Source organism: Castanea sativa, chromosome 6 (genome assembly GCF_040712315.1).
Source record: "Castanea sativa cultivar Marrone di Chiusa Pesio chromosome 6, ASM4071231v1".
Taxonomy (NCBI): domain Eukaryota; kingdom Viridiplantae; phylum Streptophyta; class Magnoliopsida; order Fagales; family Fagaceae; genus Castanea; species Castanea sativa.
The window spans coordinates 14,380,830-14,525,008 of record NC_134018.1 but is presented as its reverse complement, the minus strand read 5'-3'; the positions used below and the strand labels follow the sequence as shown (position 1 = coordinate 14,525,008).

Sequence of the window (144,179 nt, the reverse complement as noted above, 5' to 3'; positions counted from 1 at the left end):
GACTCCACAGATTTAGGAAACATTAATAGAAGAGAACAGATTCAATAAACCTCAATGTAATTGCAACTGGAAAAGAACTACACGGGTAGGTATAAACTTCTTTCTGAAGAACAAAAATGCAAGCCTAATGGGAGCATTAAAATATTTTTGCAACCCCATCAAACAAAACATTCTAATTATCCTTTCAAAACTAACAAATCCCCGTAGATGAACTTACAGTAGAAACCTTCTATCGCTTCAAAACTTCTGAACTCTTCAATATATGAATGCCACCCTTTTGATGCACGGATCACAGTACGTGACTAACTCCTTTGCACGAATCCCAGTACGTGACTCACTCACCAACTTGAGGAAGAAGAATGATGGCTGCAAAGTTCTTTACTTCATCAACAACAAAGACAAGAAGCACTTTGTTACAAAACCATAAGGCGCAAAGACACAATACCTTCGTTTAGAGAGAATAAGGCTTCGGCCACCTTTTGCATTTGTTCTCCTTATATTCTCTTATGTGACGGCCTATAAAATAAGCCTAATATATGTCTAGAGTTTTGAGAAAAGAAACCCTACACATACATGTCAGCATGAGCCGAAAATTAGATTTGGAAATATGAATTTCGTAAAGCTCGATAGATACAGCTGTCGAGACCTCGATAGATAGCTATCTATCGAGCAGCTGTAGAGCTTTAATGAATCAGCACTTCTTCACTTGTTTCTTCGACAAATTTGCATGGCTTCAATACTAGGCTTGAACTCTTGTTCTTTGAAGTATTAAACACATCCTAGATCTATTCAAATACAAGTAAAGTGCGTTTTGTCAAAGGATTAGCCAATTACATAAAATGTCTTTAACAATCTCCCCCTTTGGCAATCCGTGACAAAACCACAACAAACAAATGAACATATGAGAGAAGTCATAAATCACTCAACTCACACTTACTTGTTAAGTACAATAAAATCTCTCACAACACAAACTCTTGAAAAACTTTGCAAGAAGAGATTTCATAGCAAGGAAGACTTTGACAATCTGTATTTCTGAAACACTTAAACAAAACTCATCAAGGCATCTTAGTGTGAGACAAAAATAAAAGATTGCATACAAAATAAGTAAGAAACATGTGTATAAAGATAGAAAAGAAACAACACATGTAGAGGTAGGTGAAGAAAATATACATCACACACACACACATATATATATATATCTCAAAGATAAGCACAATGTATGCAAACATGGTCAAATGACCAGTGTACAAGAAGACGAAGTTAAAAGAAGTTCCTACAACAACAAGGAGGTAAACATTCTCCCTAACAAGATGAAACACATCTCCCCCTTACAAGGGCATGTGTTTCTCCCCCTAACATGTAGAATTTTAAAAAGAAACCACATATTCTCCACAATTTCTCCCCATTTTTGTCATGATTGGAAAAGGGTATAAGAAGCTAGAAAGTTTCACTCGAGAAACATAAAGATGATCAAGGATGATCAAGGGGGCACAAGGAATCCATATAAATGCATGAATGTAATGAAACAATATGCTATGGATGACAAGATAAAAGAAAGATGCAAAACATGTAAAAACAATGCATGCAAGTGAATCTCAATGGATCGAGAGGTGTCGAGTAGCTATCAAGCTGACCTCGATAGGTCGAACAACTATCGAGAAGCTATCGAGGAGACAGAAACTTTCCAATGAATTGAGAAGCTGTCGAGAAGCTATCGAGATCGCAATAAAGAGAAGCTGAAGAGCTCGATAGATAGCCTAGCTGTCGAGAGGTGGCCAGCAGCTGCCAAGATTACTTAAAAACAGTTTTTCAAAGAAGAGAAAAATATAAATATGAATGCAATCAAACATGCTACTTAACCAAGGATCCAAACAATATTTTAACCTCTCAAAAACATCTCTCAACAAGAAGAATGTCATGCGTTTAGATCCAAAACACACACACACACACACTAAACAAGTTTAACCAATTTTATATTTAAAAAATAAGTTAAGACAGTTTAGTAAGCATACATTAACACATGTAAACCTTGTGATAACCAAATCACATTGTACCTGCACATGTATCAAGAGTAGCAAAGAAAAGAGATAGAAAAGAAATACCCAATTATGTTAAGCATTTGACATTGCACTTTTGCTATGTCGAAACATATTGATGTCATTGACATTGCACTTTTACTATGCCGAAGCATATAGATGTCATTTCATGATTGGCAGGCAACAGTAGTGAGATGGTTATTTACGCATTTCTCTTAGAATTTTCTAGTCATTCCCATCAAAAGGAGTGATACGAGTATTAAGTACAAGAGATTACTTAACCTTACTCATCACAAACACGAGCCATAAAGCTCACTTGCTTAGTTGTGCATAGAAATGCTCATCTAAGCTACAAGAGATACAAAGTTTAGAAAACTTTGTTTCATTGGCCATTCAAGGTACACAAGTACCAATGTACACAAACACACACTGTTTTTGTAATTTTCTGATTTTTTAATTTTTATTTTGAAAACAAAACAAAAATAAAACCTAAACCATTAAACAAAAACAGAAAAACAACATGAAAGCATGAAAAAAAGATGCAAATGCATGAAAGCATGATTCCAAATGCAGATAAGAAATCAAGCAAAGAGAGTCCTACTATAGATAGAAAGAATTAAAGTAGAGGACAAACAGAAAAGACAATTAAGTCTCAGGCTCCTTTCTCACCCACACAGCACGAGTCTTTGGCCGTAAAGATGAAAAGGCACGTGTTTTAGTATGTCTACTAAAGGACATGGAAGAATTAAAATTCTCCTGAAATTGAGTTAACAAACTTAAGGATTTTAATAACTCTCCAAACAAAGGTGTAGGTCCTTAAGAGGAAACCTGTGACTGTTTGGACACTTGCTTTTGTGGATATAACTTAAAGCAATTAGGACAAATGTGTCCAGAAACACCACAACGGTGATGAACATGAGACTTAACAAAGAATTTAGAATTAGCTAAATCAGTTTTGGATTTCATACCTTTATCACCTTTCTTAGACTGAGGCACAATGACAGTCCTTGATCCAGAAGCTGTGGAAGAGGAGGGGCCGGAGGAAACTGCATATCCTAAGCTAGTCTTATCAAAACTAGGCTTTTGAGCACTTAATACAACCTCAAGCTTTGCACTAGACATCCTCTCTTTTTGAGTTCTAGCTTGACTAAGCTCAACCTCGAGATTCTTGACTGTCTCTTCTAATGAAGTGTTCTCCACAATGAGAGTCTCAACTAACCTTGTAGTCTCATCTAGTTTGACTAACAATTCAGATTTTTCAGTTTTTATCTCATTAAGCTCTTTTCTACAAAGATGAGAAGTCTTTTTAGATTTTATGAATTCAGTGCATAGCTTATCATAGGCTTCTTAAAAGGTCAACTTCTTGGGTACTTCATCAGAAGAAGAATCCTCACTGTCATTAGCACTCTTCACAATCATCTTATCAGTTGAGATATCAAAAGTCATAATGTGACTACATTCATCCACATACTCATTAAAAGAGTCATTCTTAGTGTCACTCCAAATAGCAATCAACCCTTTATCTTTTGAAATCTTGGTCTTTTCTTTCATAAGATAGTTTGGACACTCTATCCTCATATGACCAAAACCTTTGCACTCATGGCACTAGATAAGGGGTTTCTCATTCTTGCCCTTCCTAGGGAATTTAGGTTTCCTAGGAGGTTTGTCCTTATCCTTTTTCCTAAATTGAAGAAGCTTGATAATCTCATCAGTTATGAAGGTTAAATCATCATCCTCATTATCATCTTCATCTTCATCTTCATCTTCACTTTCATCTTCTTCTTCAGAGTCCTCAATCTCCTCCTCTATACCCTTAAGAGCCAAGTTTCTACTCTTCTCACATTTTCTCATTAAACCTAATCCCATCTCATAGGTCTGAAGGTTCTCTACAAGCTCAGTCAAAGGGATTTGATTAGTGTCCTTCACTTCTTCAATGGCAGTGATCTTGGAATAGAATCTTTTAGGTAAGAACCTAAGGATTTTCTTAACAATTTTGGATTCTGCTTTAGATTCTCTAAGGTTAAAGGCAGAATTCACAATACCGTTGAGTTTAGTATAAAACTCATCAAAGGTCTCATCCTCCTCCATCCTTATTTCTTCAAAACTACTAGTAAGTCGTTGAAGCTTCACAGTCTTTACTGCCTTGGTACCTTCGTAAGTGGTCTCAAGAATGGTCCATGCTTCCTTGGCAACATCCGTGGATGATATTTTCTTGAACTCCTCATTGGTCACCCCACAAAATAAAGCATTTAAGGCCCTACTGTTGAAATTTGCTGCTGTGATTGTTGCATCATCCCAATCCACTGGCACTTTCTGTGGCCTAATCCAGCCAACTTCAACAGCTTGCCATACCTCATCATCTTGAGCCTGCAAAAAGACTTTCATGCGACTTTTCTAGTATGTATAATTAGTATCATCAAATGAAGGAGGAATCAAAAGAGATTGTCCATGATTTATGACAACAGGGGTCAAAGATCATGCTCAAGAAATTAATCCAATCAGAGTGTACCCGCTCTGATACCACTTGTTGGGAAATTTAAACCCCGGTTGATAGAATTAACAAGTTTTAAATCCAAGTTGTTAATTAGATTTGTTATGAATAAAATTTGTTAAAACAAAATAACATCAATATCATGCAGCGGAAAAATAAATAAGACAAGTTATGATGACCTAGGAAAACCGATGAAATTTCACAATAAAAAAACCTAGAGGGAAACCTTCCCGAAATACAATCCACTACAGTAAAGAGAAGTTTCAGATCTAGTACAAAACCTTTGTCCCTAGACTCTACAATCCCCGTAGATGAACTTACAGCAGAAACCTTCTACCACTTTAGAAGCTCTGAACTCCTCAATATATGAACGCCACCCTTTTGATGCACAGATCCCAATGCGTGACTAACTCCTTTGCACGAATCCTAGCATGTGACTCACTTACCAACTTGAGGAAGAAGAATGTTGGCTGCAAAGTTCTTCACTTCATCAACAATAAAGATCAAGAAGCACTTGGTTACAAAACCTTAAGGCGCAAAGACGCAATAGCTTCTTTTAGAGAGAATAAGGTTTTAGTCACCTCTTGCATGTGTTCTCGTTGTATTCTCTTATGTGACAGCCTCTAAAATAAGCCTTATATATGTCTAGGGTTTTGAGAAAAGAAACCCTACACATACATGTCAGTATGGGCCGAAAATCAAATCTGGAAATTTGAATTTTGTAAAGCTCGATAGATACAGCTGTCGAGACCTCGATAGATAGCTATCTGTCGAGCAGTTGTCGAGCTTTAATGAATTAGTGCTTCTTCACTTGTTTCTTGGACAGATTTGCATGGCTTCAATACTAGGCTTGAACTCTTGTTCTTTGAAGTATTAAACACATTCTAGATCTATCTAAATACAAGTAAAATACGTTTTGTTAAAGGATTAGCCAATTACATAAATTATGTCCTTAACAGCCTTATATCAAAACTAAAACCAATACTTGAAATTGAGGTAGACCTCAAGTTTTGGACCCATAAACTCACCAATAAAAAAATAAGAAAAAAAAATGTTATGCAAGAATGAAAGAACATGATATAAGAATTTAAATCATTTAGCATATTTTAGTATACTTCCAAATACATGTAACCAAATCTAATTCACCTTATTCAGCCCAATGAAAATAAAATTTGAGAAGTTTTGCAATTCTTTTTTGTTGAATGTAATTTCCAAGTTTTTCTAATTTAGAAAGATATATGTTTTTAACAATTGTCTAGAATTCATGGTAAATGACCTACTATTAAAAACAACATCTTCGTCTTTGCCTTAATCTATTTAAAATTGAAATTTTAATTTGAAACCAAAGCTTGTCAATAAAAGAACTACAACTACAAAGAATTAATGTTTTCAAGCAAATCTGTCATTCATACTTTATATGTTCTACCTTTTAAAATTTTTTCCCTTCTAATAATACCATTACCAACTCTCACATGTTATAGAAAGTTAATCAGTTAATTGTTAACATGTACCAACTATTAGTATAACGATTAGTCCAATCATTACACAACCAAATATCTAAAAATGGTATCAAAAGCTTATCGTAAAAATAATTAGAAAGACACATTCATTAGCAATTCGTCAAGTTCCACAGCCATTTATATATGGTCATGTGATTGATAATGGATCATCAGTATGAAGGAAACTGCATTTTAAATTATAATTAGTCATGAATGAATCAATTCCAGGAAACTGTTAAATATAGGTTTAGTTTTTGGCAACTTATGAAGTGTAATTCATGAACTTAAGGTTCTAACCTTTACAATGATTTAGATTAAGACTACATCATGCGTTGTCTTCAATAAATGGACCAACACCCAAAATTGCATTATGCAGCAAAAACAGTAGGCTAGACATGTAGTTTACACGGACTAAATCAAGAATAAGAATAACCTGTCTCTTATTTTTAGGGGCTGCTAAAAACTATTGTAACATGCACATGGTTTGTAATCCTATTTTCCAACTTACAAACCCCAAAGGTGTGCCAATATTCATGGTTTTCATACCAGTGCCACATATTGCCTTGTTTGTTTATGTTGGAATCTAAGAATTTCCCAAAAGCAGAAAAACTGCTTCAAACCAACTAAGCCAAGAAATCAATTACAACTAAAACCTTACACACAAAAATTAAACACTTGTGGTCATGAATTGGATTTTGTGAATCCAACAAAAGGCCAAAATTTATATCAAGATAGGGAAAAGAAAAGATTGAATCAAAGAGAAATTTCCTCAAACACATGACATGCAACATTTTTCAGAGTCTTCCAATCATACCATTCTTTTTCTCATCTTTCTAACTCCCTCAAACCAATTCCAAATTTTAAACCTTAATCAAAACCAAATCTAGGCTAGATGCCTAAATCAAAACTAAGCAGTCCATACCAAATTTTTTGTGCATAGGAAAATACATTTACCGATGTGGTGACTTATCTCTCTGGCTCTCTATTTCTTCTCAAAGTGCCTTGTGAATGTTTTGTTTTAGGCTTTTCTTGCAAATAGGGAAAAAATTGTGTTGCATGAAATAAAGTACAGATTGCGGGAGAGGGGGATAAAATACAGAGACTAGGAGAACAAAGGAATATGTAATGGGAAAAATTTGTAATTGCTTAGTGGACAAAACGTTGTGTTTGTTGTTAGCATAGTCAATTGGCCTTGGGATTGTCAGTGATTTTTTGAAAGACACAGGTGCGCAGTTTGCAAAATGAAATTGTTTGTGAAGGCTTTTCCAGACTTGTTAAGCGATGGTATTTATAAGCAGCAAGGGAAAAGCAACATTAATTACCCAAAAACCAAATGTTGTACACGGTTACTTTAATGGCTTTAGGGAAAAGGCACAATTTTTCCCATTTTTTTAAAACCTAAATGTGGCATAAATTTATGTTTGATTTCTTAGATTTTTCTCTCCCTCAACTCTGTGCACCTAATCGACTCGCTCTCTCTCTCTCTCTTTCTCTCTCTCTCTCTCTCTCTCTATTTATCAGATTTTCGGTCTCTTTCAATTTAACTGTATTTTTGTTTTAAACCATGAGGAGTTACCCTGATTTTAACAATAGAGAGGAAAAGGGTTATGAATCCAAATTCCTAAATTGACAATTAAAAAAAAAAAAAAAAACAAAACAAAAGTCAATATCTACAACATTTTGATAGAAAACCCTAAAACCCAAAATAAAAGCGAGTCAAATCTAAACCTACCCAACAAAAAAAAAAAAATCAATTAAAAGTAACATTTCATACCCAAATCTGAAAAATGGAAAAAGAAAAAATTTACCGGTGCAGTTTCGTTGATTTGGGTGGTTGATACATGACCTAACAGTTTCTTTCTGTGCTTGCTTTGGCCAGGGAATAGACAATGGCCGGCCTTGGATCTTTTTCTCTCTCTTGGGGTCCGATGAACAACTTTGTTCTCTCTCTTTCTGTGCATACGGACAAGCCTTTTGAATGTAATTTACCCATCTAAGCAGTTAGTGTTGTATTTATACTCAAAGACCATCAGACCGTTTTAACGCTGTGATAGGAAGCCTCTCCAAACGATGCACCGTACTATTTTTTTAAGATTAAATTGTATACGTGTCTAAATTTTAGATAGGCACTTTTCCTATATGGCAGCACCCCCTTAATTGTAGGAATTGACTTTCTCTCAACTTCTGCTATTAAATAGGAACAAAACTCAGGTACAGTACTTATGAACTTTTCCTTAGCTTTTCCTCTTAAGATTTAGTCATGTGTGTTTTTTTTCATGAGATAAATATGTATTTTTAGTTAAGTATAACCACTATTGGGAAATTTAGACCCCGGTTGATAGAATTAACAAGTTTTAAACCCAAGTTGTTAATTAGATTTATTATGCATAAAACTTGTTAAAACAAACAAACATCAATATCATGTCAAAACTAAGTGTAGCGGAAAAATAAATAAGACAAGATATGATGACCTAGGAAAACCAATGAAACTAACCAGTTTCACAGTAAAAAAACCTGGGAGAAACCTTCCCGAAAAGCAATTCACTAAAGAGAGTTTCAGATCTAGTACAAAACCTTTGTCCCTAGACTCTACAATCCCCGTAGATGAACTCACAGCAGAAACCTTCTACCGTTTCAGAACTTCTAAACTCTTCAATATATGAATGCCACCCTTTGATGCACGGATCCCAGTACATGACTAACTCCTTTGCACAAATCCTAGTATGTGACTCACTCACCAACTTGAGAAAGAAGAATGTTGGCTGCAAAGTTCTTCACTTCATCAACAATGAAGATCAAGAAGCACTTGGTTACAAAACCCTAAGGCGCAAAGACACAATAGCATCTTTTTAGAGAGAATAAGGCTTCGGTCACTTTTTGCATATGTTCTCTTTATATTCTCTTATATGACGTCCTCTAAAATAAGCCTTATATATGGCTAGAGTTGTGAGAAAAAAAAAAAAAAAACCCCTACACAAATACAAAAGCTTGGCCCAAAAATCAAATCTGAAAATTTTAATTTCCGTAACCTCGATAGATACCTTGATAGATAGTAGGTGTCGAACCTCATTAAACCTTGATAGATAGCTAACTATTGAGCAGTTGTCCGCAAGTGTCTAGCAGGTGTCCAGTAGGTGTCCAGCTTTAGTAAACACATTTTGTTCACTTGTTTCTTAGTTCAATCTTCATGGCTTTAATACTAGACTTGAACAACATGTTCTTTGAAGTATTAAGCACATCCTAGATCTACCCAAATACAAGTAAAGTGCGTTTTGTCAAAGAATTAGCCAACTTAATAAAAGAATGACATATGTTCTTAACAAATGAAACACATATGTCCTTAACAAGTGAAACACATATGTCCTTAACAAGTGAAACACATATGTCCTAACAACCATATAGCTGAATTTAAATATATATATATATATATATATATGTATGTATGTATGTATGTATGCATGTATATGTATATAGACAAATATATATATAGACATAAATATAGAGTTGGATATAGATATAGATATATCATATTAAGGCATTTTTTCCAATATTTACATATTTTTTGATCCATTTTAAATATGGCGGGATGATTTGAACCTTGACTTATTCCTTAGAATCACCTGCATATATTTTTTGGGCCACTGACTATTCCTCAATATTTTATCTAAATTCATCCAAAAAAGAAAAAAGAATATTTTATCTAAAGATCAAGTGTATTTCACTTCCTTTTTTTTTTTCCTTGATGGAATTTTGTATTTGCCTATTGTTTGTCTTCATTTGGCCGATCTCAATTGGTAAATGGTGTACAAAAACTGACAAAATATAGTATCTTATCAAATTTTATCTAATCGCAATGTCATTATAAGAATTCAGTAGTGGTGTGGACACTCGGTAGGGATCTGCCTCCAAATGAAAGCTCCCAATTTAAGGTTCTTTCATCCCAAATCTCTCAGTGAACTATAAGTGTGAATCAAACTACACACTAGTCGAAGTTCCTACTAGCCCAGCTCCGATTAAATTTGGAAGAAAAACAAAAAGACAAATATATTGCTCTCATTTAAATGTGCGACAAGTGCATTTCCTTATCTGTTTCAATCAAGGATTGTTCCTGAATCCTGCATAAATAGTCGGGACCAAGATAAACAACAAAAAGTGGGACATCTGCAAGAGAGAATAATGTGAATATTCTTGTTCACAACATGTCGAATTTTTTAAGAAGCCAGTCCTTGTTATTGTCACCAATGCTAGACGGAACAACAAATCACTTGAGTCAGTGCATGGCCTTCTTTCTTCTAGTCTTTGCTCATTATTATGGGTCTAACTTTATCATGTTGGCTAAGAGCTCTAAGAACAGAAAGCTATGGAAATCTTTGCTTTTGTGTTTTTGAGTTCCAGTTTGCTTTTCTTCTACTTTGTATTCTCAGATGCTGTTGACAGCGTTACTCAATTCCAATCCCTCAGTGACGACACAACATTGGTCTCTAAAGATGGAAGCTTTGCCCTTGGGTTCTTCAGTACAGGTAATTCCACTAACCGTTACTTGGGAATCTGGTACAACAATATCCAAGTTACAACGATTGTTTGGGTAGCAAACAGACGCAATCCAATCAAAGACTTGTCTGGTGTGTTGATGGTAAACAATTCTGTTAGTCTTGTTCTTCTCAACCAGAAAACTGTTGCTTGGTTGGCAATTCAACTAAAGAGGCTTAATATCCAATAGTAGAGCTATTAGGTTTAGGAAATCTAGTATTAAGAGATGAGGAAGACGAAATCCCAAAAAACTATTTGTGGTAAAGTTTTGACTATCCTTCTGATATGTGGCTACCTGGGATGAAGCATGGATGGGACTTAGGGATTGGTCTGGATCGGCACCTATCCGCATGGAAGAGTTCAGATGACCCCTCACCTGGAAATCTAACTTGGGGGATTGAACTTCATAATTACCCTGAATTAGACTTGAAGAAAGGCTCCGAGAAGTACTTCCAGTCTGGTCCATGGATTGGCTAGTTTTTTAGCGGTATACCAGAGTTGAAGGACACCACGGTTTACAACTTCAATATTGTCTCCAACAACAACGAGGTATACTTCAGTTTCGACATGATTCAAAAATCTGTAATCTCAAGAGTAGTTTTGAGCCAAAGTCAGTATGAGCGCTACATATGGGTTGAAGATAAAAAATAAAAAAAAACAAAAAAAATGGATCCTGTACTTATCCTTGCCAAAAGACAAATGCGGCACTTGTAATTTATGTGGTCCTTATGAAAATTGAATCATTGGTGACTCACCTCTCTGTCAATGTGTGGAAGGATTCAATCCTAAGTCACCAGAACATTCATGGAACCCAAACACGTGGTTTGAGGGTTGTGTATGATGGAAATATACATCACTACAAAAAATGCTGGCTATGGCCATGTTTTTTAAAACGCAGCTATAGGTTAGGTAGAGCCGCATTTGTAAGTGCCTTTAGCTGCGTTTTGTTGTTAGGCCTATAGCCGCGTTTTCAAAAACGCGGCCATAGGTCCAGCAAAAAAATATTTTTTAAAAGTATGGCATGTACCGCCGAACAAATAATTTTTTATAAAGGAGGGCTATAACTGTGTTTCTAGGAAATGCGGCTGTAGACCTAACCTATAGCCGCGGTTTTTAAAACGCGACTATAGGTCCAGCCAAAAAATATTTTTTAAAAGTACGGCATGTGCAGCCGAACAAATATTTTTTTATAAAGGAGGGGCTATAGCTGAGTTTTTTAAAACGCGGCTATAGGTTAGGTAGAGCCACGTTTGTAAGTGCCTTTAGCTACGTTTTACTGTCGGGCCTATAGCCGCATTTTAAAAAACGCGGCTATAGGTCCAGCCAAATAATATATATTTTTTAAAAAAGATGGCCTGTACAGCCGAATAAATTTTTTTTATTTTTTTTAAGGAGGGGCTATAGCCGCGTTCCACCTACCCGTACTCTTATCTTTTCTTTCTTTGGTCATTCTTCAGTCTGCTTTCCTGGGTTTCTTTTTTTCTTCTCTGCAAATCACGCCCCTGACTTTTCTTTCTTTCTCTCTTTTTTTTTTTTTCCCTTTTCTTTCTTCCTTCTTCACTCCAGCACAACTCTTTCTTTCTTTTTTCTTCGTTTCTTTGCTGCTACTTCTTCTTTTCTTTTTTTCTTTCTTTCCTTCTTTTTTTCTTTCAACACAACGCACACACTCCTCTCCATCAGTGTCCTACTGGTACACTCCACACCACCATATACTTCATTTTTCAGGCAAGGGTCAACGGAAAACTTCATAAGAAAAGCTAAGGCTCACTCATCTCTACTATTTGAGGTAAAAATTTTCAAATCTTTTTATGGGTATTATACTTTTGCTAGAGGTTATTTTTGCTATTGTGTTGTGAGTCATGCTTATGTTTAAATGGGTTTGTGTTCGTGAGCTTGTTCTTGTGTTTCTGAGCTTGTGCTTTTGTGTTCCTTGAATGGATTTAGTGTTTTGTTTGACTCTGAGAGGATATTCATGGGTTAATATTGTTTTATTTTGGAGCACGTTTTATTTGTATTGTCAGTGTTGTGTTTGATTTTGAATTTTTTGGGTTTGTGTTTGATTTTGAATTTTTTGGGTTTGTGTTTAGTTTTGATTTTCTTTTTGTTTGAATTTTGAATTTTTTGGGGAAAAAAAAAACCCAGAATTAAAAATAAAAAAAAAAAACCTATAGCCATAGTTATAAACGCAGCTCAAATTGGGTTTATAGCCGCGTTTTCAGAAATGCAGCTATAGGCCCGTAGTCTATAGTCGTGGTTAAAAAACGCGGCTATAGGTATGACCTTTAGCCGCGGTTATAAAAACATGGCTATAGACCCGCAGGGCGCTATTGCTGTGCAGTATAGGCCTGGTTTGTAAACGCGGCTATAAGAAATGCGACTATATCCTATAGCTGCATTTTTGGGGTCTATAGCCGCATTTTTGAAATGCGGCTATAGACCCCATTTTTTGTAGGGCATGTACACAGGGGGAAAATGGATCTACTTCATTCATAAATGTTAACATGTACCATATAAGTTTCAGAATATAAGAACAAGAGAGTGTATCTTGGAGCGGTGAATTTCAAAATCGAAGATACGAAATACTTAGGAACACTTTCAATCTTCACTCCAATTCCACTAATGCCCAAGATGCGTGGTCTCTCAATTAGTTTATGAAGGGAGAATGTCAAAGTGTCTAACACTTACATATACACCACTTCACAATGATGTTCTTGCAATTCTCTACCAAAAATTATGTATGTTTCTCCCTTTATATTTAACTGATTATCTAATTGCGCTAACCTTTTGGGCATTTCCAACTGGGCTTAAATGTGTGGCTTGGAGTGGGACCAAAAGGGACTAATAAGACATTAGCTCCAATGGGCCTTGGGCTTTTTAGTCAACTCTTGACAAGTTCAAAGTTACCATTAATTATATTTAATACCGCTATATAAATATAATTGCACTCTAGGACTTATTTATAAATTATATCCCAAGACTTTATTATACATGCAACTCCTTCAAAAAATATTCGTAGTAATACAAAGTCATGAATATAGACTGCCATTTTGTATATTACTACATCTTAATCCTTGAGTACCTGGTTTAATCCTTTAAGTTATTCATCATATATTTATCAAATCCAATCTCATAAATATATATTCTAGTAACTATTTACTAAAGTAGTTAGGCCTAACATTCTGAATAGCAAACCCATTAAACTTATCTCAAGGGAATATTTTGTATCTTCGTTAAGAGACTATAAATTCCATCTTGAGAATATATGTTCCATCAACACTAAATGTGGTTGCCCAACATATTGAGGTTTTGATCGTAACTTTAGATCTCACTCCTGATATATCAAAGCAACCTACACTTCATGATCAGGTCCATTATCCTCTCAGGATTAAGACTAATGTAAATATAAGTCGTGAGTTTATTATTCATTTAACAGTCGTTAGGAGAATAATAAATCTCATACCGGTCCAGTTCAATATGTCTTAACTTTTAAAACATACCAACTAGAAATCTCCATTTCCATGATCAAGACAAATCATCTTAGTTGATATGTTATAGTCTTCATAGATGAAATGCCCAATTTCATCACCTACTACGAACTAAAATTCTGAGTTTACAAAGAACTTGTGATTCATATCTTCTGGAACTAAATCACATATTATGCATCTCATAGACTATATAATAATGTCCTAATATTCATGTTGCCATTATTTTAGATAATAATAAAACAACTTTATTAATCACAACATTAAGTCATACATAATAACATACATAGCATCATACAATAGGATTTAAAGGCACTAATCCTAACAATCTCCCACTTGCCCTAAAGACTATTGTACACTAATCTAACTCCCATCTCCTCCAAATGTGACTCGAAAGTCATTTGAGGCAAGACTTTGGTAAAGGGATCTGCTAGATTCTTTACACCATCAATCTTTGCTACAACCACATCTCCACGAGCAACAATGTCTCGAATGATGTGATACTTTCTTTCAATATATTTTCCTTTCTTGTGATTCCTTGGATCTTTGGATTGTGCAACCGCTCCACTATTTTCATAGAACAATGTAATTGGAACTTGCTTAATTCTCACAACACCAAGATCAGAAAGAAATTTCTTGAGCCAAACAATCTCCTTTGCTGCCTCACAAGCAGCAACATATTTGGCTTCCATGGTGGAGTCCACAATACAAGATTGCTTAACACTCCTCCAACTTATGGCTCCACCTCCCAAGGTGAATACACAACCCGACATGGATTTTCTGAAATCTTGATCCAACTGAAAATCTGAATCTGTATAGCCAATGGGAATCAAATCCTCACAACGGTAAACAAGAATATAATCTCTCGTTCTCCATAGATACTTAAGAATATGCTTTACAGCTTGCCAATGTTTAGGTCCTGGATTTGATTGATATCGGCTGACCATGCCAACTGAATAACAAATATCCGGTCTAGTACAAATCATGACATACATGAGACTTCCCACAGCAGAAGCATAGGGAACTTGTCTCATCATATTTTCTTCCATTTAAGTCTTAGGCCTTTGGTCATCAGACACAGGAACTCCATGTCTAAAATGAAGTAATCCTTTCTTGGAGTTTTGCATGCTAAACCATTCTAGAACCTTATCTATATATCCAGCTTGTGACAAACCTAACATCCTATTCTTTCGATCTCGCCAAAGCTTGGTCCCTAGAATATAGTTAGCTTCGCCCAAGTCCTTCATATCAAATTGGCTTAACAACCAAACTTTGACTGATGACATTACTCCTACATCATTTCCAATGAGTAGAATATCATCTACATAAAGCACTAGGAACATTACTACTTTGTCTTGATGTCTTTTATACACACATGGTTCATCAAGATTTTGTTCAAAACCAAATGACTTGATTGTCTCATCAAATCTGATGTTCCATGACCTAAATGCTTGCTTAAGTCCATAAATGAACCTTTTTAACTTGCATACCATATGCTCATGGTTCTTTGCTATGAAACCTTTCGGTTGTATCATGTAGATTTCTTCTTCAAAATTGCCATTAAGAAATGCAGTCTTGACATCCATTTGCCAAATCTCATAATCATAATGAGCAACAATGGATAAGAGAATTCTGATATATTTAAGCATGGCTACTGGCGAAAAAGTTTCATCATAATCAATGCCTTTTTTCTGTGTATACCCTTTCGCCACTAGTCTTACTTTAAAGGTTTCAACCTTTCCATCTATCCCTCTTTTCCTCGTGTAAACCCATTTGCAACCAATAGGTTTAATACCGTTAGGCGCCTTTACAAGATCCCAAACTTGCTTGGAATACATAGAATCTAATTCAAATTTCATAGCTTGGACCCAATGATGTGCATCTATATCATTTATTGCCTCCTCATAGGTGTAGGGATCTAATTCAGTCTCTTCTAAGATACCTTCATAAGTTTCTCCTAAACCTATAAATCTCACAAAAGGCTGAAAAATTCTCCCACTACGACAAGGCACCTATGTACTAGACATCTCATGAGTAGTATCTTGTGGTGTATCTAAAACAACCACATTATCCCTAGTTTTATTCAACGGTTGTTGATTTATAGATTCATTCATTTTAGCCAATACAACTCTACTTCTAGGGGTAAAATTATTCATATAGTCATTTTCCACAAATTTAGCATTTGTACTAACAAAAACTTTGTTGACATTTCGACTATAGAATAAATAACCCCTAGTTTCTTTTGGATAATCCACAAGCAAACATATTTCTGATTTTAGTTCCAACTTATTAGACTTCCCCTTTAGTACATGTGCTGGACAACCCCAAATGTGGAGATACTTCATACTAGGCTTGTGCTTACTCCACAATTCCATGGGTGTTTTGGGGACATATTTTGATAGAACTAAATTCAAAAGATGTATTGTTGTATCTAAGGCATACCCCCAAAAAGAAATTGGTAAAGTTGAGTAACTCATCATGGACCTAACTATTTCTAAAAGAGTCTTATTCATTCTCTCTGTTGCACCATTTTGTTGAGGGGTTCCAGGTGCAGTCAATTGGGATACAATCCCTTTCTGAATTAGGTAATCCTTGAAATCCCCAAGAAGGTATTCGCCACCTCGATCAGATCGAATGGCCTTTATGTGTTTACCCAATTGATTCTCAACTTCAGCCCTAAACTCTTTGAACTTTTCAAAAGCTTCGGACTTCTGTCTCATTAGGTACACATAACCATATATTGAGTAATCATCTGTAAATGTGATGAAGTACTCATAACCTCCTTTTGCTTGTATTGACATAGGACCACATACATCCGTATGAACTAATTCAAGCAACTCTTGGGCTCTTCTACCTTTCGCATTAAAAGGTCGTTTGGTCATTTTACCTTCCAAACAAGATCCACAAACTAGAACTTCATCAAAGTCCATGGGCTATAAAAGTCCATCTTTGATTAGTCTTTGAATCCTATTCGAATTAATATGACCCAAACGCAAGTGCCAAAAATATGCATCATTAGAAGGAAACTTTCTCTTTAATGATTTTACATGAGAGTTATTATCTAATTCAGAATTGTATAATTCATGCTTATCAGGAGTTAAAATATAAAGACTATCCACAATATTGCCAAAACAGATAAACATTTTATCCTTCTTTATTACAACATTGTCTTTCAGGATAATACAATACCCATGTTTACCTAAATAAGTTACAGAAATTAAATTCCTATGAACATTAGGTACAAACAGACAGTCTTCTAATATTAAAACCCTAGAATCAAAACATAAATTAACAACACCAACAGCTACAACCGGAATCCTACTCCCATTAGCCAAAGTAAGAAACAATTCCCCTTCATTCAGTTTTCTGGTCTTCTGAAACCCTTGTAAAGAATTGCAGATATGATTAGTACAACCTGAATCCACACACTAGAAATCCATGGGATTCTGTACCAAACATATTTCAAGAAGAAAGGAACTTTTCATACCCTTATTCTTAGCAGCTTTGAACTTTGGACAATTCCTCTTCCAATGTCCTTTCTCACCACAATGGAAACACTTTCCTTTGGTCTTTTTTCCTTTGTCGGCAACCCCTAAGGCAATTTGCTTACCCTTTTGCTTAGTGAAGTCCTTCTTCTTCTTCTTCTTCTTGCCCTTGCCTTTCGACTTAGGTTGAAAAGTAGAAGCTTCACCCACATTAGCTTCAACACTAAAAGTACCGAGGATGTCTTCCGCCGCTACTAATTCATTCATCAATTCAGACAAAGAATAAACCTTTTTGTTCATATTATAATTCAGTCTGAATTTTTTTAATGATTCCAGTAATAACTGGAGTATCATATCCACTTGGGATTCTCCATCAATATTGGCACCTAAAACTTCTAATGTATTCAAATTAGAGATCATTGTAAGACAATGCTCCCTAACTGAAGTACCTTCAGCCATTTTGGTGTTATAAATCTGCCTCATGGTTTCTTGCCTTGCAGAACGGCCTTGCTCACCAAACATCTCCTTCAGACTTAGCATAATGTCCAAAGCTAATTCTACATCCCGTATTTGATGCTGTAGAACATTTGAGATAGATGCTAAGATATAGCACTTGGCCATTTCATTAGATTTCTGCCAACGATCATATCGTTGTTTTTCCTCAGAATGAGCATCTAATGAAGGAAAGCTAGGACATGGTTGAGTAAGCACATATTTATGCTTTTTAGCAGTAAAAACAATGTCCAAATTTCTTTTCCAGTCAATATAGTTGGATCCAGTCAGTTTGTTTTGATTAAGAATAGAAACAAGTACGCTAAATGATGCCATGTTCAAATCTGAAAACAATAAACATGAATATGATAAGTAAACTGGAAATAATCAATTTAGCATATAAACATATAATATGGAACCTTAATAAAACCATAATATAATATATGCAACGACAACCCAATCCCATGTTTAAAATTCCTTGCAAGCAAGTAAATTATAAACACTATGATTGATTAAGAGCTATCACTATCATGATAACTCTTATCAAATACTAATAATATGTTGTTTTTCCTTTTGCCTCTAAGTAATAATGACATAGCTTCGAAGGGAGGTTAACATCAAACTTAGTCTAATGTACACCATTGACTGAATTTTATGTGAGTCATTAAGTAACCCCATGGTAGCATGGTCGTTCTTAATGTAAAAACACATATTATCCATCATTAAGAAGTTTAATCTGTACTTCCATGAATTAAACACCCTCCGAAGGGAGCAAGGCATATACGCCAAGGCGAGGTGCTTAATCACAATACTATAAACCATCAATGTAGGCTGTGAGATCCAACTCTTATATCTCTCTCCCACTAGATGTTTTAAAAGAAAGGTTTTTAATTGTAAAACATGCGTAATCTAATTACACACAGCCATGCAATTTTAAAACTAGAAAACACTTAGAAAAATTAAAAATTTCCTTCTTTCGATCGATTGAATGTGCCCCTCGATTGGTCAAAAAAATTTGAACCTGACTGACTGCCTGGCTCGATTGGTACTCGATCACTTTTTGATCGATCGAAAAATTAAATTCGATCGATCGACTAGCAATCGTGTATCAATCGAATCAAGCAGAATGGCCACCAATTCACTCGATCGATTGAAAACAATTTTCGATCGATCGAAACTTGTGAACTTCAAATTTCTAGAATTTTTCCTGAAAAGTTTTCAACAGTTTTTCATGAATAGACAACCATCATATGAACATGATAGACAAAGATTGATATCAAAACTAAATTCCATTGATGTTATAGCCTTAAAATTCAATTTAACATACTTAAATTCAAATTTAAACAACATAATAACATCAATATCAGTTTTTATCAAACCACAACATAATAACATCAATATCAGTTTTTATCAAACCACAACATAAACCAAGTAGAAAAACAAGTGTATAACTTTCTAACATCATGAAACTATCATTCTTGATTCCAAAACTCACACAACATGTTATACAAATTGAAATTGAAGACCGCTCTGATACCATTTGATGGAAATATGAATGTACGCAGTGGGAAAAAAAATGGATCTACTTCATTCATAAATGTTAACATACACCATGTAAGTTTTAGAATATAAGAACAAAAGAGTGTACCTTAGAGTGGTGAATTTCAGAACTGAAGATACGAAGTACTTGGGAACACTTTCAATCTTCACTCCAATTCCACTAACGCCCAAGATGTGTGGTTTCTCAAGCAGTTTACGAAGGGAGAATATTAAAGTGTCTAACACTTTCATACACACCACTTCACAATGATGTTCTTGCAATTCTCTACTCGAAAATTCTGTATGTTTCTCCCTTTGTATGTCAATGATTATCTAATTGGGCTAGCCTTTTGGGCCTTTCCAATTGGGTTTAAGTGTGTGGCTTGGAGTGGGACCAAAAGGGACCAATAAGACAATAGCTCCAATGGGCCTTAGACTTTTTTGTCAACTCTTGACAAGTCCAAAGTTACCATTAATTATATTTAATTAGATAAATCACATGTAAATATGATTTACATGTCCAAAGCTCCAATGGGCCTTGGGATTTTCTGTCAACTTATGATCATGTCCATTATCCTCTCAGGATTAAGAGCTTATGTAAATATAAGTCATGAGTTTATTATTCATTTGACAGTCGTTAGGAGAATAATAAATCTCACACCAGTCCAGTTCAATATATCTTAACTCTTAAAACATATCAACATATCAACTAGAAATCTCCATTTCCATGATTAAGACAAATTATCTTAGTTGATATGTTATAGTCTTTGCAGATGAAATGCCCAATTTCATCACCGACTACAAACTAAAATTCTGAGTTTACAAAGAACTTGTGATTTATATCTATTGTGACTAAATCACATAAATCATATACTATGCATCTCATGGACTATATGATAATGTCCCAATATTCATGTTACCATTATTTTAGATAATAATAAAACAACTTTATTAATCACAACATTAAGTCATACATAATAACATACATAGCATCATACAATAGGATTTAGGAGCACTAATCCTAACAGTGTACACAGTATGGAGTTGAGCTGTTAGGATAAAATTGGGTTTGGCAAATTTTTTGGGTTCAAATTGCCAGATACCACGTATTCTTGGATGAAACTAAGTATGAATATTAACGAATGCAGAGACAAATGTTTGAACAACTGTTCTTGTATGGCTTATTCAAACACAAATATTAGAGATGGAGGAAGTGGCTACACCATGTGGTTTGGAGATTTAATTGAGATTAGACAGATGGCAGCTAACAAGCTGCAGGATGCTAATAGTTAGGGCGTATATATTCGAATGCCTGCTTCGGAGCAAGGTATGGGCCTGCAGTCTTCATTGCTTTCTTATTCATATTTGGGTGTATCATCAAAGCTAAAATCTGTGTTTCGATTTGTTTTATACTTTTATTGCATTAAAATTTATTGCACTTGATATATTTTTGTTTTTCTATTGCAAAATCAACGATGAAGTGGTGAAAGCCAAGCAAAAGATAAAGGTGATAGTAATAATTGTGGTTGCCATTGCCGTAGTTTTGGGGGTGCTCCCGATTACCTACTACATTTATAAAAGGAAAAACTTGAGAGGTAATATTACTTTCCCTACCCACTTTGGAAAATAAATTGCACGATTGTTTAACTGAAATTCTAGAAACGTTCAGAGTAGCTAATAGGATGATGAACAAGAAACGCTATGATGTATAGCCATTTGATCTTGTTAGAAATATTGGATCAAACTAAACCCAAATAGAGTAGCTCGATGGTTGATCTAGTCCAGCCCATTGCCAAAGAGTTTCATCTCTTAGCTTCATACCCTTTGGTTGTTTATATATAGGAGCCAATGGGTCATTTGTGCAAGTCATAGAGAATTTTATCAATGTGTGATGTTAGTCAGAACAACACAAACATCTCTCCCTCATTCTCATTAATTTCATCAAAGCATTTAGGCCTCGATGTTGTGTATTTTGTTCTCGTAACAAATGCCACAGTTTGAGTCTCAATTCATGATAAACATTTGTTAGGGTTATATTTTATTGTAATTTGGCTAATCCTTTGACAAAATGCACTTTACTTGTAATTGGGTAGATCTAAGATGGATTTAGTACTTCAAGAAACATGTTGTTCAAGTCAAGTATTAAACACATGAAGATTGGTCCAAAAAACAAGTGAAGAAAAGCTACGATTTTCAATTTTTCAGATCTGAAATTTAGCCCAGGCTTGAATATTTGTTTAGGGTTTCTTTTCTCACAATCCTAAACATATATAAGGCTTATTTTAAAAACTGTCACACACGGATATAAAGACCTAGAGATTTTTTTTTTCTCTGTGTAAAGCTACTGCGTTTGTACGTCATAGGGTTTTGTAACCAAGTGCTTCCTGTTGGGTTAATATAGCTTAACCCCAGCTAATTAATTCAATTACCCAAGTTGATTAATTAGGTTCAATTGTATGCAAATTGTAAAGGCACCAACAAATCACTAATAATACTAAGTGTAGCAGAAAATAAATTAGACATAATGATTTGTTGACAAATGGGAAAAACCTCGCAAGACAAAAACCTTATCGGATGATTTTAAGGTCACCACTCCCAAGAATCCATTAATCAACAATCAAACGTTTACAAGTATAAGGAATCTTACCAACTTCCTTGGCCTATCCCGAAATACCAACCTACAATTGAACCTTTGCTCCAATACCCATTTGGACTTGATTTTGTAGTAGTCTTCTTTCCTTGATGCATAAACCTTCAATTTGTGACTAACCCTTTTTCATGGATCCCAAGTACGTGACTAACTCCAGCAACTTGAACTACTGTTCTTAGCTACAAAGTTCTTCACTTCATCAACAATAAAAATCTGGAAGCACTCGTTTACAAAACCTTTTGGTGTAAAAACGCAATAGCTTCACATAGAAAAGATAAGTCCCTTAGTCTTTATATCCATGTGTGACGGTCTTTAAAATAAGCCTTATATATGTCAAGGGTTGTGATAAAAGAAACCCCAAATAAATATGCAAGGCTGGGCCGAATTTTAGATCTGGAAATTCTGAAATCATAATTTTCAATAGATTGAACTGCTGTCGAGCTATCTATCGAGTTTCAAATTAAGTCTCAATAGTAGGCATCTGACGAGCTACCTGTCAAGACTTATTGAACTGTTAGGATGTGTGCCCTTAAATCCTATTATATGATACTATGTATGACTTAATATTGTGTTTAATAAAGTTGTTTTATTTTTATCTAAAATAATGGTAACATGAATATTGAGACATTATCATATAATCCATGAGATGCATAGTATGTGATTTAGTCACAGAAGATATAAGTCATAAGTTCTTTGTAAACTCAGAATTTATAGTTCGTAGTCGATGACAAAATTGGGCATTTCATCTGCGAAGACTATAACGTATCAACTAAGATGATTTGTCTTGATCATGGAAATTGAGACTTCTAGTTGATTTGTTGATATGTTTTAAGAGTTAAGACATATTGAACTGGATCGCTGTGAGATTTATTATTCTCTAAATGACTGTCAAATGAATAATAAATCTCACGACTTATATTTGCATGAACTCTTAATCCTGAGAGAATAATGGACTTGATCATGAGGTGTAGGTTGCTTTGATATATTAGGAGTGAGATCTAAAGTAACGGTCAAAACTTCAGTATGTTGGGCAACCACATTTAGTGTTGATGGAGCATATATTCTCAAGATGGAATTCATAGTCTCTTGATAGAGATATAAAATATTCCTTTGAGATAAGTTTAATGGGTCCAGTTATTCAGAGAGTTAGGCCTAACCACTTTGGTAACAAATTACTAAAGTATATATTTATGAAATTGGATTTCATAAATATATAATGAATAACTTTCAAAGGATTAAACCGGGTACTTAAGGATAAGATGTAGTAATTTACAAAGTGACAGTTTACATTCATGACTTTGTGTTACTACAAATATTTTATGAAGGGGTTGCATGTATAATAAAGTCTTGGGATATAATTTATTAATAACGCTTAGAGTGAAATTATATTTATATTGTGGTATTAAATATAATTAATGGTAACTTTGGACTTGTCAAGAGTTGACAGAAAAGCCGAAAGCCCAAGGCCCATTGGAGCTAGTGTCTTATTGGTCCCTTTTGGTCTCACTCCAAGCCATACACTAAAACCTAATTGGAATGGCCCAATAGGTCAGCCTAATTAGATAATCAATTAATTATAAAGGGAGAAACATACAGAATTTTTATAGGTGATATAAGAAACGGTGTGTATGTGAGAGTGAGACACACTTTTCATTCTTCCTTTGAAAACTGATTAAGAGACCACACATCTTGGGCGTAAAGTGGAATTGGAGTGAAGATTAAAAGTGTTCTCAAGTGCTTCTAATCTTTTGTTTTGAATTTCTCCACACCAAGGTACGCTATCTTGTTCTTAAATTCTGAAATTTACATAGTGCACATTATCAATCATGAATGAAATAGATCCTTGTTTGTTGCTTCTACTGTGTGTTTTGTATGAGATACAAAACCAGTTTTTTCCAACATGAACAACTTTTATTCACTTGTTTCTTGGACCATCTTCATGTCTTTGATACTTGACTTGAACAACATGTTTCTTGAAGTACTAAACTCATTTTAGATCTACCAAATTACAAGTAAAGTGCATTTTGTTAAAGAATTAGCCAATTACACAAAATATGACCCTAACAATCTCCCCTTTTGACAATCCATGACAAAACCACAGAAAAACAATTATGAGAGAAGTCTTAACATAACTATCCCATAATATACAAAAATACATAAGTCTAACCCTAACATGAACTCTTGAAAAACTTTGCAAGAAGAGAGATCATGGCATGGTAGACTTGCAACTTGTCTTAACTGAAACACTTAAACAAGATTCATCAAGGCATTAGGTGTGAAATATAGACAAGTTATTTACAAGAAGAAACATATGTATAAAGATAGAAAAGAAACAACACATGTGAGACAAAGGTGAAGAAAACATACGTCATCTCATATATATATATATATATATCAAAGAATACAATGTATGTAAAAAGTGGTCACAAGACCATGGTACATGTAATGAGAATAGAGTACATCAAAACCTCACTATATCTCTCAAACACACTCAAAGACACTCTCCCCCTATCTAGTATGGCCTATCTAGACTACTCTCATCTACAAAACTACTCTCCCTTTTTGTCACGAGTGACAAAGGGTGTATCACTGAAAGGTCGTCATCTCATCATCATACTCCAAGCCAGAAGTAACGTCATCATCATTTCCACCATCTAAAGAAGCTGACTCTTTAGTAGGCTCTAGTGAAAGTGAGGGTGCAAAGCCACCAATCTGAGACTGGCGGTGAGCAATACAATTGATCCTGGTATTCATCTGACACGTCTCATCGGAGAGAAGGTCCAGACGACTACCAAAATTAGCATGCATGTATTGAAGCTGGTCCATGATGTCAGCAAGAGAGACAACGGCCTGAGATAAGGAAGAAGGGGCAAAGGATGAAGAAGATCGAGAGGAAGGAGCTGGAGGATTAGCTAGGGCTGCATCTGAAGACTCCACCCATGGCCGCTTTGTAGCAAGTTGCGGTGCACTCTGCCGAATAGACTCTCCACTAATGGCACCCATAACGTAGAAGGAAGGAAAGGGAGGGATAGAGATGTGCAGGTGTGTGAGAAAAGGGTGATAACTGAAGGAAAGATGAGCTTATGACATGTAGCCGTGTCACGATAGCAGTTAATGATAGACTCTATCATGTGTGATGGAAAGTCTATAGAGAAACCTTCTATAAGGGATAGAAGAGAACGAGCACGAGGTTCGATGATAGTGTTATAGTGAGACCATGGAGTGAGTACAAAGGCCATCAATATATTAAGGATCCGTGAACCCTTAGTAAACTTAGTTGTGAAGAAATTTAGAGTACCTCTCTACAACATGGCCTTCTCACAGAAAAGTGAGGCCAACTCGTCTCTGGAGATAAAAGAGACACGAGGATGACTACAGTAATATGAATGATCCACCCAAGGAACATGTAGCACTCATAAATGAAGTCCAGGGTGACTACGATACGTGTACCATAGAATATCATAGTAAACCAAGGCATAGAGGTTTCGATGGCGTGCATATTGGAGTAAAACTCCTTTATGAACAGATCAGGACACCTTGAGGGTTTCTCAAAAAGAGAAGCCCATCCTCAAGAGCTAAACACACCGAGTAGAGAAGTGTATGGAAAATCAAACAGAATGACTTGCCGTTCTAAGTGAATCGCCTGGTTAGAAAAGTTCTAAGAGAAGTCATCTCGTGCCTTCTCATCATGGAACCAGACAGAATCAGGAGGAAAAGAAGAAGATGAAGAACCAAGATGAATTGGGTTTTTAGAAGGAATAGACTTTTTGGGTGCCATGATGAGGAGACTAAACGAGAGAGACAGAGAAAAGAACAGACACACAACAAAAACTTTAGGTCTAGGAAAGAAGGAACAAGAACGTGCAATGCATGAAAATGCACGAACATGTGACATGCAAAAATAAATTGCATCATAGGCAAAAATCCAATCCAACCTATTAATATTCACAAGATATAAACAAGCACACAATCCTAGAATGCATGAAACAGAGTTTTAATCAACATAGAATGCAATGCATGATCATATGAGTTCATTTTAACGACACCCAACCCAAAAATTTTGACAAAATCTTAAAACCCCTAAAAATTGAAAACTTAGGTCAAAAGATGCATGAATCCATGATGAAAAGGAAAAAGAAGAGATTAAGATCACTTACCAAGTAAGGGAGACTTGGATTGGGCTGAAAAAATGATGGGAGGAGAGATTTTGGTGAGTGAGAGGTGTTTAGGTCACGAGAGGAGAGAGAGATAGATCGAAATATTTGACAAAACACAAAACTGGGAAGGACCTCAAACTATATATAGAAAACACAGCTTGATAGATCAAGGAGGTATTGAGCTTCTATCGAGAACAAAAGTTTGATAAATCGAAAGTATCAAGGAGGTGTTGACGGTAAAAAATTCTCGATAGATCAAGGAAGGTATCTAGAAGCTATCGAGTAGACAGAGACCCTAAAGAATTTGGCTTGATGGATCGGGCTATCTATCGAGATGTATCAAGAAAAGCCCAGAAATCTCGAAAGAAAGGCTTGTATTGAGAAGGTGTTGAACAGGTATTGAGGAGGTATCGAGGTATCTGTAGAGAGTCCTGAAGAAGAGATATAAAAAAGGAGAAATAATACAAGATGAATGTAAACAAGATAACCAACAAAGCAAGCATTCAAAGAGCATGTTTAAGTATAGAAACACATCCTTAAATCTAGAAAAAAAGAATTCCTAGATCAAAAACAAACTAAACATGTCTAACCAAATTTCATTTCAAAACAAGTTTGGACAGTTTAGAGAGCATATAGTACCACATGTATTCCTTGTGATGGCCAAATCACATTGCACCTGAATAGTAGCATCAAAAGTAGCAAAAAGTATATGTGTTGTGTGTGAAACTTTTGCAAGAGAGCAAGAGCATCATAATGTGACAAGTAATGATATAGGAGGATCAAACACATTCACATACAATCATAACTGTTTAATGGGGACTATCACCTTCGAGGTGCATCATATAACTCCCGCATTTCCTAGAAACACGCTTGCAACCATATTAAAAGCATTTTGATTCTTTTTGCTTTTCATGTTCTTTGCACTTTTTTTTTTCTTTTAAGCATATCATGCATGGGCATATAAGAGAGAGAAAAGAAAAATACATAAGACTTCTCCAGCACCTTCAAAACGTGGCTAGGGTTTCCCTTTTATATGTGTAGAAGTTTAGATGAAACCCTAAACGTTTTCGTGGGCTTGGGCCTGTTTAAAAATCTACAGGAAAAAAAAAAAAAAAAAAAAAAAAAAAAAAAAAAAAAACTTTGCCTATGATTTTTGATCGGTCGAGCCTAATTTTCGATCGGTCGAGCAAGGCAGAACCACATTTCTTTTTCTGAACTCCACTGGACTTGAATCTTGAAACACGCACATTTAAGCATTGCCTAAACACTTAAACTAGACATGTTTTGTTCTTGGTTTGCCAGCACAATACAACATTGAAACTAAATATTTAAATCTAAATCTTTAGAACCTAACAATCTCCCTCTTTGGCAATCTGTGACTAAACATATATACAACATGTAATGCTTAAATCAAATACAAAAGATTTCCCTAATACAATTCTTACATAACTACTAACTATTAGTTGCTAGTATAGACAACAGCTATAGAAAGAATTAACTTGTAAATTCCTCAAACACTGAAAACAAACCATAAACGTATGTGTGAAAAATACAGTATAACAATCTAAATCAAAATATGAACTTTGAATTCACAAAACAAATAAAGAGACAGTGAAAACATCAATATAAATAACCACATCATCATCAACTATCATTATTAATAAGCACATCACATCAATGTTTGTGAATCAAAGACATAAACAAATATAAACACAAAACCAAAAAGAATATCAAAATATATCGACCTAATATCAAAATAAAATAAATAAAATACATTAAACTCCCCCTAAATACAAAAAGTCTACTCCCCCTATGTACAAAAAGTCCTAAAATCTACTCCCCTTTTTGTTACGTATTGCCAAAGGCTAAATCAGTCCTCAAAGGGTGGAGAAGGTGAAAAAGCACTCCTATACTCCATAAAGTCCACTCTCAAAGAAGCAACCTCCGTCAACAACTCATCAAGAAGCTAACAATGAGCAGCTTGTGTAGTCATGAAGGACTACATTATAGCACGGAGTGAAAGAGGAGGAGCAACTGTAAGATCAAATTCCTTCACACCCTAGTGGGATCCACAGCAGCAGTCGGATCCAAAAATGCCTCCTCAGCAGTAGGCATAGAACCAGATGTAGTAGAAGCATCTCCTCGTGATCTCTTAGAAGGCCCAGTGCTTGGCTCGGCACTCTTCATCTGTGCCTGTCGCTGTCTAAGGTAGATGGCTCTTAGCTGAGAAGATCAAGAAGTTTGAAGTGGAGCTATTTCAAGTCAGAGCTCAGCTAGAGAGGACTTCAAGTGCAAAGCTTGACGAGATGCTCAGCCTTCAGAAATCTGCTTCTAATCGAACTAGTTTAGGGTATGATTTCTCTTCTCCTAATATTACTTCCTCTAGTACTACTATTTTTGTTTCACCTGCTAATAATGTTAACAATGATGTCAAAACTGATTTAGCTAGTGAGAACAAAGACAAGGATAAATCTATCTTAGGAGCACCCCTTGCTCGATAAGAAAGAGACTAAAAACCAGATTACTCAAAGGGTAATACTCAAAAGTATGAACAGAAGAAGCAGTATCTCTATCATCATTGTGGAGCAACTAGACATACTCGACCAAATTGCTATAAGTGGTTAGCCACTCAACAGAGCAACAATGTGATCTCTTTGGGAAACCAGAATTAGTTTCCATCCTCTTTTGCTCCTCTTGGAGATCTTCTCAAAGCCCCCATGTTCCTTTCAAACTTGAATGGTTTCAATCATTCCCCCTCACTACTGGATCAAGGGTTTGCTAAATGGAAAGGTTCTTCCAAGGTGTTGAAGGAAAAAGGCTCTAAGTGATTCAGTCACTTTTCTCTCCCTCCCTCTATTTTTGCTTGCATTACTTATGTGTTTTGCTTTCTAGTTTTGAGTCAATCTAGTTTTATGCTTTGCTTTGTTTAACATGCTCTTGTTTGTTTGTTTTCAGTTTTGCTTTATTTTTGTTTTTCATAAAAATAAAAATAAAAATTGAAAAATCATAAAAATACAAAAACAATGTATGTTTTGTGTACATTGGTACTTGTGTACCTTGGATGGCCATTGAAACAAAGTTTTCTAAATTTTGTATCTTTTGTAGCTTAGATGAGCATCTCTATGCACAACTAAGCTAGAGATGCTCATCTAAGCAAGTGAGCTTTGTGGCTCGTGTTCATGATGAATAAGATTAAGTAATCTCTTGTACTTAGCACTCGCATCACTCTTGTTTGGTGGGAAGGACTAGAAAATCTTAAGAGAAAGGCATAAATAACCATCTCACCACTGTTGCCTGCCAATCATGAAATGACATCTGTATGCTTCAGCATAGCAAAAGTTCAATGTCAAAAGCTTAACATCATTGGGTATTTCTTTTCTCTCTCTTATATGCCCATGCATGATATGCTTAAAAAGAAAAATATGCAAAAAAAATAAAATAAATAAAAGCAAAAAAAATCAAAATGCTTTAAATATGGTTTCAAGCGTGTCTTTTAGGAGATGTGGAAGTTATAAGATATACCTCGAAGGTGATAGTCCCCATCAAGTAGTTATAATTGTGTGTGAGTTAAAGTGATTTTCTCATATCTCAAATCATCATAACATGTAGACGCTTATGCAATCTTGCGATGTTTTTCACATACAACACATAATATTCTTTGCTATTTTTGATACATGTGCAGGTACAATGTGATTTGACCATCACAAGGAATACATGTGTTAATGTATACTCACTAAACTGTCTTAACTTGTTTTTGAAATATAAAATTGGTTAGATTTGTTTTGGATTTTGTAGGGGTATTGGGCCCAGTAATTTATGAAGGATGGCCCAACGAAGTCTTTTGGGCTAGAAACCCAAGTCCGAAAACATCAAAATGATCTTGGAGTGTCTAAATGTCCAAATACGTCCGAGGAGTAGATCTGTCCTTGGATTGTTAAGCCGAGGACATAGGAAGAGAAGTTTAGTGTCCCAGGGTTATGTTATAAAGAATCCTACGACTATGAGAATACACAGTACACGTGGAGGACAATAGAAAGAGCGGTGGAATGTCTAAAGTAAAGCTGCTACCACCGCCCATACATTAAAAGCTCTGTAATTGATACGCTGACTGTATAGATGGAAGGATGGGACGTGAGCATGAAGTTTGGAAACTTGGTCCCTGACCCCAGCGGGCTTTAGGGAAGGATTGATGGGACAAGTATCCAAAACGAGCATTACAACCAGGAGGTGGAGGACGATGAAGGGAAGAAAAAAGAAGTATAAATGAAGGAGAAGTCCTACGAAGAAGAGGGAGGCTTTTTCAGGAAGAAAAAGAGCCAATAGTATATGATAATCAATATTTGTATCCAAACTCAAGGAAATACTATTATAAACTATCCTCGGATTTCGTCCGAGGAGGAATTCTCAGTCTTACTTTTGCAAACAACTCTTTAATTTGTCCCATTGGGCCCAAAGCCCGTCCTTTCCCTGATTGTCTAAACCATCCTTGGAATCTAGATTACAAACCTATCCTCTACAAATTTATTGTAAAAAAAGGCCTTTCAAGCCCATCTCCCTCCAGTCATAGTTTGGGAATTTGAATTGTGTCCTTACAGATTTCATTAATGCTTTGCTTTTTCTTGTTGAGAGATGTTTTTGGAAAGCTTAATATGTTGTTTGGATCTTTGGTTGAGTAGCTTGCTTAATTGCATTCATGTCTGTGTTTTTCTCTTCTTTAGCAAACTATTTTTAAGCAATCTCGACAGCTTTTCAATACCTTTCGACAGTTAGGCTATCTATCGAGCCTCTGAACTTCCTTGCTCGACAGCTGTTATTGCATTTTCAATCCGTCGAAGTTTTTAAGAGTTTTTCTCGATAGCTTCTTGACAGCTTCTTAATCCATCGAGAAAGTTTCTGTATGCTCGATATATTCTCAATAGCTTCTCGATCCATCGAGGTCACTTTGCTTTGGACACCTCTTGTTAGCTTCTCGATAGCTCCATCTGTCGAAAAATAAAGCTTGACACCTCTCAATCCATCAAGCTTTATGTTTTCCTATGTAAAGGTTCAGTGCAATTTTCTCTCATTTCTCTCTGATCTCTCTTGACCCTTTTTGACTCTTAACCTACCCAAACACCCTTCTCTCACTCTAAACTTCTTCCCCCTCAATCTTTGGCCTCAAGATCATTTTCTTCCTTTGGTATGATTCTATTTCTCTCATTTAATCATGCATTTCATTTCTTTTGACCTAAATTTTAGGGTTTTTGAAAGATTTTGGGATTTTTCAAAATTAATAAGGTTTTTGCAAAAATTTTGGGATGGGTTTTGTTCAAATGATCTTAAAAGTTCATGCATTGCATCACATTTGCATTTTAACAATGTTTTAGGCATTATAGATGTGTGTTTATTATGTTGAAGCATGTGTGCTGGTAGGATTGGATTGGGTTGAGCCCATGACGTTTTTAATGTTGCATGTCACATGTTCATGCATTCTTCATGCATACATACCTCCTTTTTCTATCTTTGTGATATTAATTGTGTTTGGTGCTTTTCTAACTGCCTCTCTCTCTCTTTCTTTTAGTTAGTTTCTCTTTGGCACCTAAATGGAAATCTACTCCATCCTAGAACCCTCTTAGTTCTAGGGCGTTATCTTCTACTTCTGTTGATCCTACCCCCTCTTATGTCAGGTTCCGTGATGATAAAGCTTGTAAAGACTTTTTAGAGAACTTTTCGGATCGCCAAGTCATCTTATCGGAGTTTTCCAATACTGACCTTCACACTGTCATCTATAGTAGGGGTTGGGAGTCACTTTGTGGCATCCCGATCACTTGTCCATCCGTGATCAAACAGGCGTTTTACTCTCAAATGTACGGATTTGATTATTTTGTACCTCATTTCTTCACTCACGTTCGGGGTACTCGCATTGTAGTCATTCTGGATCTTATATCTGAGGTGCTACACGTACCGAAGGTAGCGCATCCTAACTACCCCGGCTGTGATCGTCTTAGGACTATGTCCAAAGATGAACTCTCGACTCTCTTCTATAAGACACCATCATCTTGGGGTGATCGTCAAAGCACCCCTTGTACGAGCTTTGCAAAAGGACCGAGGTTCCTTAACATGGTGATGACATTTGTTCTTTATCCCTTGTCTCACTATAACTCCATTACTAAGCCTCGTGCTCGATTTTTGTTGTCTATCATTGAAAGGATTACCATAGACTTTCCCTTTCACTTCATCCTCTCCCTTATAGATATCTATAGGGATACGGCGACCCGTGATAAGCTTATCTTTCCTTCTGCTATCACGCGAATCATTCACCACTTCTCTATCTCCTATCTTGAGTCAGATCACTTCCCCATCATGGGTGTCATTAACACGGAAACTGTTAGATGGAACGAGGCCTAGCTTCGACCAAAGTGGTCACAGACTAAGATGGCGACTCCTCCGGCCTTTTCCGCTCCTTCTTCTTCTGCGGGTGGTGTGACTCTTGAGGCGATCACGGTGCGGCCTCAACACATGGATGCTCGCCTTGACACACTCAGTGATAAGTTGTGTCAGGTGAACACCCGTGTCGGTTGTATTGCTTGACGGCAGGTTCACCTTGGTGGCTTCATGGCATCTCCCTCTCCTTTTCTAGAGGCTTCAAAGGACGAGGACGATGATGGTGACTTCGATGATGATGAGGATGCTGAGAGTTATCATGATAGCACTAATAATGAGAATAGTTCTCTATCAATCATAGTGTTTATAATTTACTTGCTTCCAAGGAATTTTAAACATGGGATTGGGTTGTCGTTGCATATATTATTTTATGGTTTTATTAAGGTTCCATATTATATGTTTATATGCTAAATTGATAATATCTGGTTTACTTATTATATTCATGGTTATTATTTTTAGATTTTATCATGGCATCATTTAGCCCACTTGTTGCTATTCTTAACCAAAACAAACTGATTGGATCCAACTATGTTGACTGAAAAAGAAATTTTGACATTGTTCTTACAGCTGAAGAGCACAAATATGTGCTTACTCAACCATGTCCTAGCTTTCCTTCATTAGATGCTCCTTTTGAGGAAAAACAGCGATATGATTGTTGGCAGAAATTTAATGAGATGGCCAAGTGCTATATCCTAGCATCTATCTCAAATGTTCTACGGCATCAAATGCAGGATATAGAACTAGCTTCGGACATAATGCTAAGTCTGAAGGAGATGTTTGGTGAGTAAGGCCGTTTTACAAGGCAAGAAACTATGAAGCAAATTTATAATACCAAAATGGCTAAAGGAAGTTCAGTGAGGGAGCATTGTCTTAGGATGATTGCTAATCAGAACACATTAGAAGTTTTAAGTGCCAACATTAAAGGAGAATCCCAAGTGGATATGATACTCCAGTCACTACTAGAATCATTCAAGTAATTCAGACTCAATTATAATATGAACAAAAAAGATTTATTCTTTATCTGAATTAATGAATGAGTTGGTGGCAGTGGAAGGCATCCTTGGTACTTCTAGTGTTGAAGCTAATGTGGGTGAAGCTTCTACTTCTCAACCTAAGTCGAAAGGCAAGGGTAAGAAGAAGAAGAAGAAGAAGAAGAAGGACTTCACTACGAAAGATGGTAAACAAATTGCCTTAGGGGTTGCCGACAAAGGAAAGAAACCAAAGGAAAGTGTTTCCATTGTGGTGAGAAAGGACATTGGAAGAGGAATTGTCCAAAGTTCAAAGCTGCCAAGAATAAGGGTATGAAAAGTTCATTTCTTCTTGAAATATGTTTGGTACAGAATCCCACGGATTCCTGGTGTGTGGATTCGGGTTGTACTAATCATATCTGCAATTCTTTGCAGGGGTTTTAGGAGACCAGAAAGTTGAATGAAGGGGAATTGTTTCTTACTTTGGCTGATGGGAGCAGGATTCCAGTTGTAGTTGTTAGTGTTGTTAATTTATGCTTTGAATTTAGGGTTTTAATATTGGAAGACTGTCTATTTGTACCTAATGTCCGTAGGAATTTATTCTGCAATTTATTTAGGTAAATATGGATATTGTGTTATACTAAAGGACAATGTTGTAATAAAGAAGGATAAAATGTTTATCTGTTCTAGAAATATTGTGGATGATCTTTATATTTTAACTCCTGATAAGCAAGAATTATACAATTGTGAATTAGATAGCAAGTCTCATGTAAAATCATTAAAGAGAAAGTTTCCTTCTACAAATGATGCATATCTTTGGCACTTGTGTTTGGGTCATATTAATTCAAATAGGATTCAAAGACTAATGAAAGATGGAATTTTACAGCCCATGGACTTTGATGAATTTCCTATTTGCGAATCTTGTTTGGAAGGTAAAATGACTAAACGACCTTTTAATGCAAAAGGTAGAAGAGCACAAGAGTTGCTTGAATTAGTTCATACAGATGTATGTGGTCCTATGTCAACCCAAGCAATAGGAGGTTATAAGTATTTCATCACTTTTACGGATGATTACTGAAGAAGTGGTTATGTGTACCTAATGAGACAGAAGTCCGAAGCCTTTGACAAGTTCAAAGAGTTTAGGGCTGAAGTTGAGAATCAATTAGGTAAATGCATAAAGGCCATTCGATCTGATCGAGGTGGCGAATACCTTCTTGGGAATTTCAAGGATTACCTAATTCAAAATGGGATTGTCTCCCAATTGACTGGACCTAAAACTCCTTAACAAAATGGTGTAGCAGAAAGAAGGAATAGGACTCTTTTGGAAATGGTTAGGTCCATGATGAGTTACTCAACTTTACCAATTTCTTTTTGGGGATATGCCTTAGATACAGCAATACATCTTTTGAACTTAGTTCCATCAAAATCTATTCCCAAAACACCTATGGAATTGTGAAGTGGGCGTAAGCCTAGTATGAGATATCTCCACATTTGGGGTTGTCCAGCACATGTACTAAAAGGGAAGTCTGATAAGTTGGAACCAAAATCAAAAGTATGTTTTCTTGTGGGTTATCCAAAAGAAACTAGGGGTTATTTATTCTATAGTCGAAATGATAACAAAGTTTTTGTTAATACAAATGCTAAATTTTTGGAAAATGACTATATGAATAATTTTACTCCTAGAAGTAGAGTTGTATTGGCCGAAATGAATGAATCTGTAAATCAACAACCATTGGATAAAACTAAGGATGATGTGACTGTATTGGATACACCACAAGATACTACTCATGAGATGTCTAGTACACAAGTGCCTCGTCGTAGTGGGAGAATTGTTCGGCCTCCTATAAGATTTATAGGTTTAGGAGAAATTTATGAAGCTACTCAGAAGAGGCTGAATCGGATCCTTACACTTATGAAGAGGCAATAAATGATATAGATGCACATCATTAGGTCAATGCTATGAAATCTGAATTGGATTCCATGTATTCCAATCAAGTTTGGGATCTTGTAGAGGCACCTGATGGCATTAAACCTGTTGGTTGCAAATAGATTTACAAGAGGAAGAGAGGGATAGATGGAAAGGTTAAAACCTTTAAAGCAAGGCTAGTGGCAAAAAGGTATACACAAAAAGAATGTATTGATTATGATGAAACTTTTTCACCAGTAGCCATGCTTAAATCTATCAGAATTCTCTTATCCATTGCTGCTCATTATGATTATGAAATTTGGCAAATGGATGTTAAGACTACATTTCTCAATGGCAATCTTGAAGAGGAAATATATATGATGTAACCGGAAGGTTTCATAGCAAAGAACTAAGAGCATATGGCATGCAAGTGGAAAAGGTCCATTTATGAACTTAAGCAAGCATCTAGGTCATGGAACATTATATTTGATCAAACAATCAAGTCATTTAGTTTTGAACAAAATCTTGATGAACCATGTGTGTACAAAAGACATCGAGATAAAGTAGTAATGTTCCTAGTGCTTTATGTTGATGATATTCTACTCATTGGGGATGATGTAGGGGCAATGTCATCAGTTAAAGTTTGGTTGTCAAGCCCATTTGATATGAAGGACTTGGGTGAGGCTAACTTTATTCTAGGGATCAAGTTTTGGCGAGATTGTAAGAATAAGATGTTAGGCTTATCACAAGCTAGATATATAAATAAGGTTCTAGAACTGTTTAGCATGCAAAACTCCAAGAAAGGATTGCTTCCTTTTAGACATGGAGTTCTTCTGTCTGATGACCAAAGGCCTAAGACTCAAGAGGAAGAAAATGTGATGAGACAAGTTCTTTAGGCTTCTGTAGTGGGAAGTCTCATGTATGTCATGCTTTGTACTAGACTAGATATCTGTTATTCAGTGGGCATGGGCAGCCAATATCAATCAAATCCAGGACCAGAACATTGGTAAGCTGTAAAGCATATTCTCAAGTATCTTAGGAGAATGAGATATTATATGCTTGTTTATCGGTGTGAGGATTTGATTCCCATTGGCTATATAGATTCAGATTTTCAGTCAGATCTAGATTTCAAAAAATCCACATCAGGTTGTGTATTCACCATGGGAGGTGGAGCCATAAGTTGGAGGAGTATTAAGAAATCTTGTATTGCGGACTCCACCATGGAAGCTGAATATGTTGCTACTTATGAAGCTGAATATGTTGCTACTTGTGAAGCAGCAAAGGAAGCTGTTAGGCTCAAGAAATTCCTTTTTGATCTTGGTGTTGTGAGAATGGAGTAAATTCCTATCACATTGGTTTGTGACAATAGTGGAGCAGTTGCTCAATCCAAAGATCCAAGAAATCACAACAAAAAGAAAGCACATTGAGAGAAAGTACCACATCATCCGAGACACTGTTACTCATGGAGATGTTATGGTAGCAAAAATTGAAAGTGCAAATAATCTAGCAGATCCATTTACAAAAACCTTGCCTCAATGGACTTTCGAGTCAAATTTGGAAGCAATGGGAGTTAGATTAGTGCACAATAGTCTTTAGGGCAAGTGGGAGATTGTTAGGATTAGTGCCCTTGAATCCCATTGTATGATGCTATGTATGATATTATGTATAACATTGTGTATGACTTAATATTGTGATTAATAAAGTTGTTTTATTATTATCTAAAATAATGGTAACATGAATATTGGGACATATCATATAGTCCATGAGATGCATAGTATGTGATTTATGTGATTTAGTCACAGAAGATATAAGTCATAAGTTCTTTGTAAACTCAGAATTTATAATTCGTAGTCGGTGATGAAATTGGACATTTCATCTGCGAAGACTATAACGTATCAACTAAGATGATTTGTCTTGATCATGGAAGTGGAGACTTCTAGTTGATATGTTGATATGTTTTAAGAGTTAAGACATATTGAACTGGACCGCTGTGAGATTTATTATTTTCCTGACGACTGTCAAATGAATAATAAATCTCACGACTTTTATTTGCATGAGCTCTTAATCCTTAGAGAATAATGGACCTGATCATGAGGTGTAAGTTGCTTTGATATATCAGAAGTGAGATCTAAAGTAACGGTCAAAACCTCAGTATGTTGGGCAGCCACATTTAGTGCAGATGGAACATATATTCTCAAGATGGAATTCATAATCTCTTAACGAAGATATAAAATATTCCCTTGAGATAAGTTTAATGGGTTTGATTATTTAGAGTGTTAGGCCTAACCACTTTAGTAAAGCGTTACTAAAGTATATATTTATGAAATTGGATTTCATAAATATATGATGAATAACTTAAAGGATTAAACCGAGTACTCAAGGATTAAGTTGTAGTAATTTTCAAAGTGGCAGACTATATTTTATGACTTTGTATTACCACGAATATTTTATGAAGGGATTGCATGTACAATAAAGTCTTGGGATATAATTTATTAATAAGGCCTAGAGTGCAATTATATTTATATAGTGGTATTAAATATAATTAATGGTAACTTTGGACTTGTCAAGAGTTGACAGAAAAGCCCAAGGCCCATTGGAGCTAGTGTCTTATTGGTCCCTTTTAGTCCCACTCCAAGCCACATACTAACACCCAATTGGAAAGGCCCAATAGGCCAGCCCATTTAGATAATTTGTTAGTCATAAAGGAAGAAACATACAGAATTTTTATTAGTGATATAAGAAATTGTGTGTATGTGAGAGTGAGACACACTTTCATTCTCCCTTTGAAAACTGATTGAGAGACCACACATCTTGGACGTAAAGTGGAATTGGAGTGAAGATTAAATGTATTCCCGAGTACTTCAATCTTTGGTTTTGAATTTCACCACACCAAAGTACGCTATCTTGTTCTTAAATTCTGAAATTTACATAGTGCATATTATCAATCATGAATGAATAGATCATTGTTTGTTGCTTCTGCTATGTGTTTTGTATGAGATACAAAACCAGTTTTTCCAACAACAGCGACCCATGATAAGCTCATCTTTCCTTCAGATATCACGCGGATTTTATGCCATTTTTCTATTCCTTTTCCTTCATCTGACCACTTCTCTGTTATGTGTGTCATTGACTACGATATCGTTAAACAGAGTGAGGTGAAGTTTTGTTTGAGGCGGTCCGGTTCAGCAGCTCCTGCCTCTCCTTCAGCTCCTTCTACCTCTGCTCCCTCTACTTCAGCGATAGATGTGACTTTGGTTGCGATCATGGCGCATCTTCAGCACATGGATGCTCACCTCGATACACTTTCTACTGAGTTGTGTCAAGTGAACACCTGTGTCGGCCGTATGGCTAGATGGTAGGCTCGTCTTGGTGTCTTTGTGGAGTCTCCCTCTCCTCCTCCCGAGGCATCCGAGACATATGATGATGATGGTTCCGGGGATGATAATGATGATGAAGATGACGATGCTAGCTCTTCTAGTTCTGACGAGATGTCTACTTGACACTCTTACCCTTTGTCACTCGTGACAAAAAGGGAAAGTAGTTTAAGATATAAGAGTAATCATTCTTAGGGGGAGAGTTAGGATATAGGAGTTATTTTTGTTAGGGGGAGTGTTTTTTTTTTTTTTTAGGGATGTAGTGGGGATTACTTGTATCTTTTCTTTTCTTTCTTTGTTGGAGATACATTGTTCTTATACCTAGGTCTTGTGACCATTTTTACATACATGATGCTTATCTTAGATATATATATGATGATGTATGTTCTATTCACCTATCTCTACATGTGTTGTTTCTTTTCTATCTTTATACACATGTTTCTTATATTTTGTATGCAATCTATTATTTCTGTTTCACACAAAGATGTCTTGATGTGTTTTGTTTAAAGTGTTTTAGAAATACAGGTTGTCAAAGTCTACTTGTCATGAACTCTCTTCTTGCAAAGTTTTTAATGAGTTTGTGCTAGGATAGATTTTATTGTATTCAACAAGTGAGCATGAGTTGAGTGTTTTATGACTTCTCTCATATGTTCATTTGTTTGTTGTGGTTTTGTCACGGCTTGCCAAAGGAGCAGATTGTTAGGACATATGTGGTTCACTTCTTAAGAACATATGTCATTCTTTTATGTAATTGGCTAATACTTTGACAAAACATACTTTGCTTGTATTTGGGTGGATCTAGGATGTGTTTAATACTTCAAGGAACAAAGTTTCAAGATCAAGTGTTAAAATCCATGCAAGTCTGTCCAAGAAACAAGCTGAAGAAGTGTCTGTCATTAAAGCTCGATAGCTAGCATCTATCGAGCTTAAGAAGCTGTTCCAGCCCTGTAGCTCGACAGCTGCTCAATAGCTTCTCAACACCTACTATCTGTCGAGGTTTAAGAAAAACAAAATTTCAGATCTGTTTTGATTACAATCTGTGGATATGTCTTTGGGCCTTCTGTTGTCATAATCCTAAATATATAAAAAGATTATTTTAAGGGTCGTATCTGGTTACACAGCTGAGAGCACAAGTTGCAAAAGCATTGAGCAAAGTTTGTTCAAGCAATTTGTGACCGGAGACAAAGTTTGCCCTAGTTCATCTCTATTATGAAGAAGCTGCTGTGTTTGTGCACCGTAGGGTTTTATAACCAACCATCTTCTTGATCTTCATCGTGTGGACGAACTGAAAAACTTTACAGCCAACATCTTTCTCAAGTTGGTGATTGAAGTAGCGTACTGTGATCCACGCAATCAGTTAGTCAAGTACTGGGAGCCGTGCATCAAAATGAGAGATTGTCACTACAGAACAAGTCCAATTGGCTATTGGAGTAAGGGTTCAACTGTAGGTTGGTAGAAGGTATTGGGATTCCTTTACTTGTAACCGCTTGTTTTGATAATAGTGGATTCTCGGAAGTGGTGACTTTAAAATCACCCGGTAGAATTTTTTCCTTAAAAGTTTTCCCTATTCGTAAACAAATCACCGTGTCAATTTATTTTCCCTTGCACTTTAGTTTATTGGTGATTTGTTTCTGCTATCACGCGTTTGCATGTTAAATTTGTTAATTAATTAAACTTGTCTAATTAATCAATTAATCCATCACAAGGGGTCAATACGTTTTTGGCCTATCAACCATCTCACCACTAAAGCCTACCAATCATGTATAACATCTATGTGCTTTGGCATAACAAAATTGTGATGTTTTGGCTTACATAATTGAGTATTTATTTTCTCTCTTATATGCCCATGCATGATATGTTCAAAAAGACAATATACAAAGAATATAAAAGCAAAAAGAATCAAAATGCTTTTAAAATGATTGCAAGCGTGTTTCTTAGGGATGTGGGAGTTATATGATGTACCTCAAATGTGATAGTCCCCTTTAAACAGTTATAATTATGTGTGCGTGTATTAAATGTTCTCATATCTCAAATCGTCATAATATGAGAAACTTGTGCACACTTCTTATGTTTTTACACACAACACACAAACTCTTTGTTACTTTTGATACATGTGCAGGTACAATGTGATTTGGCCATCACAAGAGATACATGTGTTAGTTTATGCTCACTAAACTGTCTTAACTTGTTTTTGAAATATAAAATTGGTTAAACTTGTTTAGCGTGTGTGTGTGTGTGTGTTTGGATCTATATGCTTTGCAACTTGTTTGAGATGAGATTTAAGGGTTTAATATGTTGCTTGGATCTTTGGTTAAGTAGCTTGCTTATTGCATCCATCTTTATGTGTTTTTCCTCTCTTGAAAAACTCCTATTCTTCAAGCTCAACAGCTTCTTAACAGATTCTCTTTCTCTTTTCTCGATAGATACTCGACAGATTCTTGATCCATTGAGATTTTTGGGTTTCTTCTCGATAGAATCTTGACAGCTTCTTGATCCATCGAGATTTCTGAGCTCCTGCTCAACACATTCTCGACAGCTTCTTCGATCCATCGAGCCAAATTTTTGTGCATTATGTCTGCTCGATAGATTCTCAATAGATCCTTGATCCATCGAGACCATCCTAGCCATCAACAGATCCTTGATAGATTCTTTTCTGTCAAGATCTAAAGCTTGACAGACTCTCGATAGGAACCTCGATCCATCGAGCTGCGTTTTCTATTTATGGTTGAAGCGCGATTTCTTTTTCATTTCTCTCTTCTCACTCTTGACAGAACTCACTTCTCTCTCAACTCATACTTTCTTTTCTCACTCAAATCTCTTCTCCAAAGTGATTCTCGACCCATTCCAAGAAAGATTCACTTGTTAAGTGATCTAAACTCTCTCTCCTTCATGCATTTCATGCATTTAGACTTAGGGTTTGGGGTTTTGACATTTTTGTTTTTGGGTTTTTGAGATTTTTCTGAAGTATATGGGTTGGGTTTTGTGAATTTGATCTTATATGACCATGCATTGCATCCTTAATGCATTATAACAATGTTTCATGCATTATAGACTTGTGTGCTTGATTATCTCTGTTATGAGTGCTGAAAGGATTAGATTGGGTATCTCCCATGATGTCTTTACTTTTACATGTCACATGTCCATGGATTCTTCATGCATACATTCTTTCTTTTCTTTCCTATTCTAAGCATGTGATGTGTTTCCTTCTGTTCTCTCTCTCACTGGCTCGAAACCATCGTCAAGGTTCCAGGTCATCTTCTTCTTCTACTCCTCCCGTACCCTTTCATATTCGGTTCCGTGATGAGAAGACCAAGATGGACTTCTTTGAGAACTTCCAAGCCCATGGTTGTTGGAAAAACATAGTTTGTATCACATACAAAACATATGCAACGGAAAATTAACGGATCTACTTCATTCGCAATTGATAACATGTACTATGTAAATTTCAGAATTTAAGAACAAGAGAGCATACCTTGATGCAGTGAAATTTGAAACCAAATATTAGAAGTACTTAGGAACACTTTTAATCTACACTCCAATTCCACTTCCACCCAAGAAGTGTGGTCTTTCAATCAGTTTACACGTATGTGTTCAAGGGAGAATAAGAGAGTGGCTTACACTCACATACACACAAAATTCTGAATGTTTCTCTCCTTATATCTAACTAATTATCTAATTGGGTTAGCCTTTTGGGTCATTTCAATTGGGTTTTAGTATGTGGCTTGGAGTGGGACCAAAAGAGAACAAATAAGACACTAGTTCCAATGGGCCTTGAGCTTTTCTGTCAACTTTTGACAAGTTCAAAGTTACCATTAGTTATTTTTAATGCCACTATATAAAAATAATTGCACTCTAGACCTTATTAATAAATTATATCCCAAGACTTTATTATATATGCAACCCCTTCATTAAAATATTCGTAGTAATACAAAGTCATGAATGTTGACTGTTACTTTGAAGATTACTACATCTTAATCATTGAATACCCGGTTTAATCTTTTAAGTTATTTATCATATATTTATGAAATCCAATTTCATAAATATATACTTTAGTAACTTCTTACTAAAGTGGCTAGGCCTAACACTCTGAATAACCAAACCCATTAAACTTATCTCAAGGGAATATTTTATATCTCCGTTAAGAGATTATGAATTCTATCTTGAGAATATATGTTCCAATAACATTAAATGCAGCTGCCCACATACTAAGGTTTCGATCGTGACTTTAAATCTCACTCCTGATATATCAAAGCAACCTATACTTCATAATTAGGTTCATTATTCCCTCAAGATTAAAGGTTCATGTAAACAAAAGTCGTGAGATTTATTATTCATTTGACAGTCGTTAGAAGAATAATAAATCTCGCAGTGGTCCAGTTCAATATGTCTTAACTCTTAAAACATATCTACATATCAACTAGAAGTATCCACTTCCATGATCAAGACAAATCACCTTAGTTGATATGTTATAGTCTTCGCAGATGAAATGCCCAATTTCATCATCGACTACAAACTAAAATTCTAAGTTTACAAAGATCTTGTGATTTATGTCTTTTATGACTAAATGACATAAATCACATACTATGCATCTCATAGACTATATGATAATGTCCAAATATTCATGTTGCCATTATTTTAGATAATAATAAAACAACTTTATTAATCACAACATTAAGTCATACATAATGGCATACATAATATCATATATAGCATCATACAATAGGATTTAAAGGGCACATATCCTAATAGTGGCGTTCATCTAGAACGCTAGGTCATTTTGTCGAATTTTTCCGACACTACACTACCCGATGTCATTCGAACTTGGGGATGGAAATCTCTCTGTGAGAAACTCGTGCGTTGTCCCATTGTGGTTATTCAGGAGTTTTACTCTAACATGCACAACATCAATACCTCTGTGCCTTAATTTGTTACCACACTCCGAGGAACACGTATCGTAGTTACTCTAGATCTTATATCCAAGGTACTACACGTCTCTAGGGTAACGCATCCTAACTACCTTGGCTGTGACCATTTACGGACTGTGTCTAGAGACGAGCTTATCTCTCGCTTTTGTGAGACTCCTTCTATATGGGGTGGTAAGCTAAACACTCCATGCTCGAGGTTTGCTAAAGGCCCGAGATTCCTTAATATGGTGATGACATTCACTCTCACACCATTGTCTCATTATAACTCCATTACTGAGCCTCATGCTCGTTTTCTTCTTGCTTTGATGGAGGATCTTACAATCAACTTTCCCTCTCACTTCATCACATCCACTCTAGATGTGTATCACGACACTGCTACCCGTGATAAGTTCATCTTTCCTTCTGCTATCACGCATATCCTCACACATTTTCACATTCCCATTCTTCTCTCTCCTCTTTTCACCATCATGGGTGCCATTAGTGATGGTTCCATTCGGTAGAGCGAGGCCCAACTTCGACCAAAGTGGCCACGAGTACAGACGACCGATCCTGCAACTTATGCTGTTCCACGTTTTTTGGCTCTGTCTTCTTCCGCTCCTTCTACCTCTACAACTGGTGGTGTGACCCTCGAGGCCATCATGGCACAGCTTCAGCGAATAGAGGCTGACTTTGGTGGTCGTCTTGACTATCTCACAGATGAGATGTGTCAGATGAACATCCGAGCCAGTTGCATTTCCCGCAGATAGGCTCGCATGGCTGGCTTTGCTCCTTCACCCTCTCCAGAGCGTCCCGTGGCTTCTCCGTCTATAAATGATAAGGATGATGCTGGCTCTTCTGGTGATGATGAGGTGACGACCTCTCAGTGACTTGCCCTTTGTCATTCGTGACAAAAGGGGGAAGTGGTTTTGGTTTAAGAGTAGTCTTGTACTTAGGGGGAGAGTTAGTATAGGACATTTTTGTTAGGGGGAGTGTGTATAGGTTTGAGGGATGTAGTGAGGTTTATATGTACTTTTCTTTCTTTTTAGTTACATTAGCCTCTTGTACACCGGTCTTGTGACCATTTTATCACATACATTGTACTTTATTTTCATATATATGATGATGATGTATGTTTTTCTTCACCTATCTCTACATGTGTTGTTTTATTTCTATCTCTATACACATTTTTCTTTATGTATGGAATCTTGTTTAAGTGTTTCAGAAAAACACGTTGTGAAAGTCTATCATGCCATGAACTCTCGTCTTGCAAAAAATTTCAAGAGTTTGTAGTAAGGATAGATTTCTTATGTAATACAATAAGTGGTTATGAGTTTAGTGATTTAAGACTTCTCTCATGATTCATTTGTTTGTTGTGGTTTTGTCACGAATTGCCAAAGGGGGAGATTGTTAGGAACATGTTTTATGTAATTGGCTAATCCTTTGACAAAATGCACTTTGCTTGTAATTGGGTAGATCTAGGATAGGTTTAGTACTTCAAGAAACAAGAGTTCAAGTCAAGTGTTAAAGCCATCAAAATTTGACCGAGAAACAAGTGAAGAAATAGCTGTTCACTAAAGCTCGATAGAAGTCTCGACAGAATCCTTTCTAAAGAGATTTAATGTTGAAGCTCGATAGAAGCTCGGCACAAGCTGTTTCTGTCGAGACTTACGAAATTAGAATTTCTAGATCCGATTTTTAGGCCAAGCTTATGTATTTGTGTAGGGTTTCTTTTCTTACAACCCTAGACATATATAAGGCTTATTTTAAAGGCCATCTCAAAAGAGAATACATGCAGAAAGTGCTCTAGTTTATTATTCTCTCTGAAGAAGCTACTGCGTCTTTATGCCAAGGGTTTTGTGACCAAGGAGCTTCCTGATCTTCATTGGTGATGAACTTAAGAACTTTGCAACCAACAACCTCTTCAAGTTGCTGGAGTTATTCACATACTAGGATCTGTGTGTCATTAGTAAGTCACGTACTGGAATTCGTGCATTGAACAGAAAGATTGCTGCCATAATACAAGTCCAATTGGGTATTTTGGTAAGGGGTCAACTATAGGTTGGTATTTCGGGATAGGGCAAAAGGTTTGGTAAAATTCCTTATACTTGTAACCGCTTATGATTAATAATAGTGGATTTTTTGGAGTGGTGACCTTAAAATCACCTGGTGGGGTTTCATCTCGGTGGTTTTCCCCATTCGTAAACAAATCACCTGTATCAAATTTATTTTTCGTTGCATTTAGGTAATTTGGTGATTTGTTTGAGCTGCCACTCTATTGCATGAAATTTGATCTAATTAATTAACTTGGGTAATTAATTAATTTATTGCAAGGGATCAATTCATTTTAGCCCAACAGAGTTCATCATCAAATCCACAATCATCGACATCATCAACAGATTTTAAAGTCATAGATTTGGATTTATTAGTCTTTGGTAAATCAGATTCATTGGACTGAAGAGATCCTACAAGCTTATCTACAGGGATAGAATTAGCATCTTTACTTTTAGTTATGGCAATCACTTTAGGTCTAAAATCCTTAGTCAATGATCTAAAAAATTTTCTAACAATTTTAGGTTGATCATAAACTTCACCCAAATTAAAAGTAGAATTGACAATATCATTCAACTTAGCATAGAATTCATCAAAAGATTCATCATCAGACATTCTAATACTTTCAAATCTAGAGGTCAATTGCTACAATTTATTGATTTTTACAGCCTTAGTGCCTTCATGCACTGTTTGCAAGATGTTCCGTACAGTGTGAACAATCTCAACATTTGAGATTCCCTTAAATTCTTCCATAGAAACAGCGTTGAATATCACATTCATAGCCTTACTATTAAAGCTTGCCGCTTTGCTGCTTCCTTTTGGGCAGTAGTCCATTCACCAATAGCAATGGTCGGTCTTTCCCAACCGTTCTCAATAGACAACCACACTCTCTCATCAATGGATTTTAAGAAGGCTTTCATCCTAACCTTCCAGTAAGCATAGTTACTTCCATCAAAGTGTGGAGGGATCACAAGAGAGTGATCGTGTTCCATGACAGCAGGGGTCAAGGATCAACTCTAGGTTAAGAACCTTTAAACAAGAGCTAACCTGCTCTGATACCACTTGTTTGTTCGTTTAGACCCCTCAAATCAAATTGTTTAACCTAATTTATTAACCAAGTGATTACTTAGATTAATTTTCATATCTAGGTTAAACACAATTAAATCATATCATGTAAAGATTCGTAAAAGTAAATAACACACGATATGATGATTTGAGAAAACCAATTAAACTAATCATTTCAAGGCAAAAATCTCGGGAGGATTTGACTTAACTATCCTCAAGGTAAACCAAATCCACTATAAGAGAATTGAAGTTTTTACACAAGATTTAACCCTAAATCTAATGCTACCTCCAGTAGTAACTTACTTATACGACCACGTGCAAGCTCTGAATCCACGGACTCCTTCTCTTCTTTGATTTACAACAACACAAGCCGCCTTACTTGTGATGGAAATATGCATATACGCAGGGGAAAAATAACGGATCTACTTCATTCATAAATGTTAATATGCACTATGTAAGTTTCAGAACTTGAGAACAAGAGAATGTACCTTGGAGCGGTGAATTTCAAAACCGAAGATCAGAAGCACTTGGAAACACTTTCAATCTTCACTCCAATTCCACTAACGCCCAAGATGTGTGGTCTCTCAATTAGTTTTCAAAGGGAGAATGTCAAAGTGTCTAACACTTACATACACACCACTTCACAATGATGTTCTTGCAATTCTCTACAGAAAATTATGTATGTTTCTCCCTTTGTATCTAACTAATTATCTAATTGGGCTAGCCTTTTCGGCCTTTCCAATTGGGCTTAAGTGTGTGGCTTGGAGTGGAACCAAAAGGGACCAATAAGACACTAGCTCCAATGGGCCTTGGGCTTTTCTGTCAACTCTTAACAAGTCCAAAGTTACCATTAACTATATTTAATACCACTATATAAATATAGTTGCACTCTAGGCCTTATTTATAAATTATATCCCAAGACTTTATTGTACATGCAACCCCTTCATAAAATATTCATAGTAAAATACAAAGTCATGAATGTAGACTGCCACTTTGTATATTGCTACATCTTATCCTTGAATACCCGGTTTAATCCTTTAAATTATTCATCATATATTTATGAAATCCAATTTCATAAATATATACTCTAGTAACTATTTACTAAAGTAGTTAGGCTTAACATTCTGAATAACAAACCCATTAAATTTATCTCAATGGAATATTTTTTATCTCCGTTAAGAGATTATGAATTTCATCTTGAGAATATATGTTCCATCAATACTAAATATGGTTGTCCAACATACTAAGGTTTTGACCGTAACTTTAGATCTCACTCCTGATATATCAAAGCAACCTACACTTCATGATCAAATCTATTATCCTCTCAGGATTAAGAGCTCATGTAAATATAAGTCGTGAGTTTATTATTCATTTGACAGTCGTTAAGAGAAAAATAAATCTCACACCGATCCAGTTCAATATGTTTTAACTCTTAAAACATATCAACAAGAAATCTCCATTTCCACGATCAAGACAAATCATCTTAGTTGATATGTTATAATCTTCACAGATGAAATGCCCAATTTCATCACCGAGTACGAACTAAAATTCTGAGTTTACAAAGAGCTTGTGATTCATATCTTCTGTGAGTTTTCACATAAATCACATACTATGCATCTCATGGACTATATAATAATGTCACAATATTCATGTTACCATTATTTTAGATAATAAAAAAACAACTTGATTAATCACAACATAAAGTCATACATAATGTCATACATAATAACATACATAGCATCATACAATAGGATTTAAGGACACTAATCCTAACAACTTGTGACTTTGAGATCTCACTCAAAAGTTTCAGATCACCCTCAGTAATGATCTTGACGCAGCAACTATGTTCTACCAATGCTTGATTGTAGTTTTGGCTCCGATAGATTCTTATGTAATTATAAGGTACAAAACCTCTCAAATCTCACAAAGAGTAACACACAAGACTTCTCCAGCACCTTCAAAACAGGGCTAGGGTTTCCCTTTTTTGTGTGTAGAAATTTATATGAAACCCTAAACATTTATGCGAGCTTGGGCCTGTTTAAAAATCTGTAGAAAAAAAATTGTGCCTGCGATTTTCGATCGATCTAGTAAGGCAGAACCACACTTGTTTTTCTGAACTCCATTGGACTTGAATCTTGAAACACACATATTTAAGCATTGCCTAAACACTTAGACTAGACATGTTTTGTTCTTGGCTTGCCAACACAATACAACATTGATTCTAAATATTTAAATCTAAATCTTTTGAACCTAACAATCATCATCATCATTCAACATAATTTCATGCAAATCAAAAAAATCAAGAGTTTCCATGACAACGGGGTTCAATGGATCACAAAGAAAATATTAAAACCTAATCAGAGTGTGTCTTCTCTCATACCACTTGCTAGGTTGATATAGCTTGACCCCAGTTAATTAATTCAATTACCCAAGTTGATTAATTAAGTTCAATTGTATGCAAATCGTAAAGGCACCAACAATTCACCAAAAATACTAAGTGCAGTGAAAATTAAATTAGACTCGGTGATTTGTTGACAAATAGGGAAAGCCTCACAAGGCAAAAACCCCACCGGGTGAGTTTAAGGTCACTACTCTCAAGAATCCACTAATCAACAACCAAGTGATTACAAGTATAAGGAATCTTACTAACTATCCTTGGCCTATCCCGAAATACCAACCTACAGTTGAACCTTTGTTCCAATACCCAATTGGACTTGATCTTGTAGTAGCCTTCTTTCACTTGATGCACAAACCTCCAATTTGTGACTAACCCTTTGTGCATGGATCTCAGTACATGACTAACTCCAACAACTTGAACAGATGTTGTTGGTTACAAAGTTCTTCACTTCATCAACAATGAGGATCTAGAAGCACTCAATTACAAAACCCTATGGCGTACAAATCCAGTAGCTTCACATAGCATGATATAAGAATATAATGTTATTCTATTACACAACATGATTTTGATAATTTGGTCTTTATTGTCTTTATTGCTATATTTATTTATTTTTACTATTTTTCTTCTCATTTAATTTTATTCAACATTTAAATTCAAACACGCCCTCCATACCATCATTAAACATATAATATTTTACTTTAAATCAAATAAATAAAATTTTCCTCAAAAAGTGTACTCTTGAAACAATACAATGCATCATAGGAAAAATGGAATACAAAACACATGCCAATTTAAAAACACTAAATTAAAAATTTTAAAAAAAATTAATGAGGATATCAAACCAAAAATAACATAATCAAACTAATAGTCATGGATATACTAACTTAAGAACAATGAAATTGAATGAAAATAAATAAACATTACAATTCATATTTAATGCATTTAAATCATCATCAAATTTGGGAAAACAATGGGTTGACAATGGAGAAACAAAAAGAGACACAGAGGGATAGATTTATGGTAAAGAAAAAAATACAAAGTAATAAAATGTAGGTCAAAAAAGAAAAAATAAACGAAATTAAATGTTAATTAGTAATTTTTAATTGTAACACAAATAGGCGGTCAGAATGAGTAAAAAATAAACTAGAGATAAACATACAGACAACAGTAAAACTTTAACAATGCAATAAAATCAACTTTTGTATTCACTTAATTTAATCAATAATCAACAGTTAAATACAATCGCGCAAAATTTGAACTTAAAATTAATCAAATTACAACCTACGTAACGAAACCATATTTCCTATCATAATTAAAAGAGAAGCGCTAGATTTCTTTGTATTTGGCAGTGATTCTCTCTCTTTTTCCACTACCCAACCACTATGGCCTATTCAGGTGACAAGTGGAGCCTCTCCTGACCGTCACTAGACGCTTGTTTGTGCAACAATCGCGGAAACATTATTTAAATCATGTTCTGACTAGAATTTTGACCCTATACGTGTAAACAATTATTTCAACCATCTTACGCACAATTTTCTATGAAGTTAGAAAGGCAGAAACTGAAAAGTTTTAAGAGAGAAAACTCATTCCACGAGCTTTCATTAGAGAATCCTTCTAGTTTTATAAAGGCTTGTGATCCAAAGTTTGAAACCTCAAAACTTTTCTTCCAATGAGTTTACTCTAGATCAAATATTTATGGCCCGTTTAGATTGAGGGGGAAGGGAAGGGAAGTGAAGAGGAATAGAGTAAATTTTGCTAAAAATAGACTAATTTTGGACCAATTTTACTCTACTGTCCCTCCATTTCTCTCAATTCAAACGGACCATTAAGGTGTTGCCCTCTAGACTACCAAAGTTTTTAGTTTGTTGGGGCAAACGTATCATTCATGAAGAAATCCATAGGTTTGTTATTAGGTCGTTGTGGGTCACCACAGTGAGACTTGAGAGTTTAAGTACAAAAGTTTTGATCAAGAATGTAAAATTCCTTCTCTTATAGTAAATTGCCTTTGTTAAGATAGGTCAACCTTATAGTGGATTTTCTTTTGATGGATTCTGTTAGGTTCTAAGACTTTAGGATCTAAATGTATTAGAACTTCAATGTGTAATGTTGGCAAACCATGATCAAAACTTAGAGTCTAGATTTAGGTTGCTTAAAGTGTGTTTATGTGTAAAGTTAAAATTGAGTAATTGCAGGAAATTACTATTCAATTTCTGTAAGGCTCGATCTATCGAAAATTAGACTCAATTGATCGAAACTCGTGCAGATTGTTTTTCTGCAGAATTTTCCAACTCAGCCCAAGCCCGTTTGACATGTAGGGTTTTATGCTTTATGTCTCATATAAAAAGAAAAACCATAGCCACGTTTTGGAGGTTGTTGATATGTTGTATGTGTGAATCTCTTGTGAGATCTAAAGGTCTTTACCTTCATACATACTTAGGGTTATCAAGATCAAAATTGATGTCAAGAACTTGGTGATCTCTTCAGTTGCTGTTTCGAGAGCTTAAAGAAAAACACAAGTGGGTGTACTTGTGGTTGCTGTGGATCAAGAAAAGAAGTAGTCCGTGAACTCGGAGCTGTCACGTGGTCGTGGTAGTAAATTTTCTACTCGAGTTAGCATTAGGATGTTAGTGGTCTAAGTTCTTTTGTAAAACTTCAATTCTTTCATAGTGGATCTTGTTTTACCTTGAAGATAGCTAGGTTAAATCCTCCCTAGGTTTTTTACCGGTTTGGTTTTCCTAGGTTATCATATCCGTGTGTTATTTACTTTTCCACACTGCTTTACATGATATGATTTGCTTGTGTTAACCTAGATCTGAATCATTTATCTAAGTAATCATTTGGCTAAATAACTAAGTTAAACAACTTGTATTTTATGGGGTCTAAAAACGTACAGATTCTTTAAGTTTTCCACTTCAACATCATATTGTGTCTTATTCTTTTATCACTTTTATTATTTTAAATCATCAATTGGTGACATGTTTTTTTTATTGCTAATAATTGATATTGTAGATCACATAATTGAGTTTATCTGATATTAAATAATAATTTTGAGAGAAAATTAATCTATGGGTCTAAACCAAATTTAATAGTTTTCATATTATAATTTATTATGAATAATGTGAAGCTCATCTTGCACTTATAAGAGAAAACAAAGAACCATGTGATGATAGAACAAAACAATAAAGTCCAAAGTGAAGACCCAGAGATTCCATTCTTTAGCCTAGCTACCATTGGCACTGCCACTAACAACTTTTCAAGCAATAACAAGCTTGGTGAAGGTGGCTTTGGACTTGTATACAAGGTAACTCCACAAGGTGCTTTTATAAATACCATAGACAAGCAGTTATCATCATTTTCAATATCAATAAAATCTAATTACAAATGTGAATTTCCAGAGTATACTAACAGATGGACAAGAAATTGCTGTTCAGAGGCTTTCAAAAAGTTCTGGACAAGGATTATGTGAGTTTAAAATGAAGTTATGTTGATTGCCAAATTGCAACATCAAAATCTTGTTAGACTTTTGGGTTATTACATCAAAGGAGAGGAGACAATGCTAATCTATGAATACATGCCCAACTGAAGCTTGGACTCCTTCATTTTCGGTTTGAACTTCTAAAATTATAATAATTTTAGCCAAACTTCATGAAATGTTTTTAGGATAGAGATTTCCTCCAATTTAGTCACATGGGTTACGTGCTAGTTTAATACAAATGGATGGTTCTATACACAGTCACAAAATGGGTTCGAGGAGATTCTTCCTATCCGATTTGAGGAAAACTTTGTCATTTTTTTTAATTATTTAAAGAAATTTCAATTTCTTTTTTCATTGTTCAAGTTGGACATAGTATTAACATAAATGAGAAACTTGCAGATCAACCAGAGATAATGTTTTAGGTTGGTCTATGCGCTTCAACATTATTTGTGGGATTGCACGGGGGCTTCTATATCTTCATGAAGATTCTAGATTGAGAATTAGACATAGAGATCTAAAAGCAAGTTATATTTTACTTGATAGTAGGATGAACCCAAAAATTTCTGACTTTGGCATGGCTAAAATCTTTGGTGGAGATCAAATTGAAGGAAATACAAACAGAGTGGTTGGGACTTTGTAAGTATTCTGAATATGCTCTCTTATTGATATATTTTTCTAATGGCATATTTTTAGTAAAATCCGATGTCTATAGCTTTAGAATATTGATGCAAGATAGATTAAGTGGAAAGAAAAATCGAGGGTCTTTCTATCAAGATCATGGTCTAAACCTTGTTGGATATGTAAGTTCTTAGAAGGGTTTTCCCTCCATTTTACATATAATGAAAGAAAATTTTGAAATGTTTTAGGCATGGAAATTATGGAATGAAGGCAAGCATTTAGAAATGATCGATGCTTGTTTAAAGGAATCTTGCACCCTATTGGAGATTGTTCATTGTCTCCAAATTAGTTTCTTGTGTTTGCAACAACATCATGAGGACCGACCAAACATGTCATATAGGGTTGTGATGCTGCATAGTGAGAGTTCATTACCTAAATCCAAAGATCCTATTTTCTCTATAGGAAAAAAAAATTTCCTTTATCCAAAAAGAACCAATCATCCTTAAACAGTGAAATTACCGTTACATTGTTGGAGGCTCGATAGCCAAATGTCGTATCAATTGCATTATATTACATATTCTATAATTGATATTTCACTTGTACATTTTTTAATTTAAACATGGATGTTTCCCTAATTATGTGACGTCCTTCATATTTGAATCTTAAAGGCTTAAAATGGAGTCTTCAAAAAAAAAAGAAAATAAAAGTTTAGGGTTACTTATAATCTATTTAACCAGCTTTTTAACAAAGAAAGTTGTTCTAATGAGAATTAAAGTGTTCTCATTCAGTAGCATAGCAAGGAAATATTTTTAGGGGGGGCTAAGGTAAACACAATAAAGTTCTTATATATAAAAAGATGGCTAAACAAAATCTTAATTTCACAAAATAACTTTAAATTAAAAAGGTTGCTTTTACGCTCTTTCATGACACTAAAATCACTTATAATTGAAGCTAAACCAAATTGGTGCAAACAACATGAGAAGTCATTTTTGCATCAATTGTAGATCTTTCACCCATAAGTTAATATGAAATGTGAAATCTTGAATATTAAATTTTATAACCTCAATACCTCAAATTGATAAATTAAACGAGTTTATAATTATAATTTAATTTAATTATCCAAGCCACTAATATCAACTAAACAAACAACTAACAAATTACTATTATCAAATTATAATAAATTTAATTTAAGAACAAAACTACTCAACCACGCTAAGAACCTACAGCTACAGTACTCTACTCTAGTACTGGACCCATAGTTACTTTAGTTTTCAGGATTGGAATTGTTGTATATATTTTTTATCAAAAATATTTGGGGGGGGGGGGGGGGGGGGGGGGGGGGGCGGGCCTCTGCTTGTGTTCTCATTGTAAAATTTCTCCCCCATAAAATGGTTGGTTAAAAGTTAATGGTAGCAAATCTCAAAGAAAAGTGGTAAGGTGATGTCGTGGAAGCTTGAAAAAAGCTCACATGATACTTTCTTGATAGGACAGAAACTAAACTATTAGATTCTGGTAGTAAACCTCGAATCCACGAGGGGTTTCCCTGAATTCACAAGGAAATAAACTGGAACCCACCAAAGAAAAAAATTTGACCAAAGTCTGTGTTTATTAATATTACTTGCTACAAAACATATAAATACTGAGAAAAATGTTTAAAATCCTAATTTGCTCTAATTAGGAAATTAGATGACAAAATACCAAAATTTTCCAAAAATAGCAAAATTGAGTTAAATGCAAAATTACAAACTACTGACCTTAAGAGTCGTCCCCAAAACAAGCAAGACCTTGTTCTTACTATAAACAGCAAAATTGCAGTTTTCTAGGCCTAAATGAAGGAATTCGCCATTTTCAGGAAGTATCTTGTGGCAAAGCAACAACTATTGCTCAGAAGGCCATTTCACTTTAGCTTACCAAATTTCATGCGATTCCGACTCCAAGGCTCTCATGATTTCTGCTAGTTCTTTTTTGCCTTGCGCGTTAAGTTCAAGCGTGCATGAAAGTCCAGGAAGGTCATAGCGGTCTATTCTACATCATAAGGATTGATAAATCAAAAGGCCACCTGTTTGCAAGTAAAGGATAAAAGTTTTTGTTTGCTTATTGCCTTATGTTGTCTCCAGGATATTACATTATCAAATTTGATAAGGATCAAAGATGTGTTAGCAAATCCTAATTATAATATATATCAAAATTGGGTTGTGTCAATAAAATTGTAATAGGATTGAGTTCAGGATAAAGCTGCTTAAAGACTACAAAGTGTTGATATGCTCAAATATATAAAGTTGATATTTTTCCTATATCTCTTTCGTGATAATAAAATTTTTAAGAGAAACTTTTTTTTTTTTTGGGGAGAAAATTTAAGTAAAATTTGTTATATTGAAAAGTAGACATTTGAGGCTTCAAAAGGAACACAAATTTGACCCAATTTGGGTTTAAAATGAACCAAATATAATATTTGGATATGGCATAATTATGCTACAACTAAGAATCAAGCTTAAGCAAGGAACCTAAATAAGGGTATCATCCCTAATATTTGGATATGGCATAATATTTGTGTAACGCAAGCAGTGCTGGATTTCCTAAATAAGGGTATCATCCCTCCAAAGTTTAATGATACTCCTCATTCTTATACCTAAAGTCAAGGAACCTACTAAAATCACACAGTATAGGCCTATTAGTTTGAGTAATGTGGTTTCTAGGCTTGCTTCCAAAGTCCTTGCTAATAGGTTGAAACTTGTATTCTCACATATTATTAGTGAAAATCAAAGTGCTTTTACATCTAACCGTCTAATCACAGATATTGTCTTAGTTGCCATTGAAACTATGCATCACATAAGCCAAAAGAAGAGTGGGAAAGTCAGGGAGATGGCTCTAAAGTTAGACATGAGTAAAGCTTATGACAGAATCAAATTGGGATGTCTAGAGTAGATAATAGTTAAGATGGGCTTTCATAATCATTGGATAGATATAATGATGTGTTGCGTCCATTCTGTAACTTATTCTGTAACAATTAATGGGCAACCTCGAGGCCTTATTACCCCCACTAGGGGACTATGCCAAGGGGACCCTCTTTCTCCTTATTTGTTTCTAATATGTGCAGAGGGCTTATCATCTATGCTTAAGGCATTAGTAGACCAAGACACTATCAAGGGAGTGGTGGCTTGTGCAAGGGGACCTAAGATCTCTCATTTATTTTTTGCGAATGACAGCCTAATTTTCTACCGAGCTACTTCTGAGGGATGCTCCAACTTGCTTAAATTTTTGGAAAATTACGAAAAGGCATCCTGTCAACAACTAAATTGTGAGAAGACATCCTTGTTTTTTAGTCGAAATACCCCCCAAGCCACACAGGATGAGATTAAAAGTAGATTTGGGACTAAAATAATAAAAGAGCATGAGAAGTACCTAGGGCTCCCTTCTTTGGTGGGAAGAATAAGTGCAACACTTTCCACCAATTTCTTGAGCGATTGAACAATAAACTGTTAGGCTGGAAAGAAAAATTGTTATTTAATGTTGGTAAGGAGATATTAATCAAAATTGTTGCTCAGGCTGTTCTGACTTATTCTATGAGCGTCTTCAAGCTTCCCAACGCCTTGTGTGACGAGATGACAAGTATGGTTCGTAAATTCTGGTGGGGTCAAGCTAATGAAAAAAATAAAATGGTTTGGCTAAGTTGGGAAAAAATGTGTTTATCTAAAGAGGAAAGAGGATTGGGTTTTCGGGATCTAATGGCATTCAATCTTGCTCTTTTGGCTAAGCAAGGTTGGCAGTTGCAAACAAATACCAATTCTTTAGTTCACAAGGTCTTCAAGGCACATTATTTTCCTAATTATGGAGGGCTATCTTTCGGCTAAGTTGGGTAACCACCCTTTGTATGCTTAAAGGAGTATTTTAGCAACTCAATCAATTGCTTGGCAAGGTCATCGGTGGCAGGTTGGGAATGGGCAAAATCTTGACATATGGAACGATAAATGGTTGCCCCCAGTGGTGGCTCTAGAAATTTTTTTCAGGGTATTCCTCGACAAGCATAAATTACACGATCTAATAAAAAGAAAATTTTATATATATATATATATATATATATATTTATAAGTAATAAAGATTCATTGATATTAAAAAGAGAGAATCACCCAAGTACACAAGAAGTATCTTGGGTACGTGGTTTTCTTATCAAGTATTTGTCCATAATTCTAGCAAAAGAATAAACAATAAACTATAAGTTTATTTGAAATATTAATAAATTATTAATTATTGTTGTTTAGTTGTTTCATTAATTTGTTTGTCTTTTATAAATTATAATTTGTTATATTATTGTTTCATTAATTATAAAATTATTAATTGTTGTTTAGCCTAACATAATTTAATTTGTTTTCCTTTTATAATGTATTGATTAATTAAATTATTAACTATTAATTATTAATTATTTTTCCCAATTAATTATTGATTAATTAAATTATTATTTATTAATTACACATTACATTAAAAGAGTCCATCATGTGCACGTTACACATTCCATATGCTGAAATGCACATTACGCTGCTGCTGCTGCCAATCAGAAAATTTCACAATTACAACTTTACAAATCACAATAGCACTAAAAGACAATTAATGTCTCTGAGTCCACCAACCAACACCAACACACACCAACAGTCCAACCAACACCAACACATTACACACCAACCAAGACCAATGGATAAGAATCAATCATAAGATAAAGCCAAAAGCAAAATGCTAAAGGCATAAAAAGTTAATAAAGAGGGAGAGAGAGAGTCATAAATACTAAGTAAGTTCATTATTTTCATTTCCTATATTCATTTCAGTCTCAGATTTGAGATAAAGAGAGTGAGAGACTGAGAGAGAGTCAGAGAGGAAAAGAGAGAGAAATACCTGGGCGACGGCGGCGATGTGCGACGGTGATGGCGACGGCGACGATGAGCGACTGCGACTGCGACTGGAAGTCTAGAACTGCGACTGCGACTGCGACTGCGACGATGTGGACCGATCTCCGTCTCCGATGCGATGAGGGGCGACGATGTCCGATCACCGATGAGCGACTGTGACTGGAGCTGGACCGATCTGGCGATCTCCGATGTCCGATGAGCGACTGGAACGATCTAACTTCTAAGGGGAGGCGTTGTTCTCTGTTTTTCCTTTTTAGGTTTGCTTAATGCTTTAGCTTTAGTGATTTTTTTATTTTTTTTTTGAGAAAAACTTTAGTGATGTACTGAACCTGAACTACTGATAACTGATTTGAGGTTTCTGATCTGTATTGGGGTTTTTTTTTTTTTTTTTTGAGAAACCGTGGGTTTGCTTCCTCTGTCATCTGTTGGGCTTGATGTTGGGCTTGCCGTGATGCCATCCGTTGTTTTGCTCTTACAATTTTTTTTTTCTCTGTTACAATTTTTTTTTTCAGATTTTAGTTGAATTTTTTTTTGGGCTTTTTTTTTTTTGCTCAAATTTGAGGGTGTTCCTAATTTTGATTGAGGGTGTTCCTATTTTTTTTTAAGGGAAAAAAAAAATTAGTATGCATAAATTTCAAGTCAGGGTGTTCCTGGGAACACCCTGACCATAACATGGCGCCGCCACTGGTTGCCCCAACCATCTACTTTCAAGCTTACGGCCAATCCTTTAGGAGTTCCATATGGTGCCAAAGTGTCTCTCCTCATCGACCCTTACACACAAGAATGAAGGAAAAATATCGTACACCAATACTTTTCCTATGATGATGCTGATTCTATCCTTGGCATCCCATTGAGCATCCGGTTGCCTCAAGATAGAATGAATTGGGCTTCCACTTCTAAGGCGACATTCTAATTGAAAAGTGCGTATAAGGTAGCTATAGCAGTGGATAGTACTGGGAGTACAGGAGAGTCATCAACCAACCAACATCAGACACAATTTTGGAAGAAACTATGGAAGCTCCATATACTAAATAAGGTTAAGCCCTTTGCATGGAGAGCATGCAAAAACATCATTCCAACTAAAGCTAATCTTTGTCAAAGGAAGGTTATTGATGACCCAATCTGTGAGGCATGCAATGATGAAGCGAAAAGAGGTGGACGTGTTTTGGGACTGTAATGTTGCTCGTGGAACATGGAGAATCACAAGCATTCCATTTGAAGTGCAGGGACTCTTCTTCTCCGAATTCACAGACTTCCTTTGGTACTTCGTGTATGTCCAAAATTTTAGGGATGATGTGTTGGAGCTTGTTGTCATGGTAGCATGGTGTTTGTGGTTTAGCCAGAATCAGGCTAGGCAGGGAAACGAGAGATTACGAGGTTCAGCTATAGTGCATAAGGCTAGGTACTTGTTGGATGTGTTTTACACGACTAACCTTGCATTGCCTCAGGTTTCAGGTGTGGAGGACACTCGGTGGATACCTCCAACTCAGCCTTGGTATAAGCTCAATGTTGATGGAGCCACGTTTAGAGCAACACAATCCTCTGGAGTTGGAGTTGTGATTAGAGATGATGTAGGCTATGTTTGGCAGCTTTAAGCAAAAATATACCTTGTCCACTGGGACCATTGTAGTGTGAAGCAAAAGTAGTGGAAAAAGGAGTAACTTTTGCTTGGGTTATGGGCTTTCGTGACGTCATGTTCGAGTGTGACTTGAAGGTTGTCTACGATTTCATAAATGAGTATTATGCGTCACCAGCTACTATCAGCAATATTATTGATGGGATCAGGCACAAGCTCAAGGATTTTAGGCAATTCTTGGTATCTCATGTGAGAAGACAAGGTAATCGCCCCACACACCTCTTAGCTCAGCATGCTAAGAGTGTTGTTAGTTTTGTAACTTAGATAGAGGAAAATCCTACTTTCATTGAGTCAGCTTTGATTCAAGATGTAATGTTTTTATCATCTTCTTAATAAAAGTTACGCATTTCTTATAAATTAAAAATTATAAAAAATAAAAAAAATAAATAAATAAATAAAAATAAAAGAAGAAAAGGTTAAGCAAGGACAGTCCATCTAGTGAAATTGCCACAATCTGCAATCTGATTTCTATCTACCTTACCCTAGGAAAAAGTCAACCTCTCCCACCATACGGTAAGGATTATTATTTTTGGAATTTTCTAGAGAGAGAAGGGGGAGAGATTTTAGCCTAATTCTAGGCCAGTTAGGCCATACCATAGGGGTAATTATTGAGTACACCCGGAGTACCTTAAATGCATACTCCCCCCTCTCATATAACTATGGGTCCTATTAATTAAATTTATGGTGGGACTCATAATTCATTTGAGAAAGAGGAGTACGCATTTATGGTACTCTCAGAGTTATTCAATAATTTTCCATAGCATAGGGCCTCATACAAGAGAAAGGCCCCCACATTTTGGGGCAATAGGTGATTTCGTTTTTTTATTGTAAAAAAATGTGAGTTGTAATTTTTTCCCTTTACAAAAGTATAAAAAAATTTGAAAATTCTAAAGGTACTCCAAATTTATTACAAAATACTTACAAACTGATGTGGTAAAAACATGACTAATGCTACTTAAAGAACATAATAAATTAAAGTTTAATTTTGAATAAATTTTTGACTTGTGACAAGCCAATATATATATGGTGTATTAACAATAAAAAAAATTTAAGAGAGTTTCAACCTATGGTTTACTCCTGATGATAGCTTTTTATCATCAAACCAAAAATACTAATCGATATTTGGTGTAGGACGGAATTGAACCCTAGCTCTCTTATTCAACCATTAGAGATTTTACCAATTGAGCTAACTGAAACCCACGATGGTTAATAAACTAAATATTGTTTAAGTGATATTTAAATAAACAAAGGCTCATTTTAAGTTTTTGCCATAAGCCTCAAATTGTATTAACCCATCCTTGTTTACAACTCTTTTTTTTTTTTTTTCTTTTTAAGTTAAGTAATGTAAGGGGTCAGAAGTCTTACCTCTCAATTGATTGACACCTTCTAGTGCCTCTAATTGAAACATCCATGATAGGCTAAAAATGTATTGACCCCTTTAGTAAATTAATCAATTAATTAGCTAAGTTAATTAATTAGATTCAATTACATGCAATAATCATGGTAATACAAACAAATCACCAACTAAGTTAAATACAGTGGAAAATAAATTTGAAACAGGTGATTAGTTTACGAATTGAGAAAACCACCGAGGCAAAACCCCACCAGGTGAATTTAAGGTCACCACTCCTGAGAATCCACTATTATCAAAACAAGCGGTTACAAGTAAAAGGAATTCCAATACCTATTACCAACCTATAGTTGAACCTTTACGCCAATACCCAATTGGACTTGTGATGTCGCGGAATATCTCCTTTCAATGTACGAATCCCAGTACGTGACTAACCAATGATGCATGGATCCTAATACGTGACTAACACACCAACTTGAGGAATATACCAGAGAGTATACCTGTGTGTTTTGTCATTTCTATATGACTCATGTGCACATTCTTAGGGGGAGAAATTATACCTCGTGCACATTTATAGGGGGAAAAAGCCATAGGGGAGATGCATATACTAAAGGGGAGAAGAAATTTTTTTTTCTTTTGACAAAACCTTGTTTTGCTTGTTTTACCTTATACTTGTTTTCTCGTTGCTTTATGGTGATTTAAGTTACATTTAGTATCTATGCTTTGTTGCTCTCATTGCATCGTGTTTATGTGTTGGAACACTCTTGTGCCCTTGTTGGATCTTGTATCCTTAATGCAAATACCTTAGAATCCTTATTGGATCTTGTATCCTTAATGCAAATACTTTAATGTTTTGCATTGGTTGTGTGTTGGACATACATACCTCCTTATGCTATTATGCTTTATTGGTTGCATGTTCATATGATCATTTGCTTTGCCATATGATCATTGTAGTCATTTTCATATGATTGTTTGGGTGTATGATCAAGTTACTCACATGTTTCACATCTTGTTTACTTGATTTCAATTTACTTGTTACATTATACTTGTCCTTTTATTACTTGCTTTACCTTGAGGGTCTAATACGTTTTGTGCAAGTGTTTCAAGATACAGGTGTATTCGTGCAAGTGCTTCACAGCTTCATTGAAAGCTTGGATTTGTGTTAAAACACAAGAGCTTATTTAGACCCCAAATTAAAAAATTACGGCTAGGTTAATTTTACTATAACTTATCTAAGTGCGGAAATAAGAGTAAATGAAGCGCAATTAACCGATACTACTCTAGTGCATAAACATGAACAACAAACAATAAAAGTAAAGCACAAGAGTAAGGGAAGAGAGACGCAAACACAAGATTACATGGCGATGTGTTATCGAAGAGAAAATCGAAGAACTCGGCGAAAAACCTCTCCGCCGCCCTCCAATCGGTAAATCGATCCACTAGATGATAAGTTAGGATACACGAATAACAAGAGACCCTCCAAGCCTAATCTACCCAATGTACCTAAGCCCTCCAAGCTCCAACTCCAACAAGACTTCTCGGAACCGTGTCTTGTCTAACTTTCCGGATCCCGCAATACGCTCGATTGCATCTACTAAGGCTCACCGGCTTCTTTTGTCAAATCCCCAAAACTTCTCAAGGTATGACAATGGGAGAGGGGAGGAGAAGAAGCTAGAATGATTTCTCACTAAGGACGAGTAGCTCTCTCTCTAAAAGATGGGTGCGTGTGTTGTAGAAAACCTATCTAGGGTTTTTCTCTCTAAATGACCTCTGTTACTATTGTGGATAATGAGGGTATATATAGTATGGGTGTAGGGTAAAAAAGTCATACTTAAAAATCCTCTAAGCAGAGACTTTCGTGAGTGTCTCGCGAGAAGGCCTTACCCGCGAGACACTCACGAAATCCCCCAAGCTGGCATGACTCTTCAGCTTCCAGTATGTTCTTCTCACGTAGCTCTTTTACGAGTTAGCTTCTAGCGAGATACTCGCGAAATCCACTGATTCTTCATTTTATGTTTAATTCCTCACCAACTTAATACTAAACCCAATACAAAAAAATCTCACAAAATACAAGAAAAAAATTAAAGCAATTACAACACTTTTTGTCATGAAATAAAGCCAATATAAAGCACAGTTGTAAATCACAACTTTACAGTGAAGATGTTGGCTGCAAAGTTCTTCAGTCATCAACTTGAAGATCAAGAATCTTCTTAGTTACAAAACCCTTGGCTCAAAGATGCAGTAGTTTCTACAAAGAATATGATGAACTAGGGCAAATTCTATCTCCGGTCACAATTTGCATGCACAATGATAGATATGATCTGTCGAGCCTTAATGAACAACACTTCTTCACTTGTTTTTTGGACAGATTTGCATGACTTTAATATTAAACTTAAACTCTTGTTCCTTGAAATACTAAACTCATCTTAGATCTACCTAATTACAAGTAAAGTGCATTTTTTCAAAAAATTAGTCAATTTACCTAACATATATCTCTAACAAGTTCCACATATATCCTAACAATCCAGATTCAAATCCTTCTTCCTCCAACTATCGAATTATAAAATAAAAAAAGAATTAAGTGTATGCGTAATTTTAAAGAATAGTATAGCAAAACAATAGCATAGATTAAGGTCTTTTTCACTATTATGTTACGTTAGAAAGATCAAGGATTTTTTCTGATCAGGATCAGGAAAAATCCTTGATCTTTCTTGAACGTAAAAATTCTTAGCCCACGAATGTTGTTACTGAACAGTGAACACCGGCATAAGAAGTCAGTAGACATGTCAATAGTCAATGGTCCAAATCCTAGTGCTCAGTGCTCAGCATTCCATTCCTTTGTCGACCTTTCTGTCACATCCTAGTGCAGAAATAGTTGGGATCAAGACAAAGTGACAAACTACGAAAAATGTGACATCTACTAAAGGGAGTAATGTGGAAATTCTTGTTCACAACAAATTGTAGAAATTTAAAAGAGCAACGACTTGCTTGAGTCAATGCATGACTTTCTATGTTGTAGTCTTTGCTCATCATAATGGGTCTCACTTTAACTTGTTGGCTACTAGCTCAAAGAACAGAAAGCAATGGACATCTCTGTTTTTGTCTTTTTGAGTTCCAGTTTTTTTCTTTTCTACTTTGCATTCTCACATGCCACTGACAACATTACTCGATCGCAATTCCTACGTGATAGTGAGGCCACAACCTTGGTTTCTAAAGATGGAGGCTTTGCTCTGGGTTCTTCAGTCCAGGTAATTCCACTAACCGTTACTTGGGAATTTGGTACAACAATATCCCAATAAGACGGTTGTTTGGGTAGCAAACCGGCGCAATCCAATCACAGACTCGTCTGGCGTGTTGATGGTAAGCAGTTCAGGTAGTCTTGTTCTTCTCAACCAAAATCCAAATGTTGTTTGGTCGGCAAATTCAACAAAAGAGGCCGGGAATTCAATGGTACAGCTTTTAGATTCAGGAAATCTAGTAGTAAGAGAAGGGCATGAAGAAAACCCAGAAAATTATTTGTGGCAAAGCTTTGACTATCCTTCTGATACGTGGCTACCAGGGATGAAAGTTGGATGGGACTTAAGGACTCGTCTTGAAAGGCGCCTAACTGCATGGAAGAGTCCAGATGACCCCTCTCTTGGAGAACTGAGTTGGGGATTGAACTCCATGAATACCCTGAGATAGTCATGAAGAAAGGTTCCGGTGAGTTCTTCCGGACTGGTCCATGGAATGGCCTTGGTTTCAGTGGCGCACCAGAGATAAGGTCCACCGTGGTTTACAACTTCAGTTTTGTCTCCAACAAGGACGAGGTATACTTCATGTTCGACATGATTCAGCATTCTGTAATCGCAAGAGCAGTTTTGAACCAAACTCGGTATGAGCGCTACATTTGGGTCGATGGAAAATGGAGCCAGTACTATTATTTTCCAAGAGACGAATGTGACACTTAAAATTTATGTGTTTATGGAAATTGTATCATTGGTGAGTCACCTATCTGTCAACGTATACAAGGATTCAAGCCTAAGTCAGAGGAAACATGGTATCCAGAGGAGTGGTCTAAGGGATGTGTACGCAGTACGCAATTGAGCTGCCAAGATAAAGAAAAAATTGGGTTCATTAAATTTGTTGGGTAAAAATTACCAGATACCACGTATACTTGGGTCAACCAAAGTATGAATCTAAAGGAATGCAGAGTCAAATGCTTGAACAACTGTTCCTGCGTGGTTACTCAAACTCAGATATCAGAGATGGAGGAAGTGGCTGCATCATCTGGCATGGGGATCTAATTGATATTAAACCGACTGCAGCTAATTATAGTCAGGATGTATATATTCGAATGCCTGCTTCAGAACCAGGTATGGGCCTATAGTCTTTTTTGCTGTACCTAAAATATGTTTGCTTTTCTATTGCTAATTCAACCATTCGTATTTTGATCGATGTGCCATCAATTTACCTGTAGTAAAACTTATTCGTATTTTGATGTGCAATCCAAACTAAGATCTTTGTTTTCATCTGTTTTATTGCGAATTCAACCAAGAAGTAGCTAAAGGCAAGCGAAAGATGAAGGTGATAGTAATAGTTGTGGTTGCCATAGCCGCAGTTTTTGGGGTGCTCTCGATTCCCTACTGCCTTTGCAAAATGACAAACTTGAAAGGTAATATTACTTTCTCTTAACCACTTTGGAAATGATATCGCAGAGTTGTGTAATTTAACTTCTAGAATCTTACAGAGCAGCTAATAAGGTGTTGAACAAGAAAGCTGTGATATACAGACCATTTGATCTTAATATAAAATCATGCTTAAGAAAGAAAATTTGCATAAGCTTATTAAAAGAATTTTGATGTTTAAGATGCAAAAAGAAAGCAATTTTAGAATTCTAACCCTACATGTAAACACCTAAAATGGGTCTGATGTTAGAGAGCCGAAAAGAAATAACTTTTAGAGAGGAAGAAAGTCAGCACTTTAAGGGTTGGTTTGAACAGGGGATAGAAAATGTGGAAAGAATGGAAAAGTGCAAATATAAAAGAGATTTTAATTCTCCCATATTTTTTGGTTTGAGGGTGTGGGTGCGGGTGCGGGTGCGGGTGCAAGCGCCCACAATGAGTGGTTTCCTTGTAGGAAGTACGCCTCAGCCTGGAGTGGACAAGTGGAAGGTGAAAATAGAGTAGCCACCTAATTTAGGTCTAGGAACCAAATTAAGCCTTTTAGGCTACTCACTTACATGCATAGATATGCATACCAAATTATGGGTTCGGAGTTTGGGTATGGCTTAGGAAGGTGTTAAGCACCCAAGACCACTCAGCTTATGGATTGGCCTCCATTATGTGTTGTTAAGCCATATTTAATTAAAGGGTTTATTAAGAGAGCCCTAATCCTTAAGCTAAACATACATCATGCACTTAACAAAATAACACACACACAACATATTAAATATCACACAATAACAAAAAAGAAAACACACTAAAACCAAAATCAAATTCTAATATGGATAACTAACAATTAATTAAACACAACAGGAAAAATATCAAATTAAACCCAACATGGCAAGATTGACCAAATAAAATATGAAAAGCAAATAAACATAAATAATTAACCTAAAACAGAGAATTCAAATTCAAATATATTAGAAAAACATGTAAATAATAATTAATTAAAATAAAACAAGAAATCTGCCTAACTTTAGGTTTAGGGTGCATATGCATACTTAATCATGCGTATGCATATTCGAAAACATGCGCGTGCATAATCAAGTATATGTATGCATACTCAGCACATAAACAGTAAAAATCACATTTTTATGTTAACAAAGATATTAATATAGAGAAATGAAGAAGCATGTTAGAAACCCTAAACACTAAACTAACATAAAGATAATGAAACAAAGAATCAACATAAATAAATAAACATGTAACAAATCAAACAAGTATACTAAACTACATTAAATAAATAATCATGTCAATCTTTACATAAAACTAAAATAATGAATGAAGAACAACCAAAACAGATTATAGATAGCCCAAAATCAAATTAATACATGTCAAAAGAATTACAACCGTTTGAGGTTTTTAAACCGACCCTTCAATGTCTACAATACTGAGATTAGATTGAGATAACAAGATAATTAAAGAGAAAACAATAGAAATTAGTAATCGCAACTCAATAACAATTTCTTTAGAAAAAGGTTTTGAAAAAAATTAGAAAACAAACTTTTTACTTTAGAACTAACTAAAAAGAGGTTTTTTTTATCATTAAAAAACGTGCTAAGATCTGTGTGATTTAAATTTTTTTTTTTTTTTTTAAAAAAAAAAGAATTAAGGTTTTAGAAAAGATGACGGGAAAAAATAAACTCTCTTTAGCTAGGGTTTTGATTGGAGACATAAGCTAAGTATTTAAACGTTAAAACCAGAGTTTTTGGAGCTTTTTAGAGGTCTTTGAACATTCCCAAGGGTCTAGGGGCTAACCCACATCAATGAATAATATTTTGGGCCTTAAAATTGAAGTTTTAGAGGTCTAGGAACAAAGGTACGTGTGTAGGGTTGAGGGTGCGTACGCACCATTAATCATATGCATACTTATGCTTTCCAAAACCTTAATTCTTGACAACACTGATGGCCAAACTTCAAACAGTCATAACTCACTTAATATAAATCCAAATCATGCAAATTTATGTCCAAATTGAAGCCTAGGATGTCTAACTTTCAACGAAACAAACTTCCCTCAAAACTTTTGTGGATCAAAAGTTATTATTAAAATAGTGAACAAAGATCATTTTTCAACAACACTTTCAAAGCAATTTGAGCACTTTTGAGTTGTGATTACTTCCAAACTATTGTGAACTTTTTAACTACTCTTGATTGACGTGTGCCAAGCTCATCGTCGAGGCTGAGGACCAAAGGTTATTAACAACTACAAAAAAACCCACCATTGATTCAAAAAAGAAAAGGAAACAAAAAACCACGATTTGATTATAAAAGAAAAAGGAAAAAAGGAATAAGAACAACGTTGAGCACACTGACATAGCAGAGTGAGGGCAGATTTTGCCTTTTCTCATTAACCACTCTCCTCCCCATTTTCTCTCCTAAAATCACCCCAAATTGGGGAAAAAAGATTTTGGAGGTCCTAGGGAGAAAAGACCAAAACTCTACCAAAATCTCGTCAATTTTCCACTCCAACCAAAGAAACCAAGAAACCTTTTTTTTTCTTCTCATATTTTCTCTTCCCTGTTTTCCATCCTCCCTGATTTCACCCAACCAAACGCACCTTTAAATTGAAAACCCATGTCTTTCATCCCATGAGATCTCATGAGAAAATCCTTCTAGTCCTATAAAAGGATTGTGACCCTAAGTTTTGAAACCTCAAAGCCTCTCTTCCAGTGAGTTCACTTTAGATCAAATCTTCAAGGAAGCACATTAAAGTGTGCCAAAGTTTCTAGTTTGTTTAAGCAGACATGTCATTCGTGAAGGGATTCATAGAAGAATAAGTTCAAAGTTCTAAACCAGTTTTGGTCATAATAGTGAGTTATCTCCTAAGACTGTATAATATAGGTATAACGGTTTTTATCAAAATTGTAAAACTCCTTTGGTAATTGATTTCCTTAGTTAAAATAGTTTACCCATATGAAACATTTTCCATATAGTGTTTTACCCTTTTTGTGAGATCTCCATCAATTTTCCACTTCAGTATTATATCGAGTGTCTCATCTTTTATCACTTTTATTATTCTGCAATAAGGCTTAGCGACCTGTTGTTTGTTGGTCCTTAATATTCAAAATTTTGGATCATATAATTGATTTAATTTGAAATAAAAGGTTAATTCCGCTGTACAATTAATTGATAGGTCTAAAAAGAATTTAATAGTTGTCAAATTTTAGTTCTTCTATATAATGTGAAGACCTTCTTGCTCTTATCAGACAAAATGGAGAACAATGTGATGATAGAACAAAACATTGAAGGGCAAAGTGAAGACTTAGAGGTCCCATTCTTCAACCTAGCTACCATAGCCACTGCCACTAACAACTTTTCAAGCAATAAAAAGCTCGGTGAAGGGGGTTTTGGACTCGTATACAAGGTAAATCTACAAAATGATTTATAAATACTAGACCATAGAAAAAGCAGTTCTTATCATATTTGATATCAATAAAATCTACTAATATATGAAAATTTTCAGGGTACACTAACAGATGGGCAAGAAATTGTTGTGAAAAGGCTTTCACATAGTTCTATGCAAGGATTGAATGAGTTTAAAACTGAAGTTACGTTGATTGCCAAATTACAACATCGTAATCTTGTTAGACTTTTGGGTTATTGCATTGGAGGACAGGAGAGCATGCTAATCTATGAATACATGCCCAACGGAAGCTTAGACTTCTTCATTTTTGGTTTGAACTTCTTTAAAACTTAATAATTTTTGCCAAAATTTTTTTTTTTTTTTAGGACTGAGTTTCTCTAAACCAATTTAGAGAAAATTTTCTCAATCTACTATGTGTCAACATAAAAAAGTACCCTTGTGTACTTTTTACGGTAAGGTAGTCGATACCGTACTGGTACCGACCATACCGGCCGGTATGTACCGTACCAATACATATACCACTATCGAAACGTCAACGTTTCGTACCGATTTAAATACCGGCCGTACCAGCCATGTACCAGCCATACCGGCCGATTTCGAGCAATACCGGCCAATACAGGAAAAAAAAATTTGTGTTTTTTCTTTCTTTTAATTGATGTTAAAGTCTAAAACCATGAATAACTTGTTCTGAATTGAGGTAATACACACACACACACACACATACATACATACATATATATATAATAACGGTAAACCCGAAACAGTACTCTGGTATTGTCCGGTACCGAAATATATCGTTCCACTGATCAAACCAGTACATCCTCTGGTACGAGATGGACTCCCTTGCTTTTTAGTCACATAATCTACTTAATAGTCATATGCCTTGTTCAAATTATTTAATGAATTATGTAAATTAATACAAGTGGAGGACATTTTCCTAACCCAATTTGGAGGAAAAATTTGTCCATTGTTTATTCTTATTTAAATAAATTCCAATTTCTTGTTTTATTGTTTATGTTGGACTTAGTATTAAAATGAATGAGAAACTTGCCAGATCAAATAAGAGCTAGAGTTTTGGATTGGTCTATGCGCTTCGACATTATTTGTGGGATTGCGAGGGGGCTTCTCTATCTTCATGAAGATTCTAGATTGAGGATTGTACATAGAGATCTTAAAGCAAGTAACATTTTACTTGATAATAAGATGAACCCAAAAATTTCTGACTTCGGTATGGCTAGAATCTTCGATGGAGATCAGACTGAAGGAAATACAAATAGAGTGGTTGGAACTTAGTAAGTATTCTTAACATTCTCTATTATCAAGTTTTTTTCCTAATCAAAGAGTTTCAATGTTAATAATATTTTGCAGTGGTTACATGGCACCTGAATATGCCATTGATGGTCTATTTTCAGTCAAATCTGATGTATTTAGCTTTGGAATATTGTTGTTAGAGATATTAAGTGGAAAGAAAAATCGAGGGTCTTTCCATCCAAGCCATGGTCTAAACCTTGTCAAATATGTGAGTTCTCAAAACAGTAGACTCTCTGTAAGTGCACAATTGCACCTGGACCCAAGAACAGTTATGGGCTCAGGCCCAATGAGCCTTAAACAATATGAATTTGTAGAGTGTGAGCTTGAAACCCAGGTTAGAAGTGTATGAGGATGAAATGACAAACTAAAGATTGCAAGTACTTGGAAACAAAAAGGAGTAATGTAAATAGGCCTCCTCGGACGTAAGCCGAGAGCTGTTCTTATATTATATATCTCTCTCTCTTTTTCTTTTTCTTTTTAGGTTACAAAAAGTTCCGTCCCGTTTCTGTCCTAGGTCCCTCCTTAAATACTCCTCTTTTTAATACTTTATCCACGTGTTGCCCCCAATTCCCCCCTTAGCCTAGATATTTCTTTTCTTAGTGCCTTTGAACAGTAACTAGAAGTTTCCCTTCCACTGTTTAAGTGTCACTTCCTCATTAATGCGGCCAGGGTGGTAGGTGCAGGGTCTTTAATGTGGAGGTAGCAGCCTTTACCTCTGATATTCTTCCAACATCAGCGCTTCTAGGACATTCAAGGGTTCTCTCCCTTTAACCATTGGTCTTGACCGTGTCATTCCCTAACCTTTACCATGAAGTCTCAGGCTCTTTAATGTCAGTCCGAGGGGAAAACCATCCTCGGCTGGATCCTCGGATCCTCGGCGTATAGGCCGACCCATAGCACCAACAATCTCTAACCCCAGAGTCAGGTCGGCCTCCCTTAACAAGGCCCAAAAGGCCCACGTTCCCACCAGGATCCTTTTGCCCCACACACTCTCCATTTCACAAATAATGATATAGATAATAACAAGAAATTTTTAAATTTTTTAGGCATGGAAATTATGGAAAGAAGGCAAACCTTTAGAACTCATTGATACTTGCTTAGAGGACTCTTGCATCCAATTGGAAATTGTATGTTGCCTCCACATTAGTTTCTTATGTTTGCAACAACATCCTGAGGATCGGCCTAACATGTCATATGTGGTCATGATGTTGCACGGTGAGAGTTTATTACCTGAACCTAAAGAGCCTACTTATTTTATAGGGAAAAATCGCCTTCATCGAGCGAGAACCAATCACCCTCAACCAATGAAATTACTGTTACACTATTAGAGGCTCGATAGCCAAATGGTCATATTAATTTCATTATTTTTTCTTTGGTAAACATATTAATTTCATTATTGCATATCTAATAACTATATTTCTGTTGTGTTTCTCAAAAATAAAATATTTCTATTGTACATTTTGTAAGTTAAACATATTTGTATTTCCCAGGTATGTAACATATCAATCTTATTTATTCGCTAAAGGCTTAAAATAGCTTCTTCAATAACAAAAAGGTTTGAGGCTACTTATAGTCTATTTAACTAGTTTCTTTAACAAAGAAAAAGTAGTTTTAATGAGACTTCAAGTTCTCATTCGAAAATTTCTCACCCTAAAAACGGTTGTCTAAAAGCTAATAATTACCAAGCTTGGAGAAAAGTGGTAAGGATTAAAATATCGACAGGTCATCTGTTGGCATGTAAGCAAGCAATCATGATCAAATTAGTTTTTTTCTTATTGCTTTATGTTGTCGAGATATTAAATTATCAAATTCATTAGGGTTAAGATATGTTAGGAAACTTATGACAATATGTCAGAATTAGTTTGTGTCAATAAAACTGAATTAGGGTTGAATGCAGGTCAAAAGCTCCTCAAAAACAATAAAGTTTCAATATGCTCAAATTTGAAATGTTGATGATAATGTGTCAATCAATATCTTTTCCATGATAAGAAATTTCTTTTCCACAAATTATGACAATATGTCAAAATTAGTTTGTGTCAATAAATCTGTATCAGGGTTGAGTGCAGGTCAAAAGCTCCTCAAAAACAACAAAGTTTCAATATGCTCAAATTTAAAATGTTGATGATAATGTGTCAATTGATATCTTTTACACAGTAAGAAACGTCTAAGTGAAACATATTTTATTGGAAATAGACATTTGGTCCTTCAAAATGAACACAAATTTTTTGGATTGAAAGGAAGACAAAAATGCAAAATTCACCCTTTAAGTTTCATTTGAATTCATTTTAGTCCTTCAACTTTACTTTTCATTCAATTGAGTACTCTAAGTTTCAAATTTGTTCAATTAAAGTTTCCATCCACTTCTTGCCATAAAACTGTTCAACTTTTTTTAATAAAAATAATTTTTTGAAAAAAAAAAGGAACAGATCTAGTTTCCCAGATCGACATGATGAAGAAACATGATTGGTAACCCAAACCAATAAACATCCTTCTTCTTCACCTTCAACATTTTCTTATATCTCCACCTCTTCCTCAGCCCCACTTCAAACTCAAACCATAGTCCTCAATCCCCTCATTGCCCCCGTAAACCAAACCAAGGAGTTGGCCACCAACCCATTTTTAATTCCTCATACTCATAGGCCTCCCTCCCTGTCTCTCTCTCTATTTTTTTTATTTTTGTAACAGGAATTTTTTGGTGGGATTTTTTTTTCAAGTTTTGATCAATGAACATATTTAAGATTAGTATGGTGTTGTATGTGTTGTTCCAATTTTTTGTTAACAAATGTAAGATTATATTATTTCTCCCTTGAAGGCATGGCCTGCTATTGATTTTTTAAGGATGCTACCTAGGTTATAGGATCTATGTGAATCTAAACGTGCTTTGATTGAAAGCCTGAGTAATCAAATATGTTTTTCATAGGGAAATCATTGATTGTAGGTTGCAGATGTTGTGTTGAGTAAAATACATTCTTTGAATTTAGGCCATTAGAGGTTTGAGGGGGAGGTGGTGAGGGCGTTGATGACTAAAGTTTGAGTTTCAAATAGGGCTAAGGAAAAGAGGGAGATTCACGCCAATCTGGGGAACAAGATCACTTCTTTCTGATAGGCCAAAAATGTATTGACCCCTTGTGATGAATTAAGTTGATTAATTAGCCAAGTTATTAATTAATCAAATTAACATGCAAACGCGTGGTAGCACAAACAAATCACCAATAAACTAAAGTATGCAGTGGAAAATAAATGACACGGTGATTTATTTACAAATGGGAAAAACCTACACGGCAAAAATTCCACCAGGTGATTTTAGGGTCACCACTCCTGAAATTCCACTATTATCACAAGCAGCGACTACAAGTAAATGAATCCCAAGTACCTTACCAACCTACAGTTGAACCCTTACCCCAATACCCAATTGAACTTGTTTTGTAGTAACAATTTCTCCTTTCAATGCACAACTTCCAAGTACATGACTAACCAATTGCGCGGATCCCAGTACGCGACTTCAATCACCAACTAGAGAAGATTGTTGGCTACAAAGTTCTTCAATTCATCCACATGATGAAGATCAAGAAGATACTTAGTTACAAAACCCTACGGTGCAAGGACAGAACAACTTCTTCACAAGAGAGATGAACTAGAGCAAGAATTTTGTCTCAAGTCACAATTTGCATGAACAAAGATTTCTCAATACTTGTGCAACTTGCGTACTTTTACGTCCCTTAAAATAATCCTTTTATATGCCTAGGGTTAGGAGAAAAGAAGGTCCAAAGACACATCCACGGATTGGAATCAAAAGAGAACTTAGAATCTATTTTTCTTAAGCCTCGACAGATAGAGGTATCGAGATGCTGTCGAGAAGCTGTCGAGCCACAGGCCTGGAACAGCTCTTTAAACCTCGACACATGCTAGCTGTCGAGCTAGCTGTCGAGTTTTAATGATCTTGCACTTTTCATCTTGTTCCTTAGATAGACTTGATGACTTCAACACTTGATCTTGAAACACAGTTTCTTGAAGTATAAAACTCATCCTAAATCTACCCAATTACAAGTAAAGTGCGTTTTGTCAAAGGATTAGCTAATTACATAAATGAATGACATATGTTCTTAACAAGCGAAACACATATGTCCTAACACTTTCCCCCTTTTTTATTTTATTTTTTATTTTTTTGGTTTTTTTAAGTTAAATATTTTTGATCAAATTACACTCCTCTCCCTTGAGGTTTAAGAAAATGACACTCTTCCCAAACCGGAAAGGAAAAAACACTTTCCCCCTTTAACATTCATTTGACCAAACTTTGTTAAATTAAAGTTAAAAATGTTGCATCTTAATCTACCCTTTGGTTAAGGGCTAATTTCAAAATTACCCTCCACTTATCCTTAAAAGTTTTACTAAACCCAAAATTACCCTCCATGTTTATCTCATAAATTTTGATGCGAAGTGTTGGTGAGAGGTGTAATTAAAAAATTCAAGAATCCGCAAACTTAAATAATATCAGTTAGTAAGGTGTAACTAAAAAATCCGCTTGAGCAATATGTTTTATAAAATGCTCTTTTCATTTCTATTTTTTTTATGTGAATACTCTTTTTACTAACCATGGTTAAACTTCGGTAAAAAGAATATGTTAAAAATTTGAAATATTTCGTTACTAATATTAATGGAATGGGGGATGTCATTTTCTTCAAACCTCAATGGAGGAGAGTGTTTTTTCCTTTTAAGTTTAGGAGTGAGTGTCATTCTCTCATACTTCAAGGAAATTGAGTTTAATTTACCCTTTTCAATTAAAAACATAACAGCAAGTAGTTAACAAAAGTGGATGGGAAGCCTTAATTGGAAAATTTTGAAACTTAGAGGACTCAATTGAACGAAAGTAAAATTAGATGATTGAAATGAATTCAAGTGAAACTTAGGGGTGAGTTTTGTATTTTTGCCTAAAAAGAATGTGATGATGCACGAAAATTAGTAAGCTGAAATACTTCGGACTATGGTAATGGTTGTTGGTCCTGAAAAGAAAGAAAGAATTGTCAAGGGTGACCGGTGTAACCAGGCCAACGACCCTTCGACGATTAAGTCAGTTTTCTCTCTAAAACACAAGGATGGGAAAAAAAGGAATGGTAGAACTTACCTCAGGTGAATGGGACTTGCTCCTTTTATAGAGAGTTTGAAGTGGGTCTACTTGTTCAGATCTGCCACCATCATGGGTGATGTGAGTAATTAATGGAGAAAATGGGAAAATGGGGTACGTGGAGTGGATTACGGGGGAATCCCCTCCACGTTTTAAGAGTAGCACATTATGGTCAGATCATAGGGAGCTTTATGAGAAGTTCTTGTAGAATTCCCCAAGTGTTATCTGGTCGTCCATGCCTTTGTGCTATGGACAACTAACTTGGAATTAGAAGGTCTTATTATAAAGGGACACGCATTATTCCTACACATGCCATTGTTGTTCTTCTCTTCTTAAGACTTCTGGATATGACAAGTTATGGATGTGGTGGCTGTGGACGATCACCATGGACGAACATTCTTAACTTGAGTCCCTATCAATTGCCCCCTTGTCCTTGTGTCTCCACGTCATCATTGTTTCTTCAAGTATTAATTATTTATTAAAGGAATGTTAAAGGGATGACCCAAGGATGTTGACATGTTGTGTGATCTCGAGGCTTGTTTGTCGCATCGCTTCATTCTTCAAGAAAAGTGTCGCGTGGCACGCTCTGATAGGTTTACGTCGTTTCAGTATCCAGGTGTGTCACCTATAAATAGTGGAATTCCTCTCCTACCCTCTTACATTTCTCATATTTTCTCCTCTGACCTTTGTTGTCCAACGCCTCATCTAGGAGTTTTCTTCGTCCTTAGTCATCCTCGTTTAGAGCTAAGTATCCTCTTCTTCTCATCTTTAGGTTTTTCTTTAGAGCTTTTTCAAAATGTCTGAGATTATAGTGTCTTCGTCTAGTGATAGTGACAAGAGGGAGATAGACGAGTATCATGAACAGAGTAGCTCTAGTGGTAGCAGTAGTAGTTATAGCAGTAGCAATAGTAGCAGTAGTAGTGGGGGAACACCATTGACGAGCAATACTTGTCTAGGGTTCCTGGAGTTCCCCTAGAAGTCTTCCAAGAAAAGATGAGGATTAGAATGGCCTCTGGGTCACTTGCTAGTACATCCACCGGTGACCCCTCGTCTACCTTATCAAGTGAGGAGGTGACTTTATATTGTTGCGTTGTAGGCATCCCTTCTAGGAAAAATGAGAAAAAACTTAATTCCCTTAGGACTTGGTACCAGATCCCTGACGACCTTAACCTTCGTTTGGCCGTCTATGGTGAATGGCGCTATAATCCTCATTTTTGGGTAGGTATATACGAGGCTTATCTTATGGGGGGGCTTAGGTTTCCTCTTAATGCCTTTGCCAGGGAAATACTCCATAGGCTAGGCATAGGCATTAACTAGCTCAACCCCAATGCATGAAGGCTTATCATATCCATGCAAGTTTTGTGGAGGGAGATTTTTTATGGGAACCGTCCTTTCACTGTGGACAAGTTTATATATTGTTACAAACTCTCATAAATCAGTCAATCCTTAAGCTTTTACCAGTTTTCTGCTAGGGGTTCAAACTGTAGATTGGTCAAGTCCCTCCCCACATTTGATAGGAGATGGAAGACGGAGTTTTTCTTCGTCTTAGGGTTCTAGGTAGAAAACCCTATTGAGGTAGGCAGGGACCCATTTCCTCCCTAACTACTTTAAGGCTTGAACCTGAACCAACTGAGGAGGCACTTGCTCAGGAGCTTACCATGCGTAGACGTGAATTACTTACATTGCATCCTAATTGTTTACTTCATCTAAACTCTAACACATCTTTCTTCTTGTAGGAATGGCAACCATGATAGAGAACAAAGGGAAGGGTTTGGCAAACAAAGAAGCTACCCAGGAGGAGGAAACCCACTCCCAGCCTCATCCAATTGGCATGGAGAAAAGGAAGGCTCTTTCCAAGACGATAGACAAGGAGAGTCTTCCTAGTCACCGAGGCCATAAGAAGTCAAGGCATGGGTCGTCCAAATCTAGGATCTTCAAGACTGGCTTTGTCATCCCTCCTGCTCCTACCAAATAGCCATCCTATTCATCTAACCCTCTTGAAGCCACCCCGTCCAAACCTCCCAGTGGCAGCCCCATGACTCTTCTCAGAAGTGAAGGCCTTGCTTGGGAGATATTTCAACAAGTTGTGTCTGAGGAGGACATTGCCATATGCTATGACATGTCTGTGAAGGAGTTTGAGCATTCTACAGTTCATAATCTCTTCAAGGTACTTTTTCTCGACTTTAACCATTCATAAATTAATATACTCATCCACTTGTCTCACATCCATTTCTTCTTATACAGGCTATGACTAAGTTTATGGTGGCATCTAGACAAGCTTATGAAATGGACAAGCAAAGGGTTAGGCTTGAGGTGAAGATTCGCGAAATGGAAAAGGAATCTAATCGTCGAGCTAAAGTGAGGGTTAAGCTAGAGGATGAGGTAAAGGAGCTAAAGAACCTCATCAAAGAGTTAAAAGCAGATGCGGTTGAGAAGGACACTCGTCTTGACCATCTCCAAAAGAGAAGCAAAGAGCTTTGCACTCTTCTAGGAGAAACTAGAGAAGCAGCTATTAGGGAGTTCAAGGCATCTAGCGAGTTCACTGATCTTTTGGATAGGAGCTATGTTGCTAGGTTTGAAGACTTTCGTATGGACACGATTGAACATTTCCCCAGAGTGGATTTCAGTCGTATTAAACTTCGCATTGCTGTTAAGAATTCTCTTCTCCAGACAAATCCAAGGACGTAAACGTTGAAGACGATGCCTCTACTTAGCCTGCCAAAGATGACCCAAAGTTTGGGGATACTGCCCCTAGTGGTTTATAAGAAAAAGACGAATTTGTAATCACCTTTATTTGTTTTCCCTGTTTGCTTTTCTCTTTTATTTTTATAAGGGGTTCACTTTTTTAGACCATTTGGATTTATGCAAGTACATTTAGCTCGTCCAAGTTTAAGGACAGGCATTTATACAATTGCCTTTTTTAGGCTTGACACATTTAAGGGATTTTAGACGATGGTCGTCTACCCTTTTATTTATGAACATATTTGTCCATGTTTGAAGTATTCTCTTGTCCATGGTTTGAACTATCTTAGAATGGTTAAGTATCTTCCTCGTCCTTATTTTAGACTTCTTTTTTTGGAATTTTTAGTTGTTTTCCCTTTCGTCCATAGTTTGGATTACTCAGTAGTGTTTTGCATGCATGCCTTTCTTCATCCATTGTTTTTGGATGAATGTAATGGGAGGTATATGTTCCTTCCCTTGGTACTCATATTGTTACTGTAAGATTTTAGATTAGCACTTTCCTCGTTTAAGGTTGGCTACGACCGTGCATCTCTGTGTCTAGAGCTTTAGTTGTCTTTAATTTCATATGGACATTAATTTCATAGAATCATCAACACTTAAATTAGAGAATTCAATCTATTTTATATACAATGAAACTGTACATAACATTGTTCATTAACACAAGAGAACTTAGTACATAGCCTCGTCCAAAGACATTATTCATGCTAATACTTAGTCCTTTTTAGGGAATTCAAATTATTTTATATACAAAAGGACCTTGTTCATAACATCGTTCGTGGCACACGCTAGTAGCTAGTGCCTTTTAGGGAATTCAGATGCTAGAAAACATAAAATACTGCTGAAAAACATAAGTGCTAAAAGATAACATAAATAAACTATTAGTGGTTACTGGTAATCTTTAATCTTGTCCATGCTGACCTTCTTGATGAGTTTTTTTTACTGGTAATACTTCCTTAAGTGTTGCATATTCCACGGGTGCTCTAGCTTTTGTCCCTCCAAGGTTTCTAAGTAGTACGAACCTCGCCTTTTGTGTTGAAAAATTTAGACCCCGGTTGATACAATTAACAAGTTTTAAATCCAAGTTGTTAATTAGATTTATTATGCATAAAACTTGTTAAAACAAACAAACATCAATATCATGTCAAATATAAGTGCAGCAAAAAAATAAATAAGACAAGATATAATGACCCAGAAAAACCAATGAAACCAACCAATTTCACAGCAAAAAACAAGCAATCCACTATAGTAAAGAGAAGTTTCAAATCTAGTACAAAAATTTTGTCCCTAAACTCTACAATCCTCGTAGATGAACTCACAGCAGAAACCTTCTACTACTTTAGAACCTCTAAACTCTTCAATATATGAACACCACCCTTTGATGCACGGATCCCAGTACGTGACTAATTTCTTTGCACGAATCCCAGTACGTGACTCACTCACCAACTTGAGGAAGAAGAATGTTGGCTGCAAAGTTCTTCACTTCATTAATAATGAAGATCAAGAAGCACTTGGTTACAAAACCCTAAGGCACAAAGACGCAGTAGCTTCTTTCAAAGAAAATAAGGCTTCGGTCACCTTTTGCATGTGTTCTCCTTGTATTCTCTTATGTGACAGCCTCTAAAATAAGTCTTATATATGTCTAGGGTTGTGAGAAAAGAAACCCTACACAAATACAAAAGCATGGGCTGAAAATCAGATCTGGAAATCTAAATTTCCATAACCTCGATAGATAGTATCTATCGAGCCTCATTAAACCTCGATAGATAGCTATCTGTAGAGCAACTGTTGAGCTATCTGTTCGCAGGTGTCGAGCTATCTGTCCGCAGGTGTCGAGCTATCTGTCCAGCTTTAGTGAACACCTTTTCTTCACTTTTTTCTTGGTCCAATCTTCATAACTTTAATACTAGACTTGAACAACATGTTTCTTGAAGTATTAAACACATCCTAGATCTACCCAAATACAAGCAAAGTGTGTTTTGTCAAAGGATTAGCCAACTACATAAAATATGTCCTTAACATTTTGGAATTGATAACTTTGTATGGTCCTTCCTAGTTTGGTCCCAACTTTCCATGATCATGGTCCTTAATAGCCAAGAACACCCTTTTTAGGACGAGATCTCCAATGTTGAACTGCCATGGCTTTACCAGTGCATCATGGTGCTTAGCCATCAAGTTCTTGTAACGCGTAACCCTCTGTTCTACATCCATCCTTACCTCATCAATGAGGTCAAGATCTAGATGAAACTGTTTCTCATTCTCCTTATTGTTATAGTGGGCCACCCTATAGCTAGCTAAACCAACCTCCATGGGTATCACTGACATCACTTCCATATGCTAACTTAAAAGGACTTTCTCTAGTTGGAGTCCTTTCTTCTTTTTCTTAGCAATAACTGCATCTTCTGTGTTCATGAAACTTTGGGCTAAATGTATCAACTCAGCCATTGTTTGTGGCTCTTGATCATACAACTTATGGATGAACAAATCTGAACTGACTCCGTTGTAGAAGACCGCTAAAAGGATCTTGTCATCCATCTTGTCCACTAACAAGGCTTCTTTGTTAAATCGGCTAATCAAAAGAACGTAGACTCTTGTTCTCTCCTTACTCTATGCTTAACAAATTAGACGAGAAATGCTTTTGCCTCTGACCTCCAACAAAGTTATTAACGAACAACTTACTTAATTCCTGAAACGAGGTTATGGTATTTTGTGGTAATTTACCAAACCATACTCTAGCAGGGCCTTTCAATGTGGTAGGAAATTCTCAACACATGATTTCGTCTGGTACACCTTGAAGATGCATGGTTGTCTTGAACGTGGCAATGTGATCACACATATCTCACGTCCCATCATATGAGTCCAAGGTGAGCACTTTGAATTTGGAAGGCAGGGGGGTGACTTGTGATGGATGCAATGAACAGGGAATCTGTCTTGTCAACAAAATCATCCATATGATTTGCTCTCCTCATGGAATCCTTCATCTCCTCCATGGCTCTTTTCATGTGATCCATCTCCCTCCCCAAATGTGGTACCTACGGGTAACAGTACCTCTGGACTAGTCTCCTTCAACATTGTTCTCAACCCCTTCATTTTCTGAATTTTGTCCTCGTTCTTCACCACTTCGATGCTGACACTGTCTATTAACTTCTCTAGTTAACTCCTAATTCTATTGCTTCAATTCTGACATCGCAGCTGCCATGGACTGCAACTATTGTTGAACGGCCATTGGGGGTTCTAGTGCACGAGCCGAAAATCAAATCCGAAAATCTGAATTTCCGTAACCTCGATAGATACCTCGATAAATAGTATCTGTCGAGTCTCATTAAACCTCGATAGATAGCTATCTATCGAGCAGCTATCTGTCGAGCAGCTATCAAGCTATCTGTTTGCAGGTGTCCGCAGGTGTCGAGCTATATGTTTAGCTTTAGTGAACACTTTTTTTTCACTTGTTTCTTGGTCTAATCTTCATGGCTTTAATACTAGACTTGAACAACATGTTTCTTGAAGTATTAAATACATCCTAGATCTGCCCAAATACAAGTAAAGTGCGTTTTATCAAAGGATTAGCCAACTACATAAAATATGTCCTTAACAATCTCCCCTTTTGGCAATCCGTGACAAAACCACAATAAACAAATGAACATATGAGAGAAGTCATAAAGCACTCAACTTATGCTCACTTGTTGAATACAATAAAACCTATCCTAACATAAACTCTTGAAAAATTTTGCAAGAAGAGAGTTCATGACAAGTAGACTTTGACAACCTGTATTTCTAAAACACTTTAAACAAAAAACATCAAGGTATCTTTGTGTGAAGCAAAAATAATAGATTGCATACAAAAAATAAAAAACATGTGTATAAAGAGAGAAAAGAAATAACACATGTAGAGATAGGTGAAGAAAACATACATCATCACATATATATCAAAGATAAACACAATGTATGTAAACATGGTCACAAGACCTAAGATACAAGAAAAAGAAGCTAAAAGAAGCTCCTACAACAACAAGGAGGTAAACACTCCCCCTAACAAGATGAAACACATCTCCCCCTTACAAAGGCATGTATTTCTCCCCCTAACATGTAAAATCTTAAAGAAAGAAATCACAAATTCTCCAATTTCTTCCCCTTTTTGTCATGATTGACAAAGGGTATAAGAAGCTATAAAGCCTCACCCGAGAAACATAAAGATGATCAATGATGATCAAAGGAGTACAAAGAATCCATAAAAATGCATGAATGTAATCAAACAATATGCTATGGATGACAAGATCAAAGAAATATGCAAAACAAGTGAAAAACAATGCATGTAAGAGAATCTCAATGGATCGAGAGGTGTCGAGAAGCTATTGAGCATACCTCGATGGATCGAATAGCTATCGAGGAGGCAGGAGATATCTTGATCGATACACCTAGCTATCGAGAGGTGTCGAGATTGCGATAAAAAAAATCAACTGAAGATCTCGACAGATAAGCCAAGTATCGAGAGGTGTCGAGATGGCTTAAAACCAGTTTTTCAAGAAGGGAAAAACACAAATATGAATGCAATCAAACATGCACCTCAGTCAAAGATCCAATCAACATTTTAACCTCTCAAAATCATCTCTCAACAAGAAAAATGTCATGTATTTTGATCCAAAACACACACACACACTAAACAAGTCTAACCAATTTTATATTTCAAAAACAAGTCAAAACAGTTTAGTGAGCATACATCAACACATGTAAACCTTGTGATGGCCAAAACACATTGTACCTGCACATGTATCAAGAGTAGCAAAGAATATTGCGTGTTGTGTGTAAAAAACATCGCAAGATTGCACAAGTGTCTCTATGTTATGATGATTTGAGATATGAGAAAATCATTTTAACTCACACAAAATCATAACTGTTTGATAGGGACTATCACCTTCGAGGTACATCCTATAACTCTCACATCTCCTAGAAAACACGCTTACAATCATATTTTAAAGTATTTTGTTCTTTTTGCTTTTATTTTCTTTTCATATTTTTCTTTTATTAAGTATATCATGCATGGGTATATAAAAGAGAGAAAAGAAATACCCAATTATGTTAAACTTTTTGACATTGCACTTTTGCTATGCCGAAGCATACGGATGTCATTGACATTGCACTTTTGCTATGCCGAAGCATACAGATGTCATATCATGATTGGCGAGTAACAGTGGTGAGATGGTTATTTATGCCTTTCTCTTAGGATTTTCTAGTCCTTCCCATCAAAAAGAGTGATACGAGTGTTAAGTACAAGAAATCACTTAACCTTACTCATCACAAACAAAGAGCCACAAAACTCACTTGCTTAGTTGTGCATAAGAATGCTCATCTAAGCTACAATGGATACAAAGTTTAGAAAACTATGTTTCAATGGCCATTTTAAGATTCACAAGAACCGATGTACACATACACACACTGTTTTTGTATTTTTCTGAATTTTTCAATTTTTTTTTTAATTTCTGAAACAAAACGAAATAACTAAAACTAAAAAACTAACAACGAAAAACATGTAAGACAAAACAAAGCAATGCATAAAACTAGACTGACTCAAATTATAAAAACAAAACACACATGTAATGCAAACAAAAACAGATAGAGAAAGAGAAAAAGTGATTAAATCACTTGGAACCTTTTTCCTTCCAAACCTTGGAAGAACCTTTCCCTTTCGCAAACCCTTGAGCCGGTGGTGAGGGGGAAGAATTGAGACCATTCAAGTTTGAAAGGAACATAAGGGCTTTGAGAAGATCTCCGAGAGGAGCGAACGAGGACGGAAACTGATTCTGGTTTCTCGACGCCAACATGTTGTTGCTATTTTGAGTGGCTAACCACTTATAGCAATTTGTTCGAGTATGACCAGTTGCTCCACAGTGATGACAGAGATGCTGCCTCTTTTGTTTAGGCCTTTAAGAGTTGGCCTTCTTAGCCCTAGGGTTTTTAACTTCCTTCTTATCCTGCTTAAGGGGTTCTTTTAAGATAGATTTACCCTTGTCTATGTTCTCACTAGCTAATTCAGTTTTAACATTAGTATTCTCAATTTCAGCATTATTACTAGGAGGAACAAAAACAATAGTACTAGAAGAAGCAATATTAGAGAAAGAGAAATCATACCCTAAACAATTTTGGAGTCTGCTATAGACTCTCCAAAGTTGAAAGCAGAATTCACAATATCCTTGAGTTTAGCATAGAACTCATCAAAGGTCTCATCCTCTTCCATCCTTATTTATTCAAAGCTACTAGTGAGTCTTTGAAGCTTCACAGTTTTTACTGTCTTGGTACCTTCATAGGTGGTTTCCAGAATGGTCCATGCTTCCTTGGCAACTTCCATTGATGATATTTTCTTGAATTCCTCATTGATCACCCCACAAAACAAAGTATTTAAGGCCCTACTATTGAAATTTTCCGCTATGATTGTTGCATCATCCCAATCCACCAGTGATTCCTTTGGCTTAATCCAGTCAACTTCAACAGCTTGCCATACCTGTTCACCTAGAGCCTGCAAGAAAACTTTCATACGAACTTTCATACGAACTTTCCAGTACGCATAATTGTGCCATCAAATAAAGGAGGAATCAAAAGAGATTGTCCACGATCCATGACAACAGGGGTCAAGGATCACACTCAGGAAATTAATCCAATCAGAGTGTACCTGCTCTGATACCACTTGTTGGGAAATTTAGACCCCGGTTGATACAATTAACAAGTTTTAAACCCAAGTTATTAATTAGATTTATTATGTATAAAACTTATTAAAATAAACAAACATCAATATCATGTCAAATATAAGTGCAGCAGAAAAATAAATAAAACAAGATATGATGACCCTGGAAAACCAATGAAACCAACCAGTTTCACAGTAAAAAACCTGAAGGGAAACCTTCCCGAAAAGTAATCCACTATAGTAAAGAGAAGTTTCAGATCTAGTACAAAACCTTTGTCCCTAGACTCTACAATCCCCGTAGATGAACTCACAACAGAAACCTTCTACCGCTTCGAAGCCTCTGAACCTTTTTCCCTTTCCACAGACAATGCCAACTAATGATGCACAAAAATCAGTAGGCTGAAATACTTCAGGCTATGGTAACGGCTATTGGTCCTGAAAAGAAAGAAAGAACTGTCAATGGTGACTAGTGTAACCCAGCCAAGGACCCTCCGACGGTTAAGTCAATTTTCTCTCTAGAACACAAGGATGGGAAAAAAGTGAATGGTAGAACTTACCTCGGGTGAATCAGACTTGCTCCTTTTATAAAGATTTGAAGTGGATATACTTGTTCGGATCCACCACCATCATGGGTGATGTGAGTAGTTAATGGAGAAAATGGGTAAATGGGGTACGTGGAGCGGATTATGAGGGAATTCCTCCAAGTTTTAAGAGTAGCACATCATGGTCAGATCGTAAGGAGCTTTATGAGAAGTTCTTTTAGAATTCCCCAAGTGCCATCTTGATGTCCATGCCTTTGTGCTATGGACGACTAACCTGGAATTAGATGGTCTTATTATAAAGGGACGTGCATTGTTCCTCCACATGATGCCATTGTTGTTCTCCTCTTCTTATGGCTTTCTATATTGTGATCAAGTTATGGACGTGGTGACTATGGATGACCACTATGGACGAACATTCTTCACTTAAGTCCCCATCAGAATGAAATATAGCTAACATTGTCCATGGGTTGGGTCGAATTGAGTTTAGGGTTGACCACACCCAATCTGATTAGATCGGGCGAATTGAAAATGGACGCACTGCTAATTGAATACTTAGGTCGAACCCAGTTGCTCAACTCATCAGTTGAGTGGGTCAAAGCTGTTGAGTGATTTTGGGTTTGAAGAACAACAATACAAAAGAAATTAGACCCAAAGAATACAAACCTCAATAGCTCACAACCACAATCAATAGCTAGAGAAATCAAAAAACACCAAAAATACCACAAACCCAGATTTTAGACTAAAACCAAATAGCACCAAAAATACCACAAATACCACAAATCCATAGCTGAGGCTAAAACCACATAGGCCCAAAAATACCTTAAACCTAAATCTGAGACTAAAACGAAGAAAGAGATAAGACTTAATCAGCACCACCACCACCATTCCCTCCCCCCACCATCACTACATTTATCACAAGATTAGTACATCCACCATCATATTACACAAGATATGAGCCTCAGAGGAGGCTTTACTACAAAAGAGTGGGGTTTGATTGAAAGTTATCCTAGAACGGTGAGTTCAACGACAACCGCACGTCATTGATGGTGGCAATAGGGCAAAGTTGGCATTGGCGGCAATAAGATGGAGGTTGGGGTTAGAGAGAGAGAGAGAGAGCATCAAAAATTCTGAAAAGGGGATGGGGCTAGGGCTTTAGCTCTTGAGATTGTGAGGGTATAACCTAAAATGTTTTCTTTTTATGAGCAATTAGGCTAGTTTCTACGAGTTAGGAACTGTAGGATTCGAACTCAAACTAAAAACCTGATTTTTAACACTAACTAACCATCATCTGACTCGTCTAGTTATTCGAATCTACCTATGGGTCTTCGGGTCGGATCGAGTGTGTAGGGTATGACAAGTTGATGGACAACCCTAGATATTGCCATCTAATAGGTGGCATAGTGCGAGGATCCCTTTTATATTTATACTGAATTTAGGCTAAACCTATTGGTCTTGGAGGTCTTATGGGGTGTGTTGTCTGTGTATGTGTATGCAATCGACACTTATTTTACAAAAAATCAAAATAAAATAAAACCATGGATGAATATGCATCTTTATTTATATTGAATTGAATTACATCATTTGGATCAAAATAAAATAAAAATTACATGGTTTTGGTCCTAAATACATTTTAAGAAAAAGCAAAATGAAAAATTACAAAAAAAATTATCCTAATTATATTCTAAAAAACAGATAATTATATGGTTATATTTCATAGTTACAATCTAAAAAATAACACAAACAAGATAAAAAAAAGAGCAATTATCACAATATTTTACACAACTTTTATCACAACTTATCATATTGTGAGACATGAGCAGTAAAGAAAAATGTGGATCCATATGGATCTACATCGCCACATGGTAAAAGTTGTGTTAAATGCTATATTACCAGCATTGCTCTATAAGAAATGGGTCTTAAAACTATACATTTAAATCCAAAGGTTAGGATAAAATGTTATTGGGTTTGAAGCCTAATCGTTTTGCCTATGTTATTGGTAAGGGTGTACCAAAACTGACAAAAGATTTAGCCTACTTATTAAATTTTAGATTGAAATCAAGACATGATGCAATAGTAATGGACAATTAAGATTTAAAATTGAAAAAAAAAATAACTTTTAATTTTAATCAATAAATAATGATAATAAAAAGTGAAAAAGCAACTTTTAATCTCAACTATTAAATAAATAAAAAATTAAAAAAATTAAAAACAAAAAAAAAAAAACGAGAAAGGTACAAACTAATGTAGAGTGAGTGGGGCAATTTTTATCTTACCGCAAAGTCTAATTGGTAGCTTATATGAATCGGAAACACAATCGGTAACATTATCACCATTATGTGACGTATGGACAGCTGGCTCAGGTAAAATCCATGATCTTTTTGAAATGTACGTGGAATGTCTAGGGCCACGAATGCTGTCGCTGAGCACAGGTATAGGAAGTCAGTAGCCGTGTCAATACACGATAGTGAAAGCTCCATGCCAATACCATACAAACACACATTTCGCCATAATTGTGTAATAGACTGTAATTGTTCGAATGTCATTGTTACATAGACTCCCAATTTTATTTCTACAATTCAGAGTTTGCCCTGTAAGATAATGGTAGTAATGTGTGTTTTTGTGTGTGCTACGTACTAACAATGTTGCTAGGGTGGGTTCTTTTTTCAACTGGAAACAAGCAAAGTCAAAGATGTGTAGAACTAAAAATCAATGAGCACCGTTTTCTGATATGACTATTGTTGATCAAGGTCCCCACCCGTGCCTGAAAAAATTGGCGCTTTACTTTATATTCGTCTCTAGCTTAGTTACCATAATTTGTGGGAAAAACTAGAAAGAAATTTTCTACTCAATAAACTAGTATGTTCTTGAAAGCCTGGGAACAAATTTATCATATAAAATCAAAATGTGGAGATGAGATTCTTTTCACACCATACATTTCTCTTTTCATCTCAAGTTTCTCGGTTGTCTGTAAGCCTGGATCCAACTTCACACCTACTCAAAGTTCCTACTAGCCCAGCTTCCATAAATACGGAACAAAAATAGAAAAGACGAATCTGGCTCCTATTTGGATGTGTGACAAGGCACATTTCCTGATTCGTTTCAATCGAAGAAGGTTCGTGAATCCTGCTCTATAATTTCAAGTCCTAGTGCTCGCACCTTTCCATGTCCCTTAGTCAATCGACCAGCACTGGCAGCTCTATAGGCAAGTCAGGGCGGTCACCTAACTTGCAAAACATGACACACACGTGCGCGCATATATATATATATATTTAAATATACATATATATATATATGTTAAAATAAACTATTGTGACCACTTTAATAAAAATGTTCAACCTTGACTTGAAAATTATAAAAAATTAGGTTCAATAAAAATAAAAATAATACTAAATTCATAACATTTTCACAATAATTTTACAATAAATTCAATGTGGTAAGCTGTTACTGATTCTAATTTGGGCTCAATATTAATATATTTTTTTTTTAACTACCAATAACAACTTTTTGCATAAGATTTATTATAAAAATATTGTGGACGTAGTATTACTTCAAAATTAATTCTGCCCCTAAATATAATCCTTAATTCCTTTTATAAAATTTTAAAAAAAAAACGTAAATAAAAATAATAAATATTAACCCAAATAACAACAAACATAAACAAAACAAAACAAAAAAAAAAAAGACCAAACAACAAGTGATTTAATTATTCAACAAAAAGCTTACTATAAAACAAAAAGATAAAAATCACTAAACATTCACAAATTTATAACTTGTTCAACCTATTCAATAAAAATAATCTCTAATTCTATTTTTCCCTAAAAAATGTACTTAAAAAACTATTGTGGTTGTCAATTTTTCTTGATGATGATGACAATTATATTCTTTTTAGCTTTGAAGTCACAACAATTTTATCCTCTTTAGTAATTCGACTCACAATTATAGCAAATATTTAAATTATCTTTTTATAAAATTTTATATAATTCAAATTTCTTAATAACCCCCTTAACAAAAAAAATCCTAAAATCCTCGCTTTGGACCAGTCACGTGATTCATATCCTGGACCATAAATAGTTGGGACCAAGACGAACTACGAAAACTACTCGGATCAATGTATGACCTTCAATTCTATGTTATAGTCTTTGCTCACCATTATGGGTCTAACTAGCATGTTGGATAAGGGTTCTAAGACCAGAAAGCAATGGACATCTTTGCTTTTGTGTTATTGTGTTCCAATTTGCTTCCTTTCTCCTTCGTATCCTCGGATACTGCTGACATTATTACTCAATCCCAATCCCTCAGTGACAGTAAGGGCACAACCTTGGTCTCTAAAGATGGAGGCTTTGTCCTGGGGTTCTTCAGTCCAGGTAATCCCAATAACCGTTACTTGGGAATTTGGTATAACAATATCCCAATTAGAACGGTTGTTTGGGTAGCAAACAGGCGTAATCCAATCAACGGCTCCTCTGGCGTGTTGATGGTAAACAACTATGGTGAACTTGTTCTTCTCAACCAGAATTCGACTGTTGCTTGGTCGGCAAATTTGACAAAAGAGGCCAGGAATCCAATAGTACAGCTTTTAGATTCAGGAAATCTAGTATTAAGAGAAGAGAATGAAGAAAACCCAGAAAATTATTTGTGGCAGAGCTTTGACTATCCTTCTGATACTTGGCTACCAGGGATGAAGCTTGGATGGGACCTAAGGACTGGTCTGGAAAGGCGCCTAACTGCGTGGAAGAGTCCAGATGATCCATCTCCAGGAGAACTGAGTTGGGGAATCGAACTTCATGATTACCCTGAGATAGTCATGAAGAAAGGCTCCGATAAGTTCTTCCGGACTGGCCCATGGAATGGCCGTGTTTTCAGTGGGGTACCGGAGTTAAGGGCCACCCCGGTTTACGACTTCAGTTTTGTGTACAACAATGACGAGGTATACTTCATGTTCCACATGATTAAAACGTCTTTAATCACAAGAGCAGTTATGAATCAAACTCAGTATGAACGCTACATATGGGTCGATGGAAAATGGAAGCGGTACTTATATTTACCAAGAGACAACTGTGATGCTTACAATTTATGTGGGGTTTATGGAAATTGTATCATTGGTGAGTCACCTGCCTGTCAATGTGTACAAGGATTCAAGCCTAAGTCACCTGATACATGGAACCCAGACGAGTGGTCTAAGGGATGTGTACGCAGTACCCAATTGAGCTGCCAGGATAAAGATAAAATTGGGTTTGACAAGTTTTTTGGGTACAAATTGCCAGATACCACATATTCTTGGGTGAACCTGAGTATGAATCTTGAGGAATGCAGAGTGAAATGTTTGAACAACTGTACCTGTATGGCTTATTCAAACGTAGATATTAGAGATGGAGGAAGTGGCTGCGCCATGTGGTTTGGGGATCTAATTGATATTAGACAGATTGCACTTACCGGGCAGGATGCTAAAAGTCTGGGCCAGGATATATATATTCGAATGCCTGCTTCAGAGAAAGGTATGGGCCTATATTCTTCGATGCTCTTTTGTACGTATTTTGATGTGCAATCCAAACTAAGATCTTTGTTTCCATTTGTTTTATTGCATTAAATTCTGCTGCACCTAAACTATTTTTGCTTTTCTATTGTGAATTCAACCATGGTGAAGTGAAAGACAAGCAAAAGATGAAGGTGATAATAGTAGTTGTGGCTGCCATTGCCGTAGTTTTGGGGGTTCTCTCGATTCCCTACTGCATTTGCAAAAGGACAAACTTAAGAGGTAATCTTACTTCCGCTTACCCACTATGGAAAAAATATTGCAAAATTGTTTTATTTAACTTCTAAAACAGTACAGAGCAGCTAATAAGATGATGTACAAGAAAACTGTGATGTAGAGCCATTTAGTCTTAACGGTGAGTTGTCTTTCGGGACTGTAAGTCTAGATACAAAGGTTTTGATTAAGATTATAAAAGTCCTTTTATAATGGATTCCTTAGTTAGGATAGGCTAACCTTAGTAAGGAAAAGTTACCCTTATCTCATGCTTTTATCTCTTTTATTATTTTGCAATAAGAATTGATGACTTGCTGTTTTTTGCTATTAATATTGACATTTTGGATCATATAATTGATTTGATTGATGGGTCTAAACCAAATTAAATAGTTTTCATATTCTAGATTCCTTTGTATAATGTGAAGCCTATCTTGCTCTTATTAGAAAAAATGGAAAACAATGTGATGATAGACCAGAACACTGAAGGCCAAAGTGAAGACATAGAGGTCCCATTCTTCAGCTTAACTACCATAGCCATTGCCACTGACAACTTTTCAAATAATTACAAGCTCGGTGAAGGGGGTTTTGGAATTGTATACAAGGTAAATCTACCATATGATTATAAAGACCATAGAAAACAAAGTTCATATCATATTCATTATCAATAAAATCTAATTACAAATGTGAATTTTCAGGGTACACTAACAAATGGACAAGAAATTGCTGTGAAAAGGCTTTCACGAAGTTCTGTTCAAGGATTAAATGAGTTTAAAAATGAAGTTATGTTGATTGCCAAATTGCAACATCGTAATCTTGTTAGGCTTTTGGGCTATTGCATTGAAGGAGAGGAAAAAATGCTAATCTATGAATACATGCCCAATGGAAGCTTAGACTCCTTCATTTTTGGTTCGAACTTCTCAAAAACTTAATAATTTTTTTCAAGCTTCATGAATTGTTTTTTGGAAAAAGTTTCTCCAAACCAATTTAGAGAAAATTTTCCTTCAACTCACCATGTGCAACTTTAAAAACAACCAATGTGTACTTTTAGTCACATAATCTACTTATAGTCATATGACTTATTTAAATCATTTAATTTAATACATGTGGAGGATATTTTTTCTAACCCAGTTTGGAAGAAAAAAATTTCCATTTTTTTCCTTTTTTTTATTGTTCAAGTTGGACATAGTATTAACATAAATTAGAAACTTGTCAGATCAAACCAGAGCTAAAGTTTTAGGTTGGTCTCTGCGCTTCAACATTATCTGTGGAATTGCAAGGGGGCTTCTCTATCTTCATGAAGATTCTAGATTGAGGATTGTACATAGAGATCTCAAAGCAGGTAATGTTTTACTTGATAGTAAGATGAACCCAAAAATTTCAGACTTCGGCATGGCTAGAATCTTTGGTGGAGATCAGACTGAAGGAAATACAAATAGAGTGGTTGGAACTTAGTAAGTATTCTTAACATGCTCTATTATCATTTTTTTTTTTTCTAATCAAGGAGTTTCATTCTTAATAATGTTTTGCAGTGGTTATATGGCACCTGAATATGCCATTGATGGTCTATTTTCAGTAAAATCTGATGTATTTAGCTTTGGAATATTGTTGTTGGAGATATTAAGTGCAAAGAAAAATCGAGGATTTTTTCATCCAAGCCATGGTCTAAACCTTGTTGGACATGTGAGTTCTCAAAAGAGTTGAATCTCTGTTTTACATATAATGAAATAGAAAATGATGAAATTTTACAATTTTTTAGGCATGGAAATTATGGAAAGAAGGAAAGCCTTTAGAACTGATTGATACTTGCTTAAAGGACTCTTGCATCCTATTGGAGATTGTACGTTGCCTTCGCATTAGCTTCTTATGTTTGCAACAACGTCCTGAAGATCGACCTAACATGTCATCAGTAGTTATGATGTTGCACAGTGAGAGTTCATTACCTGAACCTGAAGAGCCTGCTTCCTTTGTAGGAAAAAGATCACCTTCATCAAGCAAGAATCAATCATCTTCAACCAATGAAATTACTGTTACAATGATAGAGGGTCGATAGTGAAATGTCATATTAATTGCATTATTACATATCCTATAATTGATATTTCTCTTTACATTTTGGAAGTTAAACATAGTTGTATTCCCCAAGTGTGTGACATTAAGCCTCCTTTGGGAGAAGGGAATGGAATGGAATGGAAATGAATGAAAAGAATAATTTTAAAATATTCTTTCCTTCCTTTATTTGGAAGTGTTAATGGAGGGAATGGAAAGTTCATTCCCTTATTTGAGAGTTTAAGTGGAACGGAATGGAATGATTGTTTCCTCATAATCATTCTATTCCCTCTCACTTAAACTCTCAAACAAGAGAATAATCATTCCATTCCATTCGCTTATTATCTCCCAAACGAAGCCTTAATCTTATTTGAATATTAAGGCTTAAAATGGCTTATTCAATAACAAAAAGGTTTAAGGCATATACTTATAATCTATTTAATTAATTTCTTAACAAAGAAAACAGTAGCTCTAATGAGACTTCAAGTTCTCATTCGAAAAATTCTCCCCCTTAAAATGGTTGGCTAAAAGCTACTGGTGACCAAGCTTCGAGGAAAGTTGTAAAGATTCAGAAATCTACAGGTTAGCACATAAGCAAGAAAGATATAATAATAATAATAATAATAATAATAATAATAAATTGTTTGTTTGCTTATTGATTTATGTTTTTTCTGAGATATTAAATTATCAAATTAGTTAGGGTTCAAAGATATATTAGGAAAATAATGACTAAATATGTCAAAATTAGGTTGTGTCAATAAAATTGTATTAAGGTTACGTCCCAGTCAAAAGCTCCTCAAAGAAAACAAAGTTTCAATATGCTCAAATTTGAGAAGTTGATGATCTTCTTTCGTTCGATATCTTTTACATGATAATAAATTTCTAAGTGAAATTTGTTTCATTTGAAACTAGATATTTGGGCCTTCAAAATGAACACAAACGTGACTTGATTTGGATTAACAACAAATGAGATGTGCTCCATATATTAAAGTGTTAATGCTTTAAAATTCTTTAAGGAGTTTTTACCAAACCATTTAATGCTTTCACCAAAACCCCATGCCCCCATCTAAAATTGAATGTTCTTATTAAATTTTTTCCTTATTTTTTTTTATCATTATTAAAAGTAAAAATTCATAAAAAAAATTAGATGGACTTTTACCAAATAATTAAATACTCCATATATTACATGAAAAATAATATATATATATATATATATTTGAATTCATTAATATATAAATATAAATTTTAAATTGCAGTAATCTTGAAACGGTATACCAGTATCAACTGGTACCAAAATATTTCGTTCCACTAGCCAAATTGAAATGACTACTGGTACAAGATTGATTCCCTTGGTGTGTATGTGTATGTGTATGGAGTTGCTACTTATTTATCAACAAAAAAACAAAAAAAACAAAGACATGAATTAATATAAATCCTTATTGATATTGGATTGAATCACGCCATTGGATCAAAAGAAAATAAATATTTACATGATTCTAGTCCTAGATACTTTTTTTTTAAAATGAAAAATTACAAAACTTTTCATCCTAGTTATATTCTATAAATCTACTTGCTTGCAAATTCTAAAGATAATTTGATATCATTAACTATGTAAGCAATCAAATATTTAAATTTCAAGCTTTTGTATTTAACATTGTGCATAAAAGATAGTCTTCTAAATCGAATAGTAAATAGCATCCAATTGGTAAGAAACTTGGTGTGTGTGTGTGTGTGTGTGTGTGTGTGTGTGTGTGTAAAAGATATAGAAAAAATGTAATTTAATGATGGGATTTTTGAAATATTAATCCAATAAAACATTATACGTAGTGTAACGTTGCTTAGAATTACACTAGGTATAACTTGAATCAAACTCATATATATATATATATATATATATATATATATATATATATATATATATATATATATATATATATATATATACATATATTCAATAGTTGTAATTCTTATACTTGCATTCACATCCTCCTTCAAATGCCTTGATGGGGAAACTAAATGTTGAATTGACTCCTTATTGATGTAGGACAAAATTTGCTGCTTAATTTTTGTAATTATTAAATTTTGGTATTTTTATGTAATATTCGTTATTTTAGGTTTAAAGCATTTATTTCCTTGTTTTTAGGTGTCTTTAATGCTTTTTAAGTCAAATTTGGTTCCTGTTATAATTAGATATCAATTAGGAGTTATTTTAGAATATATTTTCTTATCCGTCAAGTTTTATAGGGCCCTTAAATAGGTCCCTAAGTCTGTAAACATTTTCCATAGTTGATTATCAACAAAAATTATTCAGTCTTTTGTCTATTGTTTTTTGTGGATTCTAGACCTATCACCTTATGGATTTAAGAAACCCCTCATGGATTCAAGGTTTACTACCCAAAAATTAACAGTTTAGTTTCTATTCCATCAAGAGAGCATCGTGTATATTTTCTTCAGGCTTCTGCAACATCAAGTGGTATCAGAGTTTTGACTTACCCTGTTCTGGTGGGTAACCAATGAGATAGTGACCACCACAACAACAACGGCGACAATGACGTCAACAACACAATCCTCACTAGGGTTGAGTTCCTTTAGCTTATTAAAGAGACTCGTGATGAGAATCAACAATTTCTTGAAAAGAGTCAGCAAATTATAGGCAAAATCGAGCAAAAGATTGCTACTCCTCTTGCTAGGAAATCATCTCACAACAACAATGCTCAATATATTCAAAGACGCACTCCTAACTACAAAAAAATTCCATTTTTTGACAGAGATATGTGTAAGCTAGATTTTAGTCATTGGCTTCTTGATTTTGAAAAGTATTTTAATGTTTGGAAAATTTGTGATGAAGAAAGAGTATGGCTTGCATCTAATAAGTTGGATGATGAACTTGAGAAATGGTGGGAAGACATTCAAATCGATAGAAAGCGGTGAGGTAAGCATCCAATCTGCTCTTGGCAAAGAATGAAAAATGTATTAATTGATTTATGGTTTCCTAATGACTATTATGATATACTAGATTATACAAGTGTTGATTATAAGTCTGTATATTCATCTGAAAAGCAATGTATTCAAAACATGAAAAGTCAACCACAAAACCAAAATTATCATAACCAAGTCCATGTGTCAAGTAAGGAAAGGGTTTGAAGGTTGGGAAGAAATAGTCAATTTCTAAAGAAAATTTTGAAGTGGTAAAAAAAGATCACAACTTGCAACAAATTGTTGAATTGAAACTTGAAGATACTACTTCTCAAAAATTTGATGAAGAGGTCAAAGAGAAGAAGATTGAGTTAATTGTGGAAGATCCAATTAACAAAAATCAAGAGATGATAATTATTGAGAATATTGTGGAGGATCCAATTGAGGTTAAATATGAGGACCAGTCCATTACCCACAATCCCTAGGTTTTGGTTGATTTGTTGAAGATGACCACACAATATGTTGATTTTCTTGGAGTAGAAAATTTTAATTTTATTATCAACCCTTTGTTGATTGATATTGCAAATAAATTAAAGGTAGATGAGAAGAAATTTATGCTACATTTTATGAAGAATATAAGTTTTAGAACCGAATCAAGTTATTAAAGCATTCGAAATATTTGTTTATTTGGAGGCAAAAGATTTCATATTTCAACTATCAACTCTAGGACCAATTTTTTTTCAGGTGGAGGGGTCTGATGTAGAGTAGAATTTTTTGTTTAATTTTTGTAATTATTTAATTTTGGTATTTTTATGTAAAATTCGTTATTTTAGGTTTGGGGCATCTTTAATGATTTTTAGGTCAAATTTGGTTCTTGTTATGGTTAGATATCAATTAGGAATTATTTTAGAATATATTTTCTTGTCTGTCAAGTTTTATGGAGCCCTTAAATAAGTCTCTAAGTTTATAAACGTTTTTTTCAACTTTTTGTCTATTGTTTTCTCTTCAGGCTTCAGTGACATTACTAATGCTCTCATCCTTTTTATTCACAAATCTTCTACTTGACTTTTAGAGAGAATTGTGCGTGAGTGCTTGTGTAATATCATAGGTTGTGTTATAGCTTGCTTGATGTGATGTTGTTGAAAATTTTGATGTGTGTGTGTGTATATATATATGAGAGTATGTAAATTTGTTTATGACTTAAGTGGAGTAATGTTGCAAAAGCAACCTAAATACCTTTAATGTCTCCTCCAAAGTTTCTCTCAAAATTTCTACAGAGCCTCTCTACTTTCAATATTTAATAACTCTATGGATATAGAAATTATACTGTCTAGAGTCCAAAATTTTAATAATTTTATTTAATAGTGAGGGGTGTTATTTTTAGAGGAGAAACGGAGTAGATGGCTGAATTGTTATTCCACTATTTTCCTCCATGTGTTATGGATTCATTTTTATCCCCAGAAACGTTTGAATTTGATGTCGAGCTGATAAAATAATCTCAAACTCAGATTTGGCTAGAAAAAGGAGATGAGTGTTAATTGAACTCATGTTTCTATGACAAGGTGCCGATTGCACCTGTGTCTTGGGCACATTTTGGCCGCAACTCTATTTTTTGGTGGGTTTTGTTCCATTTCTTGACTTTTTAAAATAATATTACGAATTTTAAAGGTATTTTAAAGACACCAATGATCAAAACATTTTCTTTGTGATCCTATCTTATGATCTAATTTTCTCTCTCCTTTTTAGGGAGGGAAAAAAAATAAAAGAATCAAAATCTAGGGTTTTATTTTATGAATTTCCTTATTGGCTTCAAGATCATTTTCAAGAAAATTATTTCTTTTGCACACAATCGCAACTTGTGATGATAAAACCTGATCTTCAATCTCTTTAATATTTTATTTAAAAATTGGCTTCCTATTGTCAACCCCCAAATTTATTTCTTCTCTTGATGCTTGAACTGGAGTACAATTTAAATAATTCCTTGGGTGATAATCTTGAGTTTGTGGTTTGATAATGACTTTTGGAACCTGCGTGACAGTGGCCCCCTGTGGGGGTATATAGCCGCGTTTCTATAAACGCAGCTAGAGGTCCCTCTATAGCTGCGTTTTTTACCGCTTATGAGATGAGCCTTATAGCTGCGTTTTGTAAAAAACGCGGTTATAACCCCTACATTGGGTTTTTCTAAAATCGCGGCTATAGGTTTTCTTCCTTTCCTGTAGAGACGCATAAATGATATCTACATTCCTTGAATCAAGCAACAATAAATAATGTGAACTTTGATCATGAGCCTGACTGTAAACTCAATTAGATACCAAACATATCACCAATATTTACCTAGGGCGTTTGGATCCGCCGTTTGTGCTTTTTTTTTTTTTTTTTACCAGCAGCTTATTTTGACTCTTCAGCTATGAACAGTGCACAAATGCACTGTTCATAGGTCCCACAAATTTCACTTTTTAACAACTTTTTCATTAAAAATGGGTCCTACAAAACTATTCATATATTTAAAAATTATTTTGCTACAGTGTTTTCAGTTTTCAGTTTCAGCAAAATAAGTTCTATCCAAACGGACCCACAGCATTAAAGAAATCAATTGTAAATTGAACTAAAGAAATTAATACCCAATAAATCAAAAAACTTAAATAAATAAATAAATAAACAATATATAAATACCTGACTTGAAGCATAATGAAGAAATGGCTTCCTTCCCAACTTCCATAACAAGCTGCACATCTTTACATCACATATCAAACCAGCAAATGCAACCATCCTATTTCATTATTACAAATGACAACATAACTTAATCAAAAAATTTTAAAAAAAAAATTCCGTTTAAAAAGAAACAAGTCAATCAGTGCTCAAACCCTGATGCAATTCTAGAGATATAAGTTCGATCCATGTTGTTTGAAAAAAGCCCGACTCATGCAAATCATAACAGGATAAAGCAAAAGCCTGTATTATTATTCTCTCGTAATCATTGTTATTAATACCGTTTCGGACCCCGTTTCGGTTTGTCCAATGAAATGGAATATTTCGGTACCGGCCGATTTCGGCGTACCGTTTTAAGGTGTTTCGGGTTCCTAAAAATTAAATTATATATACTCTTGTAAAACATAAAATTGTCAATTCTAATAAATAAATAACTAAATTTCAAATAATACAAATCATTTAATCTTAACTCTTAAGTCTTAAACATCAATATAACATCTATTTAACATCACACAATAAGAAGATTTAGAAGACAATAACTAAATATCAAATAATACAAAACATTTAGTCTGAACTCTTATGTCTTAAACCTCAATACAACATCAAATAGTAAGAAGATTTATAAAAAATCATTATTCATTACATAAGCTCATAATAATTAATAACTAATAAGCCAACAAAATTTATAACATAATATTAGCCATCAAATAATTTTTTTTTTTTTTTTCCATAGGCCAAATCATGTACCGGCCGGAATTCACATCTCGGCCGGAATGGCCCGAAATCTGGCCCAAGGTGGAACGTTGGGTATCCTAGTACCGGTTTGTATACCGGAATGAAAAATTCCGGCCGTTCCGGCCGGAACGGAACGGAATCAATAACAACGCTCGTAACGATGGTTAAAGACTTCGTTAATTTACCTGTCCCACAACAATAAGAGGTATTACCATATTTGGATTGAGAGAGAAAAAAAAATTAAACAAGACAGGACAGAGGAAAAATAATTGCTAGGGAAATTTCAAACCCTCACTAGGCGGTACATTGAATTTATGACTGTCCACCAAAGCCTAAGAAAAGTAGCCCAAGTATTATAAAGAATTTAAAAAGCCCAAAATTGTATAGTTTTTATGATTGCAAGAGAGAACGATGAGAAAAGAGAGCTTATCACTATATCAAACTCAGCCACTTCTACTTAGGACCCAAAAAGAAAATGCCAGTTCCTATAGACTTATGAGGAATAGATTTTTAACATGCCCTAAGAATGAGAGAACAAATAAAAAGAACTAGAACTACTATATTTTAGTAGAATCCAACAAATATAAAGATAAATCCTTAAAAAAATTATAAAAATAAAAAAAGCAAAAGATAACAAGAATAAAGAGTCAAGCAAAATGAACTAAATGCCAAACATGGTGCAACAAAAGCCTTGAAAAGTAGCAACTCAATTTCTCTAATAAAATTAAAATCCAAACTGGATATGAGGTTGCAAATGTAAAGCATATATGTAAGTGCAAACCCATGAGGCAGGTATTGATTTCCAACAAAAGCAAACTGAAAATACAAATAATCCAAGATCCAACTTGTCTAAGAATAAGTTGCATGAAAAAGAAAAGAGTACTAGAAAAAAGGATGTAAGATATAAAATTTTTAATTGACCTCAACACAATCCCAAATGCACAACTCAGGGAAACTACTGAACACAAAACCACAAAATCCACATCGTCATATAAACAAGAATAAGATACACAAGTTCTAGTACCAAATACCACTTAATCATTTAACTTGCAGCTCAGTACAGTTCAGAACACAAACTGACTACCATTATCTGTCCACATAAATCCCAGCCAACTCAAGCAATCCAATAAAGAAAAAATCAAAGCAGAACCACCACAAAATGTCACTGATCTATTCCCAAATAAATTTATATTAGAGAAACAGAGTAACCCACTGGCCCTGCTCCTACTTCAACTAGAAATACTAAAAGTCCAATAAAAAAATTACAACTTTCTAACCCCGAACAAAAGCCGGAGTTTTATGCCTTACCCTGAAGAAAACAAAAAACTTCCATTCAGCCGACCCCAGTACAACTATTACCCTTCTGGGCTACTTTGAGTTGAGCACCTCAGCCCTTGGAAACCAAAATTATATCTCTAGCATTATTCTTGTTTAATAAACCTTACTACAGTTTGTGAATTTGACTGAGTAATTATATAGGTTTGCAAATCTCATCAATGTGACCATATTAACAAAACAATAAAAGTGACTATGTATGTGAGGAGGACTTATTTATTATCCAGGCCAAAATAGCTCTATTAAGTTACAATGATACTTTCTCAAAATATATATATATATATATATATATATATGTATATATATATATTACGACAATAGTATTTAAGCTAATCAACATTTATATAGCTAAGCAATATATTAGTAGAATAGTAACAAATAACAACTATACAATAATATGTAAAAAGCACATATAGGAGGATGTCTGGTTCTATTGGGGTTGATGCATGGTATCATTAATTAGTACCAGTGGACCCAATCAAAGTAATATCAAATACCAAACATTGTCTTCAGTCTTCACTTTCAATCAGAATAATATAAATGGCCATGCATGACATAGCATGCTATAGTATTATATTAAGGACTAAACTATTTTCTCACTTTTTATTTTATTTTATTTTACTTTGATAAACTAAACTATTTTATTACTCTTTGTTGTTTTCGTTATGATTCTTTGGCTAAAGATCCGCTGGATTTTGTTGTTTCTTTGTGCTGGGGCCAACCAAGAATGAAATATTAAAAATTGTGTCCCAATTAAATTGTATGACATTTCAATTTTGAGTGCCTAGCAAACTCACTATAAAATTATCCAAAGGGCTTTCATTCGGCCATTTTATAATTTGGATCCATCCAATCCATCACTAAAAAAAGGGCCTTTCATATATGGCCACTGCATAATATTGGACCTAACCATCATATATCAAAACTGTTAACCATCTCTCTATAAAGTGTTTGATCATGGCACATGGCCACTTTCATAACATGGGCCAGGGCTTGTTTGAACGATCTTTTGTTGGTACGAGTGGATTCTATTTCAATTCCACTTTTCAAAATAGGATTCCATATGTCCTTCCCACAAAACGTGTCCTAGTTGTATAAAGTAATATATTTCTTGAATAAAACTATATTTCTTGAAGTTGCATAGTTTAAATTTTATTCTACAACAGAGTGAAGGAGAGGCATTTCAGTAAAGTCACCAAACTCCCAGAACTACATTTCCACGCGCGTAAAGGGCTATAAATCACTTATTCATCACAAGCCAATCCCAATTCTGGAAATTTATTGGAGAAAAGCAAATACAACAATAATTTGCAAAAGATGAGAATTTGGATAGCAATCTAATTACCAAAATTAAATCATGTTTAACCAATCCAACAAAGTTCCACACTTTCAGCCCCAAAATTCAAACCAGTCAAAAACCTTTGAAAAAAGCACTCCAAAGTCCAAGTAATCAAAATCATCCCACTCAATAACACTTTTCAGCTAAAAAAATTCTGAAGGAGCAAACATCTATTAAAACTTAAAAGCTGCCTCAAAGAACAGACTCGGTTCTCAAGATCCACCCATATTTCACCTCAAATCATTTGATCCATAAAAAAAATTAATAATAATAACATACACCAATAAAGCTATTTCATTAAACTGTAAAACATTTTACAGTTTAATAAAAATAGCTTTATTGGTGTATCATCACCCCATTCCTCACTGTACTTTGCAGCTACTACAAGCACCCACAAACATGTTTATTCCATCCCAATTATCCAAAACCATTTTCCCAAAACAACTTGGTTAAAGGTTTCTAACTTTTATTTTTAAAACAAAAATTATAGTATTATTCAAATAATTTAAAATAAATAATGAAACTTTTTTCAAATTCTAGAAACTGTTGGTAATAGAATTTTAATTGTAGAAGTGTTTTTAAACACCAAAGGCTCTTTTGTTGATTGGGATAAAAAGTATGTAGGATAAAGAGGCAAAAGGATTGTCATGTAGCATAAGGAGGGGAAAATAATAATAATAATAATAATAATAATAAACTCTACCATTCACAGGTCCCCCCCTTCTACCATTAAACTCTATTTAGCCCTACACTACACTCTATACTTTCATTTTAACACCAAGAGAACCCCCAGAGTCATGTATATCACTTTGGAGAATACAGTTGGTTTACTAGTGTTATTATTATATGAACATAGTGCACTAAAAAGAAAAGAGTTATGATATTCTATTCCTGTAACTTGTTTTGTCTATGTTAGAAACTTATATGCATATGCCACTTTTTTTTTTTTTATAAGTAATAAAGAAATTTTATAAAAACACACAGCCTAGTACATATGCATATGCCACTTTGAATCATCTCAAAGCATTTTCTCATTACTCTGCCACAAAGACACTGCTGCAAGAATTTTTAAATTTCATGGCTAAACCAAAAGGTCATATTAACAAACCAAAAATTAATGATTTTTAATTTATGGCTCGCCAGTTAGTGTTCTTATAAATTTCAGCAGCATCAACATCTGCTGAGATAGACTATTTGCATGACTCCATGATTTTGTGCTGCAAAAAAACCTCTAAATTTACAAAATCATTTATTCAAACGCTTCCTTGCATATTTAAGAATTTCGATGATTAAGTCCTGCCACTATTATTATTCTGTATATATTTCTACTCAAAAGAATCAGAAAAGGAGAAAGAATGAACGTCTTTAATTTTAGATACATCACTTCCAAAGATCCACTCCATCTATGTAGGTATTACCCAAATTACATGTCCAAAAGCTATCAGAATTCAGGGAAAAATTAAAAATAAAATAAAATATGGGCACAAGCATACCTTTAGTATATCATAATAGCACCAGAAATGTGCTGAAAATTTCTCTTCACAGATGTCTACACTGAAGCGGCCAACCGGAACTGATTATTAACCATAGCACCTATAGTTATGATGCAAATGATTGTACAAAATTGAAAATGAGAAAAGACACTAGGAGAAGAAAACCAAAAAAAAAAAGTTAATTTTTGTATTGGTAAGTCACATATGCACCCAATGACTTTTGACTTAAGGCTCAATGCCAAGAGATCACAAAAATCAGGAAGAACAAATAACAGAAGTAAGTTCACTTGGCGCTTCAGAAGACAAAACGCGCTAGGACTTGCCCAAAAGATTTGCTAAAGGCATGAAAGTGTAACAATAGAACAGAACCTATGACTAAAGAACAGAACAGGATGAACCATTTGTTTTTATTTTTATTTAAGTTTAAACAGTTCATTGGATTTCATTTCGCCAAAATAACAGGAAATCATGTAATACACTAAGCAAACAGAAACCAATGTTGTCTTCTTCTAAGAGAATAAGAAATCAAAACACCAAACACCATCCATTTTACTTGTAGTAAAAACTAAAAAGCACATGTTTATGGATTAAAAATCTCACCCATCTATAGGAAACCTTTCTCGGACATCAATGAGGTGTACACCTCATTGATTCTACAAAAGTGCATGTGGATCCCTTTTCAAGCCCCAAATAAAAAAGATTAATTAGTGTCTTACTACATATACAAAAATTTATTGAGTGTTCATTTATTCTTCACATAAATTTCTGTTACAAATTAGTACTAATTCTTCAAATAATTTAGTACCTTCCCTTTGGTGCCAGCTACGTGGATAATCTTCATCTTTGAAATAGGCTCCTCCAAGTCCAGAATCTACAATTGTCCATACACCACAAAGTTATACAATTTTGGACCAGAAAAAAAAAAAAGAATGAAATGTCATATTTGCCAAATTCAGAAATTACCTCGAAGTGAGAACACTTGCTGCCCTTATCAGACGGACTACGCAGCGTAATAAAGGAGGACAAGATATCCAATGCCTTTTCATACGAACTCACTGAACATCAACAGCCACATATTTATCAGATAAAAGACACCATGTCATAGAAATACCCAAAATCGAAACCCTAAACCAAAAATCAAAACAAAAAAAAAATTAAAATTAAAAAAACTTACAGTAAGGTGGATTGTGAGTGTCTTGAGTGAGATTGAGACTTGGAGAGAGTGTTTAGAGTGAGATTGAGAAGGTCTTAGAGAGAGAGAGAGAGACCCAAGGAAGGGCGGCGAGACTAGCTTGGAAGATTGTGGGAAGCGACGGCGCTACTAGGTGAGATTGGCAGCGCCGGTAATGGAGGCCTGGGCTTCGTCGGCAGCGGCACGGTGAGGAGGATCGATGGTAGAGAGGGGTGGATGGCGGTGAGGGTTTGGGAGTCAAAGGGAGAGAGTGAGAGGAAGGTGAGAAATCGGATAAGAGATCTCTGGGGGTTTTTTTTTTTTTTTTTATATCAAATCTGTAGACAGACGTGTTTTTAAAACGCGGCTATAGGAATTTTTTAAAACCGCGTTTTAAAAACGCAGCTTAGGTATACAGTCGTAGCCGCATTTATAGAAAACGCAGCTGTGGGTATATTTATAGCCGGGTATTTTAAACGCGGCTTTAGGACATATTTAAATAAAATAAAATCGGATGGGCCTATAGCCGCGTTTTTAAAACGCGGCCAAAGCCCAACCCACAAATATGAGAATCCATTTGGATACAACTGAAAACTAAAAACACTATAACAAAATAATTTTTAAATGTGTGAATAGTATTGCGCAACTCATTTTTAATAAAAAAATTACTGAAAAGTAGGTGAACAGTGTGCGCACGATACGTGCATAGTGCACGCTGTCCCCTGCAGCAGAAACGAGAAAAAAAAAAAAAAGGTGGAAAGCACTGAATGCAGACACGTTCAACGCTATCCAAACCAAGCCTCTAGAGATTTCATGTGAGTTGCATTTGGGAAACGCGGCTGGCGTAGCTATGTTTTTGCCAAACACAGCTCAAAACCACTCTAAGGGTTCATTTGGCTACAACTGAAAATTGAAAAACTGAAAAACACTGTAGCAAAATAATTTTTTAATATGTAAAAAATACTGTTCACGCCTAAAATCTCTGTTCATTGGCCTAAAATCACATGAACAATGATGGGTACGCGTCTAGCAAAAAAAAAAAAAATTTATGCCAAGAAATCAACCAACATCTTTTTCATTTAATGCCAAGAAAGAATTTTATGCTTAGCTCGACACTTTATATTAATATGTATGTCATCCCACCATTCAACCGCATCATTATCCAATTTATTAGACGCAAGTCTTAATTTTTCTTCATCACATCTTCTCAATAATTAAAATATTCTTGCAAATCAAGAATCTAATTAATAAAGTCCAACTTACGCATCTCTCCATTGAATTTGTTGTATTTAGGGATGCATCTATGATTAGATTGATTGGTGTTGCCGTTGCAGGATTCCCTAGCAAGAAGGGCAGTGACTACTTGATGTTGTTCGCGTAGTCCTTACAAGGTTTATTGTTGAATCTAAAGGAATTTGTTCCTAAGAACATGTCCTTTAGTCCTTTAACCTTTCCCATTACTTTTTTTTTTTTTTTAGAAATAATTACAACATGCTGCTAACTCCGCAGCTCGAACACTTTTCCCCCTAGACCCAAGCACTTTATACATGGGAAGGTACCAATTTAACTACAAAACCTTTGACAACCTTCCCCATTACTAGAACTACTACCGTCATGTTTATTAGTCATCAGCCCAGGGTAAGAATAAGGGTCTGATACCAATTAATGCATGCGAAAGCCACAAAAAACCAAAACACATTTACTTTTAAAATAACCTTGAATCCACAAGAGTTCCTTAAATTTATAAGGAGAGTTGTTGGAATCCACAAAAATAGTTAAGAGACAAAAGTCTGAAATTTTTATTAAATAGAATTTCAATTTCAATTTCGTTTACCGGTTGAGGCCTATTTAAAGGCTTCATAAAATTTGACTGACAATAAAACATATTCTAAAATAGATCTTAATTGATACCCTACCATAATAGGACCTCAACTTGACTTAAAATGTACTAAATTCACCCAAAATCAAGGAAATAATAACCCTAAACCTAAAAATATCAAAATTACATAAAAATATCAAAATTAATAAATAACAAAAATTAAATTGCAGATTTTTTCCGACATCAAAACCAATGGGGAATTTGACATGAAATTATTCCTAATTAATCAATTAAGAAACAATCAAAATTAACTACACATAATCACATGGTTTATTCCTTAACATGTTAGAATGCATATTAACCGTTGATCTTTATGTGATTTGATCTTTTGATTGGATGGTCCATTCAGCATGTTCTTTATATCTCTTAATTTTATTTAAAAATAAATTTCATGTTCATCAGATGGTTTAAACAACATTGCTATTTCTTATTATTTTTAAATTTTGATTTTATCCCTTCGTGAACAATTGCAAAATTATGCTACATCGGAGAATCTAGAATGAGCAGGAAGGACAGTTGCAAAATTGCTAGAATCTACAATCTGATTTTTGTGCTAACCAAGCCCTAGGCAAGAGTCAACCACACCACTAAACCCTAATGTTGTGTTTGGACGGTAGAATTTGGGTGATTAAAATCTAAATACCTTGTCCGGATAATTTACAAAAAATCAAGAATTTGAATTTGACAAATCCACCGAGGATTTTTAACTTTAAAATCCTATAATTTGAAATAACTTATAAACCCATAGAATTTTAAAAATCTATATGGCATACTTAAATATTTATGGATTTGGAATTAAGGCATTTCAAATCCAAATCCAAATTCAAGTATCTAAACGTAATATAGGGGTTAAGTTATATTATAGTCATTGAAAATCCGTTGCAATTTTTTAAGTTGCAATTTTGTGGGAGTGGTCAGATTTAGATTAGTGCATCATACTATTAGGACTACAATCACTTACTTTTTTCTTGAATTATTAAATTTTGATTAACTAATGTTCAATACTTCAATTAGTAGCTCTGGAAAAACATTTATAACAACAATTCTGCGGAAATACAACTTTTTTAAAACTTTTTTCGCAATTATTGAAATAACATATTATAATTTGGTGTTAATAAAGTAATGTTAGTAGTAAAGCTATGTGAAAGTAATATTATTTTAATCACATTTTACTACATAAACAGTGGTGAATATGATTGTGAAATTTTTTTTGTATTCCCAATATTATTCTTTTAACATTTTTGCAATAATTTGATATGGGTAATATTACCGACACCACCTTCCCCCATAAACGATACAAACAATGGTTTATAAAAAATAATAAGATTTTTTTTTTATAGATATTATAGAATTTTAATCTATGGCATCCATTCCATAATGATTACTGTAAGATCACAATTCGCACCCGAACCCAACAGTGTGAAGGGAACAGGCCCAAAAAGCCCAATACAATGAAATTTGTAGAGTATGGGTCTGAAACTTATGTTTTATAGATATTGAATAACAAAGATGAAGGGCTAGATCCGTGACTCACATGCAACGAATTGTTTATGTAAAGGAGATTCTTCTCGGACGTATGCCGAAGACAACTTATATTGTTTTTCCTTGTTCTAAAGATAGATTACAATTGATGATGTACAGTTTTTTTTTACTCTTTCTTCTTCCATCCCCCTTCCTTGAATGTCTTTCTTTTCCTTTTATATCATCCTCCTTCTTACCACCATCTTCCACATATGGACTAGATCACCCATCTAGATACTTGTCACATCCCCCACTCTCTTGAAGACTTCAAACCATAGCTGTAAGGATAATCTCTACTGTTTAGGAGTCATTTCTCCATTAATGCGGCTAGAGAGGTAGGTGCAGAGTCTTTAATGCGGTGGTAGCAGTTTTTCTAAGATATTTCTCATTCATTCTTTCTCTCTGTACTCTTGTAAAACACATCTTCATCCATCAGACCTTCTAGAGTTCCCTTCTAAACGTCATAGCGCACCATATGATATTTACTTCATTTATCCGAGGGGATGCCCCTCCTCGGACCATTCCCATCAACCTCTTTTGCAATAGTTTGCTGGTGGGTTTTTAAGCTCGGTATCCTTATTACTACTAAACCCTCCTTGGACGAGTCAGTACCCTCGGACCAAGCCCAAGGCCCAATAATATATTCTAACTCTTCTGCCCTCACAATTACTTTTTATCATTTAATGTAAGATATCAATTAATTTTTAGTGTAAATGAAAATTAAATTTTAAATCTCTTATTAGATAATAAAAGACTTTATCAATTGAGTTAATTAAAACCCACAAAAATAATAAGATTAATTATAAATATAATATTTTTCACAATTCCTTGTGATTAGTGTAATATAATATTTATCTAAATCTAACATTAATACCACTTATATTACATACTTTTTTTTATGATATATTACATACTAATCATAATAGAGTATGGTGTTTATATATAACAATAAATAATGAAAAATGTATTGTCACGTCAGCCCAAAAAAAAAAAAAATCTTTGTTCTTTCCTTTGCTTGAAATCAGAAAATTTCAACTCATGAGTCACTTTTAAAGTAGGTCCCTTCATTTTGTAACACAAGAAGAGTTGTCTTCTTTTCCGGAAGACATGCGTCCAAGTCAACTGCCGTGTCGTTCAGGGTTTATGCCTCTCTAATGGTCCTTAATTATTAGGAACGAAAGAGGTCAAGAACTAGGAATCAATGGGCCTTCATTCATCTATTCTTGTCGTTGCAAATTTACTCTGTTTCCTGTTTAAAATCTGCTATGGTGGAGACAGCATAACTCCATCCCAACCTTTAAGCGATGGAAACATCATAGTGTCCAGTGAAGAAAAATTTGCACTGGGGTTCTTCAGTCCTGGAAGTTCCAAGAATCGTTACTTGGGAATTTGGTACAACAGCATCCCAGTTCAAACTGTTGTTTGGGTTGCAAACAGAGTTAGCCCAATCAACGATTCATCTGGGATTTTGATGATAGACAGCACTGGAAATCTTAACCTCATTCACAATGATACGGTTGTTTGGTCAGCAAGCACTTTGAAAGAAGCTCAGAGTCCATTGTTACAACTCTTGGATACAGGGAATCTTGTGGTAACGGATGGCAATTCAAGAGAGTATTTGTGGCAAAGCTTTGACTACCCATCTGATACAATTTTAGCAGGAATGAAACATGGTTGGGATTTAAAGAGACGTCTCAACAGGCGCTTAATTGCATGGAAGAACTGGGATGACCCATCTCCTGGAAACTTTATATTTGAGATGACACTTCATAACTACCCAGAAGCTTATTTGTGGCAAGGCTCAACAATATACTTCCGTACAGGGCCTTGGAATGGCTATGGCTTCAGTGGTTCACCTGGACTAAAGTCAAATCCAGTGTTTGACTTCGAATTTGTGTTCAATCAAGATGAGGTATACTTCATGTATACCCTCAAACAGGCACTCCTTTCAAGAGCACTTCCCAACCAAACTAACTCTATGTTTCAACGCTTCACATGGACAGAACGAAGTTGGAAGCTGTATGCATCTCTGCCTATAGACCGCTGTGATACCTATGCCCTTTGTGGGGCTTATGCAAGGTGTCTTGTTACTGACTCTCCGGTCTGTCAATGTTTGAAGGGATTCAAACCCAAGTCAGAAAAAGGATGGGATTCAATGGATTGGTCCCAAGGATGTGTCCGCAGTAAACCATTGCGCTGCGAGGATAAAAGTACACATGGGTTTCTTACATTTTCTGGATTGAAACTCCCAGATACCACACACTCATGGGTGAACACTAGTATGAATCTCAAGGAATGCTGGGCAGAATGCTTGAACAACTGTTCTTGTATGGCTTATACAAACTCAGATATCAAAGAAGGTACTGGCTGCGCCATCTGGTTTGGTGATTTAGTAGATATTAAACAGTTTCCAGCTGGTGGACAGGATCTATACATTCGAATGCACCCTTCAGAACTAGGTATGAGTTTTATTTTGTGAAAGAAGATCTTCAATAAGTGTTTTTAATTGTCTTTCAAAATGTTTTTTTTTTTTTGAGAATTTAAAATATTTTTTAGTTCTGTTTATACTTTTGACCGAATTTGCTTTGTCATTTCTAAATCAAATATCAAGGTACGGGAGATGGTCATAAGAAGAAGATAACAGTGCTAGTTGTGTGTTCCGTTGTGATTGCTTCTGGAATGCTCTTAGCTAGCTATTTGATTTTGAGAATCAGGAAAAACTTAAAAGGTAAAGCTTCTCTTCTTATGTTTTATCCTTGAGTTAAGGTCATTGCGATTTATATTTTTTTTTTCATTCACCTTATATCAGAGAAAACGGAGAGAAGCAGAACAACTGTTCATAGCAGCAGGGGTAAAGAAGAAGATATGGAGCTTCCAATGTTCGACCTGTCCACAATTTCTAGAGCCACTGATGACTTCTCACTAAACAACAAACTTGGAGAAGGTGGTTTTGGACCAGTATACAAGGTAAATTTGCAATGTGTTGGAAAAGTAAATAGCAAAGAAATACTACTAATTTTATTCAGACTTTTTAGATTGATTTGCAAATGTGAACTTTCAGGGTGTAATAGATGGACAAGAAATTGCTGTGAAGAGGCTTTCTAGGAGCTCAGGACAAGGACTGAACGAATTCAAAAATGAAGTTATACTAATTGCAAAACTTCAGCATCGAAATCTTGTTAAGCTTCTTGGTTGTTGCATTGAGGGAGAAGAGAAGATGCTAGTGTATGAATACATGCCAAATAAGAGCCTGGACTTTTTCATTTTTGGTATGGATCCCTCAGAACCTATTGTATTTAGTAGGGTATGGCATGTGTAATTCTGTTATCAATTTTCCATTGAATATGTAAAATTTCAGTTGACTGGTTAAGAATTTGAGAATTTTATATTAACTTGAACAAGAAATTTGACAGATGAAACAAAAGGTAAAGCTTTGGATTGGTCCAAGCGCTTCCAAATCATATCTGGGATTGCTAGGGGGCTTCTCTATCTCCACCAAGATTCTAGATTGAGGATTGTACATAGAGATCTCAAGGCAAGTAACATTTTACTTGATAGTGAGATGAATCCTAAAATATCAGATTTTGGCATGGCTAGAATATTTGGAGGGGATCAGACAGAAGGAAACACAAACAGAGTGGTTGGAACTTAGTAAGTACCATTGATTTGTTATATATCTGTATAAATCTATAATTTCATTAATGTAGTTATTTTTTCTAATTCATTGCGCAATGCAGTGGCTATATGGCACCAGAGTATGCATTTGATGGACTCTACTCTACAAAATCTGATGTTTTTAGCTTTGGAATCTTGTTGATGGAGATAGTAAGTGGAAAGAAATCTAGAGGGCTGTATCACCAAGACCAAAAAGGGAACCTTATAGGACATGTAAGTATTCAAGAGTTAGTACTTATTTTCAGAATATGGTAAACACTTAAACCAATTAAGGATAAGTAACTTTCAATATTTTTAGGCATGGAGACTATGGAAAGAAGGCAGGCCTTTGGAGCTGATGGATGCTTGCTTGACAGACTCAAACAACCTCTCAGAAGTGTTGCGCTGTATCCATGTTAGTCTCCTATGTGTGCAACAGCGTGCTGACGATAGGCCGAGCTTGTCAACTGTTCTTTTAATGTTGGGTAGTGAAAGTGTATTGCCGCAGCCCAAAGAACCTGGTTTCTTCATAGATAAGGAGCCACATGATGCAAATTCTTCGTCAAGTAAGAATGAATCATCTTCAACCAACGAAATAACCATTACATTACTAGGCCCTCGATAATGATTGTTTTCATAGGTGTGTGATCATGCATCACCTATCCAGAGTATTGTTTCTTGCTATAATTTTGTAACCTATAGTGCAATATTGATGTCACTTTTTTTCCCCCCTGAATGTGTTTAACTTACTGATGTTTAATTATTTGTGCCATGTCGTAAAATGCCTTATTTCACAACAAATGGACCAATGCTTTTCATGATTTTCCGGATGGAGCTTGTTTAGACCTGATACAATGTTTGTCCAAAATGAATTGAAGTTTGGCGCAAAGGCCATACAGTTTGTGGGTCATATACAGAGAACCACATTGTCCCCTGTATTGTATTTCCAGTGCACATGGTTTGGCCCAGATGAGTGCCTTTTGTCACTAACCCAAAATATACCATTCTCTTATTTTCTTTAAGTTAAATGTATAACAAGCGGTTTTCAGAAAAGTCTAAGGAGTACCCTGGACTGATATTCGGAGTGGTCAATCAAATTGGTCTCACACGAGTTAAAGAGTGAAGTACATTCCACAATCTTGTTTGCTAGAAAATGCCTAAAATTGTCTCTTTTTGCAATTTTTTTGGGTAGCTTATTTGAATAGTATTTATCACAAGATATGGTTTTTTAAAAAACTTTCATATTAAATTTGTTAAAAAAATTAAAAGCTAATTTATTTTTAAGAACTTAAGAATTAAATTATTTATATAAAAAAACTGAGACAAAAAAGGAAAAAAAAAAAGTTTAGTTTGCTAAAAATTAAAAACTGAAAAATACTATAGCAAACACGTTTTACATGTTTTGCGTTTCAGTTTTTTTTTTTTTTTTTTCAGTTCTGTCTCAGTTTTGCGTTTCAATTTTTTTTTTTTTTTCAGTTTTGCTGAAAAACGCTAAATATGTTTGTTGTTGCATTTATAAGACCACTTGTAGCAGCTGGAAGCTTCTAGCAATGATAATCAGTACTCAGATTTCAATGTTGTTAAAAAACTTCTTTCTACAATGTGAATTAAGTAATTAACTCAAGAATTGGTACCAATTAGTGGGATTAGTTGGAACACTTTATAAAAAGTTGAAGCCGACTAGCATTTGTTTCCGAAAATTTACACTTTGCATGAGGACTTGTTTGGGGCCGCTATAATTTCAAAGGAGCAGAAAAGTCAGGGAGTGGTTGGGAGTTGGGAGTTGGAGGTTGAGTTGGGACTCTCTTTCTTAAAAGTTGAAGCAGACTTTATTGATTGGTTCGTAGCACTCTCTCTCTTCCAAGAAATTAAAGACTTTATTAATTCACCTAATAATGTTGGAAGCATTTAAAGAAGCCCAACAAGCCTTGTGTGGCCATAGATGTCTGGTGGAATCAACTTGTATCTGAAAATTTTCTTTCATGGGGTTAGTTGGATAAAGAATACTTTTTGAGGATTTTTTTTTTTAAGTTATGATGATGGGTACTTTTAAAGGAATTATTAACAAATTATTTTTAAAAAGTTTTGATATTATTTTTATAAAAATAGAAAAAATTATTTTTTATTTAAATTTTTCTAAAATAGCTCACTAATAAATACTTTTAAAGCATCTATTAATATTTCCTTATATATATATATTGAAAAAGACGTAGGTAACTCTCTTTTTATTATTATTATTTTTGTTTAAGATATAATTCTATATAAAATTCAGGAGACATGTAAGATTGAGGTTGGAGTGTAGACAATCAAAAACATGGCTTAATGGCCAAGGTGGTCTATTTTCCACTGGGTTGTGGACCAGAAAGAAAGAAGAAAATTTTCACGTCAAGTTTTTTCACTTTTAATATTTTAGGTTTCTACGTGTTCAATGTACAAATTAAGATTAACATTAACAATTTTTGGAGGTACATAATATAAAATCTTGAGTGGTAGATCCACGAAGTAGTTGGATATCTTTATCAAAAGCAGAAGCAGAAAATGGGTTCTTGGGTTTTTTTTTTTTTTTTTTGATGGGGGTTCTTGGGATTTGGACGGACAAGATCTAAATTCTAAATAGTAGCTTGATTTAGCTGCAAAAAGCATGGAGTGCCTCCAATAGGCTACACATCTCAACGTATTTAGCCTTTTGTACTGAGGTATTTACTTCTCAACTACTGAAATCTCTCATGGGCTTTACTTAGGGGTGTGCGCGGTTCGGTAATGGCGGTTTTTTTCTAAATTTATTACCGAACCGATAGAGATCGGTTTTTTTATAATTGATACCGATGCATACCGCCTAAGGTCGGTTTTCCGACCTATAGCGGTCGGTTTTTTGCGGTGCGGTTTAGTCGGTTTGGTCGGTTTGAAATATTAAAAAAAAAATTATTTTTTTAATAATAAAAAAATTGGGCTTTCAAGCCTAATATCAATATATCAACCTGTTCAAGAAAAACATATTCCAAAACCTGTGCAAAAAATCTGTTCACATAATGATCCAAATTTTTTCATTTAATTCACCATGCAAAAATATTTTGAAATTGCTTCAATAAGAGTTCAACTCCCAAAATACTATCATGTAGCATATAATATCATTAGTGTCACTTTGTTTGTCAATGTCAATAACAATAAGCGTTAATGTATCCACTTAATAACGTATTACAGAACCATTTATCACTGTCCACAAATGCCAAAAGAAAGATATACAAATTAAATTAGCATTTAGGCAAAAGAATTGATAACAACTAAACTGACAAGTGACAAGTGAAAATAATGACTATATAAAAGTCATGTATTTGTTCTATTAGACATGTACAAAAATTTATCATTTTCTACATAGTTTAATTTGTTAAACCTCTTAAATTATATGATTTTAATATAATTTCTCTTTCTTTTAAGAGCACCATTGAAATGATTCAAAATTTGGGGGGCCAACTTCAATTTTTACATGCTACATTTTTTTAAATGTAAATAATATGTATATTATAAAACAAATAATATGGTATGAGGTGTTTTAAAAAGAATAAAAAAAAAAAAGTAGATCATTATATTAACATGAGCAATTTTAGATATTTGTTTGGTTGGTTGAGCATACAAGTCAACAATTTTAGATATTTTTTTCCCAACCTGTTTGAGATGTGGCATACTCCGTACTTCCTTTCTTTGAATTTGTACAAGAAGTCAAGAATTGTTTTCTAGACCTCAAATTAAACTATCAAAAATAAAAAAATAAAAGCTTGGAATTGTTCAAATTTGGAAGGAAATCCCTATATATTATGAGGTACTGAATTTTCATTTCTTTTACAAGCTCCCTATAAAAACATGTCCAATTCCAATACAAAAGTGAAGGAATCGTTGATGAAACTAAAAAAAAAAAAAATAATAATAATAATAATACACCCAAATTGAATTACTCAAGGGAGTAGGGAATCTCTACAGTCTGAACCCAGTGGGGAACCCCGGTAATAAGCAATCCAAACTCAAGTGTCAACCAATAAATTAATTCAATGTGTTTTGTGTCCATACATGTGTCCAGCCGGCAGCCAAGGCCCAAGAGGCATGATGAATCATATAAAAGACAAGACTCTCCAATAAATATCATATAAGACTCTCCATTAAATATCATATAAAACTCTCCATTAAAAGACAAACACTCTCCACTCTCCAGCAAACACTTTCCATTAAATATCATATAAGACATGAGTCCCCACCACTAGCCACTCCCCACTTCTTAGTTCTTACTTCTTACATCTTTCTTAGTTCTTATCCGGAGTTCCAAAAGAGACAAACACTCTCCAGCAAACATTCTCCAGCAAACACTCTCTAGTATCTTCTCAAAGTCAAAATCTCAAAGCACAAACACGTTAATGGCAGATGGCTTTTGTACAAACACAATCTCTCTCACTCCATTTCCATTCAAACCAAAAAAGAGGGGCTGATGGCTTACCGTGGTGAGCTGCTGCTGCTGCTGTTGCAAGGCGTGACTCAGGCTGGCAAGACCGCTAGAGGCGACTGGCGAGGTGAGAGCGAGAGAGAGAGTTAAGGGTCCCAGTGTGAAAGGGTGAATTTATAGTAGGGTAAGTCTGAAAACCTACATAAAACGGTGCCGTTTGTGTCCGTGTGTGTGTGTTTTTTTTTTTTAAAATTTTATAATAACCCAATACGACTACGTTTTAGTAAAAAAATTTAAAACAGATTTTACACCTAAACGATGTCGTATCCCTGATCTGAAAAATATTTCTCTATTTCTATTTTTTTTCGGTTTGGTTCGGCTCTACTCGGTGATTGCTTTGCATCTCCGATGTCTTCACCGCACCGGCATCGGAGCTCCGTTCACGTTCCGATCGCCGGCATCGGCTCCATCGGTCGGTGCCAATGGCGGTGCGGGAGGGTCGGTGCCGGTCGGTGTTGTCGGCTTCGGTCATGGTTTGCACACTCCTAGCTTTACTAACGAAATTTGGCAAGTACTGAAATATGCTCTTTGAAAGCAATAGCAGCTTTTTTGTCCTGCAATAAATTTGGGGGCTGTTGTAGTTGTGTGAAACCGCCCAGGCAAATTGAATGCAGGAAATTTCTTATAAATTGCAGCCAACTCTGCATTGATAGCAAAGGCTTAGAACATCCGCATTGAATAGGCCAAACTCTTGTCTATGTCAAATTCCTCAATCAGTTTACCATTTAGGTCCAAAAGAGTGCTCCATCAAATGTTGGATTTTATAACAATTTAATATAAAAAAATACCATAAAGTTACAGTGTGATTCTAAACATAGAATCGCATTGTAGCTCAATGGTAAACATTTATATTAATATTTTATTGAAAATATCAGTCCTTTCTCTCTCTTCTCTTATCTTTGTCTCTCCATCACTGAAGCTCTTTCATCACACCAAGCCTCTTGCTTCTCTGTCATCCACTCTCTCTCGCCATGCCGATTCACCTCACCCATCTCCGAAACTCTTTCACATCAAGCCTCTCTCTTCTCTCTCATCCCCTCTCTCTCGTCATCGCTGCGGATTCACCCTCACCCATCTTCGAATTCACCCTCATCCATCGCTGAAGCTCTTTTAGATCAATCCTCTCTCTTCTCTCTCATCCCTTCTCTCTATCACTCCCTTTTCTCTTCAAACCGAGATTCTCAAGGGTTTTTGGGTTTGGGTTAAGATCAAAATCAAAATCAAAATCAGTTTGTGTTTGTGGGTTTGGGTTTGGGTTTGGGTTAAAATCAAAATCAAAATCAAAACCGAGATTCTCTCTCTCTCTGCAAGCTTGGTGCTGAATCAAAATCAAGATCAAAGCGATATACTAGGTGGGTTTTGATCAAAGCGATGATGGAGGAGTTGTGTGGAGGAGTTGGGTTGATATGGATGATGGAGGAGGAGTCTAGAAGATCCGCGTTGTGGTGGCTGTGGCGTTGATTGGCGTGATTTTTTTTTTTTTTTAGCCAATCTGGGTTGATATGGATGATGGGGGAGTTGTGTGGAGGAGTTGGGTTGATATGGATGATGGAGGAGGAGTCTAGAAGATCGGCGTTGTGGTGGCTATGGCGTTGATCGACGTGATTTTTTTTTTTTCCAGTTTCTCCGATCTGGGTTGATATGGATGATGGAGGAGTTGTGTGGAGGAGTTGGGTTGATGTGGATGATGGAAGAGGAGTCTGAAAGAGAAGAAGGTGAAAAGTAAAGGAATGGAGATTCAGAAGGTGCGTGTGAGGATAAAATTGGAAAAAAAAAAACAAAAAAAGGGAAAAATATATTTTATTGTGAAGATATATTATTTTAATGAGTAGACTAGAAAAATAAAAGTTTTAATGTTAAGGTATTGTAAAATTGTATTGTATAAGTGATAAAGTAGATTTTTGGAATGGTAAAATATGATATAATTAGAAAAACGAATGCTGGTGCTCTAATACTTTACGCTCTCACAAAATGGGTGGGTTCTATACATTAAATCTTGGGTAAATTTCACAAATCACCCCTGAGTTTTGGGTTAATACCAACTAGGTCCAAGACATTCCAAAATTGACCAATTTGGTCCGTAAAGACTATTTTGTCCCTAAATACCACTAAACAACGTTAACCTCCTAGGGTAAATTCCGCAAACTACCCCTAAGTTTAGGGTTAATACCAACTAGGTCCAAGACATTCCAAAATTAACCAATTTGGTCCATAAAGACTATGTTGTCCCTAAATACCACTAAACAACGTTAACCTCTTAGGGCAAATTCCATAAACCACCCCTGAGTTTTAGTTAATACCAACTAGGTCCAAGACATTCTGAAATTGACCAATTTGGTCCGTAAAGACTATTTTGTCCCTAAATACCACTAAACAACATTAACCTCCATTAGTTTCTCTCTCTTCTTTTTGTCCCTCTCTATTACTCTTCTCTCCTCCCTTACTCTTTCTCCTCAGATCAGCCATAACCACTCCTCAGATTAGCCACAACCACTCTAACTACGACAAGAGCCACAACACAATTTTACTACCCAGTCAAATCTGCTCTAACAATATCCAAATCCTCCAACAAAACTCACCACCACATCAAAACCCAAAACCACCTCCATTGCATATTCATTCCATATTGGAACCCAAAACCACCATCACCATCACCAGCCACTAAACCCAGCAACCACCTCTAGCCACAAAACCCAGTGACCACCACCGGCAACAAAACCCAACCAAACCCACATCAATAAAACCCAAATCCAAAAATTCTAATCACCACTTCGTAACCCATAACCACCTCACTGCAAATCCACCCTAAATCAAAACCCATAACCACCTCCATTTCAAATCCACCCTAGATCAAAACCCATAACCACCTCCATTTCAAATCCACCCCAAATCAGACCCACCACCACCACCACCACCTTAGACAACCACTAACCACAAAATCCAAATAAAAAAACTCAAACCCACCACAAATCGGAATCCACCACCACCAAAATACCCACAACAAACCAGAACCCATCACCGGCAACCAACAACCACCACAAACAACCACCATAACCATGATCCACAACCAACCCAGACCACCAAACCCATGCACCACTGTCGTTGCCAGAAAGAAGAAAGAGGTAAATGAAAAGGGTGAGTCAGAGAGAGGAGACTAGGTCAAGTTAGAGAGAGAGACCTGCGGGAAAAGAAGAGCAGAGTGTAGAGAGGTTAGGATTAGCAACAAAAAAAAAAACGCAGAAAGGTCAGAGGAAAGAAGAACAAAAGAGGTAGAGAGAGAGAGAGTAGACCTATTATGTTTGAGAAAGGAGAAAAAAAAAAGTAAAATGACTAACGGATACTAACGGGGTTAGGGATTAAAATGTCTTCAGGGACAAAATTGTCTTTTTAAGATGAAATTGGTAGATTTTAAAATGTTTTGGACTTAGTTGAATATTATTACAAACCTTAGGGGTCGTTTGTTGAATTTACCCTTAAATCTATTATGGAGCCCACTTTTTTTTTTTATAAGAGCCCGCAACAGTGTTTCAATACTATCCAAGTATTGCTGCTTGTTGAGGGCACTCTTAGGCCTTAGCTAAGTAAGTCATTATTGAATCATATAACAATACATCAACGCTAAATAATTTATGGACTAACTAGTGCTTTGGAGCATTTGCTAATTTACCATTTAAAAAAAAAAAAACCATTTTTATAAAAAAATATTTTAAAAAAAACTGTCAAAACAATCAATTACTTTTTTTCATTTCCATAAAAACGTTTCTAAAAATACTTCTTAAACTAATGTCCTTAGAGCATCTATTAAGTTTTCTCAGCATCTATGGGAAATTAAATCGATTTGTAAAGATTTTTTTATAATTCAATGGTTGCATTGGAAGATGAAGGATTGAAACTCTATATATCTCTATTAGGAATACCAAAAAATGTTAATTGAATTACAAGACTTTTTGGCAATTTGTTAAAATTTGACATCAATATGATCGGAATGTTTAGCCATCTCTAAATAACATAATCAATTAATATCCAAATTTCTTCTCCCAAAAAAAAAAAAAAAAAAAAACAAAACCTAGTATCCTAAAACGTCAAGCAGCTCTAAAAATACAATTTAATACTTAATCATCCACGTAATACGGTTAAAATTCAGCTTACACTTCTTGGGTCATGTGGAACTTGGTTTTGTGTTTAATATGGGTTGTGACTTGGCCCAACTTAGAAGTGTTTACTATTAAATGCGATTTTTGTGATTCATAGTTCATGGAGCTTAAAAAAAACATTTGGCCCACTTTGGGCTGTTTTGGACTTGTTATTTGGAGTATATATTTGTCACTTCATAATTAGGATTTGTTGTGTCATTGTAATGTATTGTCATCTTTATATTATTCTTCTTTCTCAAAAAAAAAAAATCTTTATATTATTCTTTTTGACATTGTGAAAACTGCTACAACTTCATAGATGTAGGCATATTATTGAAAAGTTTATATATATATGTGTGTGTGTGGGGTTATAGTTGACCTAGAAAGCTTTGACTATGCCTGAATTAAGGAAGATTTGATATTCCTTTATTCAAAAATAATTTTATGCCCAAAAAAAAATTCAACACATAATGGGAGCTATACATATACAAATATACAATTTTTTTTTGGTTAACTCCAATACAAATATACAATTGATGTGTGTAAAATATAAGTATGAAAATAGTAACGAGTATATGCATATACAAATAAGGAAACAATAAGTGCTATGTATGGTATGCTCTTTCCAAAGAGATTTGGTTGGGATTTGGGTGCACAAACAACGTTGTCCTAAAATGGGGCATTAACGATTTCGGGCATAGAACGTCGAAAAAAACCCTTTGGTTGCCTTAAATATATCGACTTATGTTGGTTTTCAATGATACTGACCCATTTTTCGTACTATTTTGGTGATTTTTTTTTTTTTTTTGGGGAAATTTTGATGACTTCAAGGATTGGAATGATGAAGAGTTTTGGAATTACGAGGATTTTAATATTTGGGCAAAGTTTGAGAGAGATAAAATTTTCCTTTCTTTATTTAATAATTTTAATAATAAAACAAATTAAGGACATAAATATGACGCAAAAATTTTATACTGTTCTTTTAATTTTCAGTTCTGTCATTTCAGTTCTTTAACTTTCAGTTTTATTAACTTTCAATTATTATTAATTCAGTATTTCGTTAAACCTCAGTTACTTGTTACCAAACGATATTATTTTGACTTTTTTTTTTCATAAATTTCGAAATTAAAAAAAATAAGTGTTTTTAAAAAAAAGACATTTAGGTGATGGAGACCAAGAAGAAACCGAGTTGCAGAGAAATATTGAAACTGAGACCGAGATATTCCCATTACCTGAAATAAAAAAACAAAGACCTGAAATAAAAAAACAAAGAAATATTGAGAGAGACCGAGATGAAACCGAGTTGCAAAGATTGAAACCGAGACCGAGATATTGAGATTGAGACCGAGATAAAGGTGATGGAGTTCTGATATTGAGACTGAGTTGCAGAGACTGAGACCGAGACCGAGATATTGAGATTGAGACCGAGATGAAGGTGATGGAGTTCTAATATTGAGACTGAGTTGCAGAGATTGAGACCGAGATGAAGAAATTGATAGGGTGTACTTTGTAGCTCCAGCGCCGTCCAGTTCTTCCTTTTCCCCAAATGTTCAGCACTGTAACTGAAGGGTGTTGCAGGAGGGAGCTTTGGAGAAGACTCATCAGTGTCTGATTCCATAGCCATGGATGGAGCGGGCATAGGAGCTTCAAGCAGAGAGTAGAAGCCATCGCCTTCAGTTTCAAGTGCCATTGCCTCGATATAAGGTGGAGGAGAAGCATATTATGGAGAAAGAGAGTTGTCTGATCCATATTCAGGAGCCAAGGGTTCTTCTTCCCATAAATATTTTTTTTTTAATATTAATTTTTAATTTTCTTTTAATTCCGAAATTTATAAAAAATAAAAGTCAAAGCGATGCGGTTTTGGCTCCATTAACGACAGTAGGTAAGTGGGGTCTAGCTCCATTAACGTAGGTAATTGAGGTCTAACGAAGTATTGAATTGATAACAATTGAAAGTTAGAAGATTAAAATGACAAAATTGAAAGTTAGAAGATTGAAATAAAAAATGCTGAAAGTTAGAGGATCAATTTTAAATTTTTGTCTAAATATAAATATAAAACTTCCAATTCCAATAAATTAGGACCCAAAATTTAGGATATAAAAATAATTTCTGAAATTCAAAATTCATAAAATTAGGGAACATTTTTTTCATTGGAGTAAAAATTCTATTAAATATTTTATTTATTATTTGACAATACATAAGTACTTATGAAGGGGAATGGAAAATTTGATAATTATAGATATTTTTGTTGAAAATACTAAATGGTGTTAATCAATTGAATTACAAAGCTTTTAGCAAATATATAATATTTAAATTATAAGTAATTGTGATTAAAACTTGAAATTTTTTATTTTTATATTCAAATTAAAACTAATAATTTATCTTAAAATTATTATGAAAATGTTGTATATATAATACTTCTCCCGATCGTATGTAATTATGGAATCAAAATCTTCTGTCCAATTTTTCCTGCTCCACTCTATACTCCACCAATAAAAACTCACCACATGTTCACCTAATTAATTAAATACTATTATTATTAACTTATTAATGCTACCGTTATTAATTAATAGTAGTATTTAATTAATTAAGTGACCACGTGGCAAGTTTTCATTGGTGGAATATAGAGTGAAGCAGGAAAAGTGGGACAGAAGATTTGGACTCGTAATTATGACTTATGAGTCTTACACAGTCTCATTCAAGAAAAATAAAATTCAAGTGCCATATGGAAAGAAATACAAGTGCGTCTAAGGGCCAGGGGTCGGGTCAGGTTCTTAAACATGAAGCCCCAGAAGGAAAGATTTTTCGGCTTTCATTGTAGCTTCCTCTTTTTGGTCCAGGTCAGGTTCTTAAACGTGAAGCCCAAGAAGGAAGAGTTTTGGGCTTTTGTCAGCTTTCCCTTTTTAGTCCATTGTTGGCCCATTTGTATTTGGACTATATGTGACCTGCTTTAGCCCAAAGGACCGAAAAGATGAGATGTTGTGAGAGGAAAGTAATATGCGCCGGAAACATGGTATAACTTCTCGTCTAGGATACTGTGGTAGTAGTAGTGAGCTTCTAAAGTCGAAAGGGTAAAGTGAAAGATAAACCTCTAAATTTTGGATTCTTTGAAATCTATATCTTGAGTTAGAATTTGAATTATACTTCCTAAAATTATATTTTATTTGCATCAGTAACCCTCCATTCATATTTTTAATTAAATATCATATAAACTTCTCACATGTATTTAATTAGCCCAATAAAATGATATTATGTGGCATAATGAAATGACATGGCATAATAGAAATGACATAACATCATTTTATTGGACAAACTAAACACACATGACAAGCTTATGTTGCACTTATGCTCCATTTGTTTCAATGTAAAATATTTGTAAAGGTAATATGTAAAATATTTTCAAAAAAATGTTTTCATTTTACAGTGTTTGGTTGTATACATGAAAAACTATGTAAAATATTTTCCAGTGTTTAACACAATGTAAAATGAAAATTTTTTTTTTATTAAAAGGTTAAAACTTTCTTTTTTTTAACTTCCAAAAAATACATATCTTGAATAAAGATAAACCATCCATAACATAGATATATTTCTTCAAGCAATATATTCAAGGCACCTATAAATATATAATCTGAATAACGAAAAAAAGTCTCCATCATACCAAAAAATAAAATGATAAAGAATCATCCATAACATATATATATTCCTTCAAGGAATATATATTGAAGGCATGTGTTATAATACATATACTGAATATAAAACATCATTCATAACAAAACAAAAGGGGCAAGGCAACCATAACATAGATATGTTACTTTCATAACGTAGATTATCATAATATTACCGCCATCCAAAATATAAAATTGTTTCATTATCGCCCCAAACCATGTCAATCAATGTTGCATGACCATCTATAAGCACACTTACAATAAGGAAACCCAAAGATTACGATAATATACCTAACATTAATACATATCCTTCCAAAATATGGAATTGTTCCATAATTAATAACCCAAAGACTAGCTACCATAATACCACTATCATGGTTCAAAACATATCTAGTAACTTCAAGTTAGAAAGTTTCGTTGAAAAATTTCTCCAACCAAAGATTTCTCAACCTATCATTTTTAGCCATAAAAGCCCTTCCTGCCTTTTCGTCAGGCGAAAACCACATTTTCGTCCATACATTTTCACGCGATTTTCACTTTGGTTCTTATTTTTTATCTTCCCCACTTTTAGTCCTTGTTTAGAAAAACGTCTTCCATTTTAGTCCTTTCTGTCAATGCCCTAACAGCACTGACCTACGTGGTAGACGGAACTATAATAATAATAATAAATTTTAGGTGTAAATCCACTTTGAGTCCCTATATTTTGATCCGATTTCTATTTTAGTCCATACATTTTATTTTTACTACTTTTAGTCCCTAAACCAATTAACGCGTGACATTTAAGTCCTTACCATCACCCAAGTAACAGAAAATACTGACGTGGCAAACGGAGGTACTGTTTACACAGTAAATGATAACGTGGCGAATAAAATAATAATAATAAATTATATTTATTATTTAATAAATGCCCAGTCAACATAAATAATAATTAAAAAAGACATTTTCATGTTTTTTTTCTAAATTCTTTTAAAATAAAATAAGATAATTAAATTTAAAAAAAATTATTTCTTTCATTATTTTTTCTGAAGAACATGTTCATGTTCCTGGGTCCATCCCCAGAACATGAATCATATTCTTAGATCAATAAGAGTTAAAACTTTATTACAAACCTAGAAAATATTCACACAATTAGAATAAAAACTTCCCTAAATCATAAGAATACAAGAACACAAACCCATATAACAAGAACATAAGCCCAAATAACAAGAACAGTACTCAAAGAATTTCTATTCCAAAATTTGTATACATTCTTCACCAAAAATCAATTGTAAATTAAATAAAAAATGGGTGCTATGTTCTTCCACAAAAATCAAAACCTAAACCATCAAACCCAATGACCACCACCACAATCCGCCACACTAACCCATATCCACCAACACCAAACCCGAATCTCCAGCACTACTAGATCCATCACCACCAAATCCTACAATCAAATTTCAACCACAACTCAAACATATTTTGAACCATTGAACAACCCAAACGCCCTACACCATCACGGAACAAAGAAAGAGGCACCGAGTGGGTGAGTCCAAGAAAAGAAGAGATAGAGGGAGAGATCAAGGAGGTTACCTTGATGGTGGCTGGTGGCGGTGAATGGTGAGGAAGGAAACCATAGCCACCATCACCAATTTGAGTTTCACAACACACACAAGGGGGAAGATGCCATGTTGCCCATCGTTTTCTCCGATCCATGCTGCCCACCAAGCACCGAAGCCTACACCAAGCATTGTTTTCTCCGATCCATGCTTGCCATTGGTCAACGAGGGAGAAATCGAACCACCGTCAGCCACATCTCAGCCTCTCTTTCTCTCTCTAAACCCAGATCGTCGTTTATTTTCTCCTCTCCTTTCTGGTCAAAGCCCAGGCAATTCTCTCATCCACTGCAATTTTGATCAGCCCCCAGGCGATTCTCTCTAAACCCAAAATCGTTTATTCTCTCTTCTCTCCTTTTTGGTCCCAGATCATGCTCTCTCTCTCTCTCTCTCTCTCTCTCTAAACCCATATCCAGATCACTCTTTCTCTCTCTAAACCCATATCGTTTTGTGGATTTGATTTTTTGTTTAAATTTTTTTAATTTAATTATCTTATTTTATTTTAAAAGAATTTAGAAAAAAAAACATGAAAATGTCTTTTTGAATTATTATTTATGCCGAATGGGCATTTATTAAATAATAAATATAATTTATTAAATTATTTTATTCGCCACATCATCATTTATTGTGTAAACAGTACCTCCGTTTGCTGCGTCAGCATTTTCTCTTAGTTGGGTGACAATAAGGACTTAAATATCACGCGTTAATTGGTTTAGGGACTAAAAGTGGTAAAAATAAAATGTAAGGACTAAAATAGAAATCTAATCAAAATGTAGGGATTAAAAGTACATTTACGCCTAAATTTTATTTTGGCATTAAAAAATGCCACGGCATGTAAATTAAAAAGTTATTCATTTTAACTAAATAAAAAATTAAAAATCCATGGGAGTTCACTGGCCCACAATCCCACCCAAAATTCAGACATGCTATTCTCCCCGCCACCCAGTACCGCGTGGAGAGCCCTGCCTCCACCAAGGTCAAGCCATGGGTCCCCACTTCAAACCCAGAGATCGTCTTCAACATCAAGTACTACACTTGTGACCAGCGTCGCAACCGCCCTCCAATTCGTCGAACTGTGCCTAAGAAAGCTGATGTGGAGAAGATGATGAAGGAGACCATTGTCGATGTCAAAGACATTCCCAGACCCTATCTCGCTGTTGCGGTGGAGGAGGACTTGGATACTCATGGTGGAGGGTACCAGAAATAGGTTAGAGCTCTTTGTTTGTGATCTTCTTTTTTGTTTGTTTTGTGGGTTTTGGTGATCATGGTTGTTTGTGATTTGGGGTTTTGAGAAATGGGTATTTCATGATTTTGTGTTTTGGCATTTTTGGATGTGAAATTGGGGATTTAGGATTATGGGTTTTTAGGGATTTGCTTTTGTTTTGTGCTTAGGAATTGTTTTGAATGATTTGATAAGATGATGGGTTAGGGTGTGAATGGATTTGGTGCGTGTGAAAACAAACGGAGGCATCACTACTATCAGTATAGGTTGGCATCAAGGATTAGTCTGTATATCTTTGCACTAGTGACAGATGTATTCTTAGATTTGGGTTTCTAGGTTTGAGTTCTTGTTCAAGACACATTTTGATCTCAATTAATGTAATTTTTGGTTTTTATTTCTGTTTTTAATTTTTTTATTAGTTAAAATTAATAAATTAATTTTTTTAATGTCGATGTGGCATTCTTTAATGCTAAAATTAAAATTTTTATTATTATTTTAATAGTTTCGTCTGTCACGTAAGTTAGTGCTGTTAGGGCACTGACGAAAAGGACTACAATGGAAGGTGTTTTTCTAAATAGGGACTAAAAGTGGTGAAAATGAAAGATAGGGACCAAAGTGAAAATCGCATGAAAATATAAGGATGAAAATGTGGTTTTCGCCTTAACCAAATGATCAAAAGTTTCAGCAAAGATTTCTACTTCAAAGCCTTCAACATTCATCACTACTTTATAAAGGTCATTTGTATCAAGTCAACAGTGCCCAAATGGAATATTAACTTTAGGGGGGTTAAAACTTAAATCCACGTTCTAAAATTTGTTCTAAAATTTCAAAGAGTAAAATTCAAAAACCCCTAAACTTAGAAGTATAATTTGTACTTTTATAAATGTCAAAGAAGAAAATGGCCCATTTTGCTTGGTCCGGTAATTATTCCCATTTTCTGTGGGTATTGAACACAAGGAAGTTGCTAAAGTCTAAAAAGAGGATAAACTAAAATATGCCTATAAGTAAATAAAATATACCTAAAAATGCATTTAATTAATTGTAGTATCCTATCCTCTAATTTTCCAAGAATTGCGGCGTTATCATTTCTTGTCATGTTGTGTTCATGTCATTGTCAGTGTTCATGCTTCATGGTGTTTCAAAACTAATCTCTACTATACTTAAATTACTCTCTCCTTTATGTATAACATAATGTTCTCTCATGACTTATGATGATGATGAAATGATTAAAAGGCTAACTAGTATGTTCAATAATCTCTCTCTAAGTTTTTGCTAAAAGAAAATTTGAGACCACAAACTGTGATATGACAAATTGTGAGTACTAGAAAAAAAATGATTAATTTATGTAAAGGTAATAAATAACTACCCACAATCTGCCACATCAAAATAGTGACAATGTTGTGGCAAAAAAATTTATGGTCCCAAAAAGGCACTTATGTTAAAAACAGCCTCACAAGAGTTGAGATGAGGTCTTTGCGCATAAATTTTGTCCAATTAGCTTTATTATTTTCCTTCTAAGTCTTGCCGGTGTCTATCATGCAGGCCTAACTTGTATACCAAGTCAAATTTTCCGCCTACCCAAGAACTTGAAGGTGAAGATTAGAAATTCTTTCTAGAAAGGAACAAAAGACAAAATTCTGAGTCACATTCATATGTGAAACAAGGCACATCTCTTTCACCATTTCAAAACAAAGAAAGACAACCACAGAATAATAATTTCAACAAGTAGCGCATTTTGATTTTGATTTCTCTTTTACAACGTTTCAAATCCTACGCGAATTGATTGAGGTCAAATTTGGGTCTAGTGACCAGTTGCACTAAACCCGTTGATATAAGGACACCCGTTGATATTGGACACATATCACCCTCTCAACGAGCCTAGTGCACTGGATGCACGGACCTAAACTTCACCCTATCAATAAAACATAGGACACCTGGACTTGATACATGAAATACTATTAACTTATTCACAAATATAGAATTCTCATTGGCTCATACTACAAGCCTTTTTTTGTCGGCATCAAAGTGATTCATAGTATGCTGAACTCCATTCCAATTGCTCAACATGGCTCCAAATTGGCTTAGTTTAACTTAACATCAAAGATAAGAGAGAGCAATGGAGATGAATTCTTTTATGTTTCAGGTTACCATCTTACTTCTTTTATTCTCTTCTTGCACCAATGCAGCAGATAGCATTACTCAATCCCAGACAGTCAGTGAGGGCAGGACATTGGTTTCTGCAGGGGGAAGCTTTGAATTGGGTTTCTTCAGTCCAGGTACTTCCAACAACCGTTACTTGGGAATATGGTACAAGAATATCCCAGTTACAACTGTTGTTTGGGTAGCAAACCGAAGCAACCCAATCAAAGACTTGTCTGGTGTATTGATGATAAACAGCACAGGCAATCTTGTTATTCTTAGCCACAATACTAGTATTGTTTGGTACACGAATTCAACAAAACAGGCTTCAAATCCGGTAGTACAGCTTTTGGATACTGGGAATTTAGTACTAAGGGATGGGAATGATGGAAATTCAGGAAACTATTTGTGGCAAAGCTTTGATTATCCTTCTGATACATTGTTACCAGGAATGAAGCTTGGATGGGACTTAAAATCCGGTCTTGACCGGACTTTATCAGCATGGAAGAACTGGGATGATCCATCTCCTGGAGACTTTACCTGGGGAATAGAACTTCATGACAATCCTGAAGCAGTTATGTGGAAAGGCTCGGTGGAGTACTACAGCAGTGGCCCGTGGAATGGCCTTGGATTCAGTGGTGCACCAGATTTAAGGCCCAACCCCGTTTTTGAGTTCAATTTTGTCTCCAATGAGAACGAGGCTTACTATGAGTACCACCACATAGATAAATCAATAATCTCAAGAATGGTTATGAACCAAACCAACTATTCCCGTCAACGCTTTATTTGGGTTGAAGCAGATTCAACTTGGAGCCTGTATGCATCTGTGCCTAGAGACAACTGTGACAGCTACAACCTTTGTGGTGCCTATGGAAGTTGTATCATTGGTGATTCACCAATCTGTCAGTGTATGAAAGGATTCCTACCTAAATCACAAGAAACATGGAACCCAGAGAACTGGTCTCAAGGATGCATACGCAGGACTCAATTGAGTTGCCAAGATAAAGATAAAGATGGGTTTCTTAAATTTGGTGGGCTCAAGTTGCCAGATGCTAGAAACTCTTGGGTGAGCAAAAATATGAGTCTTGAAGAATGCAGGATCAAATGCTTGAACAATTGCTCATGTATGGCTTATACAAATTCGGATATCAGAGGAGGAGGCAGTGGCTGTGCCATCTGGTATGGTGATCTAATTGATATTAGACAAATTTCAGATGGTGGGCAGGATCTATATGTTCGAATGCCTGCTTCGGAGTTAGGTATCTAATTGTCTTCTTTCTTACTTCTCTTTTGAATATCTGTTGCCATAGCTTCATTTTTTTGGCTGAGTTTTGATTTTCCATACTGACCCAGGAGTAGCCAAAAAGGAGCTAAAGACAAGGGTTGTAGTGATAATTGCAGTTGCAATTGTCGCTGCCATAGTTTCTGGGATGTTCATAATTGCCTATCTCATTTGCAAAAGCAGGACAAAGTTCAAAGGTAATGTGACCTATTACCTGTAGAAAATATATTGACATATTGTTTAATTGAACTTCTTAGAAATTTATGGAGTTACTAATTTTCCGAACAACAGGAAAACTATGATATGTGCGTATCCATTTGGTCATAATCAAAATGCATAGCAATGTGAAAGAATTTATTACAGATATATCCATGATTAAGATTTAACCAAGATTTTCCTTGAACTTGACCCTCTTGTAGTGTCCATATAACTTGGCAACCCCGACTTGAGTTAGAGACATAAATATAATTTCATCAAAATTACCGATTCCTTGTTTAAGAAATGGGTTTGAATTGTGAGCCAAAAAGATCATATGGTCATATTTAGAGCAGGATGGCCACAGACCAGGTATATAGGTCGGGGCTATGGTCATATTTGCAATATATTTACAAATACTATACAATTTTGTTAGTACTCTTAATAGAATTGGCCCCTCCTTAGCTTCGCCGCTAACCATTGCCACACCAAATGGAGCAGTATCATTAAATCAGTAAAACCATGACGTTTTGCTAGGAGTAAGTCATTTTAGGCTTTTCATATTATTGGTAAATTTCCAGGCTATGTTTCTGGCTTGGTTAAATGGCTCCTGATCAGGTTATAGTCTGGCTTGACTAATATGTATTTACTCAAAAATGAGTTATAGCTATCATATTTATTTCTCGCATAATGTAAATCCCAATTTTCTTTTATTAGAAAAAATGGAGAACAGTGTGATCATAGATCGGAGAATTGAAAGCCAAAAAGAAGAATTGGAGCTCCCATTCTTCGACCTAGCTACAATAGAAAAAGCCACTGACAATTTTTCAAGCAAATACAAGCTTGGGGAAGGTGGTTTTGGACCTGTTTACAAGGTAACTTATAACATTCTTGTTAAAGAACTCTAAGAAAAAGTAGCACTTATCATACTCAGTATATGTAACCTTCCTACAAATGTGAATTTCTAGGGTACACTAATAGATGGACAAGAGATTGCTGTAAAGAGGCTTTCACAGAGTTCGGGGCAGGGATTGAATGAATTCATAAATGAAGTACAATTGATTGCCAAACTTCAACATCGAAATCTTGTTAGGCTTCTTGGTTGTTGCATTGAAGCAGAGGAGAAAATGCTAATCTATGAATATATGGCCAACAAAAGTCTAGACTCCTTCATTTTTGGTTTGGATCTCTCAAAACATAATTATTTTAGTTAAATACATAATTTTGTTATAGTTTTTCCAAAGAACGTAGAACTTGTACTTTTTATTTGTTTCATAGTTCGAGATGGCCTCTTACTAACATAACTTAGAAACTTGTTAGATCAAGCAAGAGGCAAAATTCTACCATGGTCTAGGCGGTTCCACATTATTAATGGCATTGCTAGGGGGCTTCTTTATCTTCATGAAGATTCCAGACTAAGGATTATACATAGAGATCTTAAAGCAAGTAATGTGTTACTTGATAGTGAGATGAATCCAAAAATATCAGATTTTGGCTTGGCTAGAACCTTTGAGAAAAATCAAACTGAAGGAAACACAAATAGAGTAGTTGGAACTTAGTAAGTATTAGTTTAAAAAAAATTATTTAATCTAATTTTTTATAGCCATTATTAGTCTATATTTATTATAATTGACACATTTCATTCTTAATGGTGTTTTGCAGTGGATACATGGCACCTGAGTATGCCATTGATGGACTTTTCTCAATAAAATCTGATGTTTTTAGCTTTGGGATATTATTGCTAGAGATAATAAGTGGAAAGAAGAATCGAGGGTTTTACCATCCAAACCATAGTCTTAATCTCATTGGACATGTGAGGATCCAAAAACTTTGCATTTATATTTTACATATAATGAAGCAATTAGTGATGGAAGTTCCAATTTTTTTTAGGCATGGAAATTATGGAGAGAAGGTAGGCCTTTGGAACTAATTGATATGTGCTCTGACGACCCTTGCACTATACCGGAGATGTTGCGCTGCATCCATGTTAGTCTCTTATGTGTGCAACAGCATCCTGAGGATAGGCCTAACATGTCATCTGTGGTTATGATGTTAGGCAGCGAAAGTATACTATCTGAACCTAAAGTACCTGGTTTTCTTATAGGAAAAAATTCACTTGATGCAGATTCATCATCGAGCAACCATCAATTATCTTCAACCAATGAGATGTCTATTACACTACTAGAGGCTCGATAAAGAATCATTCTATTATATGTGTCAACAATATTGTTCACTATATTTTTATTAACTTAGTATGCTAGTATTCCAATACTCGAGTATGTTATGTCAATCTTCTTTGACACTAGAATTTTATGATTCATTTTGCACAAGTTAAGAAATTTGAATTCTTCTCAAATAACAAATGAATCGAAGCCACGTCTAAGCTACCAGGACCAATTGTTAGTGAAGAAATAAGTAGTTTTAAGGAGAATTAAAATTGTGAATCAAAAAATTCTTCTGTCTTTCCTTTCACTACTGTAAATTGATGTTGCTAGAAAAACAAATATTGTTGGGTTAAGTCTATAACATGACATCCGTTAAAGTAAATATCTTTCGTACAAAATGACATGATGGAATCAACAACTCACTCACGTAACTGTTACCAATATGCTTATGCCCTTGCTCTTCCATGGACTGCACAATCAACCTTCTCATTAAGAGCTTCACCAATAGATTCTTATCTAAATTTCATTCAAATAATGTCGAAGAACAACAAGGTCATTGGGCCCAGGTCCATGGTCCATGGGCAAGGACCTCAATAGCATCGAGAAGGAGATGGTCTTGACTCTCGAGTCTCGACACATGCATCTTCATCGGATTGGCAGAGGTCAATTTTGGATTTGGGTCTTGAATTAATATGCGCCTCCCCTACATTTTTTTGTTCTTATCAATTTGGGCCTTGATTAGCAAAGGTTGTTGTTGCGACTCCAGCCCACTTTAATGGCAAGCAAGTCACATTGAAGTGCAAGTCTCCTATTAGAAATAAGAGGCGTCTAGGTTGTTAACCTAGTAAATAAATAGAATTTTATGTGTTAGTGTTTGCCAAATTGTGTTAACCAACGACCACTTAATTTTTTTTTTTTGACAAGACACTTAACTTGCTATAAAGACTTAACGAAAGTAAGTAACAAACCCCCAAGCGAATGTGAAGCGGCATTTTGTGGCTACTGGCTAGTGCTCGCCCTGGTCTTTAACAACTGATGACCAAGGGTGATGTGATGGCAATTTGTGAACCAAAGTGAAGATAAATATCCTTTATAGTATTATTTTGATAGCATTTTCAAACGAAAAATAATAAAATACCTTCCTATTCTTAGGACAATTATCATATTTTCTTCTAAATTTTCAAATGTTGCCTAACACATCCATGTATTTAGGACAAAATTGTTATTGTTATTATTATTATTATTATTAGTCACACTTATATTGATCCACATAGCGCGAGCATGACATATATGGCACTGCTTTTATTATTAAAAATAATTATGGAAAGAGAATTTTATTGGACCGGTAATATTTGTTATGTCAATAACATTTTTACAACAATTTTACTACAAATTCTAGATGGTAAGCTCATATTGATTATAATCTTGGTCCACTACTAAAATCACTTTTTTCGTATCAAAAAAAAAAAAAATCACTTTTTTTATACACAAGTAACAACTAGGCAGCTAAGTTTTGCTGTGAAATTCTCCTAAAAAAAAAAAAAGTTTTGTTGTTAAATTATTATGCAAATATTACAAACATAATGTAAGAGCACAATTGCACCTGGACCCAAGAACAGCTATGGGCTCAGGCCCAATGAGCCTTAAACAATATGAATTTGTAGAATGTGGGCTGGAAACCCAGGTTAGAAGTGTATGAGGATGAAATGACAAACTAAAGATCGCAAGTACTTGGAAACAAAAATGAGTAATGTAAATAGGCCTCCTCGGACGTAAGCCGAGAGCTGTTCTTATCTTATATATCTCTCTCTCTTTTTCTTTTTCTTTTTAGGTTACAAAAAGTTCCGTCCCGTTTCTGTCCTAGGTCCCTCCTTAAATACTCCTATTTTTAATACTTTATCCACGTGTTGCCCCCAATTCCCCCCTTAGCCTAGATATTTCTTTTCTTAGTGCCTTTGAATAGTAACTAGAAGTTTCCCTTCCACTGTTTAAGTGTCACTTCCTCATTAATGCGGCCAGGGTGGTAGGTGCAGGGTCTTTAATGTGGAGGTAGCAGCCTTTACCTCTGATATTCTTCCAACATCGGCGCTTCTAGGACATTCAAGGGTTCTCTCCCTTTAACCATTGGTCTTGACCGTGTCATTCCCTAACCTTTACCATGAAGTCTCAGGCTCTTTAATGTCAGTCCGAGGGGAAAACCATCCTCGGCTGGATCCTCGGATCCTCGGCGTATAGGCCGACCCATAACACCAACAATCTCTAACCCCAGGGTCAGGTCGGCCTCCCTTAACAAGGCCCAAAAGGCCCACGTTCCCATCAGGATCCTTTTGCCCCACACACATAATATTTCTCTTTTAGAAATAGAGTTTTATAGAACGAATACATTAATGTACTTCTAGTGTGCGCCACATGGCACAAGGAAAAAATATTAAAGTTTAAAAAAAAAAATGAGGGGTCATCCAATTAATGTAACTAGAAGATTGCCCGCGCATTGCGCGGATAATGCTATAAGCTTTTGTGTAAAATAGTTTTTGAAATTTTTTTTACATATATTATAGCATAAATGGTGAATACTTTCATTGCTAAAATCACCTACAATTATAGTAGAAACTTCGGAGCATGTAGGCATATTTTGTTGCATACCATTAGTTGATTGTAAACCAATTAATTGCAAGCATACATTATGCATATCAAACTCCTTCAACCTATCCCTTGTCATACGAAATGACTAACTAAGGTGTTGATCTTATGAAGCATCTTCAACAATATTTTAACTATAGCAGTACTAAGGTTGCATAGTGATTCATATCTAGGCAAAGCAACAAACACACTTTGATATTGTCAAGGCTCTTGCAAACAGCCATACATGATACTTGACCAATAAATAAATAAAGCAAGTAGTTTCAATGATGGTTGAGGTAGACATGATTCAACATATTTAACAATTTTTTAACAAAGGTGTACCGGTATAATATATTTAACGATTCTTTTATACCCTTTTGAGTTTATATAGATTCTAGGCTAACCTTCAAATAATGGAGACACCACATCATTTTTTCTGCCCACTTAGTTCTTAATTTATACCTTTGCAATTCTATTGTTTCTTTCTTTGTTCTTATTTTTAACAATTGAGTTTCTATCATTTAGTAGGACATAGAATATGTGTAGATTGTGGAGATTATTTTAAAACTTTGCTACCAAATAATACTTAACCCCTCAATAAGTAAAAGAAAATTATTCACCTAAAAATAATAACAACTTTCTTACCCGTAGCTAATTTAATTTGTTTCACTCATGGCAACTATATAGGCTGCTACATCATACAACCAAATAAAAATTATAAATTTTCTGTCAAGCATTTTATCAAACACTATGGATTCAAAATAAAATATGTAATTACTCTTGGGCTCTTTGCACTTCAAATCCCACAAAAGTTTTGCCTCCATTGGCGCTTTGAATGTGACCCAATCCAAATAGATACATGAGTTTGTGCTCCGACTACATGTGGCATGGAGGAGCTTGATTTATTGATTAAGCTTTTTCCTCCTTGATCTTTCAACCTGCCCAACAAAACCAGATTATTTACTCAACCTGTCTTTGCCTTAGGGTATAAATAGTACCCAATTTTCTTAATCACATCCTCATGTAACATATTTAAATCACTCACCAAAAGACAAATCATAAATTACAAAAACGGGGTGGCTCAGTAAAAATCTTAACCAGTAAACAGTTCAAAATAGGTAAAGTTGAAGCTTCAATCTCCCTGAGTCTGTCTTCCCTCAAACATTGCAAACTGCAAACTCAATATCCCAAATAAAATTTTGATAAAAAAATTGAAAGAAAGAAATAAAGAGAGAGAGAGTTGGCAATATTTATTTACAAACACTAAGAAAGGAGCTTTTGTCCATGAACTCATAGAGGAATCGTTGATCCATCATCAATATATAATTTTCAAAAGAAACAGGTACGTAGTGTGCATTTAATTGAAAGGGGAAGTGAAAGAGTTTCTTGTTTTTGCTTTTGCTAGAAGAAGTGAAGAGTTAAGAGACAGAGAAAGAACTAAAGAGTTAAGATAGAGAATGAGTGAAATTTAAAAAATTTAAAGATGGGTTTGATTTAATCAGAAATTACTTGGAAAGTATAATATTATTGTAAATGTGTAATAGTGCAAAGCTTGGTCTCACTTTGCCAGGTGCTTATCCATAGTGTGCATTTAAATTTGAATGGGGAAGTGAAATTTTTTTTTTTTGTCCGGAAGAAGTGAAGAGTCCTTTTTTTTTTTTTTGTAATGGAAAGAAGTGAAGAGTTAGAAGAGAGGAAGAAGTGAATTGATTTTTGATGAAGCAATAAGTGCTAAACACAAAAGCTGCATTGTTTTAATTTTTGAGGTTGGAAAAAATCGTTTCATAATAAAGAGAATTGCAAAAAACTCATATAGAGCGCCACATGGCAGAACCTCATGCACTCTCGCATGAGGTCTCTGCTTTTATATATATATTGATTGATTATAGTGGTATAATAAAATTTATATCAGGTAATGCATAATATAATATGATATTAACACGTACATATATATCAATATTATTATTCTTATTTGTCTATTTTGTTGAATTCAATAAAGAACAATATTTATTACGCATTGTCTATTATGCACATTGTATGTTCATTTTAATTTTTGAATTGAAATTGTAACTTTATTAAATTGTGTATAGTTTATGTAGTAAGGTGTGTTACTCTTCGTTAAATTTGGATGAGGTCTACACGTGTAGTGCCCAACAACTAACAACACAGGAATGAAATTGATCGCCCAAGCCCTAATGGTTGAAAGAAAAAAACTTAAATGGCAATCCCACTAGTTCTACATTTTGGACCGAAAGGAAGAAGAAAAAAAAAAATCTCTTGTCGCAATCTCATTCACTATCAATCAACTGCCAGTCTAGCAGAATGGTCATTGGTCAGCAATTTTTTAAGACTAGAAAATGATGTTCCAATAATGGGGTCGATGTGGAAGCTCATATATATGGCATATATTGGCAGTGAGTGGCCATTACAACTTTACAACATATATTTGTGGTATCACATTTTTCATGATTAATTCTAGTATTAGTCACCACTCACTAGTGACAATTCCTTCTCCTGCTTTGTACTGAGTCTCGAATCTCTATTCTAATTGGTGATGGACTATGCCTGGCTCTGAGATGTTGCATTTAGGACCTGAAAAAAGCTAGTCATATACACACTTGGTATATATGTCTTACCCAGGTTATACAAGTTTATTGGATTAATTGAATCTAATTGGGAGTTGTACGATCAAAATGGGAAGAAAAAAAAAAGTGGGGGGTTTGGTAGATTTAACTTGCTTATTTGATATGCAAGAGTTGTGATAAACAAATGAGGTTTCCTATTTTTCAGAAATGGATTTTGTGGAAAGAAGACAGAGCTTTTGGAACTAGCTTGTTGGTCCATGACTTCATGCAATGCGTTCTCCACTATATCAGATTTGTGTTGTACTACTACTGCATCCACATTAGTATTTCATGTGTGCAATAGCATTCTGGATATAGGCAAACATGTTATCTATAATTACGAGAAAAAGATTAACTTGAGGTAATTTCTTCATGGAGCATGAATCATCTTCAACCAATGATGTAATTGTCACACTGTAAAGAGCCTTGATGAGCATCCTATAATCAATGCGTCTCATGCTTTTTATCATTAACTTTATGTCTCCTAATACATATGTGAGATAAGTCCTGTTTGCACAAGCTAGAATTGAGCTCAAAAAATGTGAGGGATAGAATTGGGAAATGCTACAATCCTCGAATTTTTTAGAATTATAATGTTAAATTATATGCTTATTGTGCATGTTAAATTTTTCATTCTTTACTATCAAACTTAAAACTATTTTTTTAGTAAAATTTTAAAATTAGAAAATTAAAACCACAATTTTGAACTTTTTTAGATGAGAGCTATAAGTAAAATATATGTTGCAGTACAAGACTTGTCACGTTTCATTATCTTTGTTTCAATGAGTGCATACCGATTTGAGATGTAGCAGCAAAATTATTGTTTTTCCAGTCAAGTTTAAGTGAAAATTGAACGCATGCTGGCAAAAGTGGTGGCCAAGCTGATCAGAGAGCTGTGGTACCACCACGTGGCTAGAGTGGACACGGGCCCTATGATGCCACCTGGCAAAGCCAGCCTTTTGAGGTGAATATAATAAAAAAGGTAATTATGTAGATACTACAAGTTTTACTATATTGAGCTTACAAACTAATGTGTTACTAACCATAAAAAAAAGTCAATTCAAATATTCAATTATAAAGTTGTCGAAGCCTACTAACTAAATTCATTACCATATCAATTTGTAAGTTTATATAGTAAAATTAGTAGTACCTTTACTATTTTCCGTAACGAAATCCATCTTCTTCTTTTTTTCTCCTAATGATGAAGATTTTGTTTATAACTTTCTGAACAAGGCAATAGGATTGAACATTATGGAGAAGAAGACAGTGTATAGGATTCGTAAAGCAAAAGCCAATGTTTCATTTTATGTCTTAAGTGGGCCTCATCTATGAATTATGAAGGATAATAATGGTGAGATGGAGGTTTCTCATAATAGTCTAAGGGAAACCTATCCTTTCCTCATCATGGTATGAAAAGCTAGTTAACTTTATTTGTAGGACAAAAGGGCCCATGAAGAAAGCAGTATCCTCTTGAATAATTGAAAGTTTTTCCATGCCAATATCAATCTGCTTTGAAGGGGCATATACCCTAAAATGTGCCCTTTTGAGAGAAACGCCCAAAAAAAAAAAAAAAAAAAAAACCAGTTGTTACAAAGTATTTTTAAGTTATCTGTTGCTATATTTTCATAAAATAAAATAAAACTTGTTCACAATTTTGTTGTACAAAATTTATTCTAAAATATTATACTCCATTAGCTCAAATTGTTGTTACAAAAAAAAAATTTATATCTCATCCCATATCTTTCTCACACATTTCTCCATTATATTTTGATTAATCTATACAGTTAAAAACACCCCCATTTTGCAACCAAACACTCACTAAAGGATGAGACAAGGACCCTAAAATCACTTTGCTAATTCCATTTGGTGATTGATTTTCAACAGCTTTACTTCCATTTGGTGATCAATTCAGAACACCATCATTTTTAGAAAAGATAAAAGTCTTAAATGCATAAAAGGTTAAACGATTTTTTTATTGGCTAATTATTTTATAAAATATTTCTCAAAAGGAAGGGGTACTTTTTTTTTCTTTTTTGATAACAAGGCAAGAGCACATTTGATGTTGAACATTAAAAAACTGACTTGTAAGGATTTCTAAGAAAAAGAAATGAATATATTCATTTGAATTAGGATTCAAATTTGGCAAGACCAATGGCTCCCAACCCCATCATCTTTTATGGTGGTGTCCCCATGCTCAACAGTGTCAACACTGGAAACAATTGAGAACCTCACTGATCCAAATACAAGATCATGGCGAGTATTTTTGATGGATCAAGACATCCAATAAGGGCATACACAAGCATAGTTAATTTTTTGGTTAAAAGCACGGACAAGATGAACCAGGACCAACAACTGAGTTTTTCTCATGGTCAATCATCCAAGCATTCACAAAGCAATAAAATCTAGAAATCAATTTAGTCTGCCAAGGTTTGTAATAAAATCAAAATCTTCATTTGGTGAGCTTGTAAACACATCTTGCCTACTGAAGTTAATCTAACCCAGAGGAAAGTTTTATATGATGCTGAGCGCAAATGTTGTGGGGATGGGGTGTGGAATGGTCAACAAACCCTGTACTACTATGTGCTGAAGAAGTATGGAAATCCACATGCTTGAAAGATTTCTTGGCCCATTGCTCGAATTTATCCTTTGTGGATGTGGTAGACCAATAGTAAATTAATTCTTCACAACTAGCTGGATGATTTGGAGCAAGTGTGATGAAGACTGCCACAGTGCGCCACATCCTGATCCTCCTATCCTAGCAAAGTTTGTTGTTGCTCGTGCTTTGGAATATTTAGAAGCTAACCATGAAGGCCTCCATTGAGGAGTTTTCTATGTAATTCTTATTTTATTTTGAAATTTTGCATTTAGACTCTATGATAGTTAGATAGGGAAAGAGGAAATTATGCATTATCCAGCATTATATGTTTGAGATGTTCTAGTCTAATTTGGTTGGAGAAGTCTTCTTCAAAGACAGTAAAAATTGAGTGATATATATGTTTTAGATTTTCTTAATTTTTCCTTTCAATTAAATTAAGTGACGAGTCCATAGCTAATACAAAACCCTCAAATATAGAGGGTAAAATGCTATCAGTTGAGTAACTATTTCTAGGACTCGCATTTTGACCCTAAGCAATTTGGTCACAGGTATCAAAGCCTTAGAATGTGATTTCTCTCGTCACCAGGCAACAACTAGTTAGGGAGAGGATGACCAAGCTTTTTACGAGGCTTACCATCTTTCCCATCTTGTGCAAAGAAGGAAAGTGTTCTCATGCTACAGACAGGAACAGCCAAACTCTATCTTGAGATAATGGCGGGGTCCAATTTCAAAAGCATTGGTACTTGATAAAGCTAAATTCGTCAATTGATAGGTCTGTCCAGATGGATTCCGATGACAATAAGTCCGAGACTTGCAAAACAATAACAAAGGAATTTCTCTTTGCTTAGGTCATCAGTGTGGTGCCAACCGATAAGCCTCTGATAAAAAAGTCAAGAGGATGATTTTTTATAAATGAGGAACAAAGATTACAACAATATAAGGTACAACGGGGTGTTGCAATTGGAAATGGAAAGAGTAATCAAGAGGCTAGTGCAGCTACTAGAACAAGGAAATGTAGTGATCAAATGGACACTACAGAATTAGTCTTAGCAAGTGCAAAGTTGTTAGAAACAATTGAAGCAGTGTCATTTCATGAGGATTTTATGCATTGACTTCGAGTAGTGAAGCTAGATTGTATCAGAGTTAGAAATTAGTTATGATATAAGTACACGTGTAATATTAGAATAGATTTAGCTTCATAACTATTTCTCCCTCCAAAATAGGGAGTTAGTTAAACTGTTTTAGCTTACTTACATCATGTATATATAGGAGTAGTGGCGATGTATAATATATTGATTTGCACTCTCTTTTCATTGTTTTTCAATGAGAATCACAACTTTAATTAAAGACAGAGTCTTCTAGAATTTTACATGGTATCAGAGTATTGAATCTTCTTCAGTTGCGTCCACTGAGTCAGCCAATCCATCTGATCCAATTCAGCTCAGCCTTCACGATCTAGTTTGAACCTTAGCAATGATTCCACTACTCCTAATCCTCCCAATCCCTATTTTCTCAATTCGAGTGAAAATCCAAGCAACATTTTGGTTACTCAACCATTGCTTGGAATGAAGAATTATCACTCATGGTCCAAAGCAATGGTTCTTACTCTTACTGCGAAGAAGAAAATTGGCTTTGTGAATGGAAAGATTCCAATAGCAAATTTGGATTCGCCTTTGTATGAAGATTGACACAACTGTAACACCATGGTGCTTTCGTGGATGATCAATTATATGCATATAGATGTGTCCAGCAACATCACGTATTGTAAAACAGCAGGGAAGATGTGGATTGAATTACAAAATCTCTTTTCACAAGGGAATGGCCCAAGATTTACAATCTGCAAAGAGAAATTTCTCATATTTCTCAAAACCAGATGTCAATGACAGAGTATTATACCAAATTCAAGAGGCTTTGGGATCAATTGCTTACTTATGAGCCATCTCCAAAGTGTTCTTGTGGAGCTATGAAGGTGTTGAGTGCTTCACATGACAAAGCTTATGTCATGAGGTTTCTGATGGGATTGAATGAGAATTTTGAGACTCTTAGATGTCAAACTCTCAGGTCTGATCCATTTCCTTCTATGAGCAAGGTTTATGCACTGGTTCTTCAAGAGGAATCTCACAAAAGCATTGGACATGGAGGTTTTGGTACACTTCAGTCTGATGCAGTTGCAATGTATGCTAATTTAAGAGGGAAATGCCAATTGGAACAAAGGAAATAACAAAAAGGAGAAGCCTTTTTGTACTCACTACAACATGACTGGTCACACAGTTGAAAAATGCTACAAGTTACATGGCTATCCACCAGGATACAAGCCAAAAGGGAAATCAAATGCCAATGCAAATCAAGTCTCCTCTAAACCAGTAGGCAGTAGCAAATGTAGAGAATTTCCCTGCTACAGTGAATCAGTGTCCTATATCTAAGGCACAATGTGAGAAGTTATTGGTATTTCTCAATACTGGGGGTAATCTTGATGATGGACATCATGCAACCACTGTGAGCACAGTCACCACAAGTATTGGTGTTGCAGGAACTTCTAGTGTAGTTTCTGATGTGGCTTTTGCTCATGTCAGGTATTCAATCTAATTTCACTCCCAATTTAGAACATTCAATCTTTTCTGCAAAAACAGTCAATACAGAAGCCTTTAGTGGGTCTGATTGGGTAATAGATACAGGAGCAACAAATCATATGATCCATTCTATTTCCTATTATACATCTATTATTGCTACCCTAAATACTTATGTTAATCTTCCAAATGGTGAAACTGCTTTAGTTACACACATAGGGACTGTCCAAATTTCAGAAAAGCTTGTTTTGTATAATGTGCTTTGTGTTCCTTCATTCAATTTCGACCTCATTTCAGTTAGCTAGATAGCAAAATCCATTCTTTATTGGCTTATTTTCTTTGGAAATCTTTGCTTTATACAGGCCCTTGCTCCCTGGAGTACAATTGGTCTGGGTAGGAAATGCAATGATCTTTACCTGCTCGAAGAGAGCTATTCAACTTCAACACGTGTCTCTGCTGCAATT

At 35.1% G+C, this 144,179-nt stretch overlaps 4 protein-coding genes, 1 long non-coding RNA gene and 1 pseudogene across 11 annotated transcripts; 5 read left to right on the top strand and 1 right to left on the bottom strand.

The window, feature by feature from the left end:
• The first annotated feature begins 59,551 nt into the window (after window positions 1-59,551).
• On the top strand, window positions 59,552-60,034 carry LOC142639502 (uncharacterized). The gene has a single exon (XM_075813666.1). It carries the CDS (start codon window positions 59,552-59,554, stop codon window positions 60,032-60,034), a length of 483 nt encoding a protein of 160 aa, XP_075669781.1.
• A 4,475-nt stretch (window positions 60,035-64,509) lies between these two features.
• Window positions 64,510-72,143, top strand: LOC142638001 (G-type lectin S-receptor-like serine/threonine-protein kinase At4g27290; annotated as a pseudogene).
• Window positions 72,144-89,986: 17,843 nt separating this feature from the next.
• Window positions 89,987-93,763, top strand: LOC142641733 (G-type lectin S-receptor-like serine/threonine-protein kinase At4g27290). Of its 6 annotated transcripts, none has more exons than XR_012845452.1 (7): window positions 89,987-91,378; window positions 91,528-91,638; window positions 92,074-92,231; window positions 92,325-92,535; window positions 92,843-93,080; window positions 93,203-93,309; window positions 93,386-93,763. XR_012845452.1 is itself a non-coding variant. In XM_075816214.1 (7 exons), the coding sequence occupies exons 1-7, from the start codon at window positions 90,082-90,084 to the stop codon at window positions 93,677-93,679; spliced, it is 2,460 nt and encodes an 819-aa protein (XP_075672329.1). In that variant the 5' UTR covers window positions 89,987-90,081; the 3' UTR covers window positions 93,680-93,763. The 6 variants fall into 6 exon arrangements, 4 of the variants coding, with proteins under 4 accessions (XP_075672329.1, XP_075672328.1, XP_075672331.1 ...); XR_012845451.1 differs by having other exon boundaries at window positions 91,525-91,638; window positions 93,386-93,406; XM_075816214.1 differs by having other exon boundaries at window positions 93,159-93,309.
• Window positions 93,764-99,953: 6,190 nt separating this feature from the next.
• On the bottom strand, window positions 99,954-105,651 carry LOC142641483 (uncharacterized). 2 transcript variants are annotated; one of them, XR_012845408.1, is made up of 5 exons: window positions 105,374-105,651; window positions 105,163-105,254; window positions 105,005-105,070; window positions 104,200-104,299; window positions 99,954-100,217 (listed from the first exon to the last, which is right to left on the bottom strand). It is a non-coding gene; the product is annotated as an uncharacterized LOC142641483 (long non-coding RNA). The 2 variants fall into 2 exon arrangements; XR_012845407.1 differs by having other exon boundaries at window positions 104,200-105,070.
• A 4,167-nt stretch (window positions 105,652-109,818) lies between these two features.
• On the top strand, window positions 109,819-113,187 carry LOC142640980 (G-type lectin S-receptor-like serine/threonine-protein kinase At4g27290). The gene is made up of 7 exons (XM_075815325.1): window positions 109,819-111,229; window positions 111,382-111,498; window positions 111,580-111,737; window positions 111,832-112,039; window positions 112,184-112,421; window positions 112,508-112,658; window positions 112,744-113,187. Exons 1-7 carry the CDS (start codon window positions 109,972-109,974, stop codon window positions 113,047-113,049), a joined length of 2,436 nt encoding a protein of 811 aa, XP_075671440.1. The 5' UTR covers window positions 109,819-109,971; the 3' UTR covers window positions 113,050-113,187.
• A 16,315-nt stretch (window positions 113,188-129,502) lies between these two features.
• On the top strand, window positions 129,503-133,504 carry LOC142641542 (G-type lectin S-receptor-like serine/threonine-protein kinase At4g27290). Its single transcript, XM_075815981.1, has 7 exons — window positions 129,503-130,923; window positions 131,018-131,143; window positions 131,859-132,016; window positions 132,110-132,320; window positions 132,462-132,699; window positions 132,804-132,954; window positions 133,032-133,504. Exons 1-7 carry the CDS (start codon window positions 129,642-129,644, stop codon window positions 133,335-133,337), a joined length of 2,472 nt encoding a protein of 823 aa, XP_075672096.1. The 5' UTR covers window positions 129,503-129,641; the 3' UTR covers window positions 133,338-133,504.
• Window positions 133,505-144,179: the final 10,675 nt, after the last annotated feature.

Coding starts and splice junctions, on each gene's coding strand:
- LOC142639502 (XM_075813666.1), top strand. CDS start 59,552: ATGACCCAATCTGTGAGGCATGCAATGATGAAGCGAAAAGAGGTGGAC.
- LOC142641733 (XM_075816213.1), top strand. CDS start 90,082: ATGGACATCTTTGCTTTTGTGTTATTGTGTTCCAATTTGCTTCCTTTC. Junction 92,536..92,842: donor CTTAGACTCCTTCATTTTTG/GTTCGAACTTCT, acceptor GAAACTTGTCAG/ATCAAACCAGAGCTAAAGTT. Junction 93,081..93,158: donor AATAGAGTGGTTGGAACTTA/GTAAGTATTCTT, acceptor AATGTTTTGCAG/TGGTTATATGGCACCTGAAT.
- LOC142640980 (XM_075815325.1), top strand. CDS start 109,972: ATGGGCCTTCATTCATCTATTCTTGTCGTTGCAAATTTACTCTGTTTC. Junction 111,738..111,831: donor GTTTTGGACCAGTATACAAG/GTAAATTTGCAA, acceptor GTGAACTTTCAG/GGTGTAATAGATGGACAAGA. Junction 112,040..112,183: donor CCTGGACTTTTTCATTTTTG/GTATGGATCCCT, acceptor GAAATTTGACAG/ATGAAACAAAAGGTAAAGCT.
- LOC142641542 (XM_075815981.1), top strand. CDS start 129,642: ATGGAGATGAATTCTTTTATGTTTCAGGTTACCATCTTACTTCTTTTA. Junction 132,321..132,461: donor TCTAGACTCCTTCATTTTTG/GTTTGGATCTCT, acceptor GAAACTTGTTAG/ATCAAGCAAGAGGCAAAATT. Junction 132,955..133,031: donor GTCTTAATCTCATTGGACAT/GTGAGGATCCAA, acceptor AATTTTTTTTAG/GCATGGAAATTATGGAGAGA.